General features: G+C 34.7%; 13 protein-coding genes across 15 annotated transcripts; 8 read left to right on the top strand and 5 right to left on the bottom strand.

Moving 5' to 3' along the window:
* Positions 1–4,051: 4,051 nt before the first annotated feature.
* LOC133296728 (senescence associated gene 20-like) lies at positions 4,052–4,537 on the top strand (the record flags this gene model as incomplete). The annotated part of the gene is made up of 1 exon (XM_061495780.1): positions 4,052–4,537. A coding segment is annotated over one exon (486 nt), but the record flags the coding sequence as incomplete, so codon positions are not given.
* A 12,062-nt stretch (positions 4,538–16,599) lies between these two features.
* On the bottom strand, positions 16,600–18,630 carry LOC133296686 (staphylococcal-like nuclease CAN2). The gene is made up of 9 exons (XM_061495731.1): positions 18,340–18,630; positions 18,151–18,206; positions 17,939–18,053; positions 17,724–17,834; positions 17,432–17,619; positions 17,300–17,356; positions 17,061–17,220; positions 16,904–16,972; positions 16,600–16,824 (listed from the first exon to the last, which is right to left on the bottom strand). Exons 1-9 carry the CDS (start codon positions 18,490–18,492, stop codon positions 16,726–16,728), a joined length of 1,008 nt encoding a protein of 335 aa, XP_061351715.1. The 5' UTR covers positions 18,493–18,630; the 3' UTR covers positions 16,600–16,725.
* Positions 18,631–26,795: 8,165 nt separating this feature from the next.
* Positions 26,796–27,703, top strand: LOC133296732 (heavy metal-associated isoprenylated plant protein 33-like). Its single transcript, XM_061495782.1, has 3 exons — positions 26,796–26,967; positions 27,059–27,134; positions 27,272–27,703. The coding sequence occupies exons 1-3, from the start codon at positions 26,959–26,961 to the stop codon at positions 27,415–27,417; spliced, it is 231 nt and encodes a 76-aa protein (XP_061351766.1). The 5' UTR covers positions 26,796–26,958; the 3' UTR covers positions 27,418–27,703.
* Positions 27,704–33,860: 6,157 nt separating this feature from the next.
* Positions 33,861–34,653, bottom strand: LOC133296669 (protein EARLY RESPONSIVE TO DEHYDRATION 15-like). Its single transcript, XM_061495709.1, has 2 exons — positions 34,318–34,653; positions 33,861–34,213 (listed from the first exon to the last, which is right to left on the bottom strand). The coding sequence occupies exons 1-2, from the start codon at positions 34,577–34,579 to the stop codon at positions 34,056–34,058; spliced, it is 420 nt and encodes a 139-aa protein (XP_061351693.1). The 5' UTR covers positions 34,580–34,653; the 3' UTR covers positions 33,861–34,055.
* Positions 34,654–46,827: 12,174 nt separating this feature from the next.
* On the top strand, positions 46,828–49,927 carry LOC133296660 (arogenate dehydrogenase 1, chloroplastic-like). 2 transcript variants are annotated; one of them, XM_061495700.1, is made up of 7 exons: positions 46,828–47,171; positions 47,255–47,423; positions 48,466–48,621; positions 48,925–49,007; positions 49,103–49,172; positions 49,304–49,378; positions 49,450–49,927. In XM_061495700.1, the coding sequence occupies exons 1-7, from the start codon at positions 47,002–47,004 to the stop codon at positions 49,540–49,542; spliced, it is 816 nt and encodes a 271-aa protein (XP_061351684.1). In that variant the 5' UTR covers positions 46,828–47,001; the 3' UTR covers positions 49,543–49,927. The 2 variants fall into 2 exon arrangements, with proteins under 2 accessions (XP_061351684.1, XP_061351685.1); XM_061495701.1 differs by having other exon boundaries at positions 46,832–47,171; positions 49,529–49,921.
* A 1,378-nt stretch (positions 49,928–51,305) lies between these two features.
* On the bottom strand, positions 51,306–58,192 carry LOC133296659 (uncharacterized). 2 transcript variants are annotated; one of them, XM_061495698.1, is made up of 9 exons: positions 58,159–58,192; positions 56,947–57,147; positions 56,313–56,365; positions 55,912–55,965; positions 54,744–55,004; positions 54,285–54,347; positions 52,761–52,829; positions 52,596–52,641; positions 51,306–51,390 (listed from the first exon to the last, which is right to left on the bottom strand). In XM_061495698.1, exons 1-9 carry the CDS (start codon positions 58,190–58,192, stop codon positions 51,329–51,331), a joined length of 843 nt encoding a protein of 280 aa, XP_061351682.1. In that variant the 3' UTR covers positions 51,306–51,328. The 2 variants fall into 2 exon arrangements, with proteins under 2 accessions (XP_061351682.1, XP_061351681.1); XM_061495697.1 differs by having other exon boundaries at positions 56,947–57,158; positions 58,161–58,192.
* Positions 58,193–59,419: 1,227 nt separating this feature from the next.
* On the bottom strand, positions 59,420–61,126 carry LOC133296733 (uncharacterized). The gene is made up of 2 exons (XM_061495785.1): positions 60,266–61,126; positions 59,420–60,059 (listed from the first exon to the last, which is right to left on the bottom strand). Exons 1-2 carry the CDS (start codon positions 61,114–61,116, stop codon positions 59,420–59,422), a joined length of 1,491 nt encoding a protein of 496 aa, XP_061351769.1. The 5' UTR covers positions 61,117–61,126.
* A 7,045-nt stretch (positions 61,127–68,171) lies between these two features.
* LOC133296681 (PRA1 family protein B1-like) lies at positions 68,172–69,254 on the top strand. The gene has a single exon (XM_061495727.1). It carries the CDS (start codon positions 68,284–68,286, stop codon positions 68,938–68,940), a length of 657 nt encoding a protein of 218 aa, XP_061351711.1. The 5' UTR covers positions 68,172–68,283; the 3' UTR covers positions 68,941–69,254.
* A 5,880-nt stretch (positions 69,255–75,134) lies between these two features.
* Positions 75,135–77,736, top strand: LOC133296727 (probable leucine-rich repeat receptor-like protein kinase IMK3). The gene is made up of 2 exons (XM_061495778.1): positions 75,135–77,004; positions 77,126–77,736. The coding sequence occupies exons 1-2, from the start codon at positions 75,135–75,137 to the stop codon at positions 77,734–77,736; spliced, it is 2,481 nt and encodes an 826-aa protein (XP_061351762.1).
* Positions 77,737–78,432: 696 nt separating this feature from the next.
* LOC133296663 (sorting nexin 2A-like) lies at positions 78,433–83,749 on the bottom strand. Its single transcript, XM_061495704.1, has 5 exons — positions 82,597–83,749; positions 82,175–82,384; positions 81,762–82,022; positions 78,828–78,914; positions 78,433–78,722 (listed from the first exon to the last, which is right to left on the bottom strand). Exons 1-5 carry the CDS (start codon positions 83,494–83,496, stop codon positions 78,642–78,644), a joined length of 1,539 nt encoding a protein of 512 aa, XP_061351688.1. The 5' UTR covers positions 83,497–83,749; the 3' UTR covers positions 78,433–78,641.
* Positions 83,750–89,724: 5,975 nt separating this feature from the next.
* LOC133296665 (laccase-5-like) lies at positions 89,725–92,494 on the top strand. The gene is made up of 6 exons (XM_061495706.1): positions 89,725–89,839; positions 89,940–90,091; positions 90,251–90,495; positions 90,631–90,759; positions 91,166–92,122; positions 92,231–92,494. Exons 3-6 carry the CDS (start codon positions 90,267–90,269, stop codon positions 92,359–92,361), a joined length of 1,446 nt encoding a protein of 481 aa, XP_061351690.1. The 5' UTR covers positions 89,725–89,839; positions 89,940–90,091; positions 90,251–90,266; the 3' UTR covers positions 92,362–92,494.
* An 11,307-nt stretch (positions 92,495–103,801) lies between these two features.
* Positions 103,802–106,097, top strand: LOC133296664 (dehydration-responsive element-binding protein 2C-like). Its single transcript, XM_061495705.1, has 2 exons — positions 103,802–103,936; positions 104,394–106,097. The coding sequence occupies exon 2, from the start codon at positions 104,518–104,520 to the stop codon at positions 105,688–105,690; it is 1,173 nt and encodes a 390-aa protein (XP_061351689.1). The 5' UTR covers positions 103,802–103,936; positions 104,394–104,517; the 3' UTR covers positions 105,691–106,097.
* Positions 106,098–113,395: 7,298 nt separating this feature from the next.
* LOC133296725 (SNF2 domain-containing protein CLASSY 1-like) lies at positions 113,396–120,206 on the top strand. Its single transcript, XM_061495777.1, has 7 exons — positions 113,396–113,447; positions 113,741–113,991; positions 114,560–115,585; positions 115,700–116,104; positions 116,209–116,355; positions 116,622–118,547; positions 119,991–120,206. The coding sequence occupies exons 1-6, from the start codon at positions 113,396–113,398 to the stop codon at positions 118,542–118,544; spliced, it is 3,804 nt and encodes a 1,267-aa protein (XP_061351761.1). The 3' UTR covers positions 118,545–118,547; positions 119,991–120,206.
* Positions 120,207–125,297: the final 5,091 nt, after the last annotated feature.

Here is a 125,297-nt window from a genome sequence, read left to right as displayed (position 1 = left end):
TGCAGGTCTTGGCTTTGCACTTGTTGGACTCATTCTTACTCCCATCTTGTCTCATTCTGTTGGGGCCTAGCTAGTAGTATCTTCGGTTCCTATATATGATATCAAAATGTTATTAAACTTTGCGAAAGTTTGTAACTTTTATTAGAATAACGATTTTAAGGTTTTCAAAAAGCAAACCAAACTATTGAGTATAACTTAAAATTATCTTCAGTTCTTGTCGTAGATTAAGTTAACTGGGGCAGGGGTATCTGCCTATCTGGGGCGGCGCCCACATACTCGTTGAGATCTGATTCTGTTGTGGTCTTGAATTTCTCTCATAATTTCTTTTATTTAATGTAATTTGAGGTTTGGTTGACGACTAACTACTGATTCAACTTGAATTTTTCTAAATCTATTTATATTCACTTATGAATGAATGTATTGTAACAAGTGCGATCAGAAAAATATAATAACATGCATATTTACAAAATGTAATAACCCTATATTGGGATGAATTAAAATAAATTGTGTCTTATGTTTTTTTTCCCCTTCTCTATTTGCAATTATGTGTGTAATTACACAAACAAACTTCATCTTGCCTAGAGCCCAACTCTAAGAGGAAGGGTCCTTCATTCGCTGTAGTTTTGTTATCTTGACTAGCAAGTGATATATTGCTCTTCTCATTCACCAATTAATAATTTAAGGGAAAAGTATTTATCATTTAAAGGATATAATTTTGTGTCAGTTTAAATAAAACGATATCATTTGGGTATATAATTGATATTTTTTTGACTGGTCACTGGAGTTTGGAATGAGACGAATTCTACAGGCAAAGTAGCAACAGATTATTGCCTAAGAGACCTTATAAACAAGTGCCTATTCAAAGGTTTGTGTTTTGATTCTCTTTTTTATAAATGTGGTTTATTTACTATCACGTTCACGCTAAACCTTTTATTGGTGGCTTGGTAATCTAGCCGCAAGCACAAGTACAAAAAATGTCAACTCCTAACTTGGAAAATTCTTATTTGAAGAAGCAATAGGTACGTATAATCAAAGGGTTTTATGTTTATCATGTGACATAATCTAATTCTATTTTCCTACACATACATCAAAGAGGTGGGGTCCACATTTTTTTTCTTCTCTTTCATCATTTCACTTTCTCTCTCTTTTTTATTGTGTGAGTAGGAAAATCAAGTTGGGTTATGTAACATAATAATCATAAAACCCATAATCAAAACTACAAATTTGCATTCAAACTTTTATTTTTGTGCGGCTGAAATTTCTTTTTGTTTTTTTTTTTTATGATGTAACGTGTATACCTTACCTTGCCTTCAATATATTAAAAGTTGAGCCGCTTTTATGGATATGATGTTTTGACATTGTAAAAGAAAAAATTATTTACAGTATATATATAAAAGTGTCTAAAGCATATATAAAATCATGTGAACAGAAATAAAAGAAAATATAAGTTCAACATATTTTTATATATATATAAAAAATCAACATATTTTTATATATATGTAAAAAATAATTTTATCTCTTGAGAAACTTTAAACCCCATTTTATTGGAAGTTTATAACTGAAAGCAATAAATTTTAGAAAAATGCATTATCTTAAGATAAGTAACCAAAAAACGTAACCATACGTCCATACCATGATATATACACATTCCACACTTCTTTGTTTTGATTAGTTTTGAGTGTATATCAAATAGTGGAGGGATTATTACAGAGAGTGAAGGAATTTAATTCCTAATAACAATATGCTCTCGTCCCCCTCCTGTTTTCCATTCCCTCCCTCTCCAAGCTAGTGAGCTTCTTGTGGACACATTACTTTAGGGCGAGGGCATCAAAATGGGTCATACTATGCATTTATCCTATTAAAATAAAGTAGGTGAAAATCAAAACATACTGATATATATGTTTAAATCATTATATTTTCAATTTGCTCCATTTAACACGCTAGTTAGATAAGCCAACTCGTGTAACTCACAAGTTAATATGTTAGTCTTTAACTACCAAAAAAAATGATTGTCTTTTTTTAAGAACAGTGCAATACCCAATACAATTTTTAGAGTAAAAAATTCAACAAAAAAAAAAAGTGAGGCAGTCTATTTAGTTTCGCAAATTTTCCTTAGTCAAATTGGTAAAATATCAACACATTTTTTTCCCCTCCCTATTTAACATGCAGGTTAATAAACAAGCTGAACTGACGTGTTTTATAGACCTACGAGACTTATTTAAGTGCTCCTCGAGAATTATCATTAGGACGGAGGAGAGACAGAAGAATATGAAGAAAGAGAAAAAAATACTATTATGCTACAAATATTTTAGAGTTATATACTTCTTCTGTCACTACAGATGGAAAAAAGTACAGCAATACTTATTTTTATCAGGATATGCGTCCGAATCCTAATGTGTTTTTTTTTTAGGTTAGGATACGACCCCATATCCTAGTGTTAATAATTTGCTGCAACTTTTATCATTAGCAGCAAAAGGAAAAACGACGAACCCAATGTTTTAACGGGAGGATTACCTTAAATTTTTCCATAGCCCTACATATATAGGCCATACTTAGAATGGAGAGTGCTTAACTTTGTCGTTCTTTTTCGTTAAGTAATTTTTTTAAGATAAAATTACATGTTTGAGTCGGAACATCCATTGGTGAGGCTAGATTTTCCAGAAGAAATTTACTCAAAATCTTGTTTAGGCAGAATCAAAGGTTTACCACTTGAACCAACTATTTTGGTTAGATATCTTTTTATTCTTTCAAATAATTTGGTAGGTTTTTAAAATTGAAATAATACATCCTGGAGGAAAACGGCGGCTGAACAAAAGCATTAACTTTTCACATAAATTTAAATTTGTATTTCAAATATTGACATAAAATACAATATTGTCTATCATAAATAAATGAAGCTGGAAATTGACGTTAAAAATAAAATAACTGGCTAAAGTACAATAAATAACATGAAGATAAATTTATTTATTTTTTGGACACAAAAAATAATAATGAAGAGAACAATAACAATAAATAATATGAAGAGAACTTGAATTTAAATTAAACGATTTCAAGATCACACACTTTGTTTTTCATATCAAAAGGTTTATGTAGTTTTAACTGATCCGATTGATTTGTTTCGGATTTGAAGCGTTTCCACTCTCCTAGATCAAACAAATTCAATGCCAATTCATTAATTTGAGCCAGTAATTTAACAATATTATGTGATAAAAATTAAGGATAAATTGCGGATAAATTTTATGCAAAAAAAATTAATTATAGACATTTATATGTTTTTCATACCAAACTCATCCTAAACATTATTATTATTGTTATGATTTTCTTTTAAAATATTTAACTAATTTTGAAGCCAAACTTTTATTTATTTATTACTATTTAATATTTGAAATGTTATTAAAATTAAAAAAAATGCTTATCCGAGATTATGTACATATATATACACTGGAAATAGATCATTGAAGGTTAAAATTTTATGTCCTTCTCATATGAAAATTTTATATCTATCTCTCAATGAATTTTAACCAATCTCATTTATTTAATGTCAATAAAAAAAACACAAAATTTTCTATTATCATGTAAAATTTTAATTAGAGCGGATCTAAATATAATGAAGAGAATTTTATATTTACAAACTTTTTTGTTTATAAACTCTTACAAATTATACTAGTATGACCCGTCATACTTCAATCAAGAATATATGATCGATCATATTTAATATAATTTGTAAAAAAAAATTATAAACGGATTCTTCTCCTCTCCCGGTGAATAATACCATAAGCCATAAGTGACCATAAGTGATAGTAAGCAATCAGTTTTGGGTGATATGAGATGACAAAAGTATGCAGTGTCAGGTCTCTTGTCGTCTCCTCAGTTGCAGGTCGCATTGGGAGCCCCATCTTCGCACGCCATTACTTTCTCTTCCCTATAAAACACAAACCCTCATCATCATCTCCTAATTAACAACTTGTGTGTTCATCTCTCAACAAAACGCGACTTGCATGCTCTATAATTATAAACCCACCTACTTACCCTTTCACCTTTCACCTTTCACGAACTGGCTAACTCTCAGGAACACGAAGACGCTGATTCCAGCAACCAAAGGCTGGTTCTCACCCTTTATGATGCCCTAAGCTCCCTCGACTCCGACACGGTGGTTACCATTCTCGCCCCTCACCTCGATTGGTGGTTCCACGGTCCCCCCTCTCACCAGTTTTTGATGCGCCTCCTCACCGGCCACTCCTCCTCCTTCCGCTTTGTCCCTCAGTCTCTCACCTCCTTCGGCCCCACCGTCCTCGTCGAAGGCTGCGACACCTCCCTTTCCATCTCTTGGGTTCACGCCTGGACCGTCACAAATGGGGTAATAACCCACCTCAGGGAGTACCTAAACACTTCCCTCACCGTCACCCGCATCGCCGACTCCTCCGATATCACCGCCGCCGCAGAAACCTCGCCGTCCCTCCATTGCCCCTCCGTCTGGGAAAGCACCGTCTCTGACCGGGTTGGAAAATCCGTGCCGGGTCTCATCCTTACCATATAAATAACATTAAAATTGATCACGTGCAACCATTACCGTCACTGTTAAATAAATGTCCGTGCACGTGACCGTGTGTGTCAAAGATGTGAGACAGTACTGTCTCTGTTTGGTTTTTGTGTTTTGACTATGGATTGTCTTTCTTTTTTTTTCTTTTTCTTTTTTTGTTGCTGTGTAATATTGTGGGCATGTAACTACTATGTTGGGAATATCCCGGTGGAGGTGTTATCCTTGTGTGCATGCTGTAACGTTGTGTTTTCGTCGTATTATAAGAACGATATGTTTGGATATGAATCTTTTTTGTCTTTACGAATTAATGTGTGTGATGCTCAATTGCTCATGCTTTGTGTGCCGTCCAAATTTTTTGGCTTTACATTACAGCTACAGCCTACAGGGTGTTAGCGGAACCTTCGAAAACCAGTCCTTCTTTCATGGTAAAGCAAATACGAAAATGTCTTTTAAGTTGGTGTCCAACAATTTAGGAAAGTGAAAAATCATTCTTGATGCTTGATATTATTTTCTATTTATGATAATAAATATTTGCGTCTAATTAAGTTTAATACTTGAACCAGTTGCTTTAATTTGCAAGCTCTTTGCACCTGTGCGGTCTTCTATATTCAGCTTGATATCATAGAGAAGATGTTATGTTGAGAAGAGAACAGATCATATATAACATAATGCAGTCACTCAGTTAGAAAAAAGCAAATAATTTGTTTGGCATTTACTAAATATCATATATAACATAAATATGTGATCATACTCATTTTCTTTCTGTTGCTTCATTATTTTCCCTCTTCTTTGCGTGACAGATTTATACTCTCAACTTCGTTGATATTATAAAACTCAATATACCAATAGAATAAAAAGGACAGACTGTTGGGAGTGGGTGCCACCTCAATCGGCATCTTAGAGAATCTCGCATGACTATAATTTTAATATTTTCTCAACGAAAGTTTTTTTTTTCTTATATAGTTGTATATGAGGAATGGCGATACTTATATATACTAACAATCACATGCTTCTTATATATTTTATGGAAATTATTGATTAATACAATAATTTTTTATAAATTCTCAAATAAACTTAATAATACGTACACATACATAATTACATATTAAGTAATTGATGTTAGAGATACTAGACCATTCCTTACATTTATTCATCAGTTTAAAATTTTATTATAGTTGACTCATAAGTAGTTATTAGAGTTTTCAAAATCATGTGTTTTTCAGAATTGAATTTTTATTATTTCAATTGTTTTAAATAAAAGTTGACATTAATTAAAGCACAAAATAATATTAAAATCATTCATATTTCTAACTTCATAACTTCAACTTTTGAAATAACTGATTTCATAATAATTAATGAAAGAATATGTAACTAGCGAAGCCGAGTTTTATAATCATTAATGTAAGAAAACGTTACAAATTATACGAAGCGAAGTATAATTTTCATTTTATTTTGACGTGTCTTTTTGTTTTGGCCCAGCCTTTAGACTCCTTATGGAATATATGCGTTCGGGATTCTCCCAAATAACATAAAGCCTTCCCCATCTGGTATGTTATAGTCACTTATATTGGGTTAGTGGGTGTGGGTCGCTAATCTATCACGCGGGTCATTAGTTTAATCGTTTGATTTGATTTCATTTATATATAATTATAAATATTATATTAATAATAAATTTTTTCAAAGGAGGTATTTGTTTTGTTTTTTAAAATATATTCTAATTATCTTTTTAAAGTGAGTAGGCGTATCTCACAAGTTTTGACTCTTTTATTAACTATAAAACTAATCTGCAGTATGAAGCTGATCAGAGATAAAAAATGTAAACCTCTTCTGAAGATAACAAATGAGGATCTCAAATGAGACATGCACTACGTAGTGTTTGGTGTCTCTTACTGTTGAATATAATCGATGATGGAGAAGCTCACAGTGTCACTGCTAGAGAAGGGAAGAATCCAGATGTAACTGCCTCAGCTTTTATTACGGAGGAGCCCACGTGATTATTAGTTATTATTGTTATTTTCAGTTACTATTGATTTGTAACTGAATACAGTAGTATATATATATATATAGACTAACGTAGAATAGTTAGTTTTTTGTAAGATACAATTTACTTTTCTCAGTTTTCTAATGGCATTAAGCAATTCCTTCAGTTTCATCTTCCTCTCAGAGGTTTTTCAATTGTAATATGGTATCAGATTACACTTTTCTTCTTCTTCTTCACTGATTGCCTTTCTTTCTTGTTTTCTGTAATGGCGAATCAAATACCTGAATATCTTACCAATCCTGGTCATCCTTTCTTCCTTCACTCAAACGAAAACCCTGCTCTTGTTCTTGTTACACCTCCGTTAGATGAGAAGAACTACCATACGTGGGCAAGATCCATGAGCATGGCAATATTATCCAAGAACAAGCTTGGTTTTATCGATGGCACCATTGCTCCACCAGATATCACAGATCCTCTGTTTCTTCCATGGCAACGTTGCAATACCATGGTCCTTGCCTGGCTGCACAGATCGATCAACAGCTCCATCGAGAAATCCATTCTTTGGATGGATCGAGCTTCGGATGTTTGGATTGATCTCAAGAACCGTTTTAGTCACTTGACATTTTTCGTCTTTCTGATATTCAAGAAGACATCTACAAACTTCAGCAAGGTGAGCTGAATGTAACCAACTACTTCACTGAACTAAAGATTCTTTGGGATGAATATGATAACTTGCGTCCTTTTCCGAAATGCAATTGTGCAAATCCATGCAACTGTGGTCTTCTTGAATTGATAAGAACACACATAAACCAAGATCAAACTGTTAGATTCTTGAAGGGACTGAATGAGCAATATTCTCATGTCAGATCCCAGATCATAATGATTGATCCGCTACCACATGTTAGCAAAGCCTTATCCTTGGTTGTACAACAAGAGAGGCAATTCCAACCGACTATACTAGGTGAGTCTTCTCTGACATCACATACCTTCTTTAATACATCACATGCCAGGAAACCTTTTATTCCTGAGAAAGGCAAATCGCGTCCTACTGCACAAGGATATGCACCAACTAATAGAAGTCCAAAGATCTGCACACATTGTGGAAAATTGCACCACACCATTGATACGTGCTATCAATTGCACGGTTTTCCCCCTGGTTACAAGACTGGTGCAAGACCAAGAAATGCTGTGAATCTTGTTCAACAAGATGTTAATTCAGATAATTCAGTTTCTGTCCCTGATGATGACATGAAACTTGGGATTTCTTTATCCCAAAATCAATACCAAAGACTCATGTCTCTCCTCCAAACTACTCAGCTTCAGTCTGAACCTGCAGAAGAGCCATTTCATTCGACTCACAGTGTCACTACCTCAGCACTGAATTCCATGACTTCACCAGATGTCAATCATCTTCCAGGTACCAATCATATTCGTTGGATCCTTGATACAGGAGCCACAGATCACATATGCTCCACACTTACAAATTTTGGATCATTATGTAAAATCTCTCCCATTTCGATTATGATGCCCAATGGTCTTCGTGTCACTGCTTCACTCTCAGGAACAGTCATCCTATCAGATTCTCTAAAACTCATAGATGTTTTATATGTTCCTGACTTCAAAGTTAATTTGGTGTCCATTTCCAAGCTTATTGAAAATTCTGCTTGTTGTCTAACTTTTTCAAAGTCTTCATGCCTGATACAGCAGGTCAGTACAAGGAAGATGATTGGTACATCTAATTTGGAAGGAAACCTGTACGTGCTTCATGCTAAGCCTACCTCTCAGTGCTTACTTGACACCAAGCACCACTCTCAGACCTTACAACCTTCTACTACTTTGAATAAATGCTCAGCATTTTCAGTCAACAAAATAACTGAAGCAAAGCTGTGGCATCTTCGTTTAGGCCATTTGTCTCATGAGTCCTTAAGACAAATGTCTCTAGTTTTTCCCTTTATTACTTGTGCTGATGTAAAACCTTGTAATACTTGTCATATTTCTAAACAAAGAAGACTACCTTTTGTATCCAGTGATACTAAAACTGAGAAGATATTTGATTTACTTCATGTTGATATATGGGGGCCCTATGGCATCCCTTCTGTTCATGGACATCGTTTCTTTCTCACCCTCGTAGATGATTTTTCCAGATTTCTTTGGGTTATCTTGCTAAAGTCTAAGGCAGATGCACGGCCACAATTGCAAAATTTTATTTTGCATATAGAAACTCAATTTGAAACCAATCTGAAAGTACTTCGCAGTGACAATGGGAGTGAGTTCATTATGCTAGAATTTTATCAGAAAAAGGGAATAATACATCAGAGGAGTTGTGTAGAAACACCTCAACAAAATGGCAAAGTTGAACGTAAACATCAGCATCTTCTAAATGTGGCTCGATCTCTGTATTTTCATTCTCATCTACCATCGAATTTATGGAGTTTTGCTATAATTCATGCAGCTCATTTGATAAATCGACTTCCTACCCCTCTATTGGGTAACAGTTCACCATATTTGACTTTCCACAACAAACTTCCTTCACTTCTTCACCTACGGATATTTGGTTGCCTTAGTTATGCTAGCACCATTACTGCTCACCGAGGAAAATTTTCACCTAGAGCCAGAAAATGTGCATTTCTTGGCTATCAACATGGGATGAAAGGATATGTCCTTTATGATCTCTCTTCTCATGAGATTTTTATATCTCGCCATGTTGTCTTTTACGAAGATCAATTTCCTTTTATAAAGGATAATTTGGATGCCAGTGCCACTGCCAACATACTACCTGAATTTCCCATTTATGATAGTCCAATATTTGCACCTGCTGCTATCATTCCTACTGCTCCACTAATGGACCCTCAATGCAATCCATCCCCACCAGGTGTAAGACGTTCCACTCGCATCAGGTCTCATCCACAATACTTACATGATTTTCACTGTTCTTTAAATTTGACCTCTACACCACAATTGAATACAAATACATTACCTTATGTTCGTTTTCCACTATCCGATGTTTTATCCTATGAATCTTGTTCCCCTACTTTCACCCGTTTCTGTTGTAATTCTATAACACAGATTGAACCTAGAACCTACCTCCAAGCATCCAAACATGACTGCTGGAAACAAGCTATGCAGGCAGAAATATCAGCATTAGAACAAAACCATACATGGCTTCTTGTTGATAAACCAGTTGATAAACACATCCTAGGATGCAAGTGGGTGTTTAAAATCAAACTAAAAGCAGATGGCAGCATCGAGCGTTATAAAGCTCGCTTGGTTGCTAAAGGTTACACTCAGATGGAAGGAGTGGATTACCTTGATACGTTTTCTCTGGTTGCTAAGATGACAACCGTTCGAGTTCTTCTCACTATTGCTGCTTCCAAGGGCTGGCATCTCTTGCAGCTGGATGTTAACAACGCATTCTTACATGGAGACCTTAATGAAGAGGTTTATATGGCTTTACCTGATGGTTTTCCTACTCCTTCATCTCCCAAAGTATGCAAGTTGCAGAAATCACTTTACGGCCTTAAACAAGCAAGCCGACAGTGGTACTCCAAACTGTCTTCTGCTTTGATTTCTCTAGGATACAAACAATCGGTTGTCTTCGGCCTTAAACAAGTATGCTTTGATTTCTATGTGTTTGGACCTTTCATGGAATGCAGGATTCTTTGCTAAGTATATAGCTGAAAGGTTATCACAAAATATAGAAGCAGGTTTGGTGATGGGTATGCAGAAGTCGTGTAGAAGGAAACGAAGCCAAGTGATCTCACAGGACATGGATGCTAGAGTACGGTATTCAGCTTCGGCTGAGGAGCGAGAGACCGTGTTCTGCTTCTTTGAATGCCATGAGACTAAGGAAGATCCCAGAAAAGTACACATTCCTGTAACAGAGCGCCTTGTGTCTGGGCAACATGCCCAGTCACTATCTGTGAAACCAGACAAGTGTAAGGAGTTAGAAGAAGGGAAGAACAATCCTTTTGCTGGGGAAGACTTCAAGTAACGCAATACACGATGAGCTGCAGCCATATGAGAAGTAGTAGGAGCAGAGACAAACTGAATGAGTTGGTTCACAGCAAAGGACAGGTCTGGTTATAAAAAGTACACAAACTTACTTCATGCATGCGGTCTGGGTTTGACTCTTGGAAGATGCACATTGAGTAAAATTTAAAAAACAACAAAACTGGTTCAACTATTAAACCAGTCGGGGTTTAATCCAATAGCTGACCTAAAAATTTTTTTAATGTCTGCACACTTAGAATAAAATAGTAAAGAAAAAAAATTAAAGAAAATTTTAAATATATTAAAATAAAAAAGAATATAAACAAAAAAAGAAAAGAAAACTTTAACTTAATATAAAAGAGTCAATTAAACTGTTACAATAGAACATTTTGGATCCTCAACAAAAATTACGGGCTCAATTTAATCTCTTAGGAAAAAAAAGTCTACTCGTGATTCCTCAGAATTCAAAAATAGACTCAGATAATCAAAATCATGCTCTCTGAAATTCAAAAAGACTCACATTAATCCCTCAAAAGGACTATCATGGGTCTATTATGAAATTTAATGGGATCACGAGTCGACTATTTTTTAATAGATTAAATTGGGTCCTATAATTTTTGTTGATGGCCCAAAATATATTTTATATATATTTTTTTCTCCAAAAAATTTGTGTGTGCACTTGTACTCACATAGGTCCGCCACTGGTTTAATCCGATTAAACCCAGGTGGCAGGCGGATCACCAGTTTATTATCGGTTCATGTGCATATACAATCTATCGGCTGGACCGGTTGCGAGTTTGATTTTCACAATATTTGCATGTTGTTCTTATCGCGAATATGCCCCCATTTCAGTTTCTTATATAATTTTTAACTTATTTCGTAAGAAATTTCGGTGCCCGTAAAGTTTGCTTTTTAGTTTAGACTTTATGTTGACATCATTTTTTTTTTTTAAATGATCTATAGCTGTAACTAAAATTGCGATCTTATTATACATTTCTTCGGGGTTTCAGCTTATAAATTTCTATTTTAAATGGTGCGATGAATTAAATACCACACTATTTTATGGGGAGACTTTACATTCTTGTGCATGGATTTACATAATATTTTAGATTTTAAAGTAACGTTAGTTGCGTATAATGTGCGACTCACATGATCCACATTGCAAAATGCGGATCATCTATAGTGTACAAGAAAAGAAAAAGATGAAAAAGAGAAGAAAAAAATGATGATTATATGTATGTTTGGGAAAACCATGTAAAAGTAACATTTTCAAAATATTTATGATTGTCCATTTATAATTTAAATTTGTATAATTAAGAAAGAGATTATTATTCAGAAAAGGAAGAGTATATATAGTAGTGAGTTACGCATATTAGAATAAAATTCTTAAGTTCAGCAATGTTTGTTTCAGTTTTTTTTTTAACCGAAAAGAACCAATAAGTGGTTCCTTCATGATTCCATTCAATTTTTACACCTTTTTATAACTTCGGTAACAGAATTTGATTTGGTTCGGTTTAATTTTTTTTCTAAACCCAACTGATAAAATTAATGGTTTAGTTCATTGAAGCGATTCGGTTTAAAAAAAATAAATTCGGTTTTTAAAATTATTCAAGGAAAAATAATTATTTATAATGCGGATTCGAAGAAGAAAATATGTTAGGGCACAATGCCAGTTACAAATTTCATAATTTTCATTGACTTTTTCTTCTCTATTCACAAACTTTCCATAAATATTAATAATCATCCTAAATAATAATTAATATTTAATAACTAAGATTGTTGGAATATTTAAGTGTGATGAGTCCCACATTGGTTGGTAATGGACTAAGTGAAGAGTATATAAGTAGAAGGGACCCATGAATCCAATGCCTTAAGATTTTGGGTTAAGACATGGTGTCGGATTCACTTGCTACGGTTGGTGTAGCCTTAGCTCATTGGTGGTGGCCCCCATCACGGGCTTACCCTGGACTCGCCTGACATTGGTATCAGAGCCGGGTTTGGCTCGATCTAGCCTGGTGATTGGCTAGGAGGCGGGTTGAGTACTTGGGCCAGGAGTACTCAGTTGAGGGGAAGCATACCAATGGTGGGTTTCACACTTGAGGGGGAGATTGTTGGGATATTCAAGTGTGATGAGTCCCACATTGGATGGTAATGTGCTAAGTGAAGAATATATAAGTGGAAGCATACCAATGCCTTAAAGTTTTGAGTTGAGACATGGTGTCGGATCAACTTGTTACGGTTGGTGTAGTCTTAGCTCATTGGTGTTGGCCCCCGCCACGGGCTTCCCCTTGGCCCGCCCGACAAAGATAATGAATAATATAATTATTATTATTATTTTAAATTTTTTATATTAGTATTGTTGAATTAATTAATAATTAACATCTTAAATGACTTTCTTTTGTCTGATTTTTTTAATATTTTATTTTTGAACCTCCGCAAATTAAATAATATTAAATATTTTTTTTTAAAATATACTCGTATATAAATAATTATTTTGAGATCCGTCAAAGGATACTATTATAAAATATATTTTTCTGAATAATAATCTTAAAAAATATATTATGTTGCTTAATTTTAAGAATAAATATTCAGAAAATATATTTCATTTTTAATTCTTAATAAAATTAGAGTAAGAAAGGACATAAATAGGTTTATAGGTAATTTTTTTTAAAAAGTACAATGAATGTTAAGGAAGGTATTTCGGATTTTGTAAATTTGAATAAATGTCTTCATTTCGATGTCATCATACATGGAAGACAAAGTCAATTGTTCTTTTTCCTAATCGGGCCAACAATGATCCCATTGAGTTGAACTTCAGCTTAACAGGGCCCAATTTTAAGTGCGGTGAACCATTAAAAATCATTCAAGTTAGAAATTCTTCTTTGACCCCAAAAAAATAACGTATAATAATAATTAAAATAAAAAATTATGAACATTCTTCGGTCAATTATCTTAAAACTAAAGTCATCTTAAAAGTTTAGAAGAATATATGGTATGATTCGTTGTTATATTCTTTACACTGTTAATTAAATTTAGTTTGTTATTAGTTTATTTTTTTATTAGTATCGGATTATATATTCTCACATAATAATATAAAATTAAACATGTTATAAACTATTTTATACAGAAAAGAACACCATCCATTACTATATTCAGAAAATCAATGGGAAAACCTGTTGTTTCAGCGGTTAGCTCTACGACCGGAGTTATTGCAGATTTGCCGAACCTCGTTGCATTCCAGCAGCTCCCAGACACGCAAAGCTGAAAATGGAAGCCTCACTACTCACTAGGGTAGCGATTCGTATGATTGTCGTTGCCGAATCGGATTAGAGTAATTATGGGGTCCCAAGAGAGATCCTTAAAAGCTTTCATTTTTATTAATTCTACATGATTCGTATCACCATAATTTTGAAGGGTATACATCTTAGCACTTATTTCTATTACTTATTATTATTATTCAATTCCAGATTATTAAATTATAAAACTTAGGAAATAAAACTGATATATATTATTTAGAACTTGAAGGTCTAATCCCCATTTCCAGCCTTTTTTCTTATTTTGCTTCAATTGCTTTGGGCAACCAAGTAGTGACATTGTATATTTGAGTCTTGTTTAACTGAATCAAAATCCACAGCTATTGTTAATTCAATTCCTATGTTTTTTAATTTTAATGCTATCCCAGCTACGGAGCTTCTGGTTACTGAATATACTGTTACCAACTTGGTTTAAAGGGACATACTTGGATTAGTAAAGCATGCGGTAGATAAGCAGGTTGTCCCTTTTAATTTTAATTTTCTTTTTATAGATTAATGTATTGCGGCCTCAGATGTCCTAATTGTTCACCTCTTTGTTGACTTTCAGGTTAAAGAATGAGTGATTCAGATTTATATGAAGTGTAGAACAACGTAATTTTTTTCCATATTTTGCTTAACGATTGGACTTCATCAATGCTTCATTTTCTTTTTAATTATCATTAACTTGTAGGATTTAAATTCAATTCTGTAATGTGTACTATATAATAGGTTATTGTTACTATCATTTTATTCAGTAAAACGTTGAAAATAATGAGTTTCAAATCTTTTATGCTGACCATTGTTTTTCTGCATTAGTGTGTTGTCTCTTCATTCCTGAAAGAAGTGGTTCTTCTGTCCATTTTCAGGAAAAGGTTACAGTAACTTAATTAAATGCATTTTTTTATAGCTTATGCATGCCTACAAGAGTATTATTTTCTTTCCATTTTTCATAAAGCAGCAAGTTGAATGTCTGGTTTGAATGAGGCTTTCATCTATACTCCTCAATTCTATTGGAGATCATACCTAGAAACATTAATTATTGACTCCGGATACAAACTAGCATGTACAGTGTTGATTTGTGCATTACTTGCAAAACTTCTAATTAAACATTAAGTCAATTTTTGTGATCCTTTTGCGTGTTTTGTACATAGGTAAATTTTTGTTGCCTTAGTGCCAACTTAATTTTTCTCATTCTTAAGTAAGGATGTGCATGGATCGAACCGAATCGTTTTTTTTTTAAAACTGAACCGAATTGGTTTAAATGGTTCGGTTCAAACTAGTTCAGTTCGGAAGTGGTTCGGTTCGGTGGGAAACGGTTCGGTTCGGAACCGGTTCCGAACCGGTTCAGGTCGACCCTCTTTTTAAAAGAAAAAAAATTAAAAATTTAAAAAATAAAGTTATAAAAATCAATTTGGTTTGGTTTGAAAACGGTTCGGTTTGGTTCGAAAATGATTCGGTTCGGTTCAAAATGGTTCGGTTCTTAAACTGGTTCTAAAAACCGGTTCGGTTCTTAAACTGATTCTAAAAACTAGTTCGGTTCATGAACTGGTTCTTTAAAAATCGGTTCGGTTCATGAACTGGTTCTTAAAAACCGGTTATTTTAAGGGGCGGTTCGGTTCGGTTCAGTTTTTTGGTTATTTTGCACATCCCTGTTCTTAAGCCACATGAAACTTCTAGATTGACTTGCAAACCACAGAAGTGTAGTACTGTTTGAAAATATCAACTTCAAGTACTGATTTTTTAAACAACTGAACATATTGAGGAGTGAGAATATAGAAAGCACTTGCATTTTCATTCAATCAGGCAATGACTCCAATATAATTCCAGTTTGTGCTCACCAATGCTGCTATTAGTTCAGGGTGATAAGTGCTACTGACAACTACACAATATTAGAGCAGGGATAAATAGCCAGATACGCATACTCAAGTTAGTCAAATCTAAGTCTGAACAGTTAGGACCAAGAATGCTAACAAATACATTTTTTTGGGAGTAGGTCTCGTGACAGCTAGATACAGCAAGATATATTAAAACAATTTGTGTAATATACCAAGTGTCGCATGAGAATCTCTTTCTTTTTTTCTTCCTTATTCTACCAGATTGAATTCCCCTAGTACGTTTATCTCCTGTACCAAACGCCCCTTAAGAACATAAGTTTCTATCTTCATAAAAATTTCCTGACTTAAGATTCTTAAATTTTGCACTGACTTGTTGAGTTCAATAAGTTCGCACACTTTCTGGTTTTTATGATATATAGCCTGGTTTTATATATCTAATGCATTCTGTATCTCTTACACTGCTTGTATATTTTCCATATCGTTCAAATAGTGAGTATCTGTACCCCTATCCCTATGTGGATTTCTTCATGAATGTAATTGTTGTCTACGATTTGTTTGTTCAATTTTTTTGAGTTGTGTCTTTAACTTTCATTATCTCCTTTTCTCCATTCAAGTGACATTGAAGTTGTTTTAAATTGTTGCTTGATACCCGACATGCTGAAGGAAGTCACTCTGCTTTTAAACAGATCAGCTTAATCTTCAAAATCTTACATTAATATTATAAAGCAATATTCTAATTCTTCAACCCTACATTTTCTAAAAATGAAATTGATATACAGAATAACCTTTCATTTCTTCAACTTTTTGGGGTAAAACTTCATAACAAATTTAAGTATTAGTGTGTTGATAACATAAAATTGTGCTTGCGTATCAGTAAGTATGTTTTTTTTTTTGAATGTTTAAATCAGATTTGTTAACTTAATAATCAAGGATTCTATAGACAAAAAAGATCTAGCGAGTTCACAGCTGTTCTACATACATGTACTTCCTTAGAACAATGATACACTAATATTGAATGAAGTACCTTTTGATTGAATTTTTCCCTCGAAAACACTAGTAATTCTGCTAGTGTGATTTTAGGCAATGTCATTTACCTTCCCGTTTGTCCTTTCTCCAGTCCCATGGCTTCTCAGGATTTTTTGAAGCCCATAATCCAATTCGCCTTGTTCTAGCTTCTTTTTCCCACTAGTATCAGAACATAAGAAGGTTTAGATATAACTTTGAAAATACGATGAAGGAAACCTGAACATGAGTTAGCACTTACTGCTTCAAACTCAGGTCGTTTGTCGTATGCAGTGTAGTGCCATGCTAAACCCTTCTTTAACATCAGTTCCTTATCATAATGGAAAAGGAAAATAAGAAACATAGATATTCATAGGATGCATGGAGCTAAAATAAACTAAAATGTATAAGATTAATACCTGTACAAAAATACCATTACAATATATATCACCTACTGAACGACCATAGCGATCTTCACCATAAACAAAGATCCTCAAGGATTTCCCTTGAACAATCTTGGTCAATTCAATTTTAGCTTCCTTGCCGTATGGCATTGCACTCTCTGGTGCATCGATTCCCCTGTTTTATTTTTAAAGTTCATTAACAGCTTTCACAGCTAATGTAAACATTCTAATACTAGGATTTGTTCGATAATTACCTGAGTCGAATCCTATACTTTTTAGCTAAGATTTCCTCATTTTGAAGAGAAATCACCCTAAGAAAGAAAACATTTTAAAAAAATGTAATGTTGGAAGCACGGGTATTCAGAATTAGGAAAATACAAACTAACCGGTATCCTGAATCAATAATTTGTTGGTGAAATGCATCTGCCTCTACATAGTTCCTCTGAGCACGGGCTTCTGATCTTTGCACGGCTGCTGCGTGCACATTGCCAGGAACAAATGATGATTCCCTAGGGTCTGCAGTGCTAACATACACTGTTATAGTATCACCATCTGCCACTGCTTTGGCATCAACCTAATTCCATTCAGATAATGATGAATTATATCAACTAAGGTCCATCACATTTTCAGCATATAAACAAGGTTTTATAGACTGAGTAATAAGGTTATTATTCTTACTGGCAAGGTATGCATTTCATATTGTACTCCATCCGGCAAGGATGTAGGGATTTGAACAACTACTTCCTCAAGAGTGTGTGGTAGAGGAAGGCCATAAAAAGCTAACAATCCCTAAAAATTAAGCCACATAATTCTTCATTTGTGATGACATTTGTCTTTGTTATACTTCATGTTTTACAGCATGCTTAAATCTAAGTTAGAAAGTACATGCAAACCTCAACATCTGCTTTTTGATGCCTTTTCAAGGTGTGAATGACAAGTCTAGCTGCTTCTTCAGGGGTCTTGGGAGGGGGTTTTCCCTCTTTCCAAGCATTTACCAACTTTCTATACCTTCAGAACATGGTAAGAAGCGAAAAAATGGCACTACAGTTAACAGTTGAACGAACATTTTATAATAATCAATTTAGCATAAGAATGCGATGAGTACCAATTAGCCTGAGCCTTCTTAGAAGACACAACATGCTTGCTCAGTCCTTCAGGAACCTTAAGAGATCAAAGGAAAGCATACAGATCCCACAAATTACGGTGTTTGATAAAGAACATCACTATGCAAAGTTAGCTGAAAAAAATACAATTACACAAAACGGTTAGTTCGTGGTTGCAAAGTTAATAATACCTGGGAGGTGATCTCGAAATGAAAGAGATCGTGGGCAAGTGCTGAAACACCAACGGTGGCAGAGGACACACCGTGTGGTCCAAGCGAATCAGAATCACCAGCAGCGGTTGGCTTGCAGCAATGGCCGTAGAGGAACCTGAGGGCGTTTCCCATTGTTGAATTGATCCAAGGTTGAAACTTTGGAGAAAAGAAAAAGGGTAAGAGATCAAAGGGGGAGAAAATCTAGGCGTGGCAATAATTGCTATTGGGATTGCGTAGAGGGAAATGAAACCCCCCCTAAACAAAAGTGACAGGTGGCAAGTTATGATTTGCTGTTCTGAGTTGTACTCTGGCGAACCCGACTTTTTGCAAACATCGGAGCTGTGAAACTGCGAAGGGTTTACCACGTCAACGGTTTAACGTAAAATTTGAACCACATTGCTGCGCGTGAAGAAATTCCACCTTGGTCAGCAGCCATAAATGTAGGCCAGTTGTTGCAAAATAGTAAAGTAAAAAATGTTTATCCTTTTAAATATGGTTATTTTATTAAAAATTAATAATATTTATTTAAATTTTAAATTTTAAAAAATTCTCCCATAATTTTTATTATGTATTTTTTATTATTTAAAATAACATAATTCTATATATTTTAAGATGTAGTTAGATATTTATATTATCACTTCTTTTTTTACTATTAATCCACTAGTACTTTAATCATAGTTGGATCAAATTTTTCACCAAGAAATGAGCTCAAGAGAGAGATAAAAGTTATTGAAAAGTTTGATCCAACGATGATTAGAGTGATAGTTAATTGGTAATAAAAAAAAGTAATAGTATAAATATCCTACCTCATCTTTTAAAAGTACAAACATTAAATCCATAGTTTAAAGGAAATAAAATTTTTAAAGATAAAATTTTTTTGGAAAGAAAATTTGAAAAAAAAAAACTATATATATTTTTTGGTATAGAAAGAAATAAAACAAACTAGCTATAGACCATTCTAGATGTGTACACACCCATAAGGTCATTCAAAAACAAACGGTGACAACTAGGTGGAGGTTCTTCAAACACCCTGAACTCCGACTCTTGCTTGAGAGCATCTCCTGCCAAACAATCGGCGACAAAATTTCCTTCTCTAGACGTGTGGAATATCCTTATGATCCAAAGCTTGTGGATGAAAGCCTGAATCCTCCTCACCAGGGTAGCGAAAGGGTTGTACATATCGCAGTTGCCAGTGATAATTTGGGTGACTGTAAAGGAGTCACATTCGAGCCAAAGTTTGGGAATCCTTCTATCCCAAGAAAGCTTCAAGCTTAGGAGAACACCCCATAACTCAACAAGGAAGGAGTTCCTATAGCCAAAAATTTGGAGAAGCTCAAAATCCAGGCACCATCACTATCTCTAAGCACTCCACCACATCCCATCTTCCTGGACTCATGGACACAGGCTCCATTGGTATTCAACTTGGACCACCTTTCCTCAAGAAAGGACCACCTGATGAAAACCGCCTTCCTAGGATTAGGGTGAATGCCAACATATAGCAACAAGGAGTCGGCCAGCTCTATATTAGAAACAAAGGTCTTAATTTGAAAGCATAGACTAGCCTGACTATAGGACTTGTCGTTGAAGACAAGGTTGTTTCGTTCATGCCAAATGAACCAACAAGCCTCTCCAAAAATTCTTGACCATCTAAAGTACACTCTTTACTATGGGAAGACTTGAGGTTACAAAGAGCAAAATTGAGGTCGAAAGCTCCTTTGACATTGTGGCCATCATTCAAGCAAAGCTAGACCGAACTGACCTAAGTACAACCTCTAAATATGTGATTACAATCTTCATTCGGGGCACCACACCGAGGGAAAGCATCAAGGAGGCCAGGTGCCTTTTAAACCTATGAGCATTGGTCATTAGGTTGTCACCAAGGAGTAACCAAAGGAACATTTTTATTCTTTGGAGGCCCTCCCACTTCCAAGCTAGGGACCAATTAGTCTCAATGGTAAAGGAAACAAGAGGACATAAAATGTTATACGCAGAGTTGACTTTGAACCTACCGTCAGTAGATAGATCCCAACAAACTCTATCTTAGCCATTATCTAAATAAGGAAGAACTAACCTAACAATGAGGTCAAGAGCATGGTTAGGAAACATGTGTTTAAACTTGTTCCAGTCCCAAGCACCCCAACGAGTCACATAGTCTGCCACCTTCCAGTCCAGGGAGTCATCAGGGATATGTCCTGAAAGAACACTTGCAAGGTTTTGCAAGTTAGGAATCCATTCGTCAAACCAAAATTTTGTTTGGGTGCCATTGCCAACGAGGATCCTAGAGCCAACTTTAATATAATGCCAAGATTTTGAAATACCTCTCCAAAGTTTGGAGGCTTTGCTCCTCAAAGAGATATCTGGGACGAGATCCTTTCCTCGACGATATATACTCCGAAGGACCCTAGCCCACAGCGCATCAGATTTTGTTAGCAGGCTATGACCAAGTTTCAAAGTGAAGGCTTTGTTAAAGGAACACAGATTTCTCAACCCTAAACCTCCAACACTCCGATGAGAACAAAGTCTATCCCAATTGACCAAGTGAATTATCCTACGAGAGGAAGTGGAGCCCCAAATGAAACCACAGTTACTCTTTTCAACAACATCGCAAACATTAAGGAGGAGGACAAATGTTTGCATAGAGTACGTAGAGAGGGCAGTAAGGACAGATTTCGCTAAGGTAACTCGACCTGTAAGGGACAAGGATGTTTCACATATTTTGCTATCTAACGTGCATAAGACGTTAATTGACATACATAGTCTTTCAATTATGTGCAATGTAACATGGTAATGTTTGGGAGATCACTGATCCAGCGTTGTACGGCAAAAAATTTAAAAATTATAATTTAAATAAAAAAGTGATTTACAAAATATTTAAGAAAGTATTGCAATCAATTATACAGAAACAGGCGCACTGGGGGACCAGTTATGCCTTTCATGAACGTCGTCCTTATTTGTCACCTATTATGATATGCGTCTTCAACTATCTTCATTTATTTTGGAATATAGATGCCTATTTTATGATAAGTTCAATAAATTTTATATAATATCCTTTCCATTGAAATAATGAGTCACCATTATTTGTTATTGTGGAATAACGAGACATTAGAATAGGAATTAAATAACATCGTCCATAAAAATACAATATACCAAATGGGCAGAAGGAAGAGTTTTTTTTTTCAAATTTTTTTTGACCAAATACCCTCGAAAATTTTCCATTGTGTAGATTATGAAAATTTAAATGGAATAAAAAAATATTCAATTCGAACACTCGAGCCAAAATTATGTCATTCCAAAGTTTTAGGGTATTACATGTGAGTTGCGCATTGATTTGGGCACAATACATGGAAAAAAAGCACACCAAAACAGGTGCAACAAGCATTGAGTTGTGTTTGTTTATGTGCGCAACTAGTCGCGCGTAAAAGAAGACGTATCTATGTGCTTGTTGATCCTTTTTTTATGCACAATCATTGCGCTTAATACTGTTCGCAACTGGTTGCAGTACTTCCGTAAATAGTAGTCAAATCACTATATTTTTGAAATTTTTTTATTTAAAGTCTTTCACGGTAACACTATTTTAAATTAGATGACTAATATGTTATTTCAGGTTGCGTCGTGTAAATTGTCATCCAAAATATTAAAATAGCGTAAAACGTGCATGTATTATTAGGGCATTTATTAGTTAGTGTTTCATAAACAGAGAATAAATTCTATTGTGCGAGTTTCAAAACAGCAGCTAAGCTTGCTTTACTGGCGTGCAAGGGAGGACCTACATAGGGGCTAGGGTGGGCCCTACCCCTCTAAATTTTGAAAGAAAAAGTTACGTTACTTGTCTGATGTTGGATACTCTCCAGATGCTTCTTACACACCGCCGAAAACAAAGACCTATCATCGTAACACCAATCCTAAGCCACCATCTCACATAAAACCTAAAAGCCAAAAATAGAATGCAAAATAAAACCAGAATCCACAACACACCCTCAAAACTATTCACAGTACTTGCAGAAACTCTGAAGCAAGCAGCTTCAACCCAAATCTCCAACGTATAACCCCTACCTTCACCCAAACCAGAGTTAGATTAGATTGGGTCTCCGTTTTTTTTGTTAGTGGGTTGAAGTTTTATCATTGATTGGGCTTAAATTGTTTGGTTTCTCTTGTGGGATTAAACAGAAGCAATTGTTTGACTTTGTTTTCATTTTTAGAAACGATTGTTGACTTTGTTTTGATTTCTAGAATTTAGTTTACTAAGTTTCAATATATATATATATATATATATATATATATATATATATATATATATATATATATGAGGTAGGATCCTTTGACACCGGTGTCAAATTTGAAGTTTGACACCTCATCTGAAGGTCGTTAGTGTCAAATTTGAAGTTTGACATCTCATCTTATGGCCGTTAGATCAAAAAAGATCAATGGCATCACATGCTTACGAATCAGAGTCGTTAATCTTTTTTTATTTAACGGCTCTCAAATGAGATGTCAAAATTGAAATTTGACATCGGATATATATATAACCATTGAATACTCTGTTTTCATGCTCATTGAATGCTTTTATAATTAACCCAACATATAATTCTAATAACTCAGTGAAGGAAACTCAAAAATATTTTATTTTATTTTTTGTAATATATTCATTTTTGTTATTTTTATTAGGCTTAAACAAAATATTTTTTAATGCACCCACTTACATGTACCAATTTATTTTGTTTAGGCATTATTTCAGCCTTATGTTTACTTTAATCTTGAAGTCCCAATAATTTCACTACTTTTCTTGTTTTCTTTCTTGCTTTTGGATTCTGTTATACGAATAAAGTAATAAGTGATTACAACTGATATGTGATTGCTTGGAGTGTTAGAGAACTAGCATATGTTTCATTGTATTTTACCATTTTTTTCTACTTCTTTAAACTGTTTTATAGAATAGTTAATGAAATAAGTATTTTATATTTTTTTATTTTGAAAGTTAGATGTCAAAATACAAAATATGAACAACTGAAATATACTTTTTAAATTTGATTCTAAAAATTAAAAAATAGTTATAATTTTTAGAATTATTTTTACAAAATAAATATTATTAAACAGATTTATTTTTTTTCAGAAAATTTAAAATTATTTTTGAACACAGAATTCAAACGAATCCCTAGATTCTGAAGCGTTTATGTTTTGATATAAACAATGTACGTTGTCGGTTGGTAAAAATTAGGATCTTTTGTGATATTTAATTTCACAAAGATGGAGAATTGAAGATCAATGAAAAGTTGGGTTTGAAATTTGAATACTCTGTGCAAGAATCAAAGTTTGGGACAACAATCAAAATATCAGGTTATTCACAAAAAATTAACTTAATGTCATGGATCAAAATTTTTTTCTCCAAAATACCACGTCACTTAACTCGTTACAATACCTGACGACTTAGATGTGGACAAGAGACAACAGATTCATGGTCACATAAGCTGCTGCACAGTGGAGCAAGATTACGTGACAGACAGTGTGTCCAACTCGCTATGCATGACACGTGGCCATATATGCTGTGCTGCATAGCATATTATATGTAAGTAGTTCAACAATCCAGCATTTTTGAACTAATAAATTCACAATTTTCCTTCTCATTTCTTGCATCATTGTGGTCTATTAAATTATAGGATAATTTTAATTATTGAATTTTGTATTTTGAAATAAAAAATTTTAAGGAAAATTAATATTGGTTTGAATATTTTAGTTTTAAATGACTTATGTTAAAATAATTTAATTTAGAACTGTTAATTTAATTTAATTTGTGTGTGTTAATTAATTTAATTTAATGTAGGAGTGTTAATTAATTTATTTTAATTTATTTTATGTTAAGTTAAATTATTTTTAACTATTAAGTAAATTTTTTGTTATAAATAACTATTAAGTAATTTAATTCATTCTAGGAGTGTCAATGAATTAAATTATATTTATGTTTGTTAATTATTTTAGTTTAATTTTGTCTATATTAATTTAAATTATTTTAGAACTATTAATTAATTATTTTTAAGAGTGTTAATTAATTTCATTTAATTTAGTTTATGTTAAGTTAATTTTTTTTGAAATATGAATTAATTTAATTTAATTTAGGAGTGTTAATGAATCAAATTTAATTTATGTCTGCTAATTAATTTAGTTTAATTTTATCTTTATTACTTTAAATTATTTTGTAAATTTTACTTAATTATTTTAGGATTGTTAATTAATTTCATTTAATTTAATTTATGTTAAGTTAAAATTGTTTTGAACTATTAAGTAATTTAATGGAATTTAGGAGTGTTAATGAATCAAATTTAGTTTATGTCTATTAATTCAGAAAAGCTGACATGTAACATGCCAAGGTGGCACGTAACATATTATGCAACATAACGAGTTTGAAACGCTATCTGCCACATAATCTCGCTATATTGCGCAGCGACTTACATGGCCATGTACTTGTTGCCACGTGTCCACACCTAACTCGTCAAATATTCGTCAGATGTTATAGCAAGTTAGATAACGTGACATTTTGGAAAAAAAGATTTTGATCATTCAAATAATTTTTACTGAATAGTGTGACATTTTGGTCATTGTGCCTCAAAGTTTTAGAAGATTATCTCGCCCAAAAGAAATTTTTTTGGGGATACAGTGTGGCAAGTCGTACCTCAATTGTTTACGATTGAATTGTTTCATCAGTCAGCACCAAGTGCCTCTGCTTTTTCAAGGAACACGTGTTAGGTGCTTTGGCAAAGCTGAAATGTATGTCATCCGGATAAAATATAGGCCCAATCAAAGCCCCATAAGGAAAGCTGAAGCCCTTCCGAAGCACAAGGAACTAGCATTGACGCGATGCCCACATCGCGGCGTTCCAGACGCGATATCCCCATCGCGACATATAGGACGCGATGGTCTCATCGCGGCACACAAGACTCGATTCTCGTATCGCGCATGAAACCTTCTAAGAGAGGTAAACGTAAGGCTCAAGGTAACTCCACCGCGCCTTAGCTCCAGTAAACAACGAACAGCTCCAGCTTGCCTCAAATCTACTACTAGACCCTCTGGAAGATAAGGCTACATAGGTCCCCTAAATAACTTGCAGCCCAAGGCTGGCCACTCAGAAGCCAAGCCACCTTAACTAAGGCAGTATCTCAATTACTATATAAACACACGATATACCACCAAGGTACGATGATCCTTTACTTTAACAAGATAACACACCTGCCTCTGATATTAACTTAAGCATCGGAGTGTCTTCGCAGGTACCCCCATTTGGTGCAACGTGCCAACTTGAAGGACAAAGCTCAAGATCAGTCCGATAGGAATACTAGGCCCAGGCCAACAACGATATAAGGTGATTCAACCGTGTGTGATTGGGCTCAATACATATAGGCCAGTCCATACTGTATCTGGTCCGATCAGTATGTTTTGTGAGCACGAATTAACCTCCAATTCCTTCATCAAATTTGTAAACATTAAATGATTGCGGAACTAGCCATAAACCAAAGATGCTACTTGTTGGGATTGATAATATCCCAGGGAATCAAATTCGTCATTGTATCAATTTTAAAGATAATACAAACAGTGTGCCTTGTATCTTGGATTGAACAAGGAAAGCTGTACAAACATTTCATTAATTTTACTCTGAGGAAGGAACACATGTTAAGAATGTAACATACTCTCTACAATCATTTCATGCCTGTCGTTTAAAAGCATTTCATATTGGGGGTATTTAGGAAAAAGTGTCACAAACCTAATGAATTACAAGAAATGTATTCAATTAATTACATAATATTATGTGATCGATAATCAACATCTAAAATCTGCTTCCTCAAATACATGGCTGATATAAATGAGCATGAGTTCTGTGAGAGCAAAACCATGACTTAGGATGCACCGAATCCAAAATTTAATGACCATTCCATATCATGACATAGACCATTCCATATTTTTATTACTTTAGATAGTGGCCTATCTGGAGTATAGTATCCCTTAAAGAAACTGCTTGAACTAGAGGACTAGATGATTTGATTATAGACAAAACAAAGTAGGACTTGTTATAATCAGATCATGGAAATTGTGTAGATGTGAGATAAATTGTGTTTATGCATTATGTGTTGAGCATTATTATGTGTATTTAGAATTTTCCTTAACCTAATTAATAGAAGATAAGTGTCACAAATCTAATGAAAGCTGCAGGAATTAGTTGCTTGCTTGTTTCCACTCCATCTTTGTTCACTCGTTTTCTGCCCAAGCCTTACTGAATGAGCGGAGGCCAGCTACTCTCATGTCAACAATTAGGAATAAAGTTTCACCATTAATTCACAGAAAGTGAAAGATTCCATCTTTCATGTACAGGATCCAATTCCTTCTTCACTGGTGCAGCGTTGCTTATTTATATAAAAGGTTGTTCTATGTCATATGCTCTGTCCAAGACATTCAAAGTTAAATTAAAACCACACTACCCTTTTTCTTCTAAATGCTCCTCACCTGTTAAAGGTTTGTGGAAGCAGAAACTTTTGGTACCAATTTTTCACTCAGATTTTGAATTCTCTCCTGCTTTTCCACACACACACACACATATATATATAGTAAAGCAGAATGACAAATGTAAGAGCAGATCACAAACTCACAATCTATTTGACCCTTTTTGTTTTGAGCTATGTGACTCTAATCAAGGTTTGTTGTTGTGTGTTGTCAGGTGGTGGAAGTGAAGGTTGGTTTACACTGTGACGAGTGTATCAAGAAAATTCTCAAGGCCATCAAGAAGATTGAAGGTAACTAATTTGCGAAGCCAAGTATTGACAAAAAATATACTATTGTGTTAAGTCTTTTGTTGCTATAAGCCTATAACGTGTAATTGCTTTAGAATTACAACTTCTTTTGTTAATTTTTATGCTGTGGGCTTGTGCAGATATTGAGACGTATAACGCTGACAAACAGCTGAACAAGGTTATCGTTACAGGGAACGTGACAACAGAAGAAGTGATTAGAGTTCTTCAAAAGATTGGGAAGCATGCTATTCCCTGGGAAGATGTTCAATCCCAACCCAATTGCTGAACTCTCAATTCCATCCTTCAAGTTTTCTTTTCTCTTAGAACCACATGCTCGATGTAAAATTATATATACCAAACAGTTTTTTCCGTAAAATTTTTCGGAAAAAATAACTTTCTCATCATGTTTCTAGAAATTATAATTCCCAAATACTAAAAAAAATGTATCCTCTACCAAAAGTCCAATTTATTTAGGTATAATTATATATGCACACCTCATCAGTTTTGTAATTTTTTGCCTTTATCTCCGAATAAACGCAACTGATAGGTCAGCCATCGTGTGAAACATTTGCTAATCATTGATTCATTTTTTCATTTCTGTGCACTGCGGACATAATCAAACCGCAAAACTGCAATTATTTTTTCCTCCAAATCTAGTTTAGTTAAACGACCTTGCAGAAAATAATGTTATAATAGAAAACACACTAGACTCTTATTTATTTATTGTGTTTCTGGCTCACTAATTAAATCCAAAATTACAGCTTACCAAAAAAAAAAAAAAATCCAAAATTACATTCGTTTATCCTTAATGGATGATTTTTTGAATTTTTTTTAAAACACAAAAAATTAACAGTACAATATATTATATGAATAGAATATATAAAATTGAGAACGTGAAATGAAAAATTAGCACTTTTATGATCAAGAGAGGGAATTAATTTCCCAAGAGAGGAGCCTGTCCTAACTCAACTACATATGCAATATTTCAGAGAAACAACAAAGAAGTTCTTTCCTTTTTCAATCTTTTTGGAAACAAAAGATAATATGGTTTGGTCGAAGATAACAAAAAAGAGTACTGTCCTCCAATGAGGATGAAGCTTCCACGTTGGATTGTATGAAAGAATTTTTAAAAGATTATTTAATAAAAAAAATAAACACATCGAATCAAGTACATTTGAACCTCTTTAACCTGGCTACAATTGGCAACATAATAATTTGGTATTGAACTTCTTTCATTGAACAAATCGAGTTGCCTATATAGGCATTACAAATTTACAAGAAGCTAGAAAACAGCTAGCTGTTATACATTTGAATACAAACTTATCTACAACTATGCTATCTTATCTTCTACTTAACAAACTCAACAAACTAAACAAATAAAATATTCTGCAACAGCTAACAATTACTAATTAGCTAATATTCTGCAACGGCTAAGCTAACGGCTTGATGACTGTTACAAACAGAGTAGTTAATATTCTGCAACAGCTAAGCTAACAGCTTGGTGACTGTTACAAGTAGCCTACTAGTCCGATATGCTTCCTAACACTCCCCCTCAAGTTGGAGCATGGAGACAAGAAATGCCCAACTTGGGAAGGAATGTAAGAAAAGATGTCTTGCCCAATGCTTTAGTAAAAATGTCAGCAAGTTGTGAATGAGATCAAATGTAGACCGTGCGGATGGTGTTGCCTAGGGGATGCTCACACACAAAGTGACAATCTAACTCAATATATTTGGTCCTTTCGTGGAAGACAAGATTGGCAGCTATATGCATTGCTGCTTGATTATTACAAAATAATTCCATTGGGTCAGTTTGATCGACACCCAGGGAGGCAAGGAAAGACTTTAACCAAATGAGCTCCGCTGTAGTTGCAGCCATTGACCTATACTCCGCCTCTGCGGAAGAGCGTGACACATTCAATTGTTTCTTTGTCTTCCACGATATAGGTGAGGTGCCTAGCATAATAAAGAAACCAGAGACAGATCGGCGCGTCAAAGGACAACTTGCCCAATCTGAATCACAATATGCATGAATTTTGAGATTACTCGCACTAGGCAGAAGAATTCCTTGCCCAAGGTTGAGCTTGAGATACCGTAATACTCTTATAGCTGCATCGTAGTGTGCTTCTTTTGGTGACTGCATGAACTGGGACAGAGTGTGCACGGCATAACTAAGATCCGGACGTGTTATGGTGAGATAAACAAGTTTCCCAACAATCCTGCGATAACGTGCAAGGTCACCAAATTCAGGACCATCATCAAGAGCCAGGCGATGGTTTTGTTCTATAGGAGAATGGGCTGGTCGACAATCAGCCAAACCTGTGTCACGCAGAATATCTAACGCATACTTTCTTTGGCACAGAAATATCCCATCCCCATCCTTGTTCCTTGCTATTTCTATAACCAGTTCCTTGGGGACTGTCGTAACCCGTATCATGATTTTTGAAGACGACAAACTTTATTCTCATAACCTAACTGAAGCCTAGCGGAAGTCGCATATAAACTTCCTCGTCAAGATCACCATTAAGGAATGCATTGTGTACGTCCATTTGATGGAGCTCCCACCCCTTTGCGACAGCAAAGGCTCAGAGAGTTCTAACGCTCACCATTTAATACAGGAGCGAAAGTTTCGGTGAAATCCTCACCTGGAATTTGACAATTTCCAGCAATAACTAGTCGCGCCTTATACCTCTCAATACTGCCATTAGAATGGTACTTGATCTTATAGACCTACTTACATGGAAGTGCATGTTTTCCAGACGGCAAGTTGGTAATACGCCAAGTTTTATTTTCTTCAAGAGCATGTATTTCAGCACTCATGGCATCCATCCATTCCTTACTTTTCATTGCCTCCTTAAAAGAACAGGGTTCAGATCCTGCATCTATAGCTGCAACAAAGGCTTGATGTTGTTTAGAAAATTTAGTCAATATGACATAATTATGTATTGGATATCGCATACCTGTGATGGGAGTAGGTGAGGTGACATCATGACTTTGTGCATGTGTTTCAGCCAAGTTACATTGATATTCACTAAGATATTGAGGCAGCTTACGGACACGTGTAGGACGTGACGCTTCCCTTTCCTCGTGAATTGCAAGTACTAGTGTTGTTGGAACTACATCAAGAGGACTTGGCTCTGGTGTGCTCCCCCTTTCTTGCAATGGTTCTCGGTCTGGCTTTCTGGTATCTTCAAGAGAAATGGTAGCTTCATCATCCTCATTGTCAGCAAAAAGGCCAGCCACTGGTCTGTCATCAAAAGGCATTTGCAAAGGAAGTTGAGGAGGTGAGGCAGCGTCTGGTGTTATAGGAAAAGGGAATTCTGTTTCGCAAAACTGCACATCCCTTGACACAAAATATTCATTTGTCTCAAGATCATAGACTTTCCACCCTTTTGTTGGGTTTAGGTTGTGTAGTGGCATAGCAGAGACAACCAAATCCTTTTAAATTGCTATAGTTGGCTGCATTGCCATGAATGAGCTCATGTGGAGTCTTTCCACCAAGGACCTTAGAAGGCGTTCTGTTGATGATGTGTGATGCAGTCAATACACTTTCTCCCCAAAATTCGATTGGCATATGAGCTTGGAACAATAAAGCTCGTGACACATTCAATATATGTGTATGTTTGCGTTCGACTCTCCCATTTTGCTGTGGAGTATATACACATGAGGTCTGATGGAGAATACCTTTGTCACGAAAAAGCTATTGTTAAACTTGAATTCAGTTCCATTGTCTGAACGAATGATTTTTACTGATTTACCAAATTGGTTGTGCACCATACGAAGGAACCTGCGCATTTTCTCATAAGTTTCACTCTTCTCGCTCATATTAAACACACCCACACTGAACGACTAAAATCATCAACTACCGTTAAAAAATAATGAGCACCAGAATGAGAAGAAGTATGATAAGGTCCCCATGTTTCACAATGAAGGAGGTCAAAACAATTTTTACTATGATGATTAATGACAGAAAACATAGTTCTAGTTTGCTTGGCTTAACAGCATACATCACAAGCTTTATTATCTACACTATCAAATTTAAATCTTGAAACAAAAGGAATCATTGAAACAGCTTCAAAAGAGGCATGACCCAGCCGTTTATGCCATAGCTCTAGGGATTCATGGGATCGAACTGCAAACGCTGCTGCTTGGTTCTGCCGAAACACATACACTTCGTCCTTGAGATCACCCAACCCAATCACCATCTTCAGCTTGCGATCCTGCAAAACACAATTCTTATTAGTAAACAACACATCTCCTTCTTGTTGTTGAACCAATTGAGACACTGAGATCAGATTGCATCTCAGAGTGGGTACAAATAATACATCAAATAAAAAAAATGAGGATTGAGTGCAACAGTTCCTTCCTTTATGGCATGTGTTACAACTCCATTAGGTAGCCCTACTGCAAGTGATTCAATATTTTTAACATTCTCCAACAGTTCAAGTGAGCCAGTCATGTGACGAGATGCACCACTATCAATGAGCCAATCATAAGAAACAACGTTACCAGATAATTTTTCAGCATGAGGATAAGGTTTATCCACCAACGAAAGCAAGCGCGTCACCACGTCTGTCACAATTTCTGGAGTTAGAGCAGAAGAGGCAGCAGTATGTTCCTGTGGCTCCTCAGCTTTTGCAGCATTTGCACTATTCTGTGTAGTGTGAAAGTTGTTGGAGTTTGAATAACTTCGTCCTCCTGCAAAGCGCCCACGTCCTCGTCCCCTGCCACCTCCACGATTGGGATAGCCAAAGGCTTGCCAACATTTAGATGATTCATGGTCAGTCTTTCCACAATGCGACAAGGTACACGCTCAGCGAACTTCTCCATCCCTGTAGATGCTATGGTCTGTGCAGCACAACCCATGACGTCAGCTCTTTCACTCTGTGTACGAATTATGGAATGATGTGTTTCCTGCTGTGTGACAATGGCATAAATTTTGTTTAGTGAGGGGAGTTTGTTGAGATATATAGTCCACATTGGTTGTATGTGCAACTAATGTGGAGTTTATAAGGCCTTGGACACTCCCACCCTTTGAGCTAGCTTTTGGAGTGATGACCTCAAAGTTCTTAACATGGTATCAGAGCCTCGCCGCCCCTATTTTCTCTTGTAGCATTTCTTAGCACAGGTAGGCTGGGCCTGTTGCATTGTCCACTCTTCAAGCCCAATGGGCTCTCGCGTGAGGGGGCATGTTGAGATATATAATCCCATATTGGTTGTATGTGCAACTAATGAGGAGTTTATAAGGCCTTGGGCACTCCACCCTTTGAGCTAGCTTTTGGGATGGTGACCTCAAGGTTCTTAACATGTTTAGTGAGGGGAGTGGTGTGGTATTCAATATCTGTGTGCATAGGTGCCTGAATGTGGCTTCATCGAGTCCCATGAGAAACTGGTATACTCTATCATTTTCCTTCTCCTCTTCTACTTCTTTTGCATATGCACATGTATCTCCACAAGCACAAGACTTGTACACTTTACTCCCTTCAAGCTCGTCCCATACGGCTCGCAATTTTGTGTAATATGCTCCCACACTGCAACCCTATTGTTTAATTGCAGACAAACTTGCTTTAAGCTGGTATACTCTTGGAGCATTTGCAACTGAGCAACACTCTTTTAAGTCATCCCAAAGGTCCTTGACATTATCAAAACACTTGATGAATGGCTGGAGCGTAGGATCAATGGTGTTGTATATCCAACCATTGATCATTGAGTTACACATCTCCCATGCATTCCACTCCTCAGTGTTATTCTTTTTCGTCGTCTTCACAGATCCCGTAATGAACCCCAGTTTGTTTTGGCTTCACCTTTTAGCATCACTGTTGTTAGCAAAATCCCGGGATTATTAGACCCTCCCAAATAGAAAAGAGAGCCAGGATCCGAGATTATTTTTATTTTGCTACTTCCCTCCTTGGCCATTTTCAACTGACCAAGCTTTCGCACTTGACTTAAGGCAGCTCACTCAGAGTTTCAATTTTGAGAAAGTGTTTAGTAGAGATCGGGCTCTGATACCATAATAATTTGGTATTGAACTTCTTTCATTGAAGAAATCGAGTTGCCTATATAGGCATTACAAGAAGCTAGAAAACAGCTAGTTGTTATACATTTGAATACAAACTTATCTACAAGTATGTTATCTTATCTTCTACTTAAGAAATTCAAGTAACTAAACAAATAAAATATTCTGTAACAGCTAACAATTACTAATTAGCTAATATTCTGCAACGGCTAAGCTAACGGCTTGATGACTGTTACAAACAGAGTTAATATTCTGTAACAGCTAACAGCTTGGTGACTGTTACAAGTAGCCTACTAGTTCGATATGCTTCCTAACACAACACATATGACATTGAAAACGATTCTGCTCTTTTTGGTTTCACGTTCTACCATCTGAGATCCTGTGTTAAGTGATATTTATTGCAGCAGATAAAATTTAGTACCAAATTTCACTCAGATTATTATCAATGGAAATGACAAATGTAAGATCCTTTAGATTGTTTTCACCCTCGTCACTGAAAGTTCCTTTTGTTTGTGAAGAAAATCCTCAAGCCCATCAAGAAGATAGAAAAGGCAATTAATTCCCCATGCCCATGAACCACAAAATATTTTTTGCCAAAAACCGTAAAATGGTTTACCATTACAATTCACAACTTCTTTCGTATACTTAATAAATTTTAAACCCTCTCTCGCAGATGTTTAGTAGATCTATAACGGGGACACAAGTTGAGTATGAAATTGTCATATTAACCGATAATATCCATTGAGATAAATAAAAGAAGAAAAAGATCAACAAGTGAACAACACTAACATAAGCATGAAAATGGAAATGGAAATGGAAAATCTAAAGAAAGATCTGAAGCCATGGTGTATGGCTCTCTATATGTACATCAAACTGGGTTGTAGTTGTAGTTGTAGTTGTAGTTGTACCATCTACCTGGGCTGGTGAATAGCCCGTGGACTCACTCTGGATTTCACAATCTTTGGAGCCTTTTCCACATACCTTGGCGATTCAACCCACCCTTCAAATCTTCGCCACTTAAGCGATCCCAACGTCACCAACTCTTTCCCTTCTCCTTCATTTTCATTCTCTGCGTTCACCCATCCATCCAAATATTAGATCGATCAAGAAATAGACATAAATAAAAAAAGGGTATATATGATGAGAGAAACAAAAAAGAAATAATTAACTTACGCGGATTTAGTTGATGGACGTGAAAGAGTGAATCTTCGTCGTCCAACTCAAGATCGGAAAAGGAGGCGTCGTCGTTTTGGTCTTCAGGATCTTGAAAGCGCTCGCGGAGCCAGTAGTCGCGAAACCATGGGGAGGAATGTATGAGGGCCCACCATTCGTCCGAGAAATCCTCCACCGTCCGATAAGCTCGGGGCACGAACATGGGAGCATTAGGATTCAAGGTCGACGAGGAAAAGGATCTTGCACCGTAAATCACTTCCATTGCTTTGCTGTGACACTCCGTACGCTAACTCAAGTATATAAGGATGAAAGCTAAAGTGACAAAGTCGATGATGCTTATCTACAATGAGTGGGTCGGTATTATAAGGACAAGTGGGAGCAAAAAGGACACGTACTTGGGCCCAATCTAAGCACGCGGTTTTGGATTAAAGCCTCTGTTTTCGGACTCAGCCTATGGGTCTAGAGTCTAGACATGAATTTTATAAATAGTCATGAATCATGATGTTTGGTTACACGACATCGTTCTTATCCTAATCCATCACCATGTGTTCTGCACACAAGGTTGCACGTCATTTTTGTTGGGCTATCTTAAGCCTGTTATGGTCGGTGACTGTCTGACATAGTTTTTATTATTTTGCTTATCCCAGTTATTATTGGAAGCAATGCTATGATGAGTCATGCTACAAACAAAAACACAAGGTAATCGCCCAACGCAGATTCAGTGCATTTTAATTTGAAATATTATTATTATTTATAAAGAAGGGGATCGGTTGTGATTTTTTCGCCTAAAAAGCAGCGAAGAGTACGACTTTATAGGGACAACGATTAAAATGGAGAACAACTTCTTGAGCTTTTTCTCTTTAATGCTAATCCCAAGTTTATTTGAAGAGTTTCTTAAAAATCTTAATCTTAGATCTCATCTTCTCTATATATTCATTAGTTGTGGGTGGAGGCTAGGTTATATGAGAGAATTTTATTTGACAGATATTTGAGATTATTTGAGCCAAGTTTTATGAGGCATTTGAGAGATCTCTAGAGAGAGTTTGAGTGAAACATCTCTAGGATAGTTTGATTATGGAGCACCACATTGGTGTATTCTAATTATTTTGTAACCATTATTTTCATAGTAGATTTTTGATCTGGACTAGGTCCCGTGGGTGGGTTTTTACTTTTTCATTAAAGAAGATTTTCCACGTTAAATCTGGTTGTGTTCTTCTTATCTCTCTCCTGTTTTTCGTTTTTGATTTTTCCATTGCGCTGCCTGACCTGGTGAAGTTCAGGCCGAGGTATTGCCGAGATTCGAGATCATGATCTTGTTAATTGACTTCCGCACAAAGGCCCCTAAGCCGATCTGAGGGAACTGATTGTTCCCAACAGTGGTATCAGAGCCCGAGTTCGACGGGTTCTGTAGGAGACGAGATGGAGACCAGTGGCATAACCAATGATGGAGACATGTTCAAGTTGACCGCAGACAACTTCATTTATTGGAGACCGATGATGGAAGATCATCTCTACTGCAAAGATCTACATGAGCCCATTACCCTTGATGAGAGACCGGCAGACAAAAATGATAAGGAGTGGGAGATCCTGAGTCGGAAGGCGGTAGCCACGATCAGGAAATATATTGATAAAAACCTCTTTGAGCACGTGTCCGAATTCACGAACGCGTTGTGGACGAAGATGGAGTCCATGATTCAGAAGAAGACTCCCAAGAATAAAGCATACCTGGTTCACCGACTTGTGAAGCTTGAATACAAGGACGACATGAGCATGATTGAACACATCAACACCAATAAAGGTATTGTGAATCAGCTGTCAAAAGCTGAGATGAAAATTGATAATGAGATTGTTCTGTCTGAAAGACAGATATGTCCAACCGGTGGCTGGTATATTTTATGTAGGATCTAGGTGCCCTCTCTCAAGTATCTATGAATGAGATACCCTTGAGGGTAGGCCGATCACTATGCACAATAATAATCGACATAGTCAAGGCGTGGGGTGTGTGCACAGTGACAAGTTAAGAAAGAGGATTTTTCGAGTGTGTGTACCTTATTAGTGTAACCCCTTATTTATAGATGGGTTACATGAAATATTATTATTTTATAAAGAAGGGGATCGGTTATGATTTTTTCGCCTAAAAAACAGCGAAGAGTACGACTTTATAGGGACAACGATTAAAATGGACAACGGATTTTTTTAATATGGACCGGCCCCATCATTCATAGGATGCACCTTTACCAAAAAAAAAAAAAAAAATTCATTTAAACCTTTATCTTCTTTACAAATTCCATCAGAATTCTTTTTTTTTTCATTTCTAGCTAAGGACCATTGGGTCCCGGCCCACAATAAACAACCTCATGGACAACAAGTTCTTTAGTTTTTTCCTTCAATGCTAACCCCAAGTCTATTTGAAGGGTTTTCTAAAAATCTTAACCCTAGATCTCACTTTCTCTATATATTCATTAGTTGTGGGTGGAGGCTAGGTCATATGAGAGAATTTTATTTGACAGATATTTGATATTATTTGAGCAAAGCTTTATGCTTTGCATTTAAGAGATCTCTAGAGAGAGTTTGAGTAAAACATCTCTAAGGTAGTTTGATTATCACCATTGTTGGAGAGGTTGAGTTAACCACCACATTGGTGTATTCTGATTATTTTGTAACCACTATTTTCATAGTAGATTTTTTATCTGGACTAGGTCCCGTGAGTGGGTTTTTACTTCTTCATTAAAGAAGGTTTTCCACGTTAGATATGGTTGTGTTCTTCTTATCTCTCTCCTATTTTTCGTTTTTGATTCTTCCGCTGCGCTGCCTGACCTGGTGAAGTTCAGGCCGAGGTATTGCCGAGATTCGAGATCATGATCTTGTTAATTGACTTCCGCACAAAGGCCCCTGAGCCGATCTGAGGGAACTGATTGTTCCCAACAGTGGTGTCAGAGCCCGAGTTCGACGGGTTCTGAGGGAGACGAGATGGAGACCAGTGGCATAACCAATGATGGAGACATGTTCAAGTTGACCGCAGACAACTTCACTTATTGGAGACCGATGATGGAAGATCATCTCTACTGCAAAGATCTACATGAGCCCATTACCCTTGATGAGAGACCGGCAGGCAAAAATGATAAGGAGTGGGAGATCCTGAGTCGGAAGGCGGTAGCCATGATCAGGAAATATATTGATAAAAACCTCTTTGAGCACGTGTCTGAATTCATGAACGCGTATGAGTTGTGGACGAAGCTGGAGTCCATGATTCAGAAGAAGACTCCCAGGAATAAAGCATACCTGGTTCACCGACTTGTGAAGCTTGAATACAAGGACGGCAAGAGCATGATTGAACACATCAACACCTATAAAGGTATTGTGGATAAGTTGTCAAAAGCTGAGATGAAAATTGATAATGAGATGCAGGCTTTGCTGCTGTTGAGCTCACTGCCAGAAAGCTGGGATACTCTGGTGGTGACTTTGAGTAATTCAGCTCCAGAAGAAAAGTTGAAGATGGATGTTGTGACAGACAGCCTCCTGAGCGAAGAAGTCAGGAGAAGAGAACGAGGTGTTTCGAGCACGTCTGAGGCCAACGTTGCTAAGAACAAAGGGAAATCTGACTCCCGGGGTAGAAGCAAAAGCAGGGGTAGAGGTCGTGACAGAAAAGAAAAGTCCAGAGGTCGGTCAAAGCCGAAATATGAGTTGAAGTGCTTTTACTGTGGAATGACAGGCCATAAGAAGCCAGACTGCTGGACCCTGCAAAATGATGAGAAGAACGGCTCTGTGAAGCCGGATCAAATTATTCCCAAGAATAGGGAAGACAAGAGCACCACTGCGGTGGCTGCCAACTCGGATGCCGAGATATTCCTCCTTGGTGAGGATAATTATTTGAATGTTGCATATGATGACTGCACTTGGATTGTTGACTCCAGTGCCTCCTTCCACGTTACTCCTCACAAAGATTTTTTCTCCTCTTACCGAGGTGGTGATTTTGGAGTCGTGAAGATGGAAAATCAAGTGACCAGCAAGATTGTTGGTGTCGGTGATGTAACTCTGACCACGGATGTCGGATGCCGACTTGTGTTGAAAGATGTAAGGCATGTTCCTGACATGCGTTTGAACCTAATCTCAGTAGGCAAACTTGATGATGCCGGGTTAGTGAACTACTTCGGTAGTGTTAGATGGAAGCTGGCCAAGGGAAACTTGGTCGTGGCCCGAGGTAAGAAGGAAGGCTCCTTGTATGTGATGCAAGGAAAGATCAATGGCGGAGAAGCCAATTCTGTCCGAGATGAACCTATCTTAGAGCTATGGCACAAGCGCCTCGGCCACATGAGCGAGAAAGAGCTCCAGATCCTAAACAAGAAAGGATTATTGATCGGGTTGAAAGGCCAAGCGTTGGAGAGTTGCACGCATTGCCTAGCTAGAAAGCAGCACCGGGTTTCTTTTGTGAGACCGGATCAACCTAGACGACGCAGGTATATTCTTGACCTCGTCCATACTGATGTTTGCTCCATGTCGGAAAGATCCCTTGGAGGAGCTCAGTACTTTGTTTCATTCATTGATGACCATTCCCGCAAAGTGTGGGTATATCTGTTAAAGTCTAAAGACCAGGTACTCCAATCCTTTAAAGAATTCCATACAATGGTTGAAAGGGAGACTGGCAAGAAATTGAAGGTGGTCCGATCTGATAATGGTGGTGAGTATTGCGGCCTTTTTGATGCATATTACAGAGCGGCCGGGATCGGACTTGAGAAGACGCACCCCAAGACACCTCAGCTGAATGAACTGGCTGAACGGATGAACATAACTATTGAAGAGAAGGTCCGAAGCATGTTATCCAATGCCAGATTGCCGAAATCATTCTGGGGAGAAGCCGTCAAAACTGTTGTTGACTTGATCAACCTCTCACAATCACGGCCACTTGAAGGAGAAATTCCTGAAGAAGTCTGGACAGGTCGAAAAGAGGCTATAATCAATTGAAAGTGTTTAGATGCCGAGCTTTTGTGCATATCCCTAAAGATGAAAGGGCAAAACTTGATGCAAAGACCAAAGAATGCATTTATCTTGGTTCGCCGAGATGTGAGTTCGGGTTCCGACTTTGGGATCCAATCAATAAGAAGATCGTGAGAAGCCGAGATGTGATCTTTCATGAGCATGAGAATATTCATGACATCTCGAAGCCCAAAGTTCGGGTTACTGTCAGACGTGAAGAACCCATCCCTCCTGTCCGAGCTGAAGCAGGGGGAGAAAATCAAAAAAATGAAGAAAATGATGATCAGCAACAAGCTGAAGATGACCAAGACATTGAGGTCCGAGTTGATGATGAGATCCGGGATGAGAATGATGAACCGGGTTCTCAAGCTGAAGAACAGCCGAGATATCCAACTCGAGAAAGAAGACCCTCTACGAGATACTCATCTGATGAATACATCGTTATTGCTGAAGACGGTGAGCCTCAGAGTTATGATGAGGCTGTGATGAGCTCAGAGAAAGAAGAATGGGAAAAGGCAATGCAAGACGAGATGAAGTTTCTGCACGAGAATCAGACTTATGAGCTGACCGAGTTGCCTAAAGGAAGACGATCTTTGAAAAATAAATGGGTCTACAATATTAAGAATGAAGAGAACGGGCAAAAGCCGAGATACAAAGCCCGGATTATAGTGAAAGTCTGCAATCAGAAGAAAGGAGTAGACTTTGATGAGAATTTTTCTCCTGTTGTAAAAATGACCTCGGTCCGAACCGTGTTAGCCATGGCTGCTTCGATGGACTTCGAGGTAGAACAAATGGATGTGAAGACGGCATTTCTTCACGGTGATTTAGAAGAAGAAATATATATGGAACAACCTGAAGGATTCCAAGCTCCAGACCAAGAAGACTTGGTATGTCGATTGAAGAAGAGTCTCTATGGCTTGAAGCAAGCACCTCGACAGTGGTATAAGAAGTTTGAATCATTCATGACTGATCATAAGTTTGAGAAGACAGAAGTCGACCACTGCGTATTTGTGAAGAGGTATGAGGCCGGAGATTTTTTGATTTTGTTGTTATATGTTGACGACATGCTTATTGTAGGGAAAGACAAATCGAGGATAGCCGCTCTGAAAAAGGTGTTGAGCTCGTCCTTCGCAATGAAGGACCTCGGACTGCAAAGCAGATACTCGAAATCAAGATCATCCGAGATAGACAGAAGAAGCTACTGTGACTAAGTCAAGAGAAATACATTGAGAAGATTCTGAAGAGATTTAGCATGGACAAAGCCAAAACAGTGAGCACCCCCCTTGCCGGACACATAAAGCTGAACCAGAAGAAATGTACGAGATCTGATGATGACAAAGATGAGATGATGAAGGTCTCGTACCAATCCGCCGTCGGAAGCTTGATGTATGTAATGGTTTGCACTATACCCGACTTGGCGTATGCTGTTGGAATGGTAAGCCGGTATTTGTCAAACCCCGACAAAGAGCACTGGGAAGCAGTGAAGAGGATCTTCAAGCACCTCCGAGGTACGACCAACTTATGCCTCCGATTTGGAGAAGGCAAAGTCGAGTTGCAAGGCTACTCGGATTCTGATTTAGGGGGAGACGCCGACTCGAGGAAGTCAACTACAAGATATTTGATGAGATTTGCCGGAGGATTTGTCTCTTGGCAATCAAGACTTCAGAAATGTGTTGCACTATCGACAACTGAGGCTGAGTACATTGCCGCTGCTGAGGCAAGCAAAGAGGTGCTGTGGATGAAGAAGTTCCTCATGGAACTCAGCCATGATCAAGACAAGTACGAGTTGGGTTGTGACAATCAAAGCGCAATCCATCTTGCGAAGAATTCAACCTATCACTCCCGCACTAAGCATCTTGATGTGAGGTATCACTGGATCCGGGATGTGGTGGAAGGTGGAGAGCTCGAACTCGTCAAAGTGTACACTGACCAAAATTGGTCCGACATGATGACGAAGTCGGTTCCAGAAAGAAAATTTGAAGACTATTGTGAAGGAGCCGGGTTGATCCTGAAGCCGATGCATTAAAGTCGGAGGGGGAGATTTGTTGGGCTTCCTCCTTCAATGCTAAGCCCAAGCCCATTTGAAGGGTTTCCTAAAAACCCTAACCCTAGATCTCACCTCCTCTATATATTCATTAGTTGTGGGTGGAGGCTAGGTCATATGAGAGAATTTGATTTGACAGATATTTGAGATTATTTGAGCAAAGCTTTATGCTTTGCATTTGAGAGATCTGTAGAGAGAGTTTGAGTGAAACGTCTCTAGGGTAGTTTGATTATCACCATTGTTGGAGAGGTTGAGTTAACCACCACATTGGTGTATTCTGATTATTTTGTAACCTTTATTTTCATAGTGGATTTTTGATCTGGACTAGGTCCCGTGGGTTTTTACTTCTTCATTGAAGAAGGTTTTCCCACGTTAAATCTGGTTGTGTTCTTCTTCTCTCTCTCTCTCTCCTATTTTTCGTTTTTGATTTTTCCGCTGCGCTGCCTGACTTGGTGAAGTTCAGGCCGAGGTATTGCCGAGATCCGAGATCAGGATCTTGTTGATTGACTTCCGCACAAAGGCCCTTGAGCCGATCTGAGGGAACCGATTGTTCCCAACACAACTCAAACGCCATACTATTTACAAAATAATTAGCTAAGGGGCGGTTTGGTAGCCGACTTTTTTTGTAATCCCCGGGAAAGTTTGGTTCGACATAAATGATGTTCGTGTTTGGTACGCCAAAAAGCAAATAATTCCAAAGTAAAAAAATTCCCGTGAAAACACGTTATGTGTTATGTACAGTGTCAATTACAAATTTGAAAGTCCTTAGAAAACATTATATAATACTTCAAACAAAACATAAATTTGAGGTTATTTTTGTAAAATACTCTAACTTTTCCACTAATATTTCATAACTAACCAAACACACATTCAGTAAAATTAATCATAAATTCTCGAGAAATTTTTACCATACCAAACACCTTTTACTAATATTCTGAAAAAAATATATTCCCCACTGCATTTCGGTAATAATTATTTCCCAGATAAATAAAAATTTCTCCTCTACCAAACGCCCCCTAAATGTTAAGTTTAGGTTAAGTTAAATTTTTTTTACCTACTAAGTAATTTAATTTAGGACTGTTAATATATTAAATTTAATTTTGTTTGTTAATTAATTTAGTTTAATTTAAGTTATGTTCATTTAAATTATTTTAGAACTGTTAATTAATTACTTGTATGATTTTTTTGAAATAGATTCATAGAGTCTCCGTATAATTACCTGTCGGATTCACTGCTTGGTCGATCGCCCTGTGAGGAGCATGAGCCCGCACCTCCTGGCTCCCCAAGATCTCTACGTAGTGTTATTACATCGGGCCACATTGATACCTCTCTCATGATGTTATAGGAGAAACACATTTCCACATATATGTGAAATGGCCAAGGCAATCGGCAACTCAATATCAGACAAGTCGCCACACATACCCGTTGAACATACCTGATGACATTGAGTCGTACTTCATGACATCGACTCAATATTAGAGTACTTTGGTGAACCGACCCCCTGGTCATTTTCTCGCGGGCCTTTTGCCTATGTTCAAGAAAGTATTGCACCAGACGTGCGTATGTGAGACACACCAAAGAAGTGATAGGAAGGTTTCTTAGGCCCTTGAAAACCTTATTAACACATTCCGACAAGTTCGTGGTCATGTAACCAAACCTTCTGCCCTCTGCATCATATGCGATACTCTATTTCTCTTTGGAAAATTGATTTATTCATGCGGCTATTTGTGAACTTGCTTCTTTTAATTTCTCTAACCCAGCATCAAAATCCAACTGCGAAGTTGTATAACCTGCGTAAAATAACATAGACCGAAGCTTTAAGAAATATTCCAAACAAGTTGTGAAAAAGTACATGAATAAGTCAAAAACTATACCTAACTTCTTCAATTGCTGTTTCAACATTACATTCTTGAACTTGTGGTTGAAGTTACTCGCAAGATATCGAATACAGTAAACGTGGTATGCTTTGGGTGGTTGCCAGCCCTGCGTCGTATTATTGACTGCGGACAGTATGCCTGCATACCGATAAGATATAAGACATGTGCCTTTTTGTGTCACGTGCATCTGTATCAATGCTAAAAACCATGACCAGTCATTAAGATTCTCCCCTTTTACAACTGCGAAAGCGATAAGCAACATGTAATTGTTTCCATCCACAGTTGTTGTAATTTAATAGGGTCCCTCGATATTTCCCATACAAGTGGTTACCATTTATCTGGATAACGGGCTTACAATAATTGAAGGCATCGACACATTGTTTGAAAGTCCAGAAAACTGTGTCGAAAACCTTCTGAGATTAATACAGCCAGTTGTCAACAAAATGATCGTTTAAATCCAACTTATAGACAGCCCCGGCGAAAATCGCAACATATAATCCAACCACCTTGATAAAAAGCGTATGATTCATCCCAATCCCCATAAATTTTGACAATTTCCTTTTGTTTTGCCTTTCACATCTTCCTATAAGAAATATGAAACTCGTGATTTGTTGTCATCCGTTCTTAGATTAGTGATATTTTAACATTGGGTTTCTCCCTTATCATTTCTGCATGTCATAAAATAATTATTTATTATTAACTTCGTTCAAAAATATTAAAAGAAAATACGGGCATTTGACATACCTAGGATCATTGAACAAATGAAGTTAGAATCCAGCTGCTTGTGATCTTGAGAAAGAGTATGGTTTACACAGTTATGTTGGTTAACCCATATGCTGATAATCCACTCAGTGCCGCCTTTTTTTATGTGTGCCTGCATTCTCCACGGACAACCGTCGTTGTGATTTTCACACACCATGATCAATCTTTTTGTATCACTTTTAGCTACAACGGCAATGTGATATTGTGCCATACAAAATTGTATTATAGTCATTTGCACATCATGCTTGTTATCAAAAATATGATACTTATACAGCTCTTGACCCATTTTCCAGTTAGGTACTTGCGCTCCATCCATTGCCGACAACTCCTAATATGGGTGTGCCCAATTGATAGCCATATAGTAACTTATTTGAAACCAAAATGGAACACTCTCGTCTCCTCTATTAGCACATATCCTCCACAATTGTTCAACATTGCTACTCAAATATAATATTCAATTAATTTTTATGAATTTCGGTTACTAACCTGCCACTGGCAGGTTGTGCCCTCCAACAATGCCCGGTGTAGAAATCGGATGACATATGGCAGTGGACGGACATGAATCAAAATTTCCCTCCACATCGGTGTTCGATAAATCGCTTTCGGGAATAACCTCTTCATCTGTCCGGTCATCTGAGCTGTCTGTACAGCACGTCGGAGCATACTCATCTTGGGTAGGATGCAATTCAAGTGACATTGGTACCGGTGGTGGGGGAGACATATATCTATCTTCAGGATTCACCAACGACACACTCTAGTCATGTCGATCGACTGAATGGAAGGGTCAGAACATTGACCGCTGGACTATCCTCTGGAGTCTATTTCCACATACAACTCAATAAATCTGGAGTCTCGATGCGGTCGAAATGCATATACTCCTAAGGCGATATCTTCATCCTCAATAATCTCCACCGACACCTAACTTTCTTTACCCGAGGCACATCGAGTAGTCAAGCGAGACAAAGATTGACCACGTTCTAATCTCAATTTCTTGTATATTGTCTTCTTTAGTTCATTAAAGCTACAACGCGAGCTCATGCGAAATACTTTTGTATCTCTTTCAAAAACTTGCCCATTAGAACAAAAATACTTCCTCCCATTGTAATAGACAAACGCAATTAATGAATTATTATTATCACTCATTTTGAAAAAAAATTGAGTGAAAAAAAAGACAACAGAAAATAACTGAAGAAAGAAACAAACCCACACTGATGCATGAAATGGGAGGGAAAATGGTGTATTTATTAAACTAAAAACGTTGGACTGTTGGGCTAGTTAAGATCTGACACACACGTAAAATGCTATCCTGCACAGCGCGTTTGTCACATGTCAGAAAGCTGACACATAAAATGCTATGCTACATAGCGAGTTTAACATGTGTCAAAAAACCTAGCACGTAAAATGCAATGTTGCATAACGAGTTTGACACGTGTCAAAAAAGTTGACACCTAAGACGCCACACTACTTAGCAATTTAGGCCATGTGGCAGAAGCTGTTTGCCACGTAATCTCACGGCTCTGTGTAGCAGCTTACATGACCATGAACCTGTTGTCACGTATACACACCTAACTCACTAGGTGTTGTAGCGAGTTAGGTGATATGACTTTTTGAAAAAATAATTTCAAATCGTGGCATTCAAGTAATTCTTTGTAAACAATATAGTATTTTGGTCGTTGTCCATTTTCTGATTGATACCAGTTGTTATATATATATATATATATATATATATATATATATATCTGATTGATACCAGTTGTTATATATATATATATATATATATATATATATATATATATATATATATATATATGAGATAGGATCTTTTGACACTGCGGTTAAATTTTGAAATTTGACATCAAATCTTAACTGTTAATTTCTGCTAATCAACGGCTATCATTTATTGGGAATTAATAATTAATTCATGAGTTTGATTCACAATAAATGATAGTCATTGATTGGCGGAAATCAACCGTTAGAATTTGGTGTCAAATTTCAACCGTGTCAAAAGATCCTGTCCCGTTATATATATATATATATATATATATATATATATATATATATATATATGTGTGTTTTTTTTTTATATAAAAGCCTCCTTTAAAATGTTATAAAAAAACATTTTTTTTCTTAAAATAAATTAATTTCAACGCACATTTGCACTGATTTCTCAATTTTTATAATTTTGTAGATTTTGCTCCATGGTTAGGAGCTGTGAAACACGGACTCGTGGTTTTGGATGAATTGTGCTATCGGACACGTGTTCGACACGGACACGTTTCGACACGCAGTCAATATTTTAGGACACGTGGTCAACTCTCGGACACGCTCTGACACATTTTTTGGACACGCAGTCAACTCTTTTCGACACGTGGTCAACGCTCGTACACATATTTTTTTAATCTTAATTTTATTTTATTAACTAAAAATAAAAAAAAATCATTTATAAATCAATTTTTTTCTGTTATGAAATTTGACATGAAAAATTAACAAGGTACGGAAAATTATTTTTGTTTGTATTTATTTATGAAATTTAAATATTTGATTGGTTATATGACTTATTATAGACTGTTATATCTATTAAATATAAATTATATTTTATATATTAAAAATATTATTTAATATCAAAACGTGTCCCAACATGTCAAAATATGTCATTTTTTAAAATTAACGTGTTGACGTGTCGTGTCGTGTTCCGTATCAGTATCCGTGCATCATAGGTCAGGAGTGACGATTCTTTTACATTATTGGTATACAAGTTGTACAAAAATAGACTCCCACTTCCCAAACTAGAGTCGTGGCACACGACACGATCATCATAATATTCCAAAGGACCTAAATTCTAACACGCAACAGAATAGGGCCCCTCAACCCAATCACAAGCCGCCCCGAATTTCCTCCAAGTTTAGATACTCAATCTAGAAGCAACAAGTTTCTCTTGGATTTTTTTTATCTTAGGAGTAATCATTTCGTACATTTTTTTTCTTAATTTTTTTTAATTTTCTGGACATACCTATCTGTTAGCCAATCATGTCAACTTCATCATCGTCTTCTCCAACCCTGAAAATTGGCATAGTTGGGTTCGGTCCCTTTGGCCAATTTCTGGCAAAGACTATGATCAAACAGGGCCACACTCTTCGGGCAACTTCTCGAACTGATTACTCTCAATCCTGCCTCCAATTGGGCATCCAATTCTTCAGGTAAACCATCATTGTTTTTAATATATAAAAACACCAAGGGAATTGAGAACCTTCATTCATGTTGCATGTGTCATACGCTACAGGGATCTCATTGCATTCATTGAGTCCGAGAATGATGTCATACTCATATGCACATCCATCCTATCTCTATCGGAGGTTCTCAGCTCTATGCCACTTTCTCATCTGAAGCGACCCACACTATTTGTTGATGTCCTTTCAGTCAAAGAGCACCCAAGAGACCTTCTACTACGGGTACTTTTACTTTTTTATTTGCTTCGTTTCGATGATTCCTCCACTGTTTTCTTATCATCGTGTATTCCACCTGTGTTTTATAAGAAGAATAATTGTGTAATGTTATAGAGATTCATTTTGTGTGTCGTAGTTTTTTTTTTTTTTTTCTTCAAAAAGTGTGGGCCCACAACATCGTAGAAAATTTTGTTGTGTCATGTTAAATGACAAATGCAAATCCCATAGTCAATATTTGAGTTTTGTAAAAATGAGTTTACCGATAATTCATATGGGAGGAAGAATTGGGTTTAGGAAGATCTATTATTTTGAACATATTACACCTTATTGGAGTGACCAAAGCGGCTATTTATTTATGCAAGTTACATCAACGATAAGATTAAGAAAGTAATGTATGTTATGTAAAATGATCCCATAGGTAATGTCTCTTCTGAATTCTTAACCACGATATTTTTACCCATTTGTTTTATGTATATCTTACAGTATTTGAACAGTTAATATGCATATTAATAGAAGTCCACAACATAGAAAAGTAAGAGCTAGTTTATACATATAACTTTTTTTTTCCTTTACCAAGATCACTTTGTTATGGTTATATCAAAATTAAATTAACAGTTCTCATTCGATGTTGTTTTATAACTATTGATTTGATTTTGATTCAACGATAAAAAAAGTAGTTATAAGAATAAGTATAACCTTCCTCTGAAGTATTTTTTTCTATTTTTCCTTTCTTAAATTCCTTCAAGGTAATATTCAAAGTGAATAATTTGAATGTTTGTATCATTTCTAGAGAAGCGATTTGCCAAGATCTTGTAGCAAATAACGAGAGCAAAATTTTTTATGAAAGAATCCTTATCATATTTCAAGCACTTTGTTGCTATCTGTTAGAAATATATATAACCATTAATATAGTCTCACCCCAACCACTTAAGCTTTTGAGTTGAAATGACTTTTTACATGATATCAAAGCTTCAGTTTTCCTAATTCGATCGTCATCACCATCCATTTTCTTTATACCATCCTCTTTTAGAATCTGTTTTCATAACAGGTATTGCCAGAGGAGTCAGACATACTCTGCACGCACCCAATGTTTGGACCAGATAGTGGGAAGGACGGATGGAAGGATCTGACTTTCGTGTATGATAAAGTTCGAATACGAGATGAAGCTATCTGCTTTAATTTCCTCAACATTTTTGCAAGTGAGGTAGGTTAATTGCCTTAGTCAATTGTCATCAATGACAAAACCTTTCCAAGTTATTGTACTGCCATGAAGAATGAAATAATAAAATGTCAAGTTAGTTTTATCCTCAAAATAAAATAAAAAATTTAAATTTAAATTAGCTTCTTATAATATATATCACTTTAATATTAGTTAGATTTTAAAATCTTGGAATGCAGAGAAAAAGATAAATAATTGATGGTAACAAAAGCACGATGGAATCAAGTATGACTGTCTCATTCTCACATTTATCCAAGGTGATTATCTATCTAATGCTGCTTTTAACAGGGTTGCAGGATGCTACAAATGTCCTGTGAGGAACATGATAAAGTAGCTGCCAAGAGCCAATTTATCACACACACTATAGGCAGGTGTGCAGCCCTCTACACATCTAATCAACCATGGAGAAACATATGTACTGATATACATGCTCACTAGGTAAAAATGTGGACTTCTTTTTTATCAGGACTTTGGCAGAAATGGATATTAAGTCCACACCTATCGATACAAAGGGCTTTCAGACACTTGTTCAATTGGTACACGTTCAATCAATTTGTTTTCCCCCCTTCTTCCTCCAAAAAGCTTTCCTTTCCTTTCATTTTTTGTTCGCAACTAGGCATGGCATTATCAATATGCGATTAATTGACAGAACACAATTTAATTGCAGAAGGACACCACCATCAGAGATAGTTTTGATCTGTATAGTGGATTATTCATACATAATAGATTCGCTAAACAAGAGGTATGGAACTACCAGCCAGATGACTATTTCCAAAAATATAGTATTCAAAACTGCTTGCTTACTTGTATTAGGAAAAAATCATTATTCACTCTATTGAAGCAGTAATACAAGTAAATGAAGATAAGACTTGGTGTTTTGCCAAATGTGCAGCTGGAAAACCTTGAACATGCCTTGCATAAAGTCAAAGAGATGCTTGTTCAAAGGATGAGTGAGCTGGGTCCAGAAAAGACTGAACGTTGATATGCATAATACTCCTGTTAACACTGGTTTATTCAAGAAATATGTTTATCATTTTCCTTTTCCAGTCCACCAACAAAAAATCTACAGTATTTTCAAAATCAGCCATTAATGGATCGAGCCATTCGGACAATGATATCTCAAAGGGACCAAGACACTTGTTACAATAAGTAGATTAACGCTTAATTATTTGTAATAAGTAAGTTCCATCATTCTTGCTTCCAACATATACCGGTAAATTCTGAAAGCTTCCGAAAAACTGACTTTTGGGTGGCCAAGATTAGTCTAAAACCATTTTAATCCCTGTTGGTTTCGTTTGACTGAATTAATTGTTTCTGGTCAGAACTCACCTCCCATATCCTTGCAAAAAATAAATAAATCACGCATCTAACCTCTAAGATCTTGACATGAATATCCTTCCGCTTAATGGTATCTACTATCTAAGCAGTGAGCATGCATTTCCTTTTCGTGATCGTACAAGCATAACCTCGAATTACTTGCGGAAAGTCACAGCATTCTACCCAAGTTTCATTACATCATAACGCTATGTAAAGATGGTCAAACTGTCTTCAAACTCTGTCGCAGCTCCTCCTTCTGCTGCATGGCTTTCCAAGCAGTCAAATCCACCACTGGTCGCTGCCGATTGCTTACAATCCGGCCAATGGAGTGGGCATTGATGACATTAGATATGTGTATGAATGCGGTAGACATTGTTTAAATGGCATCACATTGCCTAAGTCAGCACAACAGTTTGAATAATACAAGAAAAGACAAAGTAAAATGGAAATTTTAGAATTAATGACGTCCACCCTCCGACACCCATACAGAAATCTCACAAGTGCCTTCTAATGGTTATCGTAGGACAGAGCCTGGGCATGCTTAGCAAGGCAGCCTCTCATGCCATACTGTTTAATGTGGAGTTTATAAGTTTTCCTGCTGAGAGCGTAAAATCAAAGATCGCGGAGGTCTGGATTGCCTGTGGTAAAACTATCATCATCTAGTTCATAGATCTTGGATAAGCTCTTCACATTCATTTGTATTCTCCTTTTGGATATCAAAATGGCTTCTCATGGTTCAGCATCAAAACGAAATTAATTTATCATGATTTTTCACAATCTGCCCCCTCCATTATGAACTAAACTATCTGGTCATGGTGGATTGGATCAGTGATAGGTGCGGATGTGCATGTTTAGCTCTGGTATGGTATGTGCATGTTATCTATGTGCTCGGACATCATTCTGTCAACAATCTAGAACAACCTGATGGATTACTACAATTTTTGCTTAAGGCAACACAATTTACTTTTCCACAAATGCAAACAAAAAGTAATGTGAGCATATTATTTCGGTTCTGGTGCAAATATCTCCAAGCAAGTTGAACACATATCTGAGGCACAAAAGAAAGAAGCAAGCAAGCAGGCAAAAGAATGGCCTTTGGTTTGCCTCCCTTCTCCAATAAATAATAAAGGTATCTTGAAAGTTGAAATAGTTAATTAATGCAACTAGTGTACCAAATATGGTCTTCAACAAAGGACCCCTTGCTCAATAAGCACAAATCATTATTTCTGAATCTATTGCCAAATTTTTTTGCCATTATGTCTTATAAGCTATTTGCTGCAGAATCGAAAGAATAACTGGACTATAAATTATCGCATCTCAGCTCCCCACCAAATTAATGCCGCACGACTAATCATCAACAATAGGAAAGGCTAGCTCACTTGATATTATGGAATGACGGTAAGACAGCAATAAGAGGGTCTCCATAACCAACAGACTCTGAAAATTAAACAGCAAAAACAGTAAGAAATTCATCTCAGTTATGTATGTCCTCAAACTTACCCCATCAATTAGAGTAGCAGAACAATAAATTGAACTGCCAATCAGTGCCATAATAAGTTAAAATTGAATAATATTGCTCGAGTCTTTATAGTGAGCAGTAACTACTGCAACTGGACAGAACACAGAAAATCATGAAGAACCATGCTTAGACAGTGTAACAAAAATTAAATCAACATGACACTCGAGAGCTAGACCATAAGCTTCCAATTAGTCAATAATTAGAAAATCAATGAAAATTTATACCACCAATAGCCATATACTGTAAATTCCAATGAAGCACATTAATCTTCAAGATCATGTGACTTATCATCATTTAAAGGGTGCAAACCAAAGAAACAGACATTCCAGTTGAAAGAGTTTAGGCCTTTGGTACACCCACATTTTCAGCTATGAAGCACCGATACTCCGAGTTTTTTTTTCCAACGTATCGGATACACGTATCGGAAACGTATCGAAAACGTATTGTATCGTATCGATGAATTAATGGTCGTATCGAGAACGTATTAGGAACGTATCGAAAGCGCCGTGTCAGAGTCAGTGCTTCATAGATTTTCAGAATAGTATGTAAGATACACTAGTATATCTGATGTGACGTATTTCAAGATCTTCATGACTATCCTGTGACTTTTCATCATTTAACGAATGCAAACCAAGGATCAGACAACCAATGAAATGAGTTTAGGCGTTTGTACACCCGTATTTTTATACTAGAACGAAAGAAATGCTAATGTCTTTGACGCTGGGGAGTGCAAGATCCCCTGGTTTGGTTGGACTTTCTTTTTGGGTACTAGGACCTACTAGGCCTAGGGTATCCCCATTTGGGGGCAAGGGAGAGGAGAAAAAGGAAGGGGATGTTCCATCAGGGGGTGTTGAACCCCTCATCAGGAACTTGCAAGCATATGTCCCAATCAAGTTAGCTAGGCTCATGGAGGACAATCATAATTCTTTCAATTATACATGGACTATGAAAGTCATGGATGTACTTGCCTTCCGACAAATCATTTTTTTCCAGTCTTAATCTATCACTTTTTTCACATTTAATTACTGGAAGCACACTTCTACCAATCTTATTTGAGAAACCTCATGTTACTTGACTCCAATATCAAACAATTCGATTCATTTCCAGGTCATAGACATTATACCTCCATCCTGAATCAGTAGCTTCAGCACTTCTCCAGCCACATCTGACTGCAAGATCTCAAAATAAAACCAGTCAAGAGAAGTAGATATATAGTAAGGACCCAAAATAGAAAAAAAAAAAAAAAAAAAAAAAAAAAAAAACAAACAAACAAACTGGCAAAAATCACCTTAACAGGAAGTGAAGTGCCAAATTGATCCAAATACCCTATAACTTGCCCTGCTTTGATGACATCGCCCTGTGTATTTTAAAATTGAAAACAGACAATTGAGTTTATGCAAAAGTGCTACAAACTGAATAGGAAATGAAGACTGTGAAAGTGATTTTGATGCACTTGCAGTTGACTCATTGCACATGGTCCAACCATTGATTCAAGAAGCCCAGAGTTAACCACCAAAATTGTGACCCAATAAGTATGGCTCAATTGTTGAAAGAAAAAGTGATTTGAAATATAATAAATTACGATCAAATTCAAGTCCCAATAAATATAATTGTGATTTGTTTGGCAAGAAAAGAAAAGGAACACATTTAGCGTAATTTGAGATCTATGAATTGGGACGTGTTATGAATGATTTAATTATAATTATTTATTTATTTTTAGAAGTTAATTACTGTTATATTTATTTTAAGAAGTTTTATTATTTTTAAGATTTTAGATTTTAGATTTTTGAATTTTGAATTTTAGATCAATTTGTAATTAGTTTATAAAAGAGTGTTTATGACCCTTATTCTAGGAGTTGAATTTTGTTATTTTGTTAATAGAAATTGAGAACAGAGGGATAGTCTTTTACTCTTCTAGTGAATCCCGACTTTCTGTTTATCCACTTTTCTAGGCGCTTTCGACATCAGATTTGTTGTAAGTTCAATGGAAGTGAGATCCACAAACAACTTGACACGGCATCTCAAGGATACTACCTAAATTAGAATTTTCTTAATAAGTACTAGTTATTTTCTTGAATTAATTAGAATTTTAAAAACCTCTACTTTTCTTAATAATACAGTAATTCCTAAATAATACAACAATCCTTCAATACACTTTTCTGTTCTACATCATTCTTCACTTTTAGAAGAAATCGCAGTTACACATATTTGTACACATCTAAAGAGGTTTATCCAAAAGAACGTTGTATATCCTCATTACCAATTGATGAAGAACCATACTTGGAGTTTGTGACGGAGACGAAAACTGCTAAAGTGAACAAAGTGTAATAGCAAGGTCGCAAGCTAAAGGGGTGAACAGATCAAACTTTACCACAATCCAAAAAATACTTCTCTTGGCAGGATACTCCCCTAACTAATAAACGGTAACCAAAAGTACTCCCCTTGACAGGATAATCTCCTAATAAACAAATCTAGACTCTAGAGTGCTCCTCTGACTCAAGTTTTTAGACACTTTCTGAATAAGAGAAATATGAATAATCAATTATGCAAAAGTTTGAATAGCACAAGGCACCTAAAGTGTATTTATAACCCGAGAAAAATAAAATCCTAATTAAATATAAAATCCCTAAAATAATGAACGGTCTCTTAAAGAGGAGGAAATTCTAAAATTCTAACAATAAGATAATAATTCCTAAATAACACAATAATCCTTCTATACGCTTCATTCTAAATCATGTGATCAAGGTCATAACAAGCTGATGGCCTAGAAACATCACAATGGGGAATGGACAATGGCACACGTCAAATATACCTCTTTACAGATAGGAGGTTGCTTCTTCCCTTTCACTGTTCTACCTCTTCGGAATGAACCAACCTGGAAAGAGATCAAGAAAGAAAAAAGTGATTGCAAACTCTACATAGCTCAAGTGAAAGATAGTAAATTAGTGAAAGCCGAGCTCAATGATTATAATTATGAGTAAATACCTCTTTTGGTCCTCAGCAAATTTCACGATGCTCGCTTTAGTCCCTAGCAAATAAAAAGGCCCATCGTGGTCCTAAGAAATTCAAAATGGACCTATTTAGTTGAAATCGTGGTCCCTCACAAATTCAGAAAAGACCCATATTAGTCCCTCAAAAGGATTAAAATGGGTCCATTTTGAATTTTTTAGGGACCACGACGGACTTTTTTATTTGCTAGGGACTAAAGCGGACATCGTGAAATTTGCTGAGGACCAAAAAGGTATTTACTCTATAATTATATATGGCATACCGTAGGAGATGTCACTAAGACATAGGTATTGGTACTAGAAGCTTCCAACGCTGCCAACTTTGATGACTTCTCTACAGAAACATTTTCAAATGGATTGGCCTTTTTAGGAGATGATTTCGGTGGTGATGGTAGTGGGTTAGAACGCGCTGATTCAACCATAGGCTTATTTGGGACAGGCAGCGGTGTAGTTGGGGAAATGTTGGACACAGGAGCTTTTGCTACTCCAATGTTTCGCTTCATATGCATCTCAAACTCTCCTACCTATCACAACAAAAGTCAAATAAAGTCATTTACAAGATCTGAATATAGAACAAGCTAAAATAATGTTTCTTTTGATGGACCAGGAATGAATAAAAGATTTATAGTTGGATCTAAGTTGTTAAATACAATGTTGTATCAACTATTAAACTATAAATTTGTTTACAATCACCGTAAAGAACCAATTCAACCTAAAACCTTAAACTATCATGTGAAAGTCACATTAATGGTGTTATATTATCTTTCTAATACGCTGCCTCACACAAAAGTTCTCTAGGGGCTTGAAGGGTGGACAATGCACAGAAACTCGACAAATTTAATTATTTTTATTAATAGAATGAGGGTCAAAGAGGATCAAACTCGTTACTACTTGGTCACGAAGGCTCTAATGCCATGTAAAGAATAAATTCAACTTAAAAGCTTAAGCTGTTAGGTGAAGACCATATTAATGGTTTTATATTATCTCTCTAACTATTGCAACTCAAATTTCATGAAAAAAGAAAAGGAAAATATGATATATTCAGATATGATGTAGTGCCCAAAAGGACCACCATCTCAAGCTTGAATTACAATGTGCTAAAATGAACAAAAGCACCATTATCATTACTTAACATTTGCTATGACACATCTTGAGTAAATCATATTTATTGCATTTACTAAAGTTTTGTCATAGACAGCACAAGGGCCATACACATCTGGTCAGCAACTTTTTTTTAAGAATTCCAGGAGATTACATGTTTTCAGAAGAAACTAACCAATTATACACATAAAAGGGAAATGTGGAAACCATGCAATCTCTATAGCTCCATTCTTATAAGCATACACCGAAGTTTTTTTTTCACCCTTTTATTATACCTTAAAGTGTATTTCAACTATTACAAAAGCAGAAAACAAGAGACTAGAAGGTCACCTTTACTTTCATTTCCGCGATTTGAGTCTCATCGCACACCTCTAATACCAAAGCCTGCTCATAAGCAAACCAGACATTGTCCAAGTCAGGGGAAAAAGAGTTCAAAAGATATAATAGATGGTGAGTACTATCATTGTAAAACAGAAGGTCTTTAAGATGTAAAAAAGATATTCCAGGCAGCATAACTTTGTCCTATAGAATGGTGAAAGAAGAATCAATATTATGGCCCAAGCATGTTTATAGTGCTGAAAACTTGTAGGGGGTTATCAGATATTCAGATTCACATTGGAAAATGGCTGTTACTAAATGCAATTCTGTAAGCTTACTTATGTGTTTTGATTTGAAGGCATACTATTCCTAATTATCACCATCATTTATCAAGAGGAAGGATAGCAGTAGACCTCAAATCCATTAGGAAATATAGCAGTTCGCAAAGGCTTTTTCTCCAAAGAAACTGCAGCATCATAACCAAGTTGTCAGGTCTTATAAGAGTGCTAGGTGAAAAAACTACTCGATCAGACAGCTTTTTTGGAGTTCGGATTACAGATGTATAACATGTAACTCCAAACAACATTTCTCACTTAGCATAATAATTTTCATTAGCCACAGAAATAGAATTGTTGCCTAATTTTAAGCATTCAAGTAATTACTATAATTATTTAAAATGAAGCACAGAAACAACAAGAAATCACACATAGCCTTTGTAAGTCAACTTATTCACATAGCATTGGTAGAAGTTTAAATTTTCAAATTTGACAATAGTCAAAGACAATACTTTCTTCTTCTTCTTTTTTCTTTCTAATAAATATAGAGGGTGATATAATCTTCGTTTAATGTATACTCAAATAGACCTGTTGACCAAAACTTCTACAATGATTAATGTATTTCAAAACTTTATAAAAAATCAATGATATGAAAGTTAGAACTCAAATAACAATTATAATAATAATAAAGAATAAGGTAGCTCACTCAACCAACAGAAAGAAAGAACAAAAACATAAGTACATAATTCATTTCAAAATCAAAACAACCCACCCTCACACTTGGTGATGTCAATAGCCTCAGCTGTTTTTGCATATGACACTAGTGTTCGCTTCCATATGGTGTGAGAATTAATGCGCTTCTCACCAATTGCTAAGCTCTTGATGAAAAGCCTACTTTGAGAGCTCCGTCCGATATTGTGGATGGGAATTATACCTGGCTTCTGAATTGAGGATTGCATAATTGACATTGTGCCTATGGGATATAAAGTCAAAAAGTAATTTTAAGCATTGGATTACAATGGTTTTCAATACGGTCATAAAAGCATATGGTGATAACAATAATGAATGCACGAATACACGCAAATGCGTGTGTCCATAGTCAATGTTACAACAGAGAAACAAACACCTACTAATGACAGTAATTTAACAAAAATATCACATTCAGAAAATTAGACATTATGGAAAAGAAGCAACAAATATCTTATTGAACTAAAATTGAAAGGTGTTATAAAAATTGACCCTTTAAGCAATCCCCAAATTTTTTATTATAAAAACCATAATCTTGGATCAAAAAGAAAGGTATTAACCTATTTCACTAAGTCAGTAAAACTGTGAAAAAAATAAAATAAAAAAATTTAATATGTGACATAAGTAAACTACAAAAAGAGTAAAGTCACTAACTCGATGTGATTTTTTTTTTTTTTAATGGTTTCGATGTGATTATTTGCTCTTCAACTCATACTCATAAGTAAACAGTTAATTTAAACTCTGTATATTACAGCAATAATGAACCACTCATGTGAGCTAAATCAGAGAGTACCTGCATTTCTTAGCAATATTATTTTTTTCCTTTCTCGCTAAGACGAATAAAATCAGCAGTCTTTAAAAAAATATATATATATTCAGCAGAATGTCCAGCATTTAATCCAAAATCGATTTACATTATATGTTTGTATAAATCACGAGGTTTCGAACATATACATAACGTGAAAGAGCATAAATGCAGCCATGAGATGTTCGCGATTTAAAATCTCAGAAACATCTAAAGCAAGAAGCCGTTACGCCTCAGAGAAAATGAAGTTGCAACGACATTGCAACAAAACCCCATGCTTATAATCTGAAATATTTTCGTTTCTAAAAAAAAATAAAACATGAAAAGCAACACAACGAGATCAGAGATAAAAAAAACACGGAAGCAGAATTCGCATTCAGCTGAACACATTATTCACAATGCACACACAAATAGAGAGACAGAGACAGATACAGCGAAAGGATCGAATGGCAGCGGTGGAATCCATGGAATGAATTGAAATTTGCAGAGAATTGGAATTGCAACTTATAGGGAACGAATTAACGTAATGTTGTTGCGATGCTTCGAAATACAATGCCTTCTCTCGTCAGTCGTCACTTCCTCTTTCGTAGCTTCTTCTCTCTAACATGCGCCGGGGTGTAATAATAATAGTCCCTCGTCTTACGTGGACTTGTGCTTGGTTGTTATTTCCTACGCGACGCCGTAGGCTTCTAAGATGCTCATGGCCACGTGGAGATCTTTTGAACCACTGGATATAGCTAAACTATTTGTTAGTATTTTTCTATTTCTAGTATGTTTTATATGAGTTAGTTAGTCTTTGAGTGCAAAATTCTGGGTCTTCGTAATTTATTTTGGATATACTGTCCCCGTTTGTAAAATTATTTTATATTATTATTCTAATTTTATGTTAGATATATTATTTACATAGTATATTAACACATGAGATGTTAAATTTATTGAATAATTATGTATCAAAAGAGAATTTAGGAATTTTAAGAGTTCAAAAAAAAAAAAAAATTGCTTTGTAGTTTGTAGTTTGTAGTATTAAAGGCTTGTCACATTAGGTCTAGCATTGGAAAGTAGGAGAAAACGATTTCCGACTGTAGCACACATTTAGTGATACGGAGTAAAAGTTAGCAAAAACTCATTATATTATGAGAAAATTTCAATTTTTTTTCCCTCCAACTTAAAAAATGCGCAACACAGTTCATGACTTTCTAAAGTTGTGTCTTCAGTTATTCTGTCTAATTTTCAATCAAACATCCATGAAAATTGTGAGACTTAAATGATGTGACCTTTTTTTTTTGTATCAAATGTCTCGATATGAAAAGTTCCAATTAACACATCCAACTTAGTTCCAAGCGCATTTTTTGTCCCTAAAAATTATCCGCGAGTTTAACGGAAATTGTCACGCTCTAATCATGTAACTGTTTTTGGTACCATTTTTTTTGTGTGTAACCATTCGGATCGGAATGGTTACATGAATCATCATCATCAACTAGCTAGAATACATATGGGAAAAGTATATAAAACAAACCACTATTATTTCACTCCATCATTTTCTTAACAATTACAATTACTTGTTCAATATGCAAAAATAATAATAATAATAATAATAATAATATTTATTTATAAAACATGACCAAGATGATTTCATTTCTATCTTGCAAGTGAGGAAGCGAGAAGATGATATTAATTTTGCATCGCCGTTAAGCTAAGCAATGTTGAGGTGGACTATTTCCCTGAACTCCAACCTCCTTGTTTCATGGTAGAATGTCTTGTGCTTGTTAGGCAAATATGTCAACCATATCCAACCCCTTATCTCCCATTCCATTTTCTTCCCTATGGCACCTTTATCTACTTTCCAGCACACGCTTCCTCCATATTCATCACCCGCGAAAATAACCCCTCCTTGCCTTGTGAAAGGACGATAAGCACTTGAGTACCTGTCTTTGAACCATGACTTTGGGTTAATCAATGAAATCTTTGAAGGCTTGGACGAGAACACTTCCTTGCCATCCATGCTATCATGAAGAAACCAATTCAAATTTGCACTATACCCATAAACGGATTCCTCAAATTTCCAGGGCTTTAAACTCATGGTTGTGGACTCTCCAACTGATACATTAAGTCCCAAGTAGGGATTAGGTGGCTCAAATGAAGCTTCTATACTTTTTTCCATACCAATCTCTATTCGTGGGTTCTCCGAGGATTTGCCAACTGATACGCTCAACACTTGATTTTGAAGGGTAGGGGTAAGTTGCAATGATATTCTTGAAGGAAAATATTTTTCAGCTGCACCAGCTCCTCTTTCTCTCATTAGAGTTTCATCTACCAGTTTGAAAACATCACATCTGTCGACAGAAATGTAAATATTAAATTAATTGAACATGATAAAAAAAAAAATCACTTCCATATACAGATATAAAGCAAATAATAGTAACTGTTTCTTTTTTTTTATAGGCTAATGATTAACTATTTTTTTCCTTTGCTTAAGATGATTAATTGGTCTTACATGTTATTATTCTCTTTTAATTGGATATATAATATTCTTAATTACCTTATGTTGTCAATGTTGACCATGATTTCAACCCACTTCTCTTTGATTATGACTTTGTGATTGAACTGAAGAACACCTTCAAGTTGTTGATATTTGAGAGAGAATTGAAGTCTCTCATCAGCAGGATGGTTGTTTGCATTCTCAAGATCCATGCTTATGACAGGACAGTATAATTGAACTTTCCACAATCCGTATGCAGAGAAAGCATAAGAAAATAGAGGAGATGGTGATCTGAAGGTGCTGTGATGTGCTTCTTGGAGTTCCACAATCCAATTTGTAATTGCAAGGTTTATAGAACGCATCCAGAGCTCTTCCAAGTTAGAACCCAAGAGCTTCATCAGCAACTTTGATGCTTGTCTTGATTGACAGCCTGCCAAGTGATCTTTCAAAATGTTAAGACATCGAGAACGAAGATCAGCAGGGGCTTCATATATGCAAACTAGGAAGAAGAGAGTGAGGAAAGCAAGATTGAAAATGTCTGGAAAGTTGGAAATAGAATCAAGTTTGGGAATTTTGATGAAGGGACTATTCTTGTTTGAGCCATAATGAAGGATGTCTTCTATGAAATTAACGAGGAGATCATAAATGGTTTCTTCATCAATTAACTTCATGGTTTTATGGCTAGGATTGAAAGGTTTTGAGGTCCAAAGAGAGATAGGGATATTAAAGTCTGCGACAATGGCAAAAGAGAGTTTAGAGGATTGATTATTTTTTGCTATGGTGAAGTTAAGAGATGGTTGGGATGAGTTTAAAGAACATATGCTCAGGGACATGGAACCTGTTTTCCATTTTGAGATTGGTGGAAGGTTCTGAATCCAGCAAAACACATCAGGAAATCTGCAATAAGCCATGGCAGAACCTTAACTTCGACTCTCTGTATGGGTGCTATGGAGTGGGGCTTCACATATTTGGAGACTCCATTTAACAGATGAAAAAGCAAAGATTCTTGTTGGGCAAGAAAAGTCAAAAGTAGTGCATATGATTAGTACGAAGATTGGCACCTGGAAGAAGCAAAGATGGTTAATTGTACAAGAGAACAACTGGGTTTTTGTGTTCCATGATTTCCATGTACATGTGCTAATTGTCTAAAATGCATGGCTTTAGCATACCTACAAAAGCAATAATAAAAACAATAAAGGGGTAATCAATTTACAGATTTGGGTGAGTGTATATGACCTTCATTGACTTTATCATGTGAGTGGGGGTACATTATGGTAAAATAAAATAAAAGAGAGAGAGGGGATCAGTCATAGCATTTGTAATAAGGATATTCGATTCTTTACCTACAAGCATGAAAATCGTAGTTAAATTGATAGTGCTTAAGTAACGAATATATAGTCTATATTAGGAAGAAGATTTGAGTTGAAATGCAGATTCGTATGCGATGCAATGTTTGTTACTAACAGTGCAAACTCGTAAATTGTTTACTGTGTTAACATCTTCCCTTTTCTCGCGTGGTAATTGGTCATAGAGTGGAGAATCATGAGGGACGACCCTACCAAGGTAAATTGTAAGTGTATGTCACTTCTCACTATTTTATTGAGACAAATCGGGGTATTACATATATACTGCAGCTGCCACTAGGAAAAACTATATAACTGATAATATTTTATATTAATATAATTAATGATTATTAGTTTATCTTAATTTAAGCAAATATTAACTTACTTCTGATCAGATTATCAGTATCATGATATGAAGTTGTGTTTGGATTAAACAAATGTATTGGATCGATGACGCTCTTCACTCCAATGTGCTGAGTTTGAATCTCATCTGTTGCAAAAAATATTTACCCAAGTGTGTGCCTCATTTGGTAGTATTGGGACTAAGTGGTGGAAGAGGACCTCGGTTCGAATTCCACCAACATCATCTGGAGAGGAACATAAGTACCGTAATCTTTGGACTCGCACCCGAAGTCTGGATTAGTCCCATAGGCGGCTCAAAGAGTCGAACCCGTGGGGATACCAGGGGTTCTGATTCGCCTCAAAGAGATAATTAGGACCAGTTTTCAAAAAAAAACAAATGTATTGGATCGCTAAGGCCATTGCTTTGTCTCTTTTTTTATATATAAACCTTATTAGCTCTAAATCTTAATAAACATAACATTCTTGAAATTCAATCTTCATCAAGTGGAGGAGAATTTCATGGGATTTTTCACATTTTTTTTATGAAACAAAAGTGACCAACTTTAGATTAAATAGACATCGACAAAGGTGGGTTTTTGATCGATTAACTCTTACAATTATATTATATTTTACAAATGTTTTTTTGTGGTGTTTATTTTTTTTTAATTATCATTATCTGTTATTTCCTTAAAATTTTAGTTGATTCACCAAAGCTTTATTTTTGAAGTGGAAGTAAAAATTGAATCATGATCATGATTTTTAAAATAAAAAATAAAAAAATTGGAAAATATCATGGTTCCGTCACTGAATCGCTTAGAGGTTTATCTCAACGAATTCGAGCTGTATTATATATTTTGCTCTCTATATTACTATGATGGAAAGAAGTAAAGAACTCCTGTATTCTGTAACCTACCTAACTAAACTCTAATGCATATAGAAAACTTTAGAGGAGAGAGACTGCGAAACAAGGAAAATAGTCAATTATTTTCAATTATGTGCATAAAGGAATTTCTATAGATGAAAAAGCTAAAAGATGTATTCTGTTTGATGAGGAATATATATGGACCGGAGATATAACGGTTTGGAATATAAGAATATTATCGCGCTTAGACAAGCAATTCAGCCCAATAGAACAGAACATGGATAAGATTTGACCATGATCAATGATGTGAACTATGCCAACTCATTTGTTAATGAATTTAACTTTATTTTACTGTTAGTATAAAACTTTTTTGTATTATTATTTAATTATTTGTAGTCATAGTATTTAATTTATGATAAGATAAATAGATTGGCTTATTAATAAATGAATATGTCTTGTGTGAATAGACATATATAATTACAGGTTGAAATCTTAATTATGCCAAAAACTCAGGACAAGCATTTGTTTTTAAATTCACTAGTTTCAGCGACCAAATTGGATAATTTTTTATCGGACCATAAATGTAGATTAATTCAAGTGTGTATATATTAACTGAGACGCTATCTAATTAAAATAAAAAATGTTATGATAATAGTTATTTAAAAAATCAAATTCTTTTAATAATGCCCCATCCATAATATTAAATAATTATGTAAATTAGTTTTACACAAAAATAACTAAAAGGTGAACTCTTAACTCTTCAATACACTATACTCACCAGGTACTTAAAAGACACATTATAATTACTACTTAGGTAAAAAAGTTCACGCTTTTAGATTAAAATAATAATTTTTAAAAATAATTTACCAAAATAATGGACATATGCAAGATATACACGTGACTTTTAATAAAAAAAATTGCGTATTCCAACAACTAGTGTAAAGCTAATTAAGGTGAATTTGAACCTTGCGCACATGCAACGGTTAATATAATAAATTAATTGATATATTGTTATTTAAAAATTAATTATTGTAATAAATTATATGCTTTTAAATTCATGTTTTATTTATTTCATTTTAATTCTGTTATTATTAACATTAATTATTTTTTATGACCCTTTTTTTTAAGCTGATGCTTTTATTATTTATAATAGGAAAAATAATATATAACCAAACTTTTGATATTTTTAGGAATTGGTACTATGTATTTTTAAAATATTTTCATTTATTCTCTCAAGTAAAACTACTTCACTGATCCTTCTTTTACTCTAATTAATGTTAAACTACTCAAAGGACTTCTGTCGTGGTACAATTTTAACTCTTCATTTGAATATTTTTTGGTTTAATGTTAATTTTAATAATTATATTTTTGGGGCCTAATCCTATTTTATTCATTTTTCTATTTTCACTAATTAATGTATATGATTATTAAATTCATATTACAAATTAATGAATATTTATGCTAATAATGATTGATAGATATAATATAAATTATAAATCAAATAATCAATTTTTTTAATAATATAAAAAACATTATTTAATTTAATATATACTTTATTTTGAATCGTTATATGTTTTATAATCGTTATCTATTATATTATATTTATTTATTTATTAAGAATTAAAATATGTATGAAATAAATCCATTAATAACTGGATGAGAGGATCAATTGGTAGAACAATCATAGTTTACAAGTTAAATAAAAATATTTAATATTTTATGGTACCAAATTACAAAAACTAAAACTTCAAGGTGATTATTTATTCTTTTGTTTACTATAAAAAAGAAAAGTACCCAAATAAAAAAAAGCACATGTCATAAAAAATAATTAATGAATTAAAAACATAATTATAATAACATATCATTAAACATAATAATTAATTATTAATAATATATCAATTAATTTATTAATTGAACTGCTGCGTATGAGTGCATGAAAATGACACAATTTCATGTTATCCGTTATGTGAAATTACGTTTGCACACATAACGACTTGGTTAGAAACAAATGTGTTTTTATATGATTTTAATAAATTGTTGTTAGTGTACCGAAAAATTGTGTTGCATTGGTAAACAGCCCAAGAAGCATCAGATGCTATGTATATTGTTGACTTTAATTTCTCTTTAAAGCTAGAAAGCAACCTATCATAAATGCTTCGATTCCTGCTTTGCTGCCTAATCCACCATCGTATTTGTATCGGTAAACCTAACATGTTCAAAATATTCCCACTTTGAAAATAGTGTTATTGTTGTTGTATACACAAGGAACTACTTTGTTACGATACCTGGCTATGATTTAGGCGCATTGACTTGTTGACGTTAACAAATTCGGACATTATCTTAAACTTGTGCCAAATGGATATTGAACGGGTTTATGTTGGTTTTCCTTCGAACATTTTTATGTGATTTTTTTTTAAGATTTGTATGTTTGAACAGTTATTCAATGTAATAAAAAAAATACATTTTTTAGAAATGAAAAAACCTAGTTTAAAAAAAATAAAACGTGCTTTATATTTATAGTTCCCGGGTTTAAGGAAATAATTCAAACAGACTAAAATCGCTTATTTAAGAATTATTAAAAAAATGGAAACGAGCATTGCAAGATACTTTTTCATAGACAAGGTGCGAAAATAAATGGCCAACCTATACGGGGTTTCATAGAGTCGCCTCCACGTATTCGAAATGGGAAAAACCTCGCATTGGTACGAGAGATATTTTTTTTATTGAAAAAAAAATATTGTTAAAGATTCGGTAAAAAAAATTTTATTCCGGATAAATTATGAAAAAATGTTTGATTAATGATAAAATATTGATGAAAATATAAATCAAAATAATCAAAATACTCATGCAATCATATAGTTCAGCAAGATATTTTTGTCTCAAAATGTTATATTCAAAATCTGAGAGAATAAAAAAAATATATCATATCCTAGGTGGGATAATTTTTTAGCTTTGTGTAATTCAAAAGAGATATGCTTGGGGGAAAAAATTGCTGACATTTTATTCACATTTCTTATACTAAATATGATAAATAAATATTCCCTACTTCACTTTCTCTTCGTTCCAACTAAATATTCCCATCATTGTCAATGGGCTATAGCCCATAGACGCACCTAAATTCAACAATCTTTTCATTTTTCTTAAAAAGATGCGTTATCGTACTCTAGAAAAAAAACAAAATATTAACTTTATGCAAGATTCACTAGTCTTGCACATAAGTAGTTTGGGCCTTATGTCTCTCATAGCATGTGTGTGTGTTTAAGGTTCTCTAAATCGAAAGAGCAAAACTGTAATCTACAAAAGGATATCGACCAATTCAATGGGCTTATGGATTTACCAAACCCAAAAATAATTGGCACAATAAATTTTGGGATACGCTTGAGATTGTGTTTGGACATTTGAGAGGTGCCTAAACGTTATCACTTATCACGAAAAATGAAACAAAAATGGAGAGTCCTGTTTTTGGTTTTGTGTTGAGGAGTAATATTAATATTTTAACCAATGAACCTTCAAAGCAACTGTTTTGTTTTTTTAGTAAATTTTTGTAAGCAACTGGTATAAGGCTAATGATTAGATGATTTGAAACTTTGTTAGAATATAAGTTTGAACTCCACTATCATTATTGTACAAAAAAACCAACCAACCTTTTTAGATTTTTTTTTTTTTTAAATTATGGCAAAATGGTGTTTGAAATTAGAGATTCCACTCAAATATTTTTATAATCTTTGGAATTAGAGGATTTCACACAAATATTTTCTATACTCTAAACTTGAGTGATTTATATAATTAAAAAATTTAAACTTGTAATGGTGTACCTACTTACATGTCAAATGAACATGGACTTTTAAACTAGTTATACAAGATTAATTCTTTTAAATTTATGGGAAAATATTCGTTTACAAATTTTTTTTTATAAATTTTTACAAATTATACTATGTATTCTCGGAAATACATAATGTAACCTAGTGTACTTCCAGAGGTACATAGTATAGTTTGTAAATAAAAAATTTGTAAATATAACTCTCCAATAAATTTATTGTCCACATTATATTATTTTTATATAAAATTATTTTTGACACTACAAAAACAAAGTAGAAAATCTTCTTTATCTGAGCATATTTATTAAATTAGAATATATTATCTTAAAAAGTGTTTTAGTTTTTGTGTTTATTTTCCTTCATTAAATGACAAATATCATATTTATTTTCCTTCGTTAAATGACAAATATCATATTTTTTCTTTTAAATTTTAAATTTTAAAGAAACATAATTATGCATATGTTTTTTATAATTTTCAAATAACATAGGTTTTGGGTTCATCTAACATATGATTTGGAGTAATTAAAAAATTAGATAAAAGAAACATACAAGATACAAATAAAACAAATTTACGCAATTAATCAAAGGGGCTTATTCTCAAAAGTCCCCAAACGAAGTATTTAACTATAACGGTCTAAAATAAATTCTCGAAATTATAAAAATAGGAAAAAAGTATCTAATATTACTTTAGACAACTTTGTCTAATGTTCATCGAAACGACATCAGTTTTGGATTGAAAAATTAAAAAATTAGAATGATAAAGATTATTATAACCATGAAATAAATTAAAATTACAAAAACATCATGATTTTCGTCCCAAAATAACGTTGTTTCGATAAATATTAGATAAAGTTATCTAAGTAATTTTAGAAAAAACAAACTCATAAAAATATTATGACATTATGTAAAATATAAATTTAAGTAAAAACATGTTAAAAAATTTCTTCTATTTTTTGAAAAGTTTTGAGTCCTAAAACGTTATCCTAAATCTAATTTTTAAAACACAAACTTGACGCAAAACAACACGAATTTGAATTTTTTTTTTTTTAAACAGTATGTGATGCTCAACTTTTAGCTGCTTATAATTTTTTTAAACTTTCCCCTTTATTTTTTAATTTCTCAGTAAAAATTATATATTTTTTTAAAGGGTTATGTGTGTATACTTTTAAAGAATTTAAGTTATGTCCTTTTAATTTTTACTCTATGTACTCCCGGTAGTATATAGTTAAAACATGAAAAATTATTTTTTTTGACTTTCCACGTCAGCTGATATGACTGAGGAGAGAAAAAAAAAATCTTTCATGTTATAATTATGTACTATCAGAATTAAATTAAGTAAAAAAATTAAAAAAATACAATCACAAATAATTTTCTCTTTTTTAAATCCACAATTTCCTGTAAAAAAAGTTAAAATAAAATGGGTGGCTGCCCTTCAATTTATTACACATCTATCATTATTTAGCATATTATTTTAAAAAAATGTTATTCACAATTTTTTTATTCCAATACTTTTTCTTTTCTTTTCGTTTTCTGTAAATAATTTCAGCCCATCCCATATATTAGCAAATGCATTTTATAGCAATCAACCACCATATAGAAACATCACCCTCACCCTCAGCCTCTAAACTCTAAAGGCCCACTTAGGACTCTCCATTGCCTCGTGTATCTGTTCTTCCGTAGCCACGCGCGGCAATTGGAGATTCACGCGCCACCATGTCTTCTCCACCGACTCTCCCCATTTCTAGCTCCCAATCCAACAGCGCCGCCGCCGGATCTCACTCTCAGCCGTCGATCTCCGCGCCGGCCTTCCGTGCCTTCATCTCGCGCATGTCCTCCTCCCTCCGCTACGGTTTCTCCCAGCGCCGCCCGTGGTCGGAGCTCATTGACCGGACCTCCATGTCCCGGCCAGAAAACCTCACCGAAGCGTACTCTCGGATCCGCAAGAACTTCTCGTACTTCCGCGTGAACTACCTAACCCTAATCGCTTTCGCACTTGTCGTGTCTCTGATCACTCATCCTTTCTCGCTTCTCGTCCTCTTCGGCCTCCTCGCATCATGGTCCTTCCTCTACCTCTTCCGTCCCTCCGATCAGCCACTCGTCCTTTTCGGCCGAACCTTCGCTGATCGCGAAACCCTAGGGATCCTGGGGGTGCTCACGGTGTTCGTCGTCTTCCTCACTAGTGTCGGATCGCTGTTGATCTCCGCTTTGATGGTTGGTTTGGCGATCGTGTGCGCCCACGGTGCTTTTCGAGTCCCTGAGGATTTGTTTCTTGACGATCAAGAGCCGAATAGTGCTGGATTCCTCTCGTTCCTCGGAGGAGCCGCCTCTTCTGCCGCAGCGGCCGCTGCGCCGTCTGTCTCGCGCGTGTAAACGGCTGGATCTGGACGACCTCTGTGTCCTATGGATTGTTCTGAGGTTGGTTCGACGTATCTTCTTGTATTTTGCTGAATTGAAATTGTTACGAGATTCTTTGGCTTTAGAGATCCAAAGCAAATTGCTTAGGGTTTGGTACTGTAATATCTGTATACCTAGAGATTATTGTGCTCTCAATTGATGCAGTTTAGTCATCAAATTTTTGTTCTGCAACTACTCGTCATTCTTGCTATATTTGAATGTGCATTTTTTATTTCGCGTTCATACTTATCCATTTTTATTGTTGGATCAGAACCAGAGATTCAGAAAATCAGGCATGTTTTTTAATTTTTCATACACGATAGACTCCCGTGAAATGTGCCCTGTTTTGCTGTCAATTGTAGTTATATATGGCATTCTTGTTCTAATTGACATGTCCAGAAAATTTATCGAAGGATACCTTCTATCGCTCTGAATTCTGATTACAATATAGGTGAACCGGGGTTAGAAAGGTGGGGCTTTCGGTTGTAGGAAGAAATTATGATTTTTATTTTTGGATTGTAAGTGTAGTAAAGCCCCCGTTAAACAAGGAAAATTAAATGGCTTCTTGTGTGTATATAGATTCACTTCTTAGTGGAGGGGTTCTTTTGGATGCAATGGCTGTATGAGTTTGTTGCATTAATAAATTCAGGGGGTTGGCAGCTTGGGCTAGTTTTGTCTGTATTTTCAATGATGTTAAGACAACCGGTAATGGTTCTCTGTTTTTTGCCTGCATGTCTGTAAGAGTCTAAAACGGTAACATGTTTTGGTGGTCTGTGATTTTGCTTTTGAGGTTTGTAGTCGCCTGTGGCCACCGAAGTCATGTTACAACTTATAGGAGAATGGGAAATTAGGTTGTGGGGCCTTTTGAATTCTAAGTTGGATGACTTGTAGACTTACTATTGTCCTGCAGAGCCAGAAGCCTTGGTTAGAAATATCATTTTATTGGTGTTCTTTTTCCGTAATATTCAGGATAACATACCCATAATCTTAGTTTGTTAAGAGTGTTTGGCATCTTTTTGGAGGTTAGAATCTTCTCATTTTCACTTTTCCAATTACTGCTTCTTAATTCTAACATCTTCATTACTTCGTTTTTTATCTGTGCATGTTATCAGACTTCTAATTAATTATAATGAAGCACTTCAAGATATAAAATTTAGTATCTTTGAAGAGCAGTTTTTATTCATGACTTTCGTGTTGTATGAGGTTGCATCGTCATATTTTTGCCGATAAAGACACTGTTAGATCATTGCTGGAGTGTATTGCGTACATATTTATATTTTAAAGCTTTATTGTGTATTAGTATGTTATGCCGTCAAGAACAACAGAGATGGTAAAGTATGACAATTAGTATCAGAAATGGGCTTTAAATAGAAGAAGGTTAGAAGGTATTTGCAAGTAGTGGAATACGGTTAAAATTAGAAACTGATAGTTTTCTACTTGCCTTTAAACAATGTGAGTTAGTTATTGATTTCTTTTGCTCTCGTTTTGTGGTCAATAATGTTTAGCAAGAGAAATACCTATATATTGCAGCAGATAAGAAGGAATTAGCTGCTTATCGTTAAAATGCAGTAATACTTTTCTTATGTTAGTTGAAAATATTATCTTTTACACTCACATTTTTCAAATTTTTCAAATGTGTCCCTTAAAAATAAAGTATTATCTTCTAAGCTTACATTTTTTCAAATGTGTCTCTCAAGAATTTTTGTTCTCTCATTTTCAATTCTTTTATCTCTCCTACTTATTGTTTGAGTAGAAGACAATATTTTTATTACATAACATACAAAAACTATTACCCTAGGTTTAATTTTTATATTTAGTGATTATTTGACGTGTCTTATTTTTATATTTTATTCTCTTTAAAAGCAGAACTTTAATCAAATATTTTTTTTTTCAGTGAAGAAAAATGTTAAAAGATAAAAGCTTCTTGGAGGTTTTTTTTTTTTTAAAGATATGTGTTAGCTTTTTGAAGTCCTTTGATATATATATATATATATATATATATAGAGGTAGGATCCTTTGACACCAGTGTCAAATTTGAAGTTTGACACCTTATCTGAGAGCCGTTAGATAAAAAAACATAAACGACTCTGATTTGTAAGCATGTGACACTATTGATCTTTTTTGATCTAACGGCTTTTAGATGAGGTGTCAAATTTTAAATTTGACACCGGTGTCAAAGGATCGTACCTCATATATATATATATATATATATATATATATATATATGTGTTAGTTTTTTTTCGTATAAGCAAAAATTAGGTCAAACATATTTTTATAATAAAAAAAATGTAGAAGTTTTTTTAGACTGTATCAGTTTATTCTTAATTGAGTTTTGAAGTAATTTTTAAGTAAAAAATTTATATAATGATCAAACCGGTTTGGCAGCTTCATGGCCCATTTTGATGGAGGTTTTTTTTTAAAAAAAACTTTTTATTTCTTGATTTTTTTAGTAATAATTTTTTTAAAAGTTAAAATTATTTTATGTTTAAGTGAATCATATAAAAAGTATTTTTAAATAAAAAAAGTTATTTAAATGTTAAAATTAATAAACACTTTTTAAATATAAAATTACTATATATATAGTGGTGGTAGTGGGTAAAGTGGGATTGGGGTAAAATTGAATTCTTAAAAAAATATTTAACTCTTAACTTCTATTTTTATTTTTTTTTTAGAAGTAAGGAATCCTAATTTTTAAAACAAGCATTTCTTTAACATTTTCTTTTTTGAATTCCGCTTTTTCTAAATGTTATTATACAAACACATAAAATTCTTTAAAAGAATTTTTTTAAAACAAATAACTTCTCTAAAAAAAACTAATTAAACTTATTTTTAATTTTTTAATTTTAGTTTAAAAGTAACTTTTAGCATAAAAGAAAAGTTACAAATCAGATTCTAATGATTCATTCTAGTAACAAAATATTCCATAATCCCTCGTATTTAAATGGTCTATTTTGGCAATCCCCCCTCGGCCTTAATCGTGCATGCTATTGCTAGCGTGTTATGGCAAAGCATGATCATTCCTGGTCAAATACATCTCGCGCTACTAGCTTAGTTGCCAAACCCTGGGCTATAAAGAATGGGCTACAATTGGACTTTCAGGCTGGCATCACCTGCACCTTTAGGCCTTGCTGGTTTTTCTTTGTGGAATTGGTTGCACTGGCCAGTTCTTATCAGGGTTGATGACTGCTTGGATAAAATGATTAGGGTCTTAAAACCGAAAGAAAACAAGGAAATCACTGATGCTTAGGTAATTTTTCTTCGTTTGGGTGGGTTTTTTTTTTTTTTTTTTTGGTGTGCGTGGGGTGTTGGTAAGTTTACTATTTGACAGTCTAGTCTCCAGTGGAGAACAATTCTGCGTAAATCAGTTGAGTTCCTTTGTATGATAAGTTTATACTCTCCGTTCATAGCAAGGTAGGGAGGACTAGCCTTCACAAACAAAAAAAGAAGAAAGTAGAACTTGAATTAAATTCGAAAGTCGCTGGACAAAACTGGCACTAGACCTATGAAAGTTATTTATTGATTTGGAATTGGACTGTAAATCATGTTACGAGATAATCTTCATCCTCACAAACCAATAAACTTTGAATCAAAAATTGATGTTTAAATAGGTTGGGTTGAGTTAAACTTTACTTTAAAGAAATTAAATTTCTGTAAAATACTTTAAGTTTGACATGGTCTGTTGTATATGTCCAAATTATAAGTTTATTTCGGTCTATATTTAAAAAATAAAAATCTTCGGTTAAGTCTATTAGTTTGTTTAAGTCTATTAAGTATTTAATAATTAAAATAATAATTAATAATAATTAAAATAATATTAAAATAATATGATTTTATCACAAAATTATTAAAATAATTATTTATTTATTTTCTTTAAAATAAATAATATGATGTAGGTCAATCAATCTATAGGCTTATAAGTCTGACATGTAAAAGAAAGTCTATGATTTACTTTTTAAATAGATTTTTTTTAGGCCTGAGTTTGTTCTATTTGACTATATGTAATAAGTCGAGTCTAACTTGATGCAAGCCGAGCCGTATGCCGTTATTAATTCAGGTGACTCAATTACATCCCTACTCAAAAGATAATCTCTTTTTTTTTCTTTTAATGGACCATTTATTATATTAACATTTTTTTATGTACTTAAAAAATTACTTTTTTTAATATCATTTATCACAAATAATTTAATTGAAAAATTTAAATTGAAAACATTATATGTTGAAATTCGGAATCAAACCAAACAAAATGTTACTTCAATCGCATCAATGACGTACGTGACCTCTAATCTCTCCATTAATCGTATCACGCTCATCAATTAAGAATTTTTTTTTTTTTTTTTAAAGATCAATCAATTAAGATTTTTTTTTATCAATGGATCATCAAAACTAACAATACGCCACTCCACTGAAGTGTCACAGTTCGGGACATTGAGCAGTATGTCACTTTTATAAATAATATTTATTTGTATGTCGTGTTCTAATCAAATTTTAGCAAAATATTACGTAACATTCTCGCTACGCCAATAAGCAAAAACAAACTGAACACATAACATCATTTGCAATTATGCATAGAGAACCTGAGCGCTGTGTAGCAAGAATGGCTTGCTCAACAATAATGGTAGGTCAATGTGACAAATTGTCACATCTGCAAAAAGATGTCCAGATGACTAATCTTGCTGGACTGCCTAGTTAGAATTTCTGTACTTTTGTTATGTGTCAGTACCTCTGCTATTCTCGTTGGGCAGCTAAACGAGAATGACTGTTCATGCAAATACTGTCACATGATATTTTGATAAAATTTAATTGAAATGTGGTATATAAATAAATACTATTTACAAGAGTGACATATTGGTCAATGTCCCTTAATCTCCATCTCCAGGAAGAGAGAACTTATTGTGGTCCGGGACCACCATTTTTTAGGTGGTTACTTAGTGTAAATGAGAGGATAAAATTAAAAAAGAAAAAAAAAACAGAGGGAAAAAGAGAAAGAAAAAATTAGTGTTGTGAGAGGGAACACCAAATCATTGGATGGTCCTGGAGCATAAAAATTATTTCCCTCCAAGAAACAACACGAGCAAGGTGTCAAAGGACAGAGGCTGTCCTAATGTGCTTTATGGGAACCGGTTGTGGACCAATAGCTAACGAACCCATTTAACACGATGACGATAACTCGTGTCATATTCCACGACCTCTATGATATGAATTGCGCTGACCTACTTGATTGTTTTCCGAAATGAGCACATCATTTAATGCGCAAAAAATTACCTTTCTTTTGAATACTAATGTATGAACCTCTCTTTTATTTGAAGGAAAAAAATAAAGTATTGATGCGATGCTTGCTCTATTTAAGGTAATGTATTTTATACATATATTTTGTCGCAATTGACACGAAACCACGCCAACTTGTAAACTCTAATGTAAAGGGGGTAACTGTGTCATTTCGTTGCATTTTGTAATTTTGTGGTCTGGAACTGAATAATGCGGAAAAGGGATGGACCTACAAAGCAGAGAAGAAGAACTAGCCGTTGGGCTTTGGGGTGCGGACAGGCAATAAAGGAAGAGAGGTTCGAGAGCCTGCCTGATCCACATTCAACACAAAAGAAGTGGAAAAAAAAAACAGACAAATAAATGTGCATATGATCTCTCTCGTAAGGAAAAACTAGCCGTTTGTCAAGAAAGAAAACTTAAGAAGCAAATGAAAAAGCATCTGACAATTTTGCTCTCTCTTCCCAACACAAGATTCCTTAATACGCGCCCCCACTCACACATACACAACCTTATGACCAACGCGTCACGTCACGTGCTCCTTCTCAGTTTTCCTCTCTCTTCCCATTCCTTGTGTATACTATAGTGTATACCCTCTTCTCCTACAAAACCCTTATCCAAACTGTTGTTCTTCTGTTTCATTTCTATGATCTTTTTTTCCTCACATCACACCTCTCTTCTTCTCTCACAATAGAAACACAGTGTCTTATGGACAATACTAGAGAGAAGACTAATCAAGTAATCACCTTTCACTCCAAATCTCCTATATTTCCCTCTTGTTATGTTTTAGTTCAATTCTTGCTCCATTGATTGGTTCTTCTCTTCATCTTATTGTAATGGAGAACAAAAGTCTGACTTCAAATTGTTTTTTTTACCATTATTGCCCTTGTCAGATTTTACAACTTGGGATGAGAAATGCTTCTCATTGGCACCGTATCTACCACAACCCACGTTACTTTTTCCGGTTGTTTTTCTGCTTGTGGTTTCTTCTTCTCCCAGTGAAGCCAGTGTTGGGTGAAGAGCGTTGGGATGGAGTGGTTGTGACACAGTCAAACTTCTTATCACTTCAAGCATTCAAGCAAGAATTGGTTGATCCCAAAGGCTTCTTGCGAAGCTGGAATGACAGCGGCTATGGAGCTTGTTCTGGAGGTTGGGTTGGTATTAAGTGTGCTCAGGGACAGGTTATTGTAATAGACCTTCCATGGAAAGGGTTGCAGGGGCATATTACTGAGAGGATTGGCCAACTTCAGGGGCTTCGAAAGCTTAGTCTTCATGATAACCAAATTGGTGGTTCTGTCCCTTCAGCATTGGGACTTCTTCTCAATCTAAGAGGGGTTCAACTCTTCAACAATAGGTTAACGGGGTTCATCCCTCCTTCATTAGGTTACTGTCCTTTGCTTCAGTCTTTAGACCTCAGCAACAATATGCTCACGGGGTCAATCCCTGATAGCCTTGGGAACTCCACTAAGCTTTATTGGCTTGACTTGAGCTTCAATTCCTTCTCTGGTCCAATACCAGCTACCCTAACTCGCTTAACCTCTCTTACCTTTCTTTCTCTTCAACACAATAATCTCTCAGGCTCTATCCCTAACTCATGGGGTGGTAGTCAGCTTCAAAATCTGATTCTAGATCATAACTTCTTCACTGGAAGAATTCCTTCTTCATTGGGCAGCTTAAGCGAACTAAAAGAGATTTCTCTTAGTCATAACCAGTTTAGTGGAGCTATACCAAATAGAATAGGAAGCCTTTCTAGGCTTGAGAGAGTAGATTTTTCTAATAATGCCTTGAACGGAAGCTTGCCTTCCACTCTCTCTAATTCATCCTCGCTCACTCTGTTGAATGTAGGGAACAACCACCTAAGCAATCAAATCCCAGAAGCTTTAGGCAGCTTCCATAACCTTTCTGTTCTAATTTTGAGCAGAAACCAATTTAGTGGCCACATTCCTCAAAGTATTGGAAACATTTCAACGCTTACACAGCTTGATATGTCACTTAATAATCTCAGTGGAGAAATTCCAGTCTCCTTTGACAATCTACGTAATCTTAATTTCTTCAATGTTTCTCATAATAACCTCTCTGGTCCAGTTCCAACCCTGCTCGCCCACAAATTTAACTCAAGCTCATTTGTGGGAAATATTCAACTATGTGGGTACAGCTCTTCAACCCCATGTCCCTCGCCAGGTCCTGGTGAAGAAGGACAAGGAGTCCTTGCTGCACCTCCTGAAATATCAAAACATCACCATCATAAGAAACTAGGTACCAAAGACATAATTCTCATAGCAGCAGGAGTGCTCCTTGTAGTCATGGTAACAATTTGCTGCATCCTGCTCTTCTGCCTGATCAGAAAAAGAGCAACATCAAATGAAGAGGGTGGTCAGGCCACAGGGAGAGCTGCTACCAGGACAGAAAAAAGAGTCCCTTCCGTTGCCGGTGAAGCTGAAGGGGGTGGTGAAGCTGGTGGTAAACTAGTCCATTTTGATGGACCACTAGCTTTTACAGCTGATGATCTCTTGTGTGCAACAGCGGAGATAATGGGAAAGAGCACCTATGGAACAGTGTACAAGGCTACTTTAGAGGATGGAAGCCAAGCTGCAGTGAAACGATTGAGGGAAAAGATCACTAAAAGTCAGAGAGAATTTGAATCCGAAGTTAGTGTTCTAGGGAGAATTCGACATCCAAATCTTTTGGCACTAAGAGCCTATTACTTGGGACCTAAAGGAGAAAAGCTTCTGGTTTTTGATTACATGCCTAAAGGAAGTCTAGCTTCTTTCCTACATGGTAAGTCTAGGTAGTTTGATATATTGCAAAGTTTTTGCTACGGTCATGCTTGTTTGTTTGAGGGTACAATGTTTGTTTAATTTATTAACACTTGAGTGTTTTTTTTTTCATTTTTATGCAGCTCGTGGGCATGAAACAGCCATTGATTGGCCAACGAGGATGAAAATAGCACAGGGAATGGCTCGTGGCTTGTTTTACCTTCATTCCCATGAGAACATTATACATGGGAACCTTACGTCCAGCAATGTCTTGCTTGATGAGAATACAAATGTTAAAATAGCTGATTTTGGTCTTTCTCGGTTGATGACAACTGCTGCTAATTCTAACGTGATTGCAACTGCTGGAGCATTGGGATACCGAGCACCTGAGCTTTCAAAGCTTAAGAAAGCCAACACAAAAACTGATGTATACAGTCTTGGTGTCATCTTGTTAGAACTCCTAACGGGTAAGCCACCTGGTGAGGCTTTGAATGGCGTGGATTTGCCTCAGTGGGTTGCCTCTATTGTCAAAGAGGAGTGGACAAATGAGGTTTTCGATGTAGAGTTGATGAGAGATGCTTCCACAAATGGCGATGAGTTGCTTAACACGTTGAAGCTTGCTTTGCACTGTGTGGATCCTTCTCCATCAGCACGACCAGAAGTTCAGCAAGTCCTCCAGCAGCTAGAAGGGATTAGACCAGACATATCAGCCACTTCTAGTGATGATGGAGCCATCCCTTCCACCAGTGAATAAATTAAGTGTTAAGCACCATGTGTACAATTTTTCCATTTCCATTTCCCTTTCGTTTTGGGCTAAACCTAGTAGGGGGTAGGTAGAGTCTATTATTCTTTCATTCTTATATTAATTTTTGCCTGTTCAATGCCCGTGTCTGTACATACTCCTGTGTTTTAAATCACTTAGAGTGTTTCCTCTTTTAACACTTCATTTCATAATGGAATTTAGCTCTTGTCCACAATCTTGCTCCTCCTCCTCCACTTTATTTTTTACCCCGTAATCTGTTTTCTCACCAGTTTATGTTAAATCATATTTCTTTATACGTGTACGTACGTAAACCATGGAAAAATTGATGAAGTGAAACCAATAGGCGTGCGTTGTTCATCTTCATCCTATTGACATCCAAAGTAGTCTTTTTTTCTTCTTCTTTTTTTATTCCAGATTGGCGCTAAAAAATATTTTAAGGACTAGTCTAAGTTAAATGAGATTTTAAGATTGTACTGGAACCACAACTATTCAGGAGACTTCTACTTTTAGTCCGCTGGGTTAGTGTCAATTGAGACCTCGATTTTATTTTATTTTCTGTCAATTTATGACATAAAAAAATATCATAATTCATCCAATTAAAGTCCTTCCCTGGAAATCCCGATGAAGGAGAAAACGAGCAGAGGACTCAATAAGTTAAACTACCTAGCAAGGAATGATACAAACCCCACCATTGAGAGCATCGCATTTGTCTAAACACTAATCTTAAATGTCACAAAAACAAGAAAGTATGTGCATATATAACTCTGATTAGCTAAAATTAAGTTCACCGAATATAGTGAAAAAGTACTTCTATACTACACAACCTTAAAATTAATGAAACAATCTAGAAAGCAGCATAAAAAGGTCGAAGACAAAAATTTACAGCCAAGTACATTTTAGCTGCTGTCTCTTGAGTATGTAGCGGTTTCTTCTGCAAGCTTCTCCCACACAGCTGCCATCTTCTCTGCATAGCCTGTCTGTAAAATGCATGATGTAGTATAGTTACTTTCTTAAACATAAATGGTCAAGCCATCTAAATGTAACAGTTTCCAGAACATAGAAAATAAAGGAAGGTAGGTTACTTGATTGACAACAAACCCTCGCAGCATGCTTAGGAAGTCGTTATGCCTCTCTTTGTCAATTCTTTCAAGCTCACTCCTATTATTTTCCTGCAAACATTCCATATTCACACCTGATGTTTTGACAAAATATTCCAAGATAAAGACTCCCAGCAATGATTACATAAATTTTAATTAATGATTTATTTTTTATAAAAAGAATCCCCATTAAACCCAATTTTTATAGAAATATAAGTTTGAACTAATATGAACAATACATATCAGTAAATCACACATATTGACCTGGAGAACAAATAACAGCCAAAGCAGAGAGATAATCAAACAAGTAGTTAAGAGCCTAAGAACTGGAACTTATATTGGCGAAAAAAGAAAAGAAAAGACCATCCAGCATGAATTCCACCTCCCAGAACTCGATAAAAATTGTAAATTAGAAAGTGAAAATTTATTCCCACTCTAGAGTACTCTCATCGCATGTGACTCTCATAAGTTCCACCGTAGCTCCATCTGTAAAGAACCAATTCAACCCAAAAGCTTAAGCTATTGGGTGAGGTTACATTAATGATTTTATATATCTCAACATGCTCCCTCACACGAGAGCCCACTGGGCTTGAAGGGTGGACAATGCACATGCCCACCTACCTGTGCGAACAAAGAAATTCCACTTGAAAGAAAGTGGGGGGCGGCGAGGATCGAACCTGGGACACGAGACTCTGATACCATGTAAAGAACCAATTCAACCCAAAAGCTTAAGCTATTGGGTGAGGTTACATTAATGATTTTATATATCTCAACACCATCATAGCAACCCCAGAGTTCCTAGTGATTGCATTCTCAACAGCAAAGAAGAAAACAGATCCAATATCCACCGTGAGTGAGAATTGAAGAGAGAGAGAGACACACAGAGAGGGGGGGGGGGGGTGAAGCTGTAGGAATGTAGTGGATCTAGTGGTAGATTGGAGAAAACTAGAGTATTTTGGGGCAGGTGTGAAATCTACTCTTCTCATAGGATGTGTCAGGTACATTTGTTAGTGTTCAGAATGTGTCTTATCTAAGAATTTCTCCCAAGCAATATATAACATGAAGCAAATAATATAAACAGATTTTATGATCAGTAGTTCAGTACTTTTATCTGATTCTAAACAGCATATATAAATTATACAAACCTACCTAATCAATCAAAACAGATTTGGTCCTACAGAAACCAGTTGTAGATTTCACCATAGATTAAAAAACATGATTGGATCAGCTAGTTCAATCAGAAAACTGTGAATCAGTCCTGTGTGAGGTTCGTTCAGCCAATTAAACCAGAAGAACCAAGAACCGGTACAGAACAAGTTGAACTGGTATAAAACTAGCAAAACCGATAAAAACCAGCGGTTTATTGATTTCCACCATTTTGTTATATATAATTTTTAACTTAACCAAAAACATTTTTTGAGCCAAATAAAGGCCCAATGCCAAGCTACAAAGGCGCACATATAAGCATGGGAAGAGATGGTGGCAGCGTTTTTTGGATACAATTTACGCTTCAGCAACAGTAAGATTGAAAATAAACGTCTCTATATATTGTATGCTAGAATTTACGCTCACTATTCTATTTAGAACTTAGAAGTATCGCCTCCTCTTCTTTTTGGATACAATGGTGGCACTGAAGTTTGAACTTATAACCTCATGCAAACTACCCAAACCCCTCACCACTAACCCACTCCTAGTGACTTGAGTATAGACTCCTCTTAGCACATATGTTAAATGCTTGGATGTTTCATTCATTGTCTAACGTGGGACTTTGAAGTTTGAAGTACTAGGTAACATAATGGTTATCCTTTCTTTGCTTTAATCCATGCACAATTTATTGAATGGTTATTATTTAGCCTTTTAGTATAGCGTTTTATCTTATAGGACATATAATATGGTCCTTTATGGTAATTTAAAATTTCACAAAATTGATTTTTCATGATTTTGTGTTAGTTTATTACTTAATATATTATATAAAGGATAAAAAATGGCATATCCTGATACACAAGACTTTCCAACTTTGTAAGGGTGGATATAAGGGTCGACTGTACACAGCCTTACCTTCACACTTTTGCAAAGAGACTATTTACTAGACTCAAATTCATTATATAACATTAAAAAATACATCTCTAATTATCATTGGTTTGACCAAAGTAGGATTGGTGAACTGTGAACCAATGTCTTCAGCGACCAGTCCATTTAAAAACATTAGATTTTAGATATTAAGATGACAATAGATGTAAAAATGAAGTTTAAATATGATACTAAATCTGCTATTGATTAACAATTTTGATGGAAGCAGCCCTCAATGAAACATTTACAAGTGCATAAAAATATTTCTTTTGCCCCAACACTTTTCTATAAATAAATTTGCATTATAGACAACAAGAAAATCATGTGAAAACAAATTATAACATGTCAAATTTATTATCAATGTGTATCAATAATTATTTTCATTATGATCATTTATGATAACTTAATTGGATCTCATTCTCAATTTTCCATAAGGGGTATATGAGAAGTTTTGAGAATTCAAGAGAAGGTCACGGCGAGACGAGCCGTTTCTCATTAATGATAGGTGTCAAGTGGAAGTATAGTGATGTATGCAGCTGAGGCATCCTAACAGAAGTTTAGAGTTTAGTGAAAATACCAAACTCAGTCACTGAGTTATATAGTGTCAAATTCTCTCCCTAGGCAAGTATAACTTTACAAATGAAATAAAAGAAAATAAAGACAATCATCTTCAAAATTTGGCAAATACGGAGACATGAATTGTATAGTATGCCAAAGAAAATATAGAAAGGTCAGTTTTGGAAGTAATATGTAGGGAGAAAATAGCTTAAAGTTGCAAGAATAAAGCTGCATCAGAGTTACAGATGCTAAGGGAGAGGAGAACCCACAAAAAGATAAGCGAAATGTTACCTTGATTCGTTCATACTCTTTATCTGCACAAATCTTAGCATTCTCAGTAACTCTAATGGCTTCTCTCATCTCTTCAATTTTCCGCATCCTCGACTTATCTCCACCAAATATTTTGGATGAAGCAACTTCGAGCTTCTCAACCCGTGAATGTAAAGAAGCTAGTTCTGATGAGAGTGTTTGAAAAGTCAATAAAGCACTTGATCGGTCAGAAAATGCATTGTTGATGGCTAGCATTGTCCCAAGGTATTCATGTAGTTTATCCTGTAACATAAACAAAATATTACTCATCAACAACCGAAAAGTGTCAGGGATCATACTAGGAGGCTAACACATCTGTCACCATGAAAGTTTCCATGGCAGATTTGTATACAAGCTAAAACGTTCTATCATAAGACATTAGAACTTGTACGCACCAAATGTTTGATTGTTTGTGTATTCAGCTCTCGATATAACCTGCTTGCTTTAACAGCTGCAGTTGCCACATTTTTCATGTCAGCAGCTCGTACTCTCTGAGAATCGAATATGGCTTCTTCCGTCTCAAATTTGGTGAGTTTTACAAAAGCCAACCCTAGTTCACCCATTGTTTCACCCATGTCTTGCTGAACTTTTACAAGAGATTCAGCCTGCAAGCCAATGTGGATAAACACAATCAAGCCTAGGGTTCAAAGAAGGAAACACAACACAGTTCTTCAATAACCCATTCAATTCCACATGAAAAAAATGGCAATGCAATTCTACAAAGGAGAATATTTTGAACAAAATCCCCTAAAAGAAGAATGTTTTTCAATTCAACCGAGTAAGTCAACAACCAAAACAACACAAACAAAATCCTAACCTGCTGAGAAACATTGCTAAGTTGGTTCTCAAACTCCATCAACTTGTCCTTCCTCTCCATAAACTCCTTATCTTCCTCAAACACCAAGGGTTTGGTTCCACCCCAATCATTGGAAACAGACTGCTTCAACTCCTTGAAAATTCTGAGCAAGTCTCTCCCAACCTTAGCAGGCTGAGACACATCATTCAAGTCCACACCCGCAGCCACCACAGCCTCTCCACCAAACAGCTGCCGGGGAAGATTCACCGCGCCGTCGAGCATTCTCGACGCCACGTCGGTGGTCTTCGCCAGTGGCAGCTTCCCCTTCACCTCCAGAAACACCTTCAGCTCCTCGCTCTTCCCAATTACAGGGTGCGCACCCAATTTTCTTAGGTACTTCTCCAACGCCACCCTCCTCTGTTCCACAAAATCCTGCATCTGCATCACCTGGCTCTCCACCGTGCTCTTCTCCGGCCGGACCGGGATGAAGTACCCCCGGTAAGTCTCCGACAACCGGTCCGACAACGTCACCACGTCACGAAACCTTCTCCGGACGCTGAATTCGGACCCGGGTCCTCCGAATTCGGGTAAGTTCGTTGTGGTGGTTATGAGGTAGGTGTAGTAGGTGTTGCCGCCGGGAACGAGGGAGTTCGTGAGTTCCTGCTCCTTCTGGGGATCGGAGACGGAGATGTGGAGGTAATCGGAACTGGATCCTGTGGAAAGTTCTAGGGTTTTGTCGTGGCCGTTGGAATCGAAGGAGGTGAAGATTGCGTCGGCGTAGGAAGGTGGGTCCAGGAAGGAATTGAAGGGGGATTTAGGGCTTTGCGGCGGCGGTTGGAGGTGGCCGGAATCGTCGAGGACGAGGGACTCCATTTCCCCGTCTTGGGAAGCGTGAACATCGTAATGATCCTCATTCATCATTTTTTTCCTTTTTTGGATGCAATGAATCAACAGTTTTGGGTGTCATCGGAAATGGGTTTGTGGGTCATGGTGAATGAAGAAGACTGAACAACACTGAGTCAGCGAGTCAGGGAGCGGGTATGACTCGGGCTTGTTGTTGAGTCAACTCGCGTAAGAAAAAGAAAAAAAGAAAATGAAGGAAACGAGGGAAGGTTCCAATTTGTGGGTTGGGTTCAAGTTCAATTCAATCAAATGGCTGCCACCTCACAACATGAGAAACCCGTTATTTGTTATGTGTCACGCACGCTCACGCCCCTCGTTTAAAAAAAAAAAACAGAACCGTTTTTTCAATCTGCCAATTAAACTGGTGGCAGCGTTTTCTGGTTTGCAAGTTGTAAACCAGCTTCAACGCAAATAGCTTTGGTTCTTCAATTTTGAAATGGATTGACCGAGTGTTTATTTTCTAGTGCAAATTTCTTTTGGTTCTGAAGTTTGCATTTATGATAGTTGTTACTGCTGCTTGAAACTTTTCCTCTCTCTCTCAATTAAATCCAATTCTATAATGCATTTATTTTACAGTTAATGTTTTCGACACATATATTATGGATTTGCTTTTTTATCGAGACGACAAAAATTAAAGTATTTTTGTAATTATAATTTATTTTTAAATTATAATAATTTTTTTATTATAATTTTTTTATTTTTAACTCAAAACGACGTTATTTTGAGAGCAGAGTATAAATAATTTATATATATTCACTATAAAAACATTAAAGACTATAGTTATTGCATAAAAGTATTCATTTGTTACTTTAATTCCTTCGCTTAATAATTACCTAATCACTTAATAATGTTTTTTAAGATCATCATAGGAATAAAAAACTGTAGTCAAGATAAGATTAACTTAAATTAGATATTTAACTAAATAATATCTAACATTACCTCCTAGATTCCTTTATTCCTATCTTCCAAATTACTATGTTTTCATTGTGCCTTTCAATTTGTCAACTTAGGAAAAAGATGTGCTAAGATTAAAGAAAGGGAATTGTTTTTATTATGTTACATAATCTAAAATCATCTTCTTACACACACGAATTTTATATGGGATCCATTTTAAATTTTTTCTTTTTTTCCTCTCCTCTCTCCTCTCTCCTCCTTTTGTGAGAGTAGGAAATTTGCTTTTAGGTTATGTTACATTACAAAAGCAATTCCCTTAAAGAAAAAGATCAGAAAAATTGCTATGAAAACTGATCCACACCGTACAAGAGCTTCTTTTTCCTTTCATCGGGCCATTTTGGATATTGTGAAGCAACGAATTGGATTAATATTTGTGGCACCATTAAAGTTATCAGTTTTTTTTTTTTAACGAGTTTGAATGATATCTTTGATACAAGGAAGCTTTTCTATAATGGATCCTTGGCCTTTTACACAAGGAAAAGAGACGTATAATATAAGGAAAAGAAGTAAATTCCAAACCACAGGCCTGGTGACTTGTCACTTGGGCCTATTTCTGATATTTCTTTCATTGTTATCACTTATTGCATCCGTTGTTTCACCATCCTGTTTGTCATTTCCAGCATTCGAAGGCCCATTAAGAAGAGATTTGGGTTTTATATATACAGAAAGCCACGACTGGCATTGATGTGAGTTTGATGAAATATCTTTTGTGAGCTTTTGAATAGTTTTCACTATGTAATTAGCATTACTCTGTTAAGAAATCAATTCTTTGTGAATACCGAGTATGTAAGTTGAAAAATTGGCAATTGAATGACGCGTTTGTTAAGCTGTTTGCTTTCGTTAATGCAGATTTGAAATGAAATATTTTGTCTTCTTGTTTCGAATGTAATTCTTCTTAAAGGGTGTCACGTAGGATATATATAATAAACATGGAATAACATTAACAGCTGTATGTCAATTCTACATTGACCAGCTGAAGTTTGGTTTATTGAATTGGCATTATGCATCAATAATTAATACTTTATTGCTGTGATTTACTCATAGTTCAAAATAAATAGTGCGTTAAGATTTTAATTGATATGTCGGAATCAATCAACATGGTAGGCCAGAATGATTTTTATCGCTCTAAATAATGCAGCTTGTGATCGATAGAGAAAACACTTATTGATGTACTTTTATTTGTTAGGCAAGTAGTCACACTGATGTGATAAATAGATAATTGGCTTTTCTCCATATAGAACAAAATCCATCAGACACGATTTTCCTAAAATTTCTCAAGATAATTTCTCTGAGCTTATACTTAGAAAAGGTCTGTGTGAAAATGGGTGAGCAAAAAGATGGCACTGCTGTTCAGATGCATATCGGTTAATCAGGCTAATTTGGAGGGAGAGATTTAAAGATAGTGTGATATTAAAGAGAATGGTGGGGAACTTCTGATTCAAGTAGATAGTATAAGGTAGTGTTTGGTTCAAATTTTTTGTTGAGATCTCCATGCATTTGGGCTTGGCAATCAATTTTGTTTGGTAGAGGAGATATAAAAACTTACCCACCAAAGTCATTTGCCCAGCAATACAGAATCAAATGCAAAAATAAAAGAAATACACTGTTGAAGTTGTTCAATCTCAATGTAGTATTTGCATATAACCGGGCAAGTGGGAAAAAGTTGACAAAAATTCACAAAATTTAACCAATTTTTCTGGTAAAATTTTCGCCAACCAAATAACTTTTTCTAACTTTTTTATCAAACTCATTTTTCTATCATATTCCTAGTAATTGCATTTACGTGATAAAAAAAAATATCACTTCTACCAAACGTCCCTAAGAAAAAAGAACAGAAGGAAAAACTTAGATATGCTTGATGCGGAAACATACCTCACAAGTCACAACTAGTGGATTCATTATTGTTGTGCCCTTCCCCCACTGTTCCACAGATTGGGAGAGTAGCTTCACAAAGAGTAGAATATGCATGGAATCATCTTATACTCCCCCATTGCAAATCGGAGAGACAGTTGTACATTATGATATTTCTCTAGCTTTCTAAATTTGGGTCAGTATATAATATATAGAGAAAAACTCCATTATCTCCGTACAAATTGAGTTTTTAATACTTCATCTATGTTATATAGAAAGCAGCGTTTGACAAGTGCTCTTACATAAGTTTCCACTTCTAATTTTTATTCATATTAGCCATGGATAAAGTATTAATTTCAAGAGTCTATTTTTAAATCTGTTTAAGATAGCACAATTTATAGAAATTTTCCCCATTTGTTATTCTTTAGGTTTTCATAAAGAAGTTAATTTTTGTTTGTAGTGAATTTGTAAATATACATAAATGACGATTTTAAGAATTGATTATTTTAAAAAACGTTATTTAGGTAGAATTAAGTGGAATGAACTAAGCTAATGAATAGGTTCGTATAGGTTTCATTCAAATCAAATTCGGGTATGTCAAAACTAGCTAGTTCATGTTAAATTAAGTCAATTTTAATATTGAAGTTGAGCAGAGATTAATTCCATCCCGATTCATGTGGTACAAAATTGGCGTATAAGATTTTACCTTTATGCCACCAACCAGGCTATAGAGTTTTTGGCATTTGCGCCATCAATAGGGACATCGGATGCTTCACACATGGAACATGCACACAAAAGTTCATACAGCATTATAACGATTTTGACTTCAATTTGAGGGCCAGAAGCTTTGATTTGATGAACTTGTAGAGATTCTCTCACTGAAACCCGTAATGGCTTCATGACTCATGAGTAGTGTATAACGTGCATTTTATAAGAAAGTAGATGTAACATTTTGTGCGTGATCTTTAAGAAGGCCCCATTTCGGATACAGGCGTATATAGCAGAGAATGATGAATTTGTAATTGTTTAATTTTATTTAATCTCTCTAATTACTTTGGGTTAGACAAAACATTGATGTTGGAATTAAAATTTCTCAATTAGGCACCCACTTGTAACTAACCATGAAAATGAAAACACAAGAAATCAAAAACCCAAACAAGAATAAACAAAAGATGGGAAATAATTATTTTACCAGAAAAAATGAAAAGTTTTTGAGAGAGAGAGAGAGAGAGACCAACCGGCAAATTTTGACAAGTAATGTGGGTTTCTGCTCTCGTGTCAATTTTCAGCATTCTTACTTTATTTTTCCAATTCATGTATAACGACTTTTGATGTACTTTTATTTTTCCTTCTTAAGAATATGAGAAAGTCAGTAACAAACTCTACCAACTTGTATATATGATGCTCTCTCTCTCTTTATTTATTGTTCACCTATCCAATCCTAGCCATTTTGGTTTCTCTATCTCGTGTGTTTAATCTTTGTCACGCTCGCCTTGAGTTTGACAGGCTTTCGTTCTCAGTATCTAACGGTTTTGTGACAAACCAAAAATAATCTATGGGGCTTGGCTAGATGTTGTTATCAACTCAGATGTAGCCATCATTCCTTGGCATTATCCGATTCAGAAAAAGACCTTCCTATAAACATAGAGTGATATACAAATTAATAGAGGGAACGTTCCATCTTCCTTGTCATTTAAGATTTGTATATTGTACAAAACTTAATACGTGGTTCGGGAGATATGATGTTAAAAATTAATTCAATCAGAAATTTTAACATCCATTTCATTTCATTTATTTTTTAATATTGTGCTGATTTTAACTTACATTTTAATTTTATAAGAAAATAGAGATTGTGAAGTTCAAACTCGTAACTATTTATTTACAACTTCTGATAACATGTAATACAATCAATTCAAACCAGAAATTTAAATTTATATGTAATGTTCACATATTAATGATTCTATATTAGTAGTTTTAACACATCCAACCATTCCTTAGACCAAATGCATTTTTTCATCACATATTTTTTGGATTTAATGGGAGTTATGTGAAAGAAACTAGTACGTCTTCTTAGTTAATTAATTTTGTATTTAAATAATTGAATTGGTAATCGTTCTGAAAATAAATAACATTAATTAGGGGAATCAAACAAACAGATCATTAGGGAAACCAAATCCTCCACATCACATAAAAATTTGAAGAAAAAGAGGGGGTGGCATAGTTCTCTTATTCTAAGTTGAGCAGTTTTCATCAAACGAGTAATGGGAGGTATATGGTCAAATATATCTGAAAAACCGTCAGCTGTGACATTTTAGTTTAACATGTGGCGCTACGGTGATACCCTAATATTGTTCGTCAAAGGGATGATGATGTTGATTATACATCCAAGTACGTACGTATCTTTGAGCATGACAGGTTTGTGTGTCGTAATTCGCTGTTGATCATCCATGTTTGAAATGTTGAGAGACAGGCCACCTAATTTAATACTCTTTAAGTTACATTTTTCATAAGTACCTATAACTAAATTCTTGTTTGACCCAATCAAATCACTTTAAATTCTATACTAGTTTATTAATTTGCTACCGCCGCACCTAATACGGCATCTACCTTTTTACATTCAATGTTAGTTTCTTCCCAATCAATATAGACACTTGAATTAAACAAAACCATTAGCCTAACTGTATATCCTAATATTCGCGTTCTTGAATAACTATTAACGATTAGCAGTCTTTTTAAGCGCTTTATTTTCCCCAACCACCGAAATAAGGTGAAATTATATTGGACTAACGCAAAATTAATTTGCACTTTGTTTACTTTCCAAACTTCTTAGCTTACAATTAAATTATATTCAATCCCAATCACAAGAATCACTAGATCAAAAGAAAATACATTAATTAGTTTAAAGGCGGCAAGGTTACCTGCACTGAATAATAACATGTAGTTTTTGTAGGTAAACCATTTCAGGCCATATGACAAAATTAATTAACAAATATGCATAGGACATTTTGACTTGTATAGATAAAAGATAAAAACATTTGTGCTGCTTTGCTTTTTGTTCTGGTCCCTTTGGAATGTCATACTTAGGTGAATAAAAAGACGAAAAGAAAAGAAGTAAATTAAAACGCGTCCTATTCTCTAAACAAGTCTCAATTATGGTTTGCGAAAATTCAACATCTAAATGAAGACTTGTGAATCAAGCAATCATGAACGCAATTAACTAGTGGGTGCAACAACTTTTATAGGGTTGAACTAAGTTTCTCTCAAGGAGTATGACCACATTGCCGTAACATAACCTAATTTGCCAACCTATACGACTCTAGCTCTTTCCTATAAAAGCATCCTCTCCCACTCTTACCAGCATTGCAATTTGCAACCTTAACCATCATTGACACACAGGTTTTAATTTGTTGCATGCTCCACTAGCTAGCTAAATTGAAAGATGGAAGCTCTCAAGACCATTCCCACCAAGGGAAAATACTCCATCTTCTTAGCCATTTTTGTTCTCTTAGCTTCATTGTCTTCAGCATTTGCCAAAATTCAGCAGCACGAGTTTGTTGTACGTTAATTCTGTAACTTTTTCTTTCTCTTTCATAAGGCCCTTTCTTGCTATTTGTTCTTTTCCTTTAATAAGAAACTTGCTATTTGTAACGAGACAGGTTCAAGCTACTCCAGTGAAGAGGCTGTGCAATACCCACAGCACCATCACAGTGAATGGACAATTCCCGGGCCCAACATTGGAAATCTACAATGGAGACACTTTGGTCGTGAAAGTCATCAACAAAGCTCGTTACAATGTGACCATTCACTGGTATAATATTCAAGCTAGCATTTTGGCTTTACTTTATACTCGCATACATATATATGTTGCAATTGCATGCTAAAATCACATGCATGAAAGTTTTAGAAGCAAATAATAATTCGAGTGATCACTTATTTGTTGCTCCTTGTAATTTTGTATATGTTTTAGGCACGGTATTCGACAAATGAGAACAGGGTGGGCTGATGGACCAGAATTTGTGACTCAGTGTCCCATTCGACCTGGAGAAAGTTACACCTATCGTTTTACTGTTCAAGGACAAGAAGGAACACTTTGGTGGCACGCTCATAGCTCATGGCTAAGAGCCACCGTTTATGGAGCTTTAATCATTCGTCCCAGGGAAGGAGAGGCCTACCCTTTTCCTAAGCCAAAGCGCGAGACACCCATTCTTCTAGGTAATGATTGTATTCCACATATAATTGATTTAAAATGTAATGATTTTTTTATTTTTTGTTTTTTGTTTTTTGGACAAAGATTATATTCATGATTAAGTTTATTTAACGTACGGTGAAAATAATGATGATTGTTAGGGGAATGGTGGGACGCAAACCCCATAGATGTTCTGAGGCAGGCCACACAAACAGGAGCAGCACCGAACGTCTCTGATGCTTACACTATCAATGGTCAACCTGGCGATCTTTACAAGTGCTCTAGCCAAGGTTTGATTCTTTGTTAATTTTGATGGAATTACTCATCAACATGTCACATGTCTCGCTTAATTAATTAATATACTTAAAAAAAGGGGCAATAGTGATAAAAGTCAAATTTAACTTTTTAGCAAAACAATCAAAATATAAAATTATTAAATCTTTTAATTAATTATATATTGTGTAACATTGATAAGTCAATATAGGATTTGATTAGAGGAAATAAATTTGATATGGTACCTAGCTAGTAAGCAGGGAAAAGAAAAGAAAAATGCATAGTAAAAACATATGAGTTTTTGAATGAATAACTTTTAATTGAATGAATCTATATCAAATAAAGAAAAAGAAATATGAATCTTTATACATTGATTTTATGAATGTGACATTATTTTTTTCCTTGACATGATTGGCAATGCAGAGACAACTATTGTTCCAGTAGATTCTGGCGAGACCAACCTCCTCCGAGTCATCAATGCTGCACTCAACCAACCCCTCTTCTTCACCGTAGCCAACCACAAGTTCACAGTGGTTGGTGCTGATGCCTCTTACCTTAAGCCTTTCACCACCACAGTCATCATGGTAGGACCTGGCCAAACCACCGACGTTCTCATCAGCGGTGACCAACCACCATCACGGTACTACATGGCGGCGCGTGCTTACCAATCAGCACAAAACGCTCCCTTTGACAACACAACCACCACTGCCATTCTTGAATACAAATCAGCCCCATGTCCTGCTAAGGGAGTAGCAGTTAAAACAGTTATGCCTTCTCTCCCTGCTTACAATGACACAAACACAGTCACTTCATTCAGCAGAAGCTTCAGAAGCCCAAGGCAAGTTGAGGTTCCCACAGAAATAGATGAGAACCTCTTCTTCACTATTGGCTTAGGACTCAACAATTGCCCACCAAATTTCAATGCAAACCAATGTCAAGGACCCAATGGGACACGGTTCACTGCTAGCATGAACAATGTGTCATTTGTTCTCCCAAACAACGTTTCAATCCTTCAGGCTCATAAACTTGGAGTTCAAGGAGTGTTCACCACTGATTTTCCGGTTAACCCTCCGGTGCAATTTGACTACACCGGTAATGTGAGCCGTTCACTCTGGCAACCTGTTCCGGGGACTAAAGTAACCAAGTTGAAGTTTGGATCAAGGGTGCAGATTGTGTTGCAGGACACTAGTATTGTCACGCCTGAGAACCACCCAATTCATCTTCATGGGTATGATTTCTACATCGTAGCAGAGGGATTTGGAAATTTTGACTCCAAGAAAGATACATCAAAATTCAACCTTGTTGATCCACCTATGAGGAACACAGTGGCAGTACCTGTGAATGGATGGGCAGTTATCAGATTTGTTGCTGACAACCCAGGTAATATTAGTTCAATTCCAATTTTGCTTTTCTCTAAATAAATAAAAAAAAAATCAATTATTTGATATTTGATCTCATATAATTGGGTGATGTATGTGATGTATGTAGGTGCTTGGATTATGCATTGTCACTTGGATGTTCATATCGGGTGGGGTTTGGCCACTGTGCTATTGGTAGATGACGGAGTAGGCCTATTGCAATCCATAGAACCCCCTCCGGAGGACCTGCCTCTCTGTTAGGATAATCAAAATTGTCAAATTCGTTAGCCCAGTTATCAGGGTCGTAATCTTTCTTAGTATTGAAGTTTATTGTTGTTTCCCTGCATTGGGGGCTTTTCTCATTTTGGTCTGTATCATTTTTCTTTTCATATATAGTATAGTAGATAAATCGGGTTTAGAAGAGATGGTGATGTGATTGCAACACAAAATGCCATCTGATACGATCACAAGCCCGACTGGTTACATTGATGTTAGATTTCATTTTTTCCCCTTTCATGGTTAATGTTATAAACAATGATTTGATCATATATCTGTCCCTCTCTTTCCTACTCTCTCGAGTATATATATATATATATATATATATATTTGTGAACTGTGATAGAAGAGTGAAACAGAATACAATGTTAAAAAAAAAATCACATTTCACTAAATGTCAGACTCTGAACATCATAACAATTTCACAAAATAAAAATAGTGCATGAAATAATTACAAATTGATGAAGTAGATTGTGGAGCTACGGTCTTTCTGTTTATGACGACCAAATATACTAAACACATTTGACTAGGTTGAGGAACTAATGGGGGTTTAGGATTAAGCAACTACCATACCATGCATGCCATACATAAAAAAATGGAAGGAGTGCTTAATCTGATACTGGCACGTATGCCGTGAAAGCATGGAGAATACTTCTTCGGACTATTTTAGGAAAACAAAATGTCACACTTTTACATGAAATTGCATTTAAGTGAAGGTCAATATGTGGGTACAACGGCAATGGGGGACAATTGGTGCACCCAAACAAGTAAAAACCAGGACAGAAGAAAACAAGTTACAAGTTATATAAAAGGCCATTCTATACAAGAAAATTAAGGCCCCAAAGACCCAATGTATTCTGGTCTCCAACTTTTTACTTTTGCGAACAAAACCAAGAATTGGGAAAAACGCAGAAAGCTGGATTAACGTTTGAGTTTCCTGTTAAAGTCAACGTTTTTTATAAGGCAAGCAGAAAAATTATTACACAAGTTAAATAATTACTACAGACAGTGAGACAGTACATGTGGTGTGTGCACGGCTGCAATATCATAGTATCAAACATTGAAAATTCCTCAAAAGAATTGTCAACATCTCAAAAATTATCCCCTCTTCCGTTGTCTTTTGACTCTTCCTTGGAAGATGTACAAACGAACCAAACATATTAGCCCAATGCCGAAACGAGGGAATAGGCTCTGAAGTAGCCAGGTATTGGGTAAGGTTTGTGTTTATGGTCCATAGGCTAAAAACCCATTGAAATGGGTTATGAAACCATGGCCAATTTGTGATTTTGGATTTTATGTGGACCTTCTACCCAAATGGACTAGCTCGATTATAAGACAATGTGGTGATAATTTTCAACTTCAATAAGGGGCATTTGGTTGAGCAGAAATTTTTTGAATACTAGGAAAATGTAATTACTAGGGAAATGGTTGGAAAGTGAGTTTGGTAGGAAAATGTAAAAAAAGTTGTTTGGTTGACTGAAATATTACTAGGAAAATTTATTTAAATTTGCAAAATCTATGTTGAGAAGAAACTTCGCACCTATTTTTTCACTTCTCCAGTTATCTCAAAATACCACATCTCAAATGGTATTCTGTAACAGTGAATTTCATCCAAAAATCAACACAAAAATCATTTCCCCATCTATGCTATTTGCCTAGTATTTTTTTCAAAAACCTGAACCAAACGTGATATTTTCCAATATCCACTTACACTTTTCCATCAATCCCAAAATAAATCTTCTACCAAACACTAACATAATAATATGAGAAATTTGTATCCAGCTTGATTCGTATTGTGTCTCGTGTTAGTTCGAAAATAGACACTGACTCGAATTAATTTCTTTCAAATTGTCCGTGTCGTATTAACACGATATTAGTAAAAATAACGTTGAATATAAATATTGTTCGTGTCACATCGTGTTAATTCATATAATAAACATAATAAGTTGAGTATATTGCAGTAGTTATATATTAAAACCATATAAGTATGCAATCTTGTACGTATTTTAAGTATTTCCGTAAAATATTTTCAAATAATTTTATCCATTTAATTGTCCTTGTATTTATTTTAATTATCCGCGGGCAAAATCATGAATTTTAATCATGTTTAGAATAATGACCACGTGGGCAAAATTATCCAAATGGACGTTTATGATTTTCTTTTTTAAATGTAAAAAGAACAAAGTTAAATATTCCAATATGCGAATTTTGGGCCAATTTTATCCTTTTATATATATATATATATATATATGGATAAATGATTTCTCTTGTTGAAAAAAAATATGTCTTGACACAAAACAAGGTGGGGTGCATTGAAAAGAAGAAAGAGAAAAAATAAAGTGAAATCCACACCTTATTTTATATGAGCAACACATTTATTCTCCAGTAACAATAAAAATCAATTTGGCCAAAGGTAACCCAGGTCCGACTGGATGTGGGCAGGGGTGTCAATATAAGTTTTGACAAGCGGGTCAACTTGCGACACAACACGAAAATTCGTGTTCGGGTTGACCTGCAAAAAAATTCGTGTCGTGTTCGTGTTGATGTATTCGTGTTCGTTTGACCCGTATTTTTTTAAAATTATTTTATTTTTAATTTTTTATTATTATTATTTTAATTTTTTTTAATATCGATCCATTTTTAAAAAAAAATTGTCAATTACCATTTTGACCCCTATTTTGCGTGTTATTCGTGTCAACTCGCAAAAAATTCGTGTCGTGTCAGTGTTGAAGATTTTGACAGGAATAAAAATTTGTGTCGTGTTAGTGTTGATGTATTCGTGTCGTGTCGAATTTGTGTCGTGTCGACCCGTTTTGACACCCCTACATGTGGGGGTGTTTTTAGAGATAGTACTGGCAAATGGCTATCTGGTTACTCTTATAGAATTGGTCATTGTAGTGCTATTATGGCTTATGGGGTATTTTAAAGGGTGTTCAAATGGCTTGGGATAATGGTTGGAGGAATTTAATAATAGAAAGTGAAACAGCAGTCACATGACTTACTGCAAGGGGTGAGGTAGCCTTTGAATCTCATATTGTTACTCGTATACGGGCATGGATAAATAGAGAGTGGTCTGTGGTTATCAAACACACGTATAGAGAAGAAAATTGTTGTGCGGATTGGCTGTCTAATTTTCCTTTGGTGTCTCCGGAGCAAGAGGACTTTTGTATTTTCCCTTCTCCCCCTTCTGGTATTTTCTTTTTGTATTTAGCTGATTTAGGTGGTTTTGGTAAAACTCGTTGTATTTGGCCAGTTTAGCCTGTTCTTGTGGGGGTTGTTTTTTCCCCTTCAGGTTACCAAAAAAACAAGAAAAATCAATTATATATATATATATAGGCTTTAATACTTTTACCGTGAATGTAGATAAGTTGGCTACATTCAATCCCGAAATAACGTTGTTTTGGGTTCAATATAGATAACTTATCTACATTAACTGCAGAAAAAATGAACTTATACATATACATATATATATATATAGGGAAAACATTTTCTCCTTTTAAAGGAGAAAAATTTTCTCATGTTAGTGACTCATAATATAAGTCGGGCCCACAAAATAGTGCAGAGAAAAAAAGTTTGAATGTGGGATCCACTTATGCTATGAGTCACTAACATGAGAAAAATTTTCTCCTTTAAAAGGAGAAAATGTTTTCCCATATATATATGGGATGTGTTATTCTGCCTACTCTTAATTTTTTTTATTTTTGCCTACCTCTCTCAACACCGTATGATTACAATCTGATCCAATGGTGGAGATTTATGGTATAAAATCAACCTTTTTACAAGATCCTCTCTCCCACCCATAACCCTTTCTCTTCTCTGCTCATAATAATAATAATAATACTGAAACAAATTTGAGGTTTCTTTACACAGAAAGATTGACATCATTAAATAAGAAGACATCATTTTATTCATTTAAATTAGATGACATCATTTTATTCATTTCATGATCATGGAGTGGGCAATTACAATATTTATGCAAATCAAGCGGGTAGAGTGCAATCGAAGGATTATATGTATTTTTGTCTTCTTGCGATATTGGAAGCTAAGCGGTAGAGTGGAATTGAAGGATTATCAAGCGGGTAGAGTGGAACCGGATGGAATCATGGAGTCGTATGCTATTTTTTATTTTATTATGTACACTGAATTTTGTTTTGTTCTGGATAGATGAGCATAAAAAGCAAAGAAGTAAACTATTTATAATTGAATTTACCAATACGAAAATGAATAAAATGATGTGATATTGTTATTTGGCTGCATGATTGAATTTACCAATCATCTTCCATTGTTATTGGATAGACGAGCATAAAGTGCTTCGCTGTAGGAAAATCGAAAAATCATTTCAGAATTTTGATGATTGCGGCGGCCAGAGGGGAGGAGAGAGAAAGGGTGAGGGAAGTGGGAGAAAGGGTGGTGTAAAAGATTATTTTATACCATAAATCTTTACCATCGGATAAATTGTAATCTAACGATATTGAGAGAGGTAGGCAAAAATAGACAAATTAAGAGTAGGCAGAATAACCTTATATAGAGAGAGAGAGAGGCAGGATCCTTTGACACCAGTGTCAAATTTGAAATTTGACACCTCATCTGAGAGTCGTTAGATCCAAAAAGATCAACGAATCTGATTTGTAAGCATGTGACACCATTGATCTTTTTTTATCTAACGGCTCTCAGATAAAGTGTCAAATTTCAAATTGACACTGGTGTCAAAGGATCCTACCTCATATATATATTTATATATGGATTAAAATCATAAGATATTTTACGTATTTTTATTTCTGCCTTCTTTATCTACTCAATTATAATATCCTTGGATCAGAATTTTATTTTTTCTTTCTACTTTTGAGATTATAATTCAGTAGTATTAAAAATAAGTAGGCAATAAAAAAGATACCTACACTACTAAAAAAGCATGGATTAGTGACGAAATTTAGAGACGGAAAAAAATCCATCTCTAAAAAGGACGAATTCAGATAGGGAATAACAATCCCTCATAAATAGGGAGGAAATTAGAGACAATAATATTTATGTCTCTGTTATTGACAGATTTAGAGACGGAACATCAATCTTTCTCTAATAGGTATCATTTCGTCTCTAAATCTGTCCCTAATAGAGACGACTATTTTTTCGTTTCTAATAGAGATAGATTTAGAGATAAAACTTAATATGTAGAAAATAATGATAGTGTTAAGTGGATACATTTGGATTTAGTGAGGGAATTCAGTGACAGATTTTTTCATCTCTATCAGTGATAGATTTAGAGACCGAACATTTATTTTCATCTCTAATTCCGTCACTGATAGACACAAATATTTTTTGGTCTCTATGAGTCAGGGATCGTGTTCCATGCCTACGAGAGACAGATTATTTTTTGTTCCTATTTGAGACAAAAAGTAATGTGTCTCTGTTTGGGACAGATTTTGAGACGAAAGTAAATGACTTGTCTCAAAATCCGTCTCTAATAGAGATACGTTACTTTTCATCTCAAATAGTGACAAAAAATAATCTGACTCTCTTAGGGATGGAACAAGATCCCTCATTGATAGCGATGAAAATTTTTCCTTCTTTAGTAGTGACGAAATTAGAGATGGAAATACATATTCAGTCTCCAATCATTGTTAGAGATGAAATTGTTTTATCTCTATTAGTGAGAGATTGTGTTCCATCCTTATTTGAGACAAAAAAAATTGTCTCTATTTGGTACAAATTTTGAGATGAAAGTAATTGACCAGTCTCAAAATTCATCTCTAATAGAGATAGATCACTTTCTATCTCAAATGCGGATGGAAAATAATTTGTCTCTATTATGAATGGAACAAGATCCCTCACTAATAGAGATGAATTTTTTTCTGTCTTTATTAGTGAGGAAATTAGAGACGAAAATGCACATTCCATCTCTAAATCTGTCACTGATCTATTTTCAAAATAGTACAAGCTTAGACTCATTAAAAGGCTTCTTTAGAAATCAAATCACAAACCTATTAAACGAGACAACCGCATCCGATTAACCCATAAGATATAGAAAAATAAGAGCTCGGAAGTCAGTTAATTGCACTTGAAGCAACAACTTGTGCAACCATAGGGTAAAAAATCCTAGTTTTGAAGCGATAACTTGTGCGAGCACGAAGCAAGAAAATTCAAGATTAAGAGTAACGACTTGTGTGGGACCATAGCAAGAATATCCAAGTTTTCATGCTTTCCTCTACTATCAGGTTTCTCCATCTTAACCTTTGGCTTACATTCTTGAGGAGATTCCTCCTTTTATTTCTTTACTCCAAGGTAGTAAACCTGATCTTGCGGTTGAACTTCAGGTGTGAGATCCTCTTTGTCAAAGAACTTGAATACTGCTTGCTCTCCGTCTACTCGTAAGATTAGCTCACCTTTAAGTATATATATCAATCAGTGCTCCTGAAGTTGCAAGAAGGGTATTCCAAAAATCATAGGAATAATGGCATCTTCCTCAGTGTCAAGGATGACAAAATCAACAGGAATGATGAATTTGTCTACCTTTACCAATATATCATCAATGATGCCATAAGATTGCTTTGAAGAGCGGTTAACCAGTTGCACTATTGTTCTTACGGGTTCACTTCAGTAATCCCTAGCTTCAGTAATCCATCCGCAATAGGATTCCTTCTCTCGATTCTTCAAAATGCTCTTCCCAAAAGCTCCATTCTTGAATGTGTCAGCCCTCTTCTCATAGAAGAAATCATATCTTTTTATTTTCTTGTGTGATCTTGCATTAAATCTTAAACCATATTTTTTAATTTCCCATAATATCTTTAATGAAATCTTTAATATAATCTTCAATCATATCTTTAAAATCTTCTCTTTTATATTTAAAGGAAACAACTTCCTAAAAAATATTCAAGAGAATCTTCAATAAGATCTTCAATCAATTATAAGATTTAATAAAATAAATCCACTTAAGCTCTCAAATATATCTTTTTATAGAGCTGAAAATTACTGCAAAATTTAAGAATTTGTATTAGAATATTTCTGAGAATAAAATAACATTTTAATTATAATTCATAACTTTTAATTACTTTTAAATCAATTGCATGCTCATATTAACGCTTAATACATAGTAAATTGGAGACTCATCAAGTCAAAAGATCTCCCCTTATAGGGTCAAGATTATTTTACACTGATGTAAGTTACACTCTCAATCTTATTTATTGATCCTATTTATATCTAATGGTTCCTATTTATTAGAATTTTGAGTTCGTTAGATTAAAGCAAATCAATCATTAAGATTAGGTGTAAGACTTTTTATTCTTATACCCTATATAGGAATATTCTGCCCACACACATATATGGGAGAGATCTTTTTTGACTTCGGTGTAAGACTTAGAAGTCCAAGATTAAGAGTGTAATATGTATATATAGGACAATTAAATGTGGGTGATCGCATTTAAATTTTTTGTAGTTGCTGTATGTGCGACAATTAAATTTGAGGAATTATAATCATACAAAGGTGGGTGATCACATTAAATGTGGGGAATCGTAACCAATCAACGGTTTAAATTTAATTTTTGTACGTACAACAGCTGTATAAATGATTTTACCCTATATATATACGTGTGTATATATATATATATATATATATATATATATATATATATATATAGGGTTTGCTTTTTCTACAGTCAATGTAGATAATTTATCTACAGTGAGCTCAAAACGACGTCGTTTTGAGGCAGAAATTAAGGTATGGAAATCAACAAAACATGACACTGATTTAAAGCATGAGCTTTTTTGTTAAAAAAGTAGTAATGTCGTTATGGGACTGGGTACGTGAAACCTAAATATTTTTCATAAATTTTTATTTTAATACTGTAATTATTACTCTCAGAAAATTCATAAAAAATTGCCACTTATTTTGTTGAGTTTGAAAACAAAAATAGAAAATCTAATAAAAGTCTTAAAACTAGTCTAAAAAAATAATTGTGTTCAGAAGTTAATTATATTTTCTCTTCAATTTACTTCGGTGGTAACAATTACATCTATTGTATCTACCATAAATTTGAGATAACCTCTAAGGATTATAGAAACTTGAATGGTAGATCTATAAATGGTTGAAATATTTAACTAAAAGCTACTGTGAGTTTGTAATATTTAGGTATTTTTATTTATTTGATATTGAATTAAATTTAAATAATAACTAATGTAATTTTTATAATTTTAAGATGATTTCTTGAAGCATATGATTGATCGTGACAATTCATTGGTGGCTGGGGTAAAGACATCCATTTGCCAATCTAATGATCTGTTATTCTAGCAAGTTGTTGGTGGTATGCACAAGAAAGGTTGAATATATGGTTCCAATGTAAAGGCGATGAATTATAAGTCTGTGCATATTTTTGTCAACTCGTTAGGAGTCTCCATATATGAGTATAATCGTATGATAAGAGACTTGGTCACCAGCTTATCCAACCAGAATGAGCAGTTACAATAGAAATATGAGAACATGTAGCAACAAATTACTGTTACGAAAAAGCAAATAGACCGGCGATTATTGTAGGATTATATTTTCTTCTCTTATTTTAATTTGTGAATATTACTTATTATCTCATACATTTATTATTTTTCATGAATTCGCGTTAAAACTTATTATATTATAGTGATTGGATTTGATTTGGTACCTCATTTTCATTTAGTATTAGCTATTTCATATTCTGTGTTGGTTGAATTTGCTATAGAATTATTGGATGATAAGAAACATTAGGTTTTAATAATAATAAAAAATTTCAATGTAACTTATTTTGAAAAAAATCAAATATTAGGGATGGAAAATAGAGATAGAAATATTCGTCGTCAATTGGGATGGAAAACATTCTCACTAATAGAGATAGAAAAAATCCATTACTAATAGAGACAGAAAAAGTTCTATTACTAACAAAGACAAAAGCAATCCATCACTAACAGAGATGAAAATTATCTGTCACTAACAAAGATGAAAAAATATATGTCATTAATAGAGAGGGAAAAAATCTGTCACTACCAGAGACAGACAACTTTCGTCCCTGATAGATACGGATTAGGCATATTTCAAGTGCATAAATTAGTGACGGAATAATATCACAGGGACAGATTTATCCATCACTATCAGGGAGGAAAATATTTTTGTCTCTGATAGTGACAGAATTTGTTCCGTCTCAGATAGAGACCGATTTGTTTCGTCCTAAAATTCGTGTCTATTAGAGACAGATTCATAATTCTGTCTCAACCTATTAGTGACGAGTCATAATGTAACGGATTTTTGTCCGTCCCTAATTCTGTCACTAGTTTATTTAGTGACAGAAATATTTCACTCAGTGACAGAATTATTCCGTCTCTAATTAATGTTTTTTTAGTAGTGCTATTCTATATATAAGGCCACAAGGGAATAGGCTATTTTATTTATATATTTTTCTACTTACTTTTACTTATTATTTTCTAACACCATTAAATCTAAGAGGAGCCTAGCTTCATTGACTCGACTCAACTCAACAGCACTAACCTGACTGGCCAATTGACCTTTTCCCCCACCACGCAGCTTGTTCCTCGTTATGCAACAGGAACAGCTACCATCCTTTGTTTATGTTCTTTTACTTCTTGCTACTCACTCATTCTCGAATCGCTATTCTCCAAGCGATCAGGTTTAGTCACTCGTGGATATTGTCAAACCGCATGTCATCAAACTGACGTGTTTCCATTCCCTTGCATAAAAGTGGCACCAACATCAATTTCCACGTGTCCCATGTGCATGCAATTTGCGCGTGTCTGTGCTACATAGGGAACATGTCTGATCCTTACTCCTTCGATGTAGGTCTCATGCACGAACCCACTCTCCACCCTACACGTACCTTACTTACGTGCCAATTATCCATTTCAACCATAATTTTTATTTCAAAGAATGTATATTTTTTTCACTTCTTTAATTCCCATTCCCCGTATAAAGCCAATAATTATCGCTTCAAAATTATAAAAACCTGATTTGGTAGCTATCTATCGCTTTGGAAATAGATTCCTTCCATATTTATTTATTTATTCGATCGCATATGAAACGGTATTTTTAAATTACAAATTTCAAGAATCTTTAAATATAATAAGTTGAATGTAAAAAGTGAATAATTTTACACCAAAAAATAAAATAAAAATAAAAATAAAAAGTGAATAATTAGAATTTTGTATAGTTGCTATTATTTTTTTCATCCAAACCATCAAGCGTCTTCCAATTTTATTTTTTAGTATTGTTTAATTTCTATCTTCTTAAAAACATCCTTTTGTGTAAATTATTGAAAAGAGAAAATCGTAACTATAAAACAAACAAAACCTCATCTTAGTCTCTTTCCCATCTCTTCCAAAATTAATTTTTATTAAATTCATTAAATTAAAAATTCCAATGCTATTTTTCAGCATTCTCATTTATCTTTGTAGGGTAAATAAATTAGACTAAGTTATGTTTTAGCTTAAATAAATTAGGTTTATGTAAAATATTTCAGGCTTGATTGATTTGTTAGTCTGTGTATGTTCAAATTATAAATTTTGTCTAACTTATATTTAAAAAATAAAACTCTTGGACTAAATCTGTTAGTCTGTTTAAAATTATTAGACATGTAATAATTAAAAAAATATTATTATATTATTCAAAATTATTAAAATAATATTTTTTTATTTTATTTAAAAAAAATATATGCCGACTTATAAACTTATAAGCCTGATGTATAAAAAAAAATTTATAACTTATTTTTAAAATAAATATTCTTAGATCCAAATATATTTTATTTGATTATATATAATAAATCAAATTTAACCTGATATAAACCGAGTCCTAAACCCCTGTACAACGGTTGGCTCATTTGCGTCTCTAATTAATCTAATGGTGTGTAAATTAAATTTCGCAATAAGTTGGATAGGCACTGTTCCATTTTAAAGGTGAACAAGCAGATCTCATACAATCGGGCTACGAGCCCAGCTTCGTTGTAAAAAGCCCACTTTTCACACTTCAGCAACAGTAAGATGCTGCAATTATCCTACTCAATATAATAATAATTAACATCAAAAGATATTTATCCAGTAAAAAAATTTAAAAAGAAAAAGAAAAAGAAATCACTAGATATTTAGGAATTAGGATCAAGTAGCAATGGCATAATTGAGAATATACGCGAAACAGGTGGACATATGGGAGAAGGTGAATAATAAAAAAGCAATAAAAAGAGCAATCCTTGGTAGGGAGGAAAGCTACGAGAGAGTTTTTAGTGGCTCGTGAAGGTTCGAGTGGCACGTGCCACAAGCTTCGGGAATCCGAAGCAACATAAACGCGACCAAGGAAACGCCACGTCACCATTATGGGTTTGCAATAAAAAAAGATCAGAAATATCTAGAGAAGGCTATAAATAGAGATTACAGCTTGATAGCCCAAAGATTTTATGAATCCGCTATAGCTGTGAACCCCCCCCAGTTTCCCAAACAAGCTTTTCAATCCAAGAAGTATCTTTCTCACTCCAAACACATCACAACGCCGTCGTATAAGGGATAAAGCAAAAACCCTAGGTTTTGTCTCTGACTCGTGCAGGTTAGTTGCTTTACATTCACCCATATCTTTCCGATTTGCTTTGTTTTTGTTCTAACTGGATTAATTTTTTCATCTTTTTCTGCAAATTCTTGTGCGTGATTACTCATTAGGGCTTTATTTAATTGTTTTTGTTTTCTGTGTGTGCGCTTCTTGGTTATTCCTCAGTCAGTGTAGTATTTTTTTAAGTTTTTTTTTTTTTTTTTTTTTTTTTTATAAAAAAAATAAAAAAGCAAGGATTTCTTGCCAACCAAGTATTTGCTTTTTAATTTATCTCTATCTATTACTTGGGGTTCAAGGAAATTCGATTCTTGATTGAATTTATTATTATTATTAATGAGGGGATGTTGTAAAATCCTATTTATACTTTTCCACCTTTATGCTCTCTCTTGCCCTCTTCTTGTTTAGAATTTTGGGTTTCTGAAGCATTATTAATACGGTTTTGTTTTTTCGGTAACAGCATATTGTTAAATCGATTGTTGAGTGTGGGAGCACTGTTAATTCGTTCGCGCGGTGTACGCAATTTGTCACTTGGAAAGTGGTTGCTGTGTGTAAAAAAGCTGCTGAACTCTGAACTCACTGTGATGGGTGTTTATGAACAAGGTTCTGATAATTCTGTTAGAAAGAGGAAAAGTAGGAGCAGAGGAGATGGGTCTAGATCCATAGCTGAGACTCTGTCAAAGTGGAAGGAATACAATGAGCATCTTTTCTCTGCAAAAGATGATGTTAAATCAACTCGTAAAGCCCCAGCCAAGGGTTCAAAGAAAGGGTGCATGAAAGGTAAGGGAGGACCTCAAAATTCACAGTGTAACTACAGAGGTGTTAGACAGAGGACATGGGGGAAATGGGTTGGTGAGATTAGGGAGCCAAATAGAGGAAGTAGGCTTTGGTTGGGCACCTTCTCTACAGCCCAAGAAGCTGCTCTTGCTTATGATGAAGCTGCTAGGGCCATGTATGGTCCTTGTGCACGTCTCAACTTCCCCCACATCTCAGATTATAATGCTATCAGAGAATCGTTGAAGGACTCTTCCTTGGTCTCAACTTCTTCTTGTTCTTCAGTGGCAACTCCTGCAGCCTCCGATACAACTACTATATCCAATCATTCAGAAGTTTGTGCGGCTGAGGATGCTAAGGAGAAACCTCGACCTGTCATTATGAACGATACGCTTAATGCTTGTCACAAAGCTTATGAATCTGCCTCACCAACTAGTAGAATGAAGCAAGAGCCTATGGATGAGCCTGGGGATCTGACTGACCCTGGTGGTGGGGAAATCCAACATGGAAGACCAGAAGGGACTTATGATGTCGGGCAGGTTGCCGAGGATGTAAATAAAGATCAGATGGATTTTTCGTGGATTGATGGCTTTGATTTTGATGGTGATTACTTGAAGAGCTTTTCTACGGATGAGTTATTTCAGGTGGATGAACTTTTGGGGCATATAGACAATAATCCAATTGATGACTCTGGGTTGATGCAAGGTTTGGATTTTGGACAAATGGGTTTTTCTGGGGACAGTAATTCTCAGGTTGAGATACCTTCAAGCTTCTTTTATGAATTGCAAAATCCAGATGCGAAGTTGCTGGGAAGTTTGCCCCATATGGAACAGACACCATCGGGTGTTGATTATGGATTAGATTTCTTAAAAACAGAAGAGCCAGGGGAATATAATGATGGAGGGGAAGAGCAGCGATTTCTTAATTTAGATAATGATCTGAACCATGATTCAAAAGGAATGCAAGCAAGGAAGGATGATTAAAGAAGGCTGCTTGCGTTAGTTTTTAATGATGATGATGTGTGGATTTCAGTCAAGGGTCTGCCTCACTTTGTCAATTTACGAGCATCAGCTTGTAACTTGTTTCCTTGGTTTTTTGTCTCTTTAGGTATATAGGTGCACAAAACAAATAGAGATGTTTCTTCTTGTTCTTTTGTTTTTTAAATATGCTGATTCTCTATAGGGTTTTTAAATTGGAGAATATAGCTAACATTTGTTTATTTTTTTACACATAGTTTGCCTTTTAACTTCGTGGGCGGATCTGAGGAATAGGCTACTTATGGTCCTTTGTGGGCCTAATACAGCATTTTGATCACTGATCTTGTCTGAAGTTTTCTTGTTATATACAACGGAAAACTAGCATAGCTCGAGTATATAAAATCATTGTGACTTTTGTGTATCCAAATTGAACGAGTAACAGAATCTACATATTGTGAACATTCTGAATATTGTTTGTGTTCATATTGTGTTCTTTATTTATGATTATACTGGCTGTTATCCTTGGTCATTCAAATGGACATGCAGAGTCTACGGGATGTATCCGGTAAGACTCTGGTTTACAACAGAGAAACATATCACATTCTTGGCTGTTGACTCCTTTCTTGACCTTGTGTAAACTGGTAAGCAGTTCCTTCTTTGAGTCTCCGGTGTGGTCGAAATTTTGATAGAATCGTTAACCAGATTGTTCTTGTGTTCTTTGGTCCATGTAAAGTGGACGTTGATACCCAACAAGTAAACATTAAAATTTTAAAGTGATCTTAGAATTTTTTAATATACAGGTGATCTTCAAATGTTCTATTAAGTTGAAAATTTTATTTTACCGTGATATCCAAATTTAGACATGTGATCTCCAGTTGTTCTAGAATTTTCATTTTCATTTTTGCAAATTAGCAAGACATTTTGTAAATAAAATTTTAAAGGGTGTAATTTTTTTTCTTAATTTTCCATCGATTCATTGACTAATACTCTGGGCATTAAGGGCTACTAAAATTTTCCTTTTGGTAACTTTCCAATGCCCAATTCGAGGACAACTTTCTAATACTATTGAAACACCCAATTCGGGGGTTTGATAATTGAAGTGTAGTATTTCCCAATTAAATAAGAACCTCCTTTCTTCCGATGTGCATTCGCACCTGAAAGAATGTGAAACAAACATACTCTAAAAAGGTCAGTTCACGAGAAAAGTGAAGAAGTAGAATAGGATAGAGGGATTCTAATTCTGTAGCTAATTTCGACCTTGAATAGAAACCAGAGAGTAACATGGGATTTTCCCCGTGAGCCTTAGGCTAAGTAATGTTATGGAAATTTGTACAATATTTTTGCCCGGTGAACTCTTTGCAATTTCTAACTCTATGGGACTTTTGACCCTTTTATTCACCTATAAACTATAAGGAAAAAAAATTGTAATTTCTCTATTACAGCCTTTTCTTTACCTAAAAAATAAAAACCATGGACAACAACCTGTTTTCTAGGGAATTTCTTTTATATCATTTGTTTCAACCTTTGATAGCATAGGTATGTTACACATCCGCTAAGCAAATTTTCCACCTTTTGAGCCTTGTACATAGGAGGCCCTGTATACATAAGTGTCTTTCTTTGAACACTATGCATTTGCTTGCTTATAACCATGCGCAGATGGAAAATATTTACTGTATCATCTAAGAAATTTATCATTCATTCTGCACCACAACATTTCTTAGGCCTCTTTCGAATGAATACCAAATTTTTACATAATAATTTTTAAATAACCAGGATATCATAAGAAAAAATTTCAAAGCTTAAATTTATTAAATTCAAATATGAAGTTAAGAAGGGATAAACTAAAACTATTATATAAATAATTTGCTAATTCTTTGAGATTCTTTATTGTAGTCTATAGATTTATCACTTTTATTGCATAAGAGTCATTTCTTTGAAAAAGTAAATGAAAAACAATAAGATTGTTTCCCAGTAAACGTATCAAAAGTCTAATGCCCAAGTTCATTTGTGTCAATAATATTTAACTTTTTTTTTTTGTTAAATAATATTTAACTTTATTCATCTTATCTCTTATGTTGTAAATTTGGGAACGAGTTTCGCAAACAATAACAAGCTGATCATAAGAAGAAGTATTAAAGAAAGCATAAAGAAGATGACACCAGTATTTTACAAGTTCAGAAACTCAGTATTAGTGAGTTTCCTACGTCCTAGGACCTAAAGAGGGTTAAATGCTCTCTGAAATTACTCTATATTCAAATTAAGTTCAGAACCAGAATTTACAATATACAATTTCAGCTATACAGAAATTAAGCATGCGAAGAAACTATAACATGAAACAAGACAACAAGAAACATTATCTTGATACAACACATCAAGATTAACAAACATAATCATAAGGTAAGGAGTAACTTCCCAATCTTTGAGCTAGCAAGGAAACGTAGTTCCTTTCACAAGATCTCCAAGTCGATCAACATCAGCTTCACCAATCTTCCTCACAAGGTTGAGCTTCCACTCTTTGACCGTCGATCAGAAAAGTACACCGATCAATAGAACCATCTTGTTGAGATGAACAAGTTTCTTCAAATCACCATAGATCAAATCTCAGTGTATCACTCGCTATTCTCAGAATGAATGCACTCACAAACCCTAGTGAACAACTTTGTTCGAGAGAGTTCCTTTTAAATGGTAGCAAAATCAGAAAAATCACATTATGACCACTGTGTGCTCAGCTGAGGTTAAATGTGTCATTTTGCCTTCACAAAGTAAAACGATGGCGTTTTACTTGTGTTGCAAAATGGGCCTCAGCCTTTCAATTGGGCCAGTAACATAAAGCAACAAAACTGAAAGAGCCCAATAGCAAAAATAAAGAGATTAACGTCTATGTTTATGAAATACGTATAATATCTTAGATAAATTTTAAGTTTAATCTAGTCTCGTGAAGAAATTACAACATGAATTTTGACAATTTTTGTTTGTACCAATGCAGTTTATACAATAATGTCAATAAATTTGCACAAAATTTTTTGGGTAAAATTCTCTATCGGCCAGAGCCTAATACAAAAGAAAACCAAATTATAAATAAATTTCAGGTGGTATAAATAAATAATAATAAAAAATAAGTTTTCATTATGGTAATACCTTCCTCTGATCAATTCAGAATCAAGTTAAGCATAACAAAATTATAAAAAATGCTCGCTAAACCAAGGGCAGCCTCTAGTAGACAATCTCAATAATTTAATATTTTAAAAAGTCTTGCTTATTAATATCCTTAGGACACTGGTTAAGAAAATTAAAGTGAGATTTTCTCCAAAATAACCAAATAATAATGTAATCACCCTTACAAGTGGTATTCGTCCATTTTTTTTATATTACGGTCTGTTTGTATTTTTTTGATTAGAAGCCATATTTAAAAGGTATAATGGTAATTATTATTTTTTTTTTGGAAAAAAGTAAAATAATAATAATATTTTTCTCAAAATAAAAAATATTTTTGTAACAAATTATATTATAAAAGTGTTTTTAAATTTTTTTATTTAAACACCGTTTTTACTAAAAATACTTTTGTCCTTTCAACATATCTTTAGAAAATTAATTAAGCATTATTTATATTTTTGACTTTACATTTAATACTAATAAGTGAGAGAAAATATTAATAAAATTATACTATTATTCAATAAAAATATATTTCAAATAAGGAAACTTATTTTCATTTGTTATCATTGATCAAGACTATTTAAGAACTTTCTTTATTCTTGTGTAACAGTCTTAAAAAATAATAATAAAGAATGAAGGTAAAAGAAACTAAAAATAGTTAATAATGTTATTTAATGAATTCTGTGAATATATTCATTAAAAAAATCTTATATCAAAAGCTCAAAAATATTTATTATTTTTAATTAAAAATTAATATTAAATATTATTTGTTCCTAACTGATGTCATTAGACCACTAAACATTTAGTATTTTGTTTCCATTATTGGGCCGACAATCGGTATTATGTCTGCACACAAATTGGACCCAAAGAAGCTACAAATGATTGACTATTTAATTTGTTTTCTCTAGCTTTTGACGTTTTTGTTTTTATAATTTATTTCTTTTACAAAAATTATATCTCTTTATTATACATTTGTTTTGTAATTTATTGACGATCTTATGTAATTATTTTTAAATTTATATATAATTATTAATTAAAATAGATCATTTCATATGTAATTTAACATGATTAGGTAATATGAAATAATTTTAACTATTCATAATTAAATCAATGATAGTCTTTTCATTACTCTCTAAGTCTCTATTCTAATATTTATCGCTTTCATATCCCGTCCTCATTGATAATAACATATTTTTTCTTATTATTTTACCCTTTCAATATTGGTTTCAGTTGAAATAGTTAGTTTTTTTAATTCACTTAAATGTCAATTAATTTTTAGTTTATACATTCTCTCATGTTTAATACTCTCTTCACAATTTATTCAAAAAACAAATATGATGAAAAATATTAAATTCGTGTTAAGATTTTTCAAATCAAATCAATGTTATAGGAATTAAGTGAAAGTTTTTATTTTTTTAAAAAAGTTAAATTACATACTAGAAAAACAAGCTTTTTGACTAAATAGATACATTTCACATTAAAAAAATACAATATTTAATTTACTTTTTAAAAAAAATTCCAAACTAAAGTGGTTAATCTAGGTTTGATCATACGGGACAAGTCTCATATGTCAATGATGTGGGTTTAATAACAACGCAGCAGCCACGGGACTCTTTAAGTCCGCACGTTGATCGTACAGAATTTGATGCCAACGTGTAAGTCTCACTTGTTTACCGTAAAATCCTGTTTACCATGTGGGATTGTCATGTTGACATTAAATCCTGTATAATCAATGTACGAGAGTTAAAAAAATCTTATATAGACTGCATTAGTTTAGAACATCTTTCAAAAAAGAAATTAATAAGTATTTTTGTAATAAAAAGGACTAGTTTGGTGAAAAAGCTATAACAATATATGATAGGTTATACTTACTATCAGTTTTTTTTTTACCACCTTGTACTACCAATTTTGCTATCATTGGTTTAAAATAAATCAATAGTTATAAAATAATATCAAGTGAAAGCCGTTAATTTAATTTTGATCCGATGATAACAAAATTAGTAGTAAAAAGTGAGGCTTTTCGACCTTTTTCAAAATAAAATTTTCATTATGCCCTTATTTTTATACTATTTAAAAATTTGACCATTTATTAAAATTTAACACCAAATTTCCCATGTTTAACCATTGACTGGTAGATATAATTAGTGTCTATAATAGATTTCTTTTGTATAATACTAATCGATTAATTACATGACTCATGTAATCGATTACATGGCTCAAATTTACCCTAAAACTTTGAAATGCCATGATTTATTGCTCGAGGGTCCGAATTAATTAATTTTTTATTCCACATAACTTCTTGAAATCTACACGCTGAAATGATTATTTTTTAGTATTGGAAAGTGAAAATAAGAATTGGAATTAAATAACATCATCCACAAAGATAAAATATGCAAAACGAGGCACAATGAAGTATTTTTTAAAACAATTTTGACCAATGGGGACTTGATAGTGCATTCGTCTCGAAGAGTTATCTGGAATAAAAAAATACCTGATTCGGGCCCCCGATGCCAAAGTTATGGCATTCCAAAGTTTTTCAGTAAAACATTTCAAATTTAGTGTTACTTTAGGTCTTGTGATACTACAAAGCCCCTCCTCAAGTCCAATACTATGAGAATGTGACCACAGAAAATCGTTTGATCCAAAAAAAAATCTCGTAGAAAAAAATATGTATGACTCCGTTCACTGATATAATCGACTATTGTATAATGATATAATCAATTACATTAGTTAATCGATTACATGGCTATTGTAATTGATTACATGGGCCAGTCGACAATCATATAGGTGCAAATTGGTGTATAACTTTGGGACGAGGGCAAAATAATAATTTTTAATTAAATGAGGGAAAAAAAAATCAAAAAAACCAAATAGTGGTAAGAAAAAAAAATGTGACAAATACAATCTTTCCCTAAAAATATTATTTATTCAGAAGTTAATCTTGTGGGATTAAATAACCATTTATGCATCATAAATACAAAGCAACACATATTTCAACAAAAAGAAGCCTTTAATTTGCTCCAGAAGCCGAGAATCATTGAATGCCCCAACGCTCTGCTGTCTTAAAAACATTTTTTTACACTCTCAAATCAATCCCAGCCTCGAAATATTTCCATAAATTTAGCGTAGTCAACTAATGTATATTAGATCAATTATGTTATTAATTAATATAATTAATGATACAATTGAAATTAATGTATCCAAAGTGTAATTTTTTTTTTTTTGGCATTTCAAAACTAAGTGCATTTACTATTTAGTTTAGGTAAATATTCTCTTATGTGACATCATTTGTAGGGTAGAATAGAATACCCCTTAAATTTTTGTTTGCCTCTATAGACTGTGATGTATATGCATAGCCCATTTGCTAGGACCTGGTACCTGGTCCTGCACTTTAACGCGAATATCATTAAACCACCATTTTTTTTCCTTTCTTTCTCTCTCTCTCATGCAACTGCACGAAATTCAAGGCTTTTTGGACACTTTTAGATTTTTCCGTGTCTGTGTCTGCTTTCATTCAACACTTTTTTCACATTCCCTTTTAATTTTTTCTCTCACTCTTCACTTCACTGACTTCATGCTCAACTACTACATTTCCAGCACCATTATTACCTCCTCTGTTTCCCTGTCTCTCTCTTTATCTTTCCCTTGAGGGATGCTGCAACCTGCGCTTTAGATTCTCTCCGGGAACCTGCTTTTTCTGGTTGGTAAGTAAGGAATCACTCAGCTCAGTGTATGCTTCCTCTATTTTTTCCCCAGAAAATCTAAATGGCTGTGTTGGATTAAACTATGCGTTTTAAGTCAAACTAAAGTCTGATGTTCATCAAGTGGTTGATCCACCTGGTGAAGTATGAAAGTCTATGTTTTTCACTTCTTAGGATGTAGAAATGACTTTGGATTCTTTTTTGGATATATATTTGTTTTTCAAAGGATGTTTTTTTTTTTTTTTTCTTGCCTTTTTTTATTTCTTGTGATACAGAACTTATTGCTATTTTTGTGGATGTATAAGTGTAAAGTGGGTATCACAAATATTTATTTTTTCCTTATCATTGTCTTAATATAATTCTCAGATGAAGTTCTGAACTCTTCACATGTAATAATGTGTCTGACTTATGCTAACTAACACAGCATTTGATGATCAACGGCCCTTTGCTTTGATAGGAAACTTGGCTTTTGGGGGAAAATGAAACAGTTGAACAGAGTTTTGTTTCTATTCTCCCCCTTTGTTTAGTTGACCACCCTACCTATTCTTGGAGAAATGATTGACTTATGAAATAAATGAAGTCCCGGGCTTTTCATACGTGTGTCTATTTAGAAGTACCACATTTTATCCTTCTTAATTTTCCTTTTATCTTTAGGAAGCAGAAAAGAACAGATATGAAATGAAGCACTTTTGCTCCAGTTTTTTAAAGATATTTACAATGCCATTGTATTTGTATGCCAATGAGTAGCCTTTTATTGCACTAGCATGATGAAGTTTTGATCTTGAGTTGAAGTTCATCTACATAATCACCTGCTGCAGATACAACATCAGCAAGTCAGTTAGCTGTTATAATCAACCATGTACAGAAAAAGGCAGTTACATCAATTGAATCATCCATTCAGTTCTCAGCGTAAGCCCTTCCTTGTCTTTTTTATCAATTGATCACTATGCATGAGAAAGAAAAGAAAAATAATGAACGGAATAAATACTAATGAGTTCCAACATTGATTCTACAATACTGAAAGGAATGTCAGTGCCTTGGTCAAGGTAAAAAAGGCATTGTAATTTATAAGACAAACTTAATTGACTAGTTCTTGTCCAACATGAGTGTCAGTTGCTTACAATTTCTGTAATCATGCATTCACATTCTTTAGCAAAGATTCTTTTAACATATTGACTTCCTCAAATTTTCTTTGTAAACAGCCTTTGAAGCAGTTATCTTTGGCTCGTGGCAAGCTGTGGAGCTCCTAAAAATCGAGTCAGGAACTATGACCATGCATTTTTTAGATGATCGTCATATGGCTATGGAGAAAGGCCCCTCCTCAGACATTCGTATAAGGTCAAGGAAAGCTACTTTATCAGATTGCTCCTGCTTATTACGTCCTGGAATTGACATATGCGTGTTATCAGCCCCTCAGCGCACTGATAATTCAGATGAATTTAGTCTCGAACCTGTAAGTGATCCTCTTAAGCTGAAATTTAAACTTGTTATCTTTTCAATTAAGGTTCTTGAATTTCATAAATTATAACATTTAAAACAGAATCTTCAAGTCATCTTTTGTTGCAGTACACCTTAAGATAACCCCAATTGGCCAATGCAATTTCACACTTGAAGTTTCTTTTTTAGCTCAACTGAGTATGATGCTTGCATAACCTAATGTATTTATGCAGTGGATAAGTTCTAATTCTTCCTTTATTTTGACTTTTTTTAATGCATATTTGCTGAAATAATGTGTTGGAAACGGTACTTTGTTTTCAAGATCTCCTTATATGAGATAATAGCAAAATAGAGCACATTTACATGGTTAATATTTTCTGCTTTATTAGTGTGAGAAATTTGTGTTTGGCATTTACTAAGTGATAAATATGGCTTTTCCCGTCTTGATTCTCTTCCCATATCACTTGGCCTTTGTTTAAGTCCTCTCCTTTTTCTTTTTTTTTGGATAAAATCCTCTTCTTTAATTTGAGAGTTGTAGTTGCCAAAATTTAAAGTATGATTTACTGATTTTTTTTTTATTATAGGTTTGGGCTGATGCTAAAATAAGTTCTATACAGAGAAAGCCCCATGAATCTGAGTGCTCATGTCAATTTTATGTCAACTTCTATGTTAATCAAGGTTCGCTTGGTGCAGAGATAAGAACTCTTAGTAAGGAGATTAAAATAGTTGGAATCAATCAAATCTCTATCCTCCAAAGACTTGAACATATTCCTTGTGAAAATCAGCCTTACCGGTGGGCTTCATCTGAGGACTGCTCTGCATTATCACAAACTAAATTGCTTTTGGGAAAATTTTTATGTGATCTTTCATGGTTAGTTGCTGCGTCTGTTGTAAAGAAGGTTTCATTTTGTGCAAGATCTGTAGAAAACAAGCTAGTGTATCAAATTTTGGGAAGTAATATTATTAGCACTTCATTGAACACTGAGTCTCATATAAATGTTGTGAATTTCAGAATAGACAATGACGTATTAGTACCTTTTGTTTCTCAAGTTGTTACACATACTATCGAGAGAATTGAGTATGCACATGAATCCCATGAAGATAAAGTGTCTCCATCTTATAATATTGAGGGCTTACGACGTTCCAAACGCCGGAATGTACAACCTGAGCGTTACCTTGGTTGCGATGATGTTTCTGAGTTCGAAGTTGGTTCTTTTAGAACCAGGCCACCAGTTAAGATAGACACATGGGAGGATGATGAATTGTCATTGCCATTATCATGCCTGTTTGGTTTGCAGCAAAACTGTCCAGAAGAGGATGTTAACAATTGTCAAAAGGTCAAGAAGGTGAATACCTGCCGGGAGCTTGTAGTGTACAAGAGGAGGGCTAACAGGAGGGCTAAAACCGGGGAGGTAAAGTTAGGCGATGCTAATCAAAATGAGCATCAAAATCAACTTGCTATTATTCCTTTTCCTGATCAAGGTGATCCAATAGCCCTTGAGCATTATGATGTAAATGACAAGGTTACTAGAAGTTACGGGCATGAATGTACTGAAAATTCTTCCAGATATCATCATCTGAAAAATAGCCCTAAACTAAAGGGGAACAATGTTAATCTGTTGACTTTTGAGCCCTATAATCTGCCTGAAAAATCAGATGATGCAGAAAAGAGTGATGATTTTTCATGGAATTATCATTATAGTTTTGGCACCCCTAAATTACAGAAGAGGAGTTTATGTGATCTGGATGACATGGATATTGGAAACAAATGGGAAGGGATAAATTCCAATAAAGGAACTCAAGAGAAAAAATATCATTCTACATATTCAAGAAGTAGAAATCTTGGCGAAGAAAAAACTTATAAAGGCAGAGACAGAACCTTAAATGCAGCTGCCTACAAGGAATTGATAAATTCATACTTAAAGAAAATGAATACAAGACCAGCTAAAGAAGAACCATCTGTTACTGATCAGTGGAAGCAAGTCCAGGCAACAAGCATGTTTGGCCAACCGAAGGAAACAGAGTTATCACATAGAGAGGAGGATGAGGAAGAAATGTCTGAGATAGATATGTTATGGAGAGAAATGGAAGTGTCATTGGCATCAAGTTATCTTAACGAAGACAAAGAGGTGTAACCATTGGCCATTCCTTTCCCCTCTTTATTCCTTTTGTTTGTGTTTGTGTTTTGTTTTGATTTTCATCTAATGCTGATTCAGTTCAACTATTTAATTAGGGTTCAAATGCTGACAATTGTGCTGAGGCTCTGGAGAAATCGACTGAAGTTTGTGAACATGATTATAGATTGAACGAAGAAATTGGAATTTACTGCCTAAAATGTGGCTTTGTGAGGATGGAGATTAAATATGTTTTGCCACCCTTTGTAAGTCGAGTTTAAAATCTATAAAGAAATCTCCATTGTCTTATGTTCCTGCATTCTGGCAACCAAGTCACAAGGCTATTATCTCACACTATTATGCAAAATATATCATAGAATAGTACAAACGAAACTGTGATTTTAGAAGGAACATGTATGCTATCCCAAAATCTATCTATCTGAAACTTAGTTCCTGATGTTAACCACAGTTTTGGTTAGATATTTTATCTCTTTCCCCAGACAGTGTTTGATAACCTTTTTGGTGTTGGCAGATAGAACGTTCAGTGTGTCACCAAGAGGATAAGCAGTGTGGTGGAGAATATTCAGGGTCCAAGACTGATGAAGATGATGATTTCCAACTTTGCGCAACTTATGCTTCTCCTGATGAACCTATTTCTGAAGAAAGTGATAACGTTTGGGCATTAATTCCCGAACTTAGAAAAAAGTTGCATGTCCACCAAAAGAAAGCTTTTGAGTTTCTTTGGCAAAATATTGCAGGGTCTATGGAACCAGCTCTTATGGAAGCAGAATCCCGAAAAAGAGGTGGCTGTGTGATATCTCATTCTCCTGGAGCTGGAAAAACTTTACTCATTATTGCTTTTCTTGTTAGCTACTTGAGGTTATTCCCCGGGAAGAGGCCTCTGGTCCTTGCTCCAAAAACAACGCTCTATACTTGGTATAAAGAATTTATCAAGTGGGAAATTCCTGTACCAGTGTATCTGATTCATGGCCGTAGAACCTTCAGGGTATACAAGCAGAAATCAGCAATGGTTTTTCCTGGATTTCCCAAGCCCACTGAGGATGTAAAGCATGTTTTGGATTGCCTGGAAAATATACAAAAGTGGCATTCACACCCAAGTGTTCTAATAATGGGCTATACTTCATTTTTAACATTGATGCGAGAGGATTCAAAGTTTGCACACAGAAAGTATATGGCTAAAGTATTGAGGGAAAGTCCTGGGCTCCTGGTACTGGATGAAGGGCATAATCCAAGAAGCACTAAATCAAGGTTGAGAAAAGTTTTAATGAAAGTAGAGACAAAATTGAGGATATTACTTTCGGGTACATTATTTCAGAACAACTTCTGTGAATACTTCAACACTCTCTGCCTGGCAAGACCAGTGTTTTCTTTTGAAGTTCTGAAAGCATTAGACCCAAAATACAGGAGGAAAAGGAGGGCACCAGAAAAGGCATATCATTTAATAGAGTCACGGGCTAGAAAATTCTTCCTGGATAAAATTGCTAAGAAAATTGACTCAAATATTGGTGACGAGAGGATGGAAGGTCTAAACATGTTGAGGAATGTAACAAATGGTTTTATAGATGTTTATGAAGGTGGGAATTCTGATAGTCTACCTGGTTTACAAATTTACACATTGCTAATGAATACAACTGATGTACAGCATGAGATTTTGCAGATCCTGCACAAGAGAATGGCTAAGTGCAGTGGATACCCTCTGGAGTTAGAGCTTTTGATAACTCTTGGTTCAATACATCCTTGGTTGGTCAAAACAGCTGTCTGTGCTGAAAAGTTTCTCACTAGGGAGCAATTGAAGGAGCTAGATAAATACAAGTTTGATTTAAAAATAGGGTCAAAAGTAAGATTTGTTTTGAGCCTTATCTATCGTGTTGTCAAGAAGGAGAAGATTCTTATCTTTTGTCACAACATTGCACCTGTCAAATTATTTCTAGAATATTTTGAGAAGTACTTTGGATGGAGAAAAGGTCGTGAAGTTTTGGTACTAACTGGGGAACTAGAGCTCTTTGAACGGGGTGTAATAATGGACAAGTTTGAGGAGCCTGGTGGAGTATCAATGATACTCCTTGCTTCAATTACAGCTTGTGCTGAAGGCATTAGTTTGACAGCTGCTTCTCGTGTGATTATGTTGGATTCAGAGTGGAACCCATCAAAAACAAAGCAGGCTATTGCTCGTGCCTTTCGTCCTGGTCAGCAAAAAGTGGTTTATGTGTATCAGCTCTTGGTAACAGGCTCATTGGAGGAAGATAAGTACCGAAGAACCACTTGGAAAGAGTGGGTATCAAGCATGATTTTTAGCGAGGCCTTTGTGGAGGACCCTTCTCAATGGCAAGCTGAGAAGATTGAAGATGATATACTAAGGGAAATGGTTGAGGAGGATCGGTCTAAATCATTCCATATGATTATGAAGAATGAAAAAGCTTCAACAAACAGATGAAAGGTAAATACTCTTTTTTCCTGTAAAAATGAAGCATCAACATATATCCTTCATTCTCCCCGAGAGAGTGCAATATGTGTTTTAAATCTCTTGCATATGCTTGTCTGCATTTACATTCAGTGTGAGTGTTTGTTCAAAATTACTATATAGGCATATTATGTTACATTAAAATTTAGCATGAAGCAATGCATCGTGTTTGATCTACTTTTGTAATTTTACACAATGTTCTTCAGCATATGTAACATTGCTAAAATGTTCATCCCCCACAAACAGCTGGCCATAATCCACACGTAGATGATTAATTATGATTCGATAAAACACTGTATAATTAGCCTTTTAAGTATGAAGTGCTCTGTATTCTGAAGACCAATAATATGGACTTAAAATATTCACTTCAAATGGTAGTCTCATGGTTCAGTCTTTTGGACTATTATATTTGTGTCTAGATTACAGTCCTTCACTAAGAGACTTCCCTACAGCCACTGAATATATGCAAAGCTAATGTGGACTTTGAATGTGAAACCACATAGTAAAGCTATCCATACAGACTTCTAGACACATCACATCACACCTCATCTGTACAATATGATTTTTGCTATCTGATTGTAACTAGTCCCACCAAAATTTCTACATATCTCCACTCTGATTCTGACACCTCACTGGTGAGACAAAAAAGCGATGTGCAACAAGCATTTTCTGAAACCACATTATCTGTAAAGGAACCCTCAAGCCCATGGTTGGGATGTGTTGGTTAGAAGGAGCATGCATCTATGTCGTAAGTATGCATATTTCATACTTGCACCATGTTTTGTTGTCTTATGTGCCCTCCTTTGTTGTACATATCTATTGATCATGCCATACAATTTTTTAAATGCAAAAGTGATTCCAAAAATGATAAGCAAGTTCCTTATCCAATTCACTTTCAAATTGTATTACTTTTGTATGACCATCGTTAATGACTTTGAAGAAACAAAATGGAAATTTTCAAACAAGTCTTTTAATTATTTCAATTAACCTTATTGCTTGTTGAATCTGATTTCAAATGGATGTGATTCTAATAGCATTCCTTTGCACGTACAAAACTATGTCATTCCACATGTTAACAATGGTATGGCCAAATGACAAACCACAATAAGTGAGTCGACACCACATCTCAACCTAAAATTTTAAGACTGTAGATTTATAGATCTTTCGCTCTTATACGGTCCTCACTTGGTTCATATTTAATCAATGTGGGACTTTATTACTACTCACTTAAATATTTCTAAAACCAGAAGCCATCTCACTCTATGAAAATTTTGCTTGCGATGAATGATGTTAAAGTGGATTGCACTCTTGGTGACATTGTTGCCAAGTAACATTGATGCAGACATGGTTTTTTCGGTTACAATTGTTATGCTTATTGGTTAAAACTCATTTTCACATTTTCCTAATTTCCTTACTCAGAACAGGACCATCCGAAGCTTGAGATTGCAGTAAGAGCATCAATAAAGGACCCAACCCCACTTCTTAACAAGCTTTATGGGGAGCCCAATCTGTCTTTTTATTTTTTTTTTGTTCTTAACAAGCCATTGAATTTATTCAGGCAGATTCTAGTTTTTGCAATTATGATAAATTATCGACAATTTTATTTATTTATTTAATTAGTACATTGGAGGTTCACCTGGGTCACCCTGGTCTTAAAGAGGGGATCCATGCCAATTGAGTTGCAAAGCTGTTGGCAAATTTTCAATATTTTAAAACTCTTTTCCCTCTTTGGCAAATTTTATTCCATCACTGCAAAACTTTACTAGCCTAACTGCACATTTCTGCAACTTGTACTTTCATTCATAATCAATTCAGCTTTACCAAGAACACGTTTGTAAATCTTCTACTTTCACCTCTTTTTTGGGTAAACTATTTTTGCCTGTTTATGACGGTCAATTTCTCAGCAACAGGATTTTCTAGTTAGTTTTGTCTTTCTTAATTTGAGCCTTTGCCCGACTTCTATCTAGGAGTGTAAATATGTTAGGTTAAGCTAGTCTTTGATTTAAATAGGTTAGGTTTGTGTAAAAAAATATTTGGTATGACCTGGCCTGACCTATTAGCCTGTATAGATCTCAAATTATAAGTCTGGTTTGACCTGTATTTAAAAAATAAAAACCTTGGCTTAAGCTTGCTAGCCTGTTTAAGTCTATTAATCATTTAACGATTAAAAGAATAACTAAAATAATATTATTTTATTATTTAAAATTATTAAAATAATAATTTTATTTATTATATTTTAAATAAATAATATGATATAGGTCGGCCTATAAGTTTATAGGTCCGACGTGTACAAAAAAATCTATGACCTGTTTTTTAAATAGCTTTTTTTAAAAACGTAGGTCTGTTTTATTTTACTATTTATAATAGGTCAAGTCTGGCCTAATATAGGTTAGGCCGCTGTAGGCCGACCTAGTTCATTTACACATCTAATTTTACTTAAAAGAAAAGGGAAAAACACTTCTAATGTGTATAAGAAATATTTTTTTATATTGTGACTCTTTGATTTGCATGTAATTTTCTTTTTTGTATTTAATATGTGTGGGGTTTATCACTAGTTAACTCATAATACGAGAATCCAATTTTTATGTCACGTAAGAAAATCAAAGTCCAAAAGAAAATTGCAAAACCTTCATAAAATTGAGGTTGGCGTTAAGGACAAATTGAACAAAAAAATGATAATAATGAGTAGAATGAGCCACTATTAAAGATCGTATTGTCGTTATTACCAAAAAAGAAAGAAAAAAGATCGTATTGTCGTACATTTGGAAATAGAATTCCCACTTTATATGTCACATGTCCAAAAAAGAAAGAATAAGAGAGATTACATACGAGAGAGAGAGAGAGATCCATTGTCAAGTGTAGTTTTTATTATTATTTGATGATGTTATTAAATTATTAAATGAGTTTTATTATGATAATAGTTATTTGAAATGTTGAAAACTCTTTTAATGATGCGATGACATGTGATTAGATCGTAATTTAAAAATTATAAAAAAGAATAGAATAATATTTCTGCAGTTACTGCAGATAAGTTATCTGCATTTATTTTAAAAATGATGTCGTTTTGAGATTAAAAAATAATAATTACAAAGATTATAATAATCCTGAAATAAATTAAAATTACAAAACACCATAATTTCTATCCCAAAACGATATCGTATTAGGCTTATTGTAGATAATTTATTTGTAATTACAATAATTACAGAAAAAGCGAACCCTAAAAAACAAAACTAATAATATTCTTTGGTTAATATCATAGGGCTTTATTAATCTCATGCGACATCTCTTATGTCATAGAGATAGTGATGAGTGGGACCCACACACTTAAAGAAAAAGAAAAAAAGAAAAAAAGCAACACGAAAGTCGATGTATGTGTAGGAGAGAAAAATACTCTCCTACAACATAAGATAATATTTTTCCAATATCATATATTAGAGGTAATTTTCCTGATAAAGTTTGAGTTGTGGGATTGGACCTGATAAATACGTTAGGCACTTTAGTGGAGATTTGCATGCCCTTTTTTGTTATTGGACGTGTGAGAGATCTGATCCGATACGTAATTTAGACCTGATCAATGACCACTAGGACAACTTATCTGAGCATTTAGGCTATATAATTTGTTCCATGTATTGAATTAGGAAAAAATGTGTGTCATTTTAAAGGATGTAAAGGTGTGTTATTTTAAGTGAGAGAAAGAGATAGATCATGGGAGAGAGGGTGGACAAAAATAAAAATAAAAATAAAAATGTGGATCTCATCTTTTTGTAAAAGTGAAATGAAGTTATGACATTTAAAAAGACAAATATTTTTTCTATAAAATTAATTTTTAAGTAAGCAAGGTGAATTATATCCACGTAAATTATTATTTAACATGTATAATATTTTATGAACTGTGATAGAAATATATTTTAAAAGTATTTTATGTTAAGTAATGATTTAAGTGTTTAAGAGATATAATATAAAAATCATTGATTAGGCATTCACATACAAGCTTAACCTGCTGAGTTGAATTGCGCTTTATAGTGGTTACAAGTTTGATCTTTACCGTTTTTATTCTATTAATAAAAATATTAAATATTACGAAATTTCTGAATTTAATGCATCATTCACCCTTCAAGCTTATATAGCCTTTGCATGAGAATGTGTGTTGGAGAGATATAATATAAATACTATTAAATGCTCATAAAGGTAGAACCTAAAAAAATGGGTCGATGCAATATTCATTCTTCAAACCCAAATGTCCCTTATGTGAGGAGGTTTACAAAGATATAATATAAAAATTATTCAAGGTACATCACTTATTAACTTAAGTTTTTAGGTGAGATAATTGTTTATGAGGCCATCATTTAATAATTTAAACTTTTGGATTGAATTAATTCATCACGTGATTAAATTGTTTTTAACTAATACTTTTTCTTTTGAATGTCCAAGGAAAACTAAACCAAGTTGGGTTTGGAGTATGACAATATGATAACAAAATAGTCTATAGATGTAATAAATGGAAAATTGTATATTTGTTGAATGGTTCATATGAGTTCATCTTGGAGTTTGAAAGGGGTTTGTGAAAATCAAAACCTAGCATGCAAGCATGACTCTGAGAAGTTATCTTGAACCAGATTAACATTACCATTCATAAGATTTGATGATATTTTATTTATGTAATCAATTTTCTAACATAAAGTCACCAAGGGTTATTACATTTATAATCATTTATTTGGTCTCGCTAGTTAGTATCCTTAGTTAAGAAGCATCTATTACCTTTCAATAAATCATCTTAATTACTTAATAAAAAAATTAAATATTTTATGAATGTTTAAAATATCAAATATCTCTAATTTTAATATAATTAATTATATTTTAATTCTTATTGAAAGTGAGAAGAAATTGATTCATTGAAAAGTGAAGTATCGATTACAAGGTACTGATATTTATATCAGTAAAGAATGAAATAACCAACTCACATTAACTAACAACTAACAGTAACTAACTAATGAATTAATAACCAACTAATTAATACTGTGATAGCCCCCCTCAAGTTGGAAGATGAATGTCCTTCAATCCCAACTTGGATAGTAAAAAATGGAAAGGAGTAGAAGGAAGAGCCTTGGTTAGAATGTCAGCCAGTTGGTTAGCAGAGCTGATAGGAAGAAGGTGAACTAAACCAGAATTCACTTTTCCCTGATTATATGGCAATCGATCTCTATGTGCTTGCTGCGTTCATGGAAAGCTGGGTTGTGAGCAAGGTAGATAGCTGATCGGTTGTCACAGAAGAGGGAGATAGGTTGTTCAATGGCAATGCAGAGGTCCTTGAAGAGGTGAGACAACCATTGAAGCTCACAAGCAACTGCAGCTAAGGCTCTATATTCAGATTCTGAGGAGGATCTAGAAACGGTGGATTGTTTCTTTGATTTCCATGAAACCAAAGTATCTCCAAGAAAGACACAATAACCCGATATGGATCGTCGAGAGTCTGGACAACTGGCCCAATCTGCATCTGCAAATCCAGAGGGAACAAGGTTGTTGTGCCTGGAGAAAAACAAGCCCTTTGAAGGTGAAGCTTTAATGTATTTCAGAACTCGCATGGCAGCATGAAAATGAGAGTCCCTTGGGTCAGCCATGAATTGGCTAAGCTGCTGAACAGGGAATGAAAGATCAGGACGTGTAGTAGTTAAGTACAACAAACGTCCTACCAGTCGACGGTATGCAGCAGGATCTGAGTAAGGCTTGCCATGTTCTTTGCTTAATCTGATGGTAGGATCCATAGGTGTTAAAGTTGGTTTGGAAGCAAGCAAACCAGCATCTGAGATCAGTTCTAATGCATATTTTCGCTGATGTAGAACTATACCATGTTTGGAATGAGCAACCTCAAGCCCCAAAAAAAATCTCACTGGACCTAAGTCTTTAATTTTGAACTGCTTGTCTAGGAGTTGTTTGACACGAGAAATCTCAGCATTGTCAGTCCCTGTAAGGACAATGTCATCGACATATATCAATAAAGCAGTGAAGGACTTATCAACTTGACGTATGAGTAAGGAATGATCTGCTTGGGACTGTGTATATCCAATTGAGAACAGAAAAGTGGTTAATTTGGCATGCCATTGCCTACTAGCTTGCTTGAGTACATGTAAGGAACGCTGGAGTTTACAAACTTGATTGGAATTCTCAGATTTGATTCCTGGTGGAAGAACCATGTACACATCTTCATGAAGGTCTCCATGTAAGAATGCATTGTTGACATCCAATTGTTGGACATCCCATCCTTTGGCAGTTGCAATGGAAAGCAGAATGCGAACTGTAGTGAGCTTAACAACTGGGGAAAATGTGTCTAAGTAGTCTACCCCTTCGAGTTGGGTATAGCCTTTAGCCACTAATCTAGCCTTGTACCTCTCAATGGAACCATCAGCCTTATGTTTGATCTTATAAACCCATTTACATCCGATAGGTGTAGTGTGTGATGGCAGATCAACAATCTTCCAAGTATGATTTTGTTCAAGAGCCACGAGTTCATCATGCATGGCTTTCTGCCAACACTCAAATTTTGAAGCTTGGTTGCTTGTTTTGGGTTCAATGCATGTCATGGTATTAAGACATAAATTTTTATAAGATGGAGAACAAAAAGAATAAGATAGAACAGAAGATAAAGGATAAGAGGGAGTACCTGACTTTGATGATGGTTCAGTTATTGCATTCGATAGAGAGACATGATAATCTGTCAAGTAATCTGGT

Source organism: Gastrolobium bilobum, unplaced genomic scaffold (genome assembly GCF_033153095.1).
Source record: "Gastrolobium bilobum isolate Gb01-03AN ecotype WA unplaced genomic scaffold, APGP_CSIRO_Gbil_v1 utg6129, whole genome shotgun sequence".
NCBI lineage: Eukaryota > Viridiplantae > Streptophyta > Magnoliopsida > Fabales > Fabaceae > Gastrolobium > Gastrolobium bilobum.
This window is presented reverse-complemented; position numbering and strand designations above follow the sequence as displayed.

What these genes read in the sequence shown, in the direction of transcription:
- LOC133296686 (XM_061495731.1), bottom strand. Translation starts at nt 18,492, where the DNA reads ATGGGAAACGCCCTCAGGTTCCTCTACGGCCATTGCTGCAAGCCAACC. An exon ending in ATTTCGAGATCACCTCCCAG is followed by an intron (nt 18,207 to 18,339) that starts GTATTATTAACT and finishes TGATCTCTTAAG; the next exon opens with GTTCCTGAAGGACTGAGCAA. An exon ending in ATCAAAAAGCAGATGTTGAG is followed by an intron (nt 17,835 to 17,938) that starts GTTTGCATGTAC and finishes CTTAATTTTTAG; the next exon opens with GGATTGTTAGCTTTTTATGG.
- LOC133296732 (XM_061495782.1), top strand. An exon ending in GGCCATCAAGAAGATTGAAG is followed by an intron (nt 27,135 to 27,271) that starts GTAACTAATTTG and finishes GGGCTTGTGCAG; the next exon opens with ATATTGAGACGTATAACGCT.
- LOC133296669 (XM_061495709.1), bottom strand. Translation starts at nt 34,579, where the DNA reads ATGGAAGTGATTTACGGTGCAAGATCCTTTTCCTCGTCGACCTTGAAT. An exon ending in CGTCCATCAACTAAATCCGC is followed by an intron (nt 34,214 to 34,317) that starts GTAAGTTAATTA and finishes GGGTGAACGCAG; the next exon opens with AGAATGAAAATGAAGGAGAA.
- LOC133296660 (XM_061495700.1), top strand. Translation starts at nt 47,002, where the DNA reads ATGTCAACTTCATCATCGTCTTCTCCAACCCTGAAAATTGGCATAGTT. An exon ending in TTGGGCATCCAATTCTTCAG is followed by an intron (nt 47,172 to 47,254) that starts GTAAACCATCAT and finishes CATACGCTACAG; the next exon opens with GGATCTCATTGCATTCATTG. An exon ending in TCAACATTTTTGCAAGTGAG is followed by an intron (nt 48,622 to 48,924) that starts GTAGGTTAATTG and finishes TGCTTTTAACAG; the next exon opens with GGTTGCAGGATGCTACAAAT.
- LOC133296659 (XM_061495697.1), bottom strand. Translation starts at nt 58,192, where the DNA reads ATGGATTCCACCGCTGCCATTCGATCCTTTCG. An exon ending in TATTTCCTAATGGATTTGAG is followed by an intron (nt 55,966 to 56,312) that starts GTCTACTGCTAT and finishes GCTTATGAGCAG; the next exon opens with GCTTTGGTATTAGAGGTGTG. An exon ending in GCACTTCACTTCCTGTTAAG is followed by an intron (nt 52,642 to 52,760) that starts GTGATTTTTGCC and finishes GAGATCTTGCAG; the next exon opens with TCAGATGTGGCTGGAGAAGT.
- LOC133296733 (XM_061495785.1), bottom strand. Translation starts at nt 61,116, where the DNA reads ATGGCTTATTGCAGATTTCCTGATGTGTTTTGCTGGATTCAGAACCTT. An exon ending in GTCAACATTGACAACATAAG is followed by an intron (nt 60,060 to 60,265) that starts GTAATTAAGAAT and finishes TTCTGTCGACAG; the next exon opens with ATGTGATGTTTTCAAACTGG.
- LOC133296681 (XM_061495727.1), top strand. Translation starts at nt 68,284, where the DNA reads ATGTCTTCTCCACCGACTCTCCCCATTTCTAGCTCCCAATCCAACAGC.
- LOC133296727 (XM_061495778.1), top strand. Translation starts at nt 75,135, where the DNA reads ATGAGAAATGCTTCTCATTGGCACCGTATCTACCACAACCCACGTTAC. An exon ending in TCTAGCTTCTTTCCTACATG is followed by an intron (nt 77,005 to 77,125) that starts GTAAGTCTAGGT and finishes ATTTTTATGCAG; the next exon opens with CTCGTGGGCATGAAACAGCC.
- LOC133296663 (XM_061495704.1), bottom strand. Translation starts at nt 83,496, where the DNA reads ATGATGAATGAGGATCATTACGATGTTCACGCTTCCCAAGACGGGGAA. An exon ending in CACAAACAATCAAACATTTG is followed by an intron (nt 82,023 to 82,174) that starts GTGCGTACAAGT and finishes TTTATGTTACAG; the next exon opens with GATAAACTACATGAATACCT. An exon ending in AAGAGTATGAACGAATCAAG is followed by an intron (nt 78,915 to 81,761) that starts GTAACATTTCGC and finishes GAATGTTTGCAG; the next exon opens with GAAAATAATAGGAGTGAGCT.
- LOC133296665 (XM_061495706.1), top strand. Translation starts at nt 90,267, where the DNA reads ATGAGAACAGGGTGGGCTGATGGACCAGAATTTGTGACTCAGTGTCCC. An exon ending in CGAGACACCCATTCTTCTAG is followed by an intron (nt 90,496 to 90,630) that starts GTAATGATTGTA and finishes GATGATTGTTAG; the next exon opens with GGGAATGGTGGGACGCAAAC. An exon ending in ATTTGTTGCTGACAACCCAG is followed by an intron (nt 92,123 to 92,230) that starts GTAATATTAGTT and finishes TGATGTATGTAG; the next exon opens with GTGCTTGGATTATGCATTGT.
- LOC133296664 (XM_061495705.1), top strand. Translation starts at nt 104,518, where the DNA reads ATGGGTGTTTATGAACAAGGTTCTGATAATTCTGTTAGAAAGAGGAAA.
- LOC133296725 (XM_061495777.1), top strand. Translation starts at nt 113,396, where the DNA reads ATGTACAGAAAAAGGCAGTTACATCAATTGAATCATCCATTCAGTTCT. An exon ending in TCATCCATTCAGTTCTCAGC is followed by an intron (nt 113,448 to 113,740) that starts GTAAGCCCTTCC and finishes CTTTGTAAACAG; the next exon opens with CCTTTGAAGCAGTTATCTTT. An exon ending in ATGAATTTAGTCTCGAACCT is followed by an intron (nt 113,992 to 114,559) that starts GTAAGTGATCCT and finishes TTTTTATTATAG; the next exon opens with GTTTGGGCTGATGCTAAAAT.